The following is a 144,179-nucleotide window of genomic DNA, read 5'->3' on the forward strand; positions in this document are numbered from 1 at the left end:
TTTTGGGACTACTTTTTAAATTGAGGCGAGAGCTGGAAAAAGTCATTAGTATCTAGAGAAACCATTTAGTTACCTATACCAAATTGGGGAAGGGTTTTGCTAAGCCAAAGCAGTATTCTAAAGGATCTGAACTTGAAATTATGTTACCTCTACATTATTTTTCATTTCAAATAATTAATCATACTTTTCGAATATATGCTCTAAAATGATTTATATCATAATCAATATTAGATCCATAAATGAATATTTAACATTTTTCATTTACAGAGAAGATATCAATGAGGAATTAATGTAGTGAAAACCTCCAGATGTCTAATATTGAATGATTTGCTAACTATTTATGCATCCAATTTAAACTGGAACTGGGAAATAAATAAAACAAACTAAAGCTATAGTTTTATATTCTGAATCAAAATGCTTGAGTACCAATGTTTTACTAGAACTGTACAATATACTATGTATAATACGAGTACATAAACGAGATATTTACATTAACTTTCTACCCTATGTTTTCTCAGAATTATACATAATGAAATTTTTTTATACAATTAGGAAAATCTACGATATTTACCAAATATAAGACATTTTCTGTTGGTGTACTAAGAGGTAAGTACAACTTCAATCAACTATTAACAATTTCAATTGATTAGGAAGTAATCCTACAATCTACTATATTTGTTCGCTAACAATAGGGTCATATATGGATAATAAAAATATGAATTTTTCCGTGAATATCGTCAATTAAATTTCAGTTAATCATGATGAGACCTAGTATGATTGAATGAATATTGAAATCTGAATTCCATGTTAACAGAAATATGTTCTTCATCTTAAATTTCCCACACTTTATATCTATTTAAAAATTGGTGGAAATGGTAATAGTCCTATTCTCTTAACACCGTACACAGAATATTTCAAATTTTTTATTAAAATGTATAACTTTTACCTCAAATATTGTTCTGCAGTAAGTTTCAAATGAAAGTATAGCCAATGGTATGCTTCATTTGGTAAATATCCCAGGCTGTCCCTCGTTGGTGTATGTGCAACATTTCTACTTGACTATTTTGTACATTTTTCGAAATGAAACTGATTTCTCTGACAACTCTATACAATTTTAAAAACTGACGAAAACATTAAATGTATCAACAATTTTAGGGATTGTCACTAAGATTATTCGTGTTTGGAACATAAACATGATAAACTAATCAGTTAAATGTGATTGTCTTAATTTTTCCTACATTCACACATTCTGTAATTATTATTTTCAAAGCTTTCTCCACCTTCCATTAGTTCAGTTCATTTTGAAGGTATGCTGCTTGAATTGTGTTGATATGATATAAGGTTCATTTGAGTTGGAGTTGGATATTTGAATAAAAATAGATTTTTGGAATTTAAATAAGAATAATTTCATCTCAAGCTCAAACCATTTTCAGAGCACAGAGTATCGGAAGCTGGAGTATTAAACCGCGTTTGCTAATGAATTACTCAAATCATATCTTCTTAATGAAGAATTTCAGTTACTTCAAAATTTGTTATATATCTTCACATCGATGCTACACTCTATTTAATTTAAGAATACCATGAAATCAAGACAAGTTTGAACATTAGTATGATCAGCTCACGTAAGTTTTTCCATAAACTTTTCAGTGTTTGAAGCTATGTACTAGTTTTATTCCGTACTGGAATTATGCATGAGAGCCAATTTGCAGTATAGGAGCTTCATTATGGAGAAATCTCGATAAGAGTTCTTCAAGCATCTAGAAGGCTGTAAAGAATTTGTTTTCTATCAATAAACTCAACAATTTCTTTATATTTCAACCAACTGAAGGTAGCCTTTTTGATTATTAGCAAACGCAATTGATGCCTTTGAAAAACAATTAATCAAGTTATCATCTTCTGGATGGATTGAAGTGTTAGATTAGGCGATAGATTATGCGTTCATAGAGATTGACATATATATTTCAAAGTTACTTGATTGACTTAAGTGTAGATGCTGCAACTTGAATGAGAGATTCTCACGCCACTATTTTTTGAAGAAAAAGTCGGCTGAATGTCGAATTAATATCTCGTAATAACGAGGTATCAATTGAAAAGTTTTTCTTCTCAAACTTACTCTATGGGTGGTAACCTTTTAACTACGATTGAATTTGATGGAAGAAATAACTTTAGCTTAGTGCTAGTTACTCCACTATATCAATCAATTGCCAGTGTCTTGTTTTTCGTATTAAATATAAAATGTTTTGAAATTATTTTAATTCATATAGTCCTCCTATCTCAACGGATGGACTTTAATTCATATAAGGAAACTATCGGAAATTTTAGATTTTAGAAAAATCGATTTTATTTGTTACATATCTAACAGGTAGTCAATAATAATATTTATAATTATAATAAATAATAGTTAGTGTCGTCTTTTAACAAAGGAAGAGATTAGTTTTATTAAAATCGGCTTTATGGTTCTTTCATTAAATAGATGGCTAGTTGCCTTTATAAATCATGTGTTTTCTGTAATGGATAAGAATATAAATAACAAATTTCTGATGTTAGCTGTTTAGTTCATTTTTTTTATTTTTGATTTGTATACGATGTCCAAATCCAAAAAGATTTCGTTATGAGGATGATAATGTGTTTTTAAACAAAATCGTGTCTAATAACCTTATATTTAACCCTTATAACCACCACTACTTAAAGAAGAAATTTCAGGTTAGAAATTACAGCTATGGGTCGAATGCGACAATTTTCCGCTAACTTTTAAAGTAGAAGCAAGTAGAGTCGATTTTAATAAAATCGTCATTCTTCCGATTAATAAGTACGAATAGTTTGAAATTCAGGTGTAGTTTTTTAAGATAGACGTCATCGATTTACTTGTGAATCTACTTTTAACACTCCTACGACATTTTGTTATATTTTTATTATCTCAAGATTTTTGCAGCATAATGTAAAAAACAAATCAACTGTTTTGTTTTGTTCGACAAATAGTTGCGTCATTCATTAATGTCAGAACAAAATATATGGAAGTGGTATTACTATGTTAGAACGAAGTGGAAATGAGGAAAAAATAAATGAACCACATCGAAGAATTTAGTTGCCAAATGTGGACTTATTCACTACGTTAGGCGTATAAAATTAATAACAATTAACAATTATTTAACATAAATAAATTGAAAATATACGAGAAGTGTTTACTAATACACATTTTTATAGAATGAAACTGAAGAAACAAAAAATACATTCACATATAAAATGAAATAATATCTTTGAAGTCTTCCTACTCTATTAAAACTAATTGCACTGTTATTCAATTCAGCCAACTAATCTTTGAAAACGATACTCATATATAAGTCAAAAATCTTTACTTTTGTCTAAAGAGTTTCATCTCTTTAATTTATCTACCACTCATATAATATGAATAAGATCTGATAAAATTTAATATGGGAATTCCATTGTAGTATTCATGTGTTTGATTTCCAAAAGAAAATTGGGAGATTTTGTAATTGAAACGTGAACTAATTAGTGATTATATTAAAGGAATGTTATTAAAATTGCAGAATGAACATGTGCAGTGGCGTCCTAGACGTGGGCGAAGTGGGTCCTCGCCCACGGCCTCGCACTTTAAATGGCCTCGCCATTGACAATTTGCAATTTTTGTAACCAGTTTCAGAAATTTCGGGAAACAGGCTTTAATGAATGTGCTGAAATACGAATTTATAGAAAATTGCAGTCGTGAGATACGAATGGCTATTAAAGAGAAACGATTCGACAAAAAAAGAAAATATTTAATTATGAACCTGTAGACGAACCTATTGATTCCGTTGATAGTTGATTCAGAATTGATTCTTTTCATTACAACAATGGTTGACGGCGTGATACAAGATATTAACAAGATTTACCGCACCCACTGAATATTGCAACAATTTTGCATTCTTCTGGATAAATAATTATAGGTATAGATTATAGATTTTAGATATAGGATAGAGAAAACAAAGACATAGAATCTTATGAGCTCCACGAAGTGCCTAATATACCAAACGCCAGTCGGATGATCCAATACATAATTACAAATGAAGTGGAAGATATTTATCCTAATGTTTGGATTGCTATTAGAATTATGTTGACTATGCCTGTAAGTACAGCTTTCACAGAAAGAAGTTTTTCTAAGTTAAAGATTACTCAAGAAACAATATGAAGCATGACCGACTATCTAGTTTAGCAATACTCTCAATCAAAGCAGATTTCATAACTTCTCCATCCCCTGGGAAAGTTTTGGAAGGAACGAATGAAACTTTCCTGTTTTCTTGGTCTTTCATCGATTTGGATTGCCTATGTTCCTTTGTCTTGCGTTATTTTTCAATTTTCTCAAAATGATTATTGGCGTGAGTCCATTTTTTGGCATCTATTGGTTCCATTTCGTTTGGTTTTGTAACCGGTCAGAGAGATCCTTTAGGGCTGCTTTATCTCTCTGATTTGAATTTTGTAAGGTTTTGTATGTTGTTTATATGGCCGTTTTGTAGGTTTCGACACTGCTTATTAGAGGACTTTAGTAAAGCAAAAACCGAAAAACATTTCCAATTGCCAATCTATAACCTTCTTCATATTCCCTCACCTTCCATTTATATTATTTCACCATCATGAGTAGGCATGTCGTATCAAAACATGTTCGGAATTATATTTTATTAGGTACATTTTGGTAATGAAAGGATCGCTGATGCGACTTTGCCCACGTCTATATTAGTCCAAGCTACGACACTGAACATGTCAAGGATAATTTCTATTCAAGTGTGATTAGTGATTCTGCAACCGTTTGGTTAATGAAATATTTTCATATTTTGATTATAACTATGTAATTAGTTGTGTTTAAGCTTTAACAAAAATCTACTTCATACTTATTGACATATCAGTATTAGTAAAATAATTAGTAAAACCTCTTCGTAGATATTTCGTCAACTAAAATAAAATCCAAATATGTAAAACGTTATAAAATGTTGAAGTGTTTTCCGATGAATTCTTTATTTGTTGTACTTTCAGAATTATTTCGTAAATAAACAAATATAAACCAATGAAAATCAACAAATCTTAAGAATATAAACAGCTACCTATACATTTTATTTTCAATTGCACTGAATCAGATTTGATAATACTCAGGAGTATAATCATTCGCTAAGTTACTTAAAAAGTTAAAATCAGATGAGCTATTACTACTTTCACCTGGAACGGGAACTTGGGTTTGAGACTCTCCGGGATAAAATTGATGGAAATTATTGTAATTCTCATTATTTTCTGTGGGAGCACTTGCAGGTGGAGTCATTATTGTAGCGGAGCTATTGTTGCTACTAGGGAAAACCTCTTGTCCCATATTATATGAAGCATCATTAGTTTGTAAAGTAGTCGGAGGCATGTGGTTAGAAGTATAATTATTATCATAATATGCAACTTTTCCTGGATACTCAACCGGATTCTGAACTTTTGGTATTGTACCTTCGATAGGATAATAGTTACCAGGATGTTCATGATTTATTTGTACCGAGTTTTGCATATGTACAGCTTCGTTTCCATCACTATTATAACCATAACTGTAATTATTGTAGCCTGCATGGTCAGCATAACCTTGATTGTAGTTATTATGACTCATTCCGTACTTCTCCACACTCTGATTATTATAGTAGTATTGCTGTTGATTGGTATAACCAGTATATGGTTGTCTTCTATTGTTGAACTTAACATGTCCCATATTATTAGAGTGAGGCTGACCTCGGTGATACGTATGTGTTTCGTTGATTCCGGTATGTTCATGATTATACATATCTGATGAATACATTTGTGTCATATTTTGATAGTGCTTTGATCTTTCGGCTCGGTAATCAGATTGGCTGTTGTTCATATTGTATTGATTGGGAAAATGAGTAGCAGAAGATCCTCTTGATGCAAATGGCGGAATGGCATTGGGAATATTCTGGATTGTGACAGTTGCTGAAGCTATTGCTGTAGCTGTGGTTGGGGATGATCGTGGGACTTGCTGGTAAACCATATTCGTAGGCAAACCTAGAAAATATTTATAGATTTAATGGTAAAAAATATTATTTTCATATCACGTAACAATATCAAGTTATACCAATAATTATTTCTGTAGGTTTTATGGAAAATGTAAGAATAAAGCAATTATTGAAATAGAACTGAAAAAACTTTATTTTTCAATTTTTTTCTGTGTCTCTAGTATGTCAAGTGTCTTCTTGGGTAATTATTTTGATTAAGGAAATTTAATACTTGTATTTTTTCTCATTATAACTCATATCATTGCCTGAGATGCCCCTATAGAAATACTGGTACCCCTGTGTATTATTTGACGGGTGTTAGACTTTCTCAGTTCATTATTGCATCCCAATATATATTAGTCCATGTTAATAGACTGAAATAAAAGGATTCTAACAGGATTTGATAGTTTGTTGTTAAATACAAAATATATATAGGTAAGTAGGGTTAATTAACAAGTCAAAAGTTTAATATGAAAATATGTCCCTAATTTTAGTTTTGCTAAATCTTTTTCAATAACTACTAAAAAAATTGTCCAAATTTAGCAGAGAGGGTGATATTACTTTTTGCAGACTTAACCGTCAAACTCAGCATTAGTTCGTACCAAGATATAAATAATTGAAATTGGTTTTTAGCATGGCTGTCACATTTCCAACGAAAACAGCAAAACTTTATGTTTGAAGCCGCAAAAGAAAAGAAACCACATTAGACAAAGACTTATACACTACTCAGCTTAGAGTCGGTATTATTTACCTGTCCCTGATCCAAAGTATCAAAAGCATTAGGCTTGATTCACATAATATATTTCTTTTTCTAGAAGTCGGCGGAAGTGTTTTTTGGTAATCCCAGTTTAGCGATGTTATCGTGCAGGGTCTTAGGTACGACAGCGGTTGCTGACATAATAACTGGGACTATTTCTACATATTCGATCTGTCACATATGCTTAATCTCATTTAAGAGATCCGCGTGTTTGACCAGTATCTCCTGGTATTTGTTGAGATCGTTATGAGTGTTTGGTATGGCTACATCGACTAGAAGGACTGAATTGACTCTTCACGATGTCAGGTCATCACCTTTCTATCGTAGTATCTAAAATTGTTATTTTCGAGCACCTTTTGGGGCTGACGCTTGTTATTAAGTGTATAAGTATCCAGAAGACAAAACTTGTTGGCCACGTCTTAGTGGATGATGTTGCAAATTTGATTATGCTGGTGTAGAAGGTCTGTATTAGCTAAGACACTATAAGCAGATGTTATATGTTGAATGGTCTCTGATATTAAATTGAAAATTGTACAACTAACATAAAAAATACAAGTGATTCGCGTAACTAAGTCAAAAATCAATTTAAAACCGAATTTACTTAATGGAAAAAGTTTTGTATAAGAATTTATGAAATTGGAGAACACAAATAGTAATTAATTTAGAAGGTATGTTTAGCATCATTTAGACAATATACCTGACTGATTGTCTGCGCGGTTGTCTTCAATACGGATCCAAATGAGAGGATTTGACTCTAATGAGATTCAGCAACCGGTAAGCAGATTATGCATTGAATATTAGTATATAAAATTACTTATTTCACCAATTATTTGCATTTACAGAAAATAGTATGTTACATCAATTTATCAAAATTATTGTATAAAACTCACTCAAAGGGCCACTTGGAATCACTGGAGTCCCAGAAGAACTTTTCGGTGATAATTTTGTAGTGATATTTTCCAGTGAATTCAAGCCTATACCGACGTCTTTACTTTGACTAGGACTTGGGGAGATTTTTCTTATTCCTATTTTTCTATCACATGAGTTGGGTGAGTTTCTGCGTCCTTCGATTTTTACTACCACGTTATTCGGTATTGAAGAAGAATTTTTTTTGGAAATCCTTGGCGAAGTTTGTGTTCCACTGCCTTCATTCGATCGTGAATCTTCTTCATTCATTAATTTGTCGAAACTACCGGAGCTACCAATACTACTTGCTCCTGAAAAAAAATAATAAACATATAGATCAATTTTATGAGACAAAATTATTCTACTTTGTTTATCCTCAGCATACTTTACAATGAATAGCCCATATAGTAAACACCTTGTACTGCTCTGCCAGTTAAAGATAAGAAAGATGCACTTTCGTTTTATTTCCAGCTTTCGTGCCAAAGAATAGTATATTAATTCCGTATAGGAATATTGTTGGTTATTATTTCCATTTTATTTAATATATATCAATATTTATGATTTCCAAGTTAAGATACCAATATAAGAAGAAACCAATATAAAAAATGGCGTCAAATATTTGTGGATGAATAGTCTTTCAAACAATTTATAGCCATAATGAAGGGACTAAATCCTTTTATAATCAACAATTAGTACAAAAATGATTACAATGATAATGGACGAGAAGCTGAAAAAGGTAATCGAACCGGAAATATAGAAGTAAAGAAAAATCAACAGTATCTGATATATATATATACTATATATATATATATATATATATATATATATATATATATATATATATATATACCATAAATGAGATAATTGGACAATGTTACGAGCAAGATATTGGAGTGCAAATGCTATTCATTGACCTCAAACAAGCATTCGACAATCTGAAAAAAAGGAATAACTAAAAATTACTCAAAAGATGATACGCTCAGCAAAAATACCAATCAAATATTCTAGGGAAAGAGTAATGATAAGAAAAAGACTGATAAATTCCTAGGAAATTGAAGAAACACAATAAGAATATACTAGGAGAGACAAAATAGGTATATATTGGGAGAAAAATGACGTTTACCTACCAAGACAGAAAAGGTGAATTAATTAATCTTCGAAGTATTCAATTCCTTAAAGTAGTAGCAAATGTTAGCAACAAAAGTGACACAAGATAGAAAATAAATTTACGTAGGGTGCAGAGCACACAGAAAAAGAATAAGCCGATCAACAAAATTGATATTCTACAGACTGCAATAAAACCACTTATTCCTGGAGCAGAAAAAGTCGGGGTTATAAACTATGAAATTGAAAGCATATTAGAAAATAGACACATATTAAATACAAATAAATTAAAAAAGTTACAATTACACGGACACCTATAATAAGAATAATAAGAAATAGACAAATTAGATAACATATTGCCAATAACACTAAAAAAAAGATGTGAATATCTGTTGAATAGAATAAAAAGTCTAGGAGAATTCGACGGCAGAAGACATAATGTAGAAACTTATATAAAGTTTAGATAAGTAGCGATAAAATACTAGCACCCCATGAATTTCAAAAGAAGTCAATACTATAGTGCCTAAAATTCTAAATAGAATATACTAATTTTATAGTTTTAATCAATTTTATAAGCCAGCTACTCACCATTACTATTATTATTAAAATTTGTGTTATTATTAGTCGCACTAGGAGTGTTATTGTTGTTTCCTCTTGTAGAAGTAACCTCAGAAATTTCCTCGTGCGAATTGCATAAACCTGCAGTAGGCATTTCGCAACCTTGACAGCTCTTCTTTGACATTTCATCATCAAGAAATTTATCGGATAGTTTGGCGCTTTTACCACCTTCACTTGTTACTGAATCTTTATCGTCTCCATCTTCTCCTTGCTTCCCTAGTGTTTGTCTTTTGTGCTTCATCCGTCTGTTTTGGAACCATACTTTCACCTATATAATAAATTATCATATAAATCACAACACACATTTTTATTTACTTCTAATATCATTTATTTTCAAACAACGAATTCACATTTTTTCAATGAAATTTATCTGTTAATAAATTTTCTTGAAGTGATTCATATTTTCTGTAATTATGGATTATATTCCATTGATTTTGTAATTTCATTTATCACATTTAATTTCAGGTTATCAATATTTCTCAGAAACTGAATACAGGTAAAATAGTACATTACCCGGCTTTGTGAACATAATAACAAATTGAAAAGTGAGAAATCGAGAGTCAATTAATATCAATTAAGTTTTTACCTGTCGTTCGGTAAGATCTAACGAAGCTGCTATTTCAATTCGCCTTGGCCGGCACAAGTATTTGTTAAAGTGGAATTCTTTCTCTAACTCTAGTAATTGCGTATTTGTGTAGGCTGTTCTAAGTCTCCTCGGAAGACCATTTTCTGTAAAATAAAATCATTTGTCAATATCATTTCAGCATCCCATATTTGTCAGGTAATATATATAATGATAAAATCAGTTCAAAATTCTTGAATTCTCTTGAAAATTGTTATAAATTAGCATTAATAATCAAACAATTCAAGAGGTACAATTTGAATGTGGTTTAATGCTGATTTACTTGATATTGGTTCCGTAAAAGGATATTTTTTCGATGATACATTTCGAGTGATTGTTTTAATTTGTGGAAAAAATATGCTGGGCACCAAATCAGGAGAACTGAATGAGTGCAAAATGCAGTTCTAACATTTTAGAGAAGGACTTTTGAGGAAGATCGCTTTGTTTTCCTAATTTGAGATCATTGGTATTACTAATTGTGAATATTCTTGTTAAAGTGATCCCATGAAGAAATGTAGCTTTCGCTTCTTAGAATATTGTCCTTCTTAAGCAATATTTATATGAAAGGGCATTAAAGTTTTTATAATAGATCCTAAAATGTAAATGAGCAGACCTTAATGTATAAACCAATCATTATATAACTCAATGACGAAAAACACGAAATTATTTTAGTGTCAAAAAAGTTAAATGTTAATATTAGTATTCATATTTATTTTTAAGAGAATGTTCTACTTGATTTGACGTTGGGGTACACTTTTAATTAATGAAAAAGTCTATGAACAAATTTTCTACCTCCTTGGATAAAAAGTCCTTCATTTTCTCTTGAGTTGTCATATAAATTAGTACCACACTACAAGGGCCGAAAGTTGAATTTTCGGCCCTTTATGTCATGATACGATTTTTCTTCATAGCCAGTCTAAAGTGGGTTTTCAGTTTTACTTTTATTAGCATTATATATTGATGAGGATATTTTTCATGCCTGCCCTTGCGGCACGACCGAAGCGAGTGAGGGTAGGAATCAAAAACACACTCTCCTTGCGCCTTTACAGATGGCGCGCGTATACTTATCACAAGCAGTAAATGTTAAGCTTTCTTCCCTATTATTAGAAACGAAAAAACGTACTTTCAACCAAGGCATGAAGAAATAGATATTTACATACCAAGGAAGGAAGATGACGCGTTTCTTCCCGTGAATATCTTAGAGAAGATATGCATTTCCCTTGTGAGATATCTATATAGATTTATTCACTTTACCTTAACAATAAGTTTATGCAACTCATGGAGCCGCCAAGTAAATAAGTCATACCTTGTGATGATACGTGCAAGTTAAATAAGGTTATGCGTGATACTATTAATGACGCATTACTAGTTTTTGGTTATTTTAATTTTATAACTGAATATCAACTGTTCTTTATGCTGGTAATTGTTTTGAATTAGTTTTAGTTTTAGATGTCTTCATGTTTTTGGTATCTTTGTCTTCTGTTTTTAATTTCTAATCTGCTTCCTATCACAAATATTTCCATTTTTCTCTTTGGAAGCAGATCCTTTTTATCATCCTGCCTCCATACTAAGTCTAGTTCATGTTAAATTTATCCACAACTTGTCTCTTCTATCTCCAACAATTATTATAGATAGTTAGATAGATATTACAAGATATAGAAATGTAAATTTGAGTTTAACTAATTTACAATACGATTATAAATTTCAATCTTATTCAAAAAAATTAAGGTTTGCAAAAATAGAACTGCACTAGGAATGATCTAAATTTTTTGCTATTCCTGTAGAGATACACGTTTCTTTGACGTACCTTTTGTAGCTCAACTTATAACCATACAGATTCTGTGGATTATTACTTTTCTGCCGTTTTTGAGAGATAAACAAGGAAGCTTGCCAGTTATGAATTATATTCCACGCCATTCGCATAACGTATACTCAATTTTTTTTTCATTTTGTTTAGTTGTTTGTTTCTTCCGGTACAATTGTGATTTCAATTTGATATTTTTGGAATCCTAGATGGATATTTTTTCCCAATATTCTATTCTGAAGAAACAAGCTCACTCTATTCACAATAATCAATGAAAATAAGCACTAAGATAATGTTTACGTGAAAATGAATTTTTTTTGCACGAGTACATACTTTTTAGGGTTGATCTTGAGCCTTTTCCATTTAAAACTCAATATATATCGAATTATTAGGATTAATTTAAGTTTGAATAAATTTGATTAGATTTCATTTGACTACGAATTAATAATAGCATACAATGGAGTTTTTTAATGTATGACTGAAAAGTTCTGCCAGTTTTTGCTGTCAGATCGAATATTCTTAACTAACTTAAGTTTATTCAAATTTTTATTGTTCAAGCTTAACGCTGTAGTAATTGCTGAATAAGAAACTTAAAGAGGTAATTACCATTGGAGTACCTAAAATAACTTTATCATTGTAGTTCATTATTTATTTATAATAAAAATAGTATATCCTGTACCAAATAATAGAAAAAAAAACGTGAAATGTATACAACGGAAATGAGTTATAATAGCGAAATTTCAAAATTATTATATATAGTGAAAACACGGCAATTGTTGACGTTTCTATAAATACATTTCCTACAAATTACCTGTGAACCAAAACTTCATAGTCATTTCGCATATAATTGTAGTATTAAAACAACAATTACATAGTTCTTGGTCATATGAAACTGTACTTTAAAGTATAAATACAATGGAACATGATTGTTAAAAACCATCAAGAAAAAGTTGTCACAGTTGTTAAAACAATAAGAATTTTCCCTTGACCGAAAGCTGCTCTTTGTTTAGGAGATAAAAAGAAATTACTTATTATTAACTTTTTGATGTATAACAAGTTTTTTAATCAGTGCATCCTTAACTTATATCTTGTTTCCTACTTTTGATGAAAACATTTTTAATCAAACCAAGAATTAAAACGTAGATTTATCGAAAAGACAATTATGGGATTTGCCTAAATTGTTCAAAATCTATTATTGTTCAAAGATTATCTAGTTATATTCATACTAAAGACGCTGTTTACACTACCACTACACCAACACTCACAAATACATTGTCTGATGCGTGTTACGATAACCAAGTTATCGTCTTCAGACTAAGTATTTGTGAGTATTGGCGAAGTGGTAGTGTAACCAGTGTGTTCGGTCGACGGACAAACTGTCCATGGAAATTTATTTGGCTTCGATAGTGTTATAAGTGTGAATAAAATGATGGCTTGACTTCTCCCATAAATATAGGGAGATAATATTTTAAGAACCGACTGTAAAAACTTGCATATTCCATATTCAGTACAACGTGGGCCGACTCGGTGTAATGTAAATGTAAAATTCACAAAAATATTAATCAAATTATATTTCAGGCAGAAGAAAATGAGATATTTATATCTTCTGAATGTAACTAAACAAAATTGAACAATTTCTAAGCACACTTTTAAAAAAGAAATTTGTTCATAATTGCTTAGTTTGACCTCGTTTCATTTTTGACGTTTATAAAAACGGTAAATGTGTGACAAAGTAAATATTATTTGATGAAGAAAGATAAATGTCTATATTGTTTTTCTACAACTTGACTTCCTTCTCTGTCGACAACAGTTGACGTGAACTTTGAGAAGTGATACTATGGTTTTCAGAGTTTTGTGTGAATATAACAGTACATAAATAAACATACTTGTATGTATAATTAGCGTCGAGCCATCGCTTGCTTTTGAAAACCTACGATGTCCGATGTTGTTTTGAATACTCAGGTGAGACTGAAATGTCAACGGCACACAATATTTTTTGAAATGCTTTCCAGTTTCATAGATGGACGAATAATAAGAATAATAAGAATTTCGATAGTTTGATAGATTACTTTGTCAAATCGCATATAATACGAGTATAAATATCTGAAATCGTGTATTGGTGGTATAAAATCAAGATAAACCTAACTTTTATTTTCGTAAAAAGCAAGTACAAGAGGTTAAACCCTATTACACTCGAGTAGTTCGAGAGGTGCCTATCTTGTGGAGGTGCCTGTAGATATTTAGTGTTCGGGAAAAACGCGCCTTGGTCAATGATTTCAGTCGTGCACTTCTTCAAAGAAAGGAGTCTCGATAAATTGACGTTCTGGGCTTCTGTAGGCGAACTCATGTGCCACGTCTGCCTGTCGACTAGGTCTTGCAAATACTGCATGGTATTATGTTTTACAGCTCGGAAGAGTATCTGCCATGGTAGTATCGGTAAAACAGTGTCAGGTCGGCGACATCTTTTCTAAGCCATTGGTTCCCTAACTTTTGGGTTCCATAGACCACTTCCAAAATTTTAGTGCAGCTACATTATTATGGATTTGAACATATCGAAAAAAGTGAAGATTAGATTTTTCTATGGAAACTTACATTGTGGCTGAATTTTAACAGTTTTCAAAAAAATAAGTGAGAATTGATTTCTTGATAAGCTTAAATATTTGCAAATAAAATCAGCTAAAAAGATTTTCAATTAAACTTTAATTGATTGTGCTGTGAGTGGATATCAAAGAAGCAACGTCGACCAATGTAAAAAATGACTCGATCCAGCTTTACAAGAAATATAGTATATTTTCTTGTGTTGTAGGTCTTTATTTTTAGATTCATAGAAAATTATCAATATTTGGCTCAAGTTTTGTAAGGAGTAACCGGAAATCTCTTCGTTCCGTCATATTCAGTCTGCTTCTTTTTTGTTAAGATTCTAGCGGCACTTAAACTTTTTTGACACGATATGACGGAGGAAACGCGATCAGAAGCTTTTCCATAATTTTTCCGTTATTCCTACCTGCAGCTAAAATTTTTGATACCCTCTTTTAAATGTCACTTTCAGCTCCTCATCAGTGATAGTAATATTACGAGTGGAGAACTTCGGTTTCATAAAATGAATTTATGATCCATGGTGGTATTTTCATCGACAAAATATCTTCATATCTGTTTCACTTCACTTTTCTTTTCGAAAGACTGGAAACAAATTCCGTGACTGTCCAACCCTAATATATTATTCATATCGATTCACTTTTCTTCATGAAATTTCAAAAACAAATTCCTGACATTCGTATTTTTATTGGTGAATAATGAAACAAGTCCATTCAAGCTTGCAAGCACATACACCACAAGTTGTATTAATTTTCATGTTGGCGTTGCGGACGGAACTACGGCTGGCGCGGGTACGGCAAGTCTGAACGCTGCCTATATTGACATGACGCCAAGCCAACGTTTAGTTCTTCACTATAGAAAACAAATAAATTTTCATGGACCTACGCTTCCGATTATCGAACCCCATTGTTTGTCACGCCCAACGTAGATCCCCGTCGAGTCTTCCGTGGATCTCTGTTGGTCTACTTAGACCACTTTGGAAATCATGGCTCTACGCTGTCCTGGTCAACTCTGGATCGCCTGTAAGTCGAATTGCTTTCTTTTGCATTGAGCTGACCATCGTCAGAGTGAGCTGAGCTCCAAATGTGTGAGCAATACTTTAAAGATGCAGAAATCAGGGTCTTGTAGAGGCTATCCTAATTCGGCCACTTGACTAGGCGAGGGTATATTGCTTCCAACCTTAACACTCAACAGGGGCATTTGCGATGACGATGTCAAATAAAATAAATATTATTTCCTCCCTATCATCCCATTCGTAGTAAGCTTTATAGATTATTGTAATTTGTTTTGTGAGATTAAACATTTAGATTCTTTATTGATGAAAATCCATACCACAGATATAAAATATATCACTGCTGATAGAATCTTCCATTAATACCAGATTCTCATACCAACTATGCTCGAATAATGGAGTAAAATTATGAAGAATCACCTTCAAATTTTGCTAATTATACTGATTCTTATAAAATAATTCAGTTATCGTCAGGTCTGCAACACACAAATGTCGATATAGTCGATATGCCTAATATTGTTTGTGTCTGTTTAGAACGTTTCCTTCAATCGAAAGTACCTTCGAAGTACAGACTACTACTCGTTTTTTTCACGATGAAGGCAAAAAAATAATTGATATTAATAATTCTTATAAACTAAAGAGTTTTCTCAAGTCTCTTGTTTGTGTATGATGTTTTGCCGGAAAGTGTGAACTATCGTATGTTTCGTCTCCAATGGGTATCAAAAATACTTACGTATGTGCATAAAATCAAGAGTATGGATAGTATATTCAATTTTTATTGTGATATGATAAAAAGCGAAACTTTCTTAGTTCACGTAGTGACAAGCAATAAAAAATACATCGATCAAGGAAATCAAGTTGAAATAAACCTCTTTGATTTGATAAACGATTTGTACCATGCTATGTGATATGTACTGACAGCACTTAAGTGTCACTTAGACGTTAAGAAAACTTTGCAATGATATTCAAAACAAAAGATGTGGTATGCTGAGTGATGGCATCATTTTACTTAACTATTAATGTCAATGCAGTTTATCTAGCCCGAGATCTGATCAGAACATTCGGTTGCGAACAATTCTCAACAGCTCCACCGACAGGTTAATAACTACCACATGCTCTTTCATTTGAAAACGATAAGTGCCTCAATAGAAATGAAAATTATATTGGAAAATAGATTGAAGTAAGATTTCGTTACAAACCTATCTTTTCATTTTATCAATTTCCAAACGGTACTTGAAAAAGCACATCGTACAATCATTCATAACGAACAAAAGAAGGCAGATGAATTGAATGGATCTACAGTTTCCATTAAGCAAAATTATTAATTTCTGAAGCTTGAAATATTTAAAAGGAGAAGTAGTGAGAAGAATTATTATAAGGAGGCAAAAGAACAGTTAAACGACGAGATGAACCTAATAAAAAGTAGATTCAGAAGGAAAGTATCACCATAAAAAATGGCAGCAAATTTCAATCACGTTCTATTCTCTATAAATGTGCTCGAGAAGCACAGTAAGCAATTATTGGGACTATACTGACGATTATATCTTTGATAACTATTTCCTATTTCTATTTTTGCTTTATTGGATGTCTAGCAAAGTATTTTGAAAACATTTGAAATTTCGATCATCGTTTTAAAAAAAAAACTTGGCGCAAACGAAACAAATTATGAATATCAATAACTAGAGACTAATATTGAGTGTCCAAAAGAGGTTGTCCTTTTTGGGCTGCTGTATTCATGAAATACATATGCACTTTTCATGGCTTTTACTTTATATGAATTATTCTGTATAGTCCCTTGAGCGCCAAGATGAAGGAAAAACACATTGAAATACCAGATGAATATTAATATTCTCTTCATTCAAAACTAACAGGCAACGTTCAGTAAGATACTAAACATACGTCCCCAAAAAACGGAAATCACTTTTCAATTTCCGTCTTCCCGAAACCCACCAAAGAGTTAAAAATGCTCAGTCATGAGTTCCCAGACCATTATTCATATTTTTTCTATAGGAATTTCCTCACTACTACCTAAAAAAAAATCCTTCGATTCTATCTATTTCTTTCTCCATGAATCTATATTTTCTTTAAAATGTTTATGATTTGTATTAAATAATTTAGACACATGCAAACAAGAGGAATCACCGGAAAATTAGCTTAATGAATTTGTCCTGAAAGAAATATTCGGCCTACAAAAGCAAATGATATTGAAATTTAATTTCAGTGTACATTAGTAAAAGGTGCCACTCGGGAAATAACATTTCACAATTGCGTAGCTTGAAATAACTAAAACAATGTTTGATATCATGTCAATTTCAAATTGCTTTCCACTTTCCTACTAAGTTAGGATGGAATATGGAAGTAGAGATATCCGTAGTTTCAGTTTAGATCTGTTCAGTTGAGTATTCGAAGTTTACGCTCTCTTCATGGCAACTAGCACGGGTTGTGAGCGTGATTGACGTATTCCTCATCAGTATTCCGGCCTTGTGATTGGACAAACTCAGCTGTCAATCAAAAAGTTTTACACGCGCCTCCCCCAGAAACGCGCTCACCCGCTTTTCAAACCCTCATCTCTCTGCAATGTATTGGGATATTTTTATTCCCCGTTTACGGCTTTAATACTTTGGTACAAAAATTAAATGAGAAATGCTTACTCCACTTCGAAAAGGAGGGTGGAAATTCAATCCGAATATAAACGATTTTTAAACCACTTTAAATAACTTCCTCCACTCTTCTGATCTACCTTCAGTTTTTGTTATATTGATTAATAAGCATTTTGACATAACGAGGGTGACTACCTGAAATACAAATATATTGAAATTATTACCTGAGAATTTGTTTCCGAAACTGAGTTATCTATTTATATTTCATTTTATTTATATTCCAACATCGAATTCAGTTTTCAATCACAATAATTTTCATGAAAACTGAACCAAAACTTTTTATGAATATATCTATACATGAGAAAAGTATTTGAAAATTAAAACATCGATCACAATTATCACCCACAAGAAATTTAATGATAATCAACAAATTTTTGAAAGAAGTTGACCTGTACACCTTGAAGACATTTTTTCTAATAGAAAGCAGGAAGCAATAGATTAATTCGTATGAAATAAGCTTGAATAATCAACTTGTTGCTATTGAAGTTTACGTATATTTATAATCTTAAGGTAATTACAACTATCATCTTTTGTAAATACATTTCAGTTATGTTAACAAACTAATAAACCTACTGATAAAACTATACAAACTATAAAACTGTTAAACTTTTCAAAAAAATAAGAATTTTAGTCTAAAAAAGTTTGGTTATCCCATGAATCTACCAAGGAATTACATCTTAATTATTTAACTAAAAGACATTAATTTCTCATCGAGACATAGCGTCGTCTGCTCAGAGGATCTAATATCTTAGTGGTAGGCCTCGTTCGACAGATCTTACATTATATCCTGAAGTTTAATCTGCTTCATAAGGAACAAGATTGTTCTCTGTAGTTGTAGGAGAAAAACCGTCCTTGTTATGAAGTCAAAAGAAATTCAGCACTGTAAGTGATAAAAGCATTTCGTGAGGCATCACATAAAAATAGAAATTGTGCTGGTTAAATTAGATGATAAATAATAGAATGAAAGTCTTTCTACAGTACCTGTTTTGTTGATTATCTATACACACACAATAAATTTTTCATTTGAAATTCCGCTTATGGAGATTTTCAAAATTGTTTAATATATTAGTTATATTAATTTCATCATCCGCGATTATTTAACAAAAAATCATTCAATCCAGATGATTATTTTTATTTTCAACTACCAAGTTACCTACAATGAAACATTGATGAAAATATACCATTGTGTGCATATTTTATTAAACTTTCAGAAAAAAATAATTTGTTACAAATAAAAACATTGTACAGTTATTGGTTATTATTTTTATACATATTGGACAATATTTTGTAGACCATTCGATTGTGTGACCCCTTATTCAATTTCCTCCATTATATTTACATTCCCCTTCAATTTGATTCCTTGCCCGATTTCTTCTATTATATCAACATTATCCTTCGATTGGTTAACTCCATTTCTATTAACCGCATTTCTAATGCTCTTCATTATCTTCTTCTTTTATTCTTCCGTTGTCATTCTCAAATTCTTGCTTATAACATATGAGACATAGAAACGAATCGTTATCATCAGATTCTGGAATATTTGTCTGTGAATTTGTGGGATGGACGATTGATAAAATAATTTTTTCATTTCCAACAATATTTTGAAACGTTTGCTCTTCCATTACAGTGTTTTGCTCTTCTTTGTTGTCATTGATTTTATTCTTTGAAGTTCCTGAACATTTGGTATAATCTAGTGTCTGTATCGAGTGGAAAAAGTTCAGACCCTTTAAAACCATTTACTAATATTTCTGAATCACTATGTGATTCAGAAATGCTTTATACTTTGTAGCAGAATCATATCCTCTTAATTTTCGCGTTATAAGACGCTTTTAAAAAACGTATTTTCAAAACACTGTATTTGTCCGCCTAACATACAGTTTGTAATGCCGTCCAATGAGTTCTTAAATCCTTTGAGATCCAAATTAAATATATCCAATGATTACAATATATATTCCTAATGTTCTAATAATACCCTTCAGTTATTGAACACCTGTTTTTGTTATTATTAATAGAGATAATATTAGTTGAACTTACCTTTGGTCAACTGCTTTGGTCAATTTTATATTTATAAAACATTTTGTTGAACACCACTTTCACTAATATTTTCTCTTTACGAAAAACATAAGCACCGACACAATAAATTGTAGTTTACCGAAAACAACATGTACAAAGACCACTAAAAGTGATTGTCAGCAATAAATATTATAGGGATATGTTGCCATCTATGACAGAATATTCAAATTAACATAAATAAAAAAACTAATCTTATTGTCGGAATCTATGCAAGTGCCCAATAACCAGTGGGTGCCCAATGATTGTATTGCTTACCTTATTCCCGTTTCTTCAAGAGAGTAATCAAATACTTGTATTTATCCATTAATTAATCTCTTCTATATTTTAAGTAGACGGAATTTATCACATACATACAACAACAGAAACCATCTGATCCAGATAAGTAAATCAGACATTGGTTTTATTTGAAAATAATATGTTAAATCTTCGGCGAATGGTAAATAAAAAATAGAGCCCAGAATATCCAAAAGCTACAAATAATTATTGGCCCATTGTATATCATCTGAAAATTTAAATTCTAGTGGTAACTGCAATAATTACTGTAGCTGTTAAAGTGTCAACATCTATTCCATTCCATTCCAATAATTCGTAAAAGAACAATTGCTATAGTAGCATAGGTTTTTTTATTGTTCCAAAAACATATTTTTCCACTTTATTGCTTAACAAAATCGTGGAAAAATTGAAATATAAATTTCCGAGTGTCCAGTCAATTTAGAAAACATTTTTTATATCGAGTTACTCCAGTCACATATGTCGACTAAACTATCAATACTTTATAAATTATTCTACCTAATTCATCTAAAATCCATTAATTGCTTGTAGCATTTCAAGTTTTAGGCTTAAAGACTAATTTTAATTAAAATCTCACTTTTGCCTTGTGCATTCTCATAAACTTTGTTTCATTGGTTACAATTTGGATGCCTTCTAGCTTCTGTTATTGATTTTAGAGTACCACTCCACTCATTCAATAATGTCAAACCACCCACGTGAACTTTATAACCCTCCAAATATTTGTTTAGATTTGTATATACTCTGGGCTTCACTTTCTAGTCTTTATTTTCTTCTTAATTTACCTTCCACCATTATTCCATTTTGTTTTCTCTACATCACTTTTTTATTTATTCTCTTTGTATTATCTTTCTCAAAATTTGCTTGAACATTTATTATATTTTTCAATCAAGTTGCCATACTCATCAAAAATAATATTTTTATTATATAATTTAGCTCTAATCACATTAAAACCTGTATCCATTGTTAGTACATCTTAAAGAGGAGGATTTTATCTCATTGTCATCTAATTTTATTACTGTAGAACAGCATAACACATTCATCTCATTCGTATTTGTGAGGTTGCTACTTTATTAAAAATAGAAGATACAAATTAATACACGGGGTATTGAGAAGTTACATTGCTGGTTAATGCTGAAGGTTATATGGACGAATCAAACAATAAAAGACAGAATATTACCGATAAAATTCTCCATCCGAACCCTGATGTAGAAGTTGTTAACAAGTGAAGCTAATTATGAAGCAAAGCAACTTGATAATAATCGTTTTTATAATGCCATATTAAATAATTGCAAATCCAATATGTCAATATCAACAGTATAGACAAGAAATACGACAGGTGTTCACCACCACATAGGACTTCTATCAATGCTAGCATTACCACGGAAACGCCGGGCTGTACGAGGGGTGGCTATTTAAGTTTTGAGATAGACCAATATTTATAATTGGAAATGGTTCTATTGTAATTGTAATATCAAGTATCTGTAAACAACTCAAATAGCACTCATATGTCAACACGATTCCCTATTAAAAATGTCAAACGTTGTCATATTTCAAAACTTGAGTATCCTCATGTACATAGAGAAACGGATTCTTCAGTATTATGCTCTACTAACATTTTGGAAAAACCTTGGTTGGTGATTCATAACATACAGACTGATAAATTTTGAAGAATTATCGGCAATTATATTGTCCTTATACTGTGATATACAAGAGTAATTGTTCCACATACAACTCCAATACTCTATTTGACCTTGACGTTTTTTAATATTCAAGGTTAGATTGTAAGCTTAGCTTTCACACAAATAAATCACATGTTTATTTATTGCCTCCGGAATTTAAATCATTAACCAAATTGAGATTATCAATTTTATTTAAATGAAGATTCGTAATTGAGGTGACCACATCTCTTATGTCATAATATCATCACCTAATATTTTTAATTTGAATTTTAATATATTATTAATAAACCTACACTTGTTTTACGTACATCCTTCACTTTATACCCCCCCTAAGGAGAAGTTGGTAGTTTATATTTTAATATGAAATTATTCTTCCCCCTTTCTGTTATAACATTCATAGGGAGATCCAGATTTCTTCTAAGGAAAGATTTCTACCTGTTTTTTCGGCAAGCTTCATTTTTAAGTTTGTGTGAAATGTATAGAGAATTTGAAAATCTGTAAGCCATTTGTCGAAGATCCAGATAACGAGGTGCAAATCCACAGCTGTGTAATTGTAGTATACCGTCTTTTCATTTGAGACTCCGAGACTGCTATCTGGCCCCATTTTTTCCTTCTTAAAATTTTTTACGTTCAGTCTTCTGCAAATTATTCTTGATGGTATTCTAGATGTTCGTGTTGCTAAATTAGTGCCCAATTCGCCTTTCCCAACTGCCTGTATTGCTGCCAATAAATGTTCCTCCGTCCGGTTAGCTCTTTGAGGACAAATTCTTCCATACAAAGAAGGAATAATATCCTAAGAAAAAATATTACAAATTTATTGGTCATCTCACCTATTATGACTCTGGCATCCCTACCAAAAAGTTGTAGCAAATGACCAATCATGCAGTTTGTATAACAAATTAGATACTTTTATAGTAAAAAAACTGCACGTACTTTTAAAAAAGATAAAGTCTCCTCAAAACTAAGGTTTTTTCAAATATAACACACTCTATGCTCAAAATATAAAAAACTGACTCAATTAAGACCGTCTGGCCTGTTAAAGTAATGGGTTTTCCAAAACACTAAGCATACAAGTATATCAAAATCCACTAAGTAATTGCTAATTAATTTCTATAAGCCCTTTTTCACTATACTATGATTTAGACATGAAAATTTATCATTTTTGAATAAGAGAATCACCAACGTAATCTATTAAATGCATTATGTATGGGATTGTATCGCATATATACCTATTAGTAGAGATTTCTGATTACGGAAGTGAACTTTTCTTCAAAAATTTTCAGTCGCTGTACCAACAGTCGCTTCGTAACACACTGTAGTTCGTACACATCTGTACCGCAACAATTCGGAAACTTTAAACAAAAGTTGAAAATCAACTAGCAGGAGGAATACATTCGAGTTTCAGTTTTCATAATAAATTTCATGCAGCATTTGGCAGTGAGGAAGCGAAGAAGAGGACTTGTGCCAATAGCGACAGATACGATTATATTAAATTCACCTGGTGACAGCTGTTGATCTACTTTATCATTCACGAATAGGCAGCATGTCAAACTTTCTTAGAGACGAATAAATTATAATAACCAAAGAACGTTCGGAGAATAAGCTACTGTTAGCACAAAACGTACTTTTGATAGGCTGATTGTGAATTACACACTTTTTGGTCATTTTTAGAAGTTTTTGTGGATGGAATATGCTTAGAACAATTTTTTTTTTCATAATTGATATACCCAACAATTATTGAAATTGAATTTAGCGCGTACAATAGATAGATGATTAGAGAGCATAAACATATTTTGTAGTTGTACTGCCTAAAAACGTCAAAGAAGAAAAAAACATAACGCAAAAAATATATGTATTGAGTATTCACTTTATAATTATAATAAGAAAATAGGGAGATCTTAATTTTATCATTCTTATATCCAAACATGTGAAGAAAAATTGTTGAAAAGTAACTAAGAAAAAACAAATATTTTCAATGACCACCTGCAAAGGGTATTTGGACCTAACCTTAGTGAAGTTATTTTCGATCTACATACTGACATTGCTAAGATACTAGAATTACTATATCAGCTTAGGATTTTTTAAATGCCACTCACATCAAGTGCAACAAACAAAAAAATTTTAAACAACATTCGCTAACGACTAAAAAACTGCAATAATCTTATCTAAACTACCTTGTTGACTCCTGAAAATTTTCAACTCAATATTTTATCATTTAGTGGCGAATAGCAGAAATAATTATAATCTGGAAAATCCCTGAAGAAATTACGTCCTACAAGTCTACTATCTATAATGTTTAAGCTATTCGGATCACTATTAAAAGGAAAATAGCTGAGTTGTGATAATCACATGTTTCAGAGTGGGGCAAAGTCTTCGTATAGTTGAATTTTGATAAATTAGGTAAAAAATGTATATTTTTGAATATTGACCAAGCTTTCGAGATATTGTGGTATAGTTCGTACAATATCAGTTGCCGATTATGAAAACTTATATAAAAATCTTGTTAAATTCCTACAACTGAATATTAAATTATAAAACGTAAGTAGACGAGTGAAATGTACCTGCCGGTGAGGGAGTTTCGATTAAACAGGGTACCAGACGTAAACTGAGCCCTTTTTGAACCCCATTCTTTTTTCCTGGAAAACGAAATTTAATACATAAATGCTAAAATTTGAGCTTTGTTACTACTACTATTTGGTATCTTAAGAAGTTGCCATGAGTAATAGGATGCGTTGTTCATAACGATTACTGATTGTAGTGGAATGTTAGGTAAAAGCTGTTCATTAAACCATTTTTCAAATAATTCTGCTGGCATATCTTCATGATGATCAGCTTCACAATTTTTCATTTTTTTAGTAGAAATTAATAATTATAATGCGTTTTCCTTTAGAACATGGTCCATTCAAACAGCAATTTTTGCTATTGTCAACTTAACCGAAATTTACAACATCGTAAATGTCGAACCATGTTTCATTTAGATAAATTATTATATTAGAACTTCGGTAGTATTTTGAGTTTTTAGAAATGAACTTGAAATTGACCGCGAAAAAGGCCAAGACCGTCATGGAGTCTTGAATGACGTCACACCTCGCAATTGTGTTTTTTAATAAATAATCAATTTCTCGTATTATAAATACTGTATAGTGCCCCAATGTGAAAGTATAATGATAAAAACGCCAGACAAATTATTCATATACGATCCAAACAATAAAGAAATACAAAGAAAGTGGTTAAAAATGGCAAGGAGGAAAGTTGCTCTTACTTTATCAACTAATTCCACAAATTATTATCCCACACATAACGTATAAAATGTTATGACTTAATTAAGAAACTTTGTATTCGCTAACCTCAAAATCAGTTGAGTATTTTCATTCCACAGTGGGTAAATGCGACTCTCTGACTGGTAACTGCTAACTAAATAAGACTTTGTTTCTTCTTCCCATAATAAAGTTTTAACACTGGACTTTCGGACTTTCGATGAACAAAAGTAGGTGTTCATTGCAAAAAATTTTGTCAAGCATAACGGCGTCAATTTTTGGCAAATTACTGCAGTTTGCTTTGTTAAATCCTGATTCCATGGCAAATTATACCTGTCTTTCAAGATTAAACTAAAAACGAACTAAACTAATTTAATAATAATTGCTGAAAACTCGAAATAACTTGGTCAATTTATATGAAAATGATTGGTGTTTAATGTCACGTGATTAAACGCCTCATTTTTTCGATTTTATTTTCCAAAAATATCATTAATCTCTTATTATTTTTGTAGAAAAATTGTTTTTTAATTAACTAATTATCATGGTTAATCATTAAAAACTCAAAACCATCCGATTTATTCTTAGTGGAAACAATCCTATTGTATTCAGGATAATCTGCACCTTCTGCTGTATTACTTCTAATGTCGCAGCCCTGTTCTAATATAAACTATAAATTGTCGTATGTATAGAATGTTGAGTGACTTTGTCAACTGATTTAAATTTTTCTTTACATATTTTTCGGTTCTGTGAATGATACACAGCAACCCCACTCGTTACTAATCGATGAATGGAAAATTTATTTACTCTAGTTGATTCAGCAATTCTTATTATGATTGAATTATCAGATTGTTGAATATTTTCCTTTTATTATTTCGAATATATTTAAAATAACTTTTAATTTAAGTTAGTGCCGTGCGTATTTATGAAATATTGATTGATCCTCGCATAACTGTCTTCTGCAATTGATGTTGGAAGAACCACACCTTTGGACAATCATAAAACTGGAAAAGGTGCTTCCCGTTAATCATGTATGCATAATGAACTTCCACCCAACATACCGAATTTCCTGAGTAATATAAAATTTTACCTCTACACTTCATCAATACAATTGAATATTAAGGAAAGGTACTGTAATTCTCCTAAAATTTTCCTTGAATGCAAAATCATTTCAACTTCACATATAGAATATTGGCTTTTCATGTAGTCATACTGTAGATCCAGTTTTAGTTCTAAACATTAAATTAAAATTTAAAAAATGGATCAGTCCATATGACAAATCGTAAAAGCACCTGGCCTCCGGTAAGATTGGATAATATCCTAAAGTAAAGTACCTTCACGAAAAGAAAGCAGCCTAATGTTCCACAAATATTATGAATTAACCCAAATGAGGACAATCCTCAATCAATTACCTACTAATCTATAGTGATTGTTTTATAAATTTTGTTCTTTAAATAAAAAGAGGAATCCAGGTCAGTCAAAACGGGATATCTTAGAGTTTTTTCGTTTCAATCCAAATTTTTTATTTTTCTAATGTCTTTGTTATATTTTTTAGGTGCACAGGCAAGAATCTATTATTATCATTTTAAATTATATCAAAAACGGCACAACATTACATTCCTGATCTCTTAATCAAAAAAGAGTGAGAGGAAAAAAATTGACAAATTAAAACATTTACTTAAAATCTAATGTGTACTGCCATATCTTAAGTTGGAATGTTCCACTCAATATAACAATTTTATAGCAAACAGATTTAAAAAAAAATATTATTTGTACTTATCGTTTTTCGTAAACATTAATTAACATGTTTGTTTCTGTTCTCTTATCCATTTGAAAGATTTGCTTCACAATTAATTTAATCTTCGGTTATCTTCGTTTAGTTAATGCGCTTTTACGCCAAGTTACAGGGTAGTAATGTCTCTGAATATAACAATAACAAAAAAAGACATTTTCAATCACATGATAAATTTGTAACGTTGTATAAATAGATTGAACTATTGCATGTCCTGGACAAAAGAATATAATCTGACATGAAAGATGTTTTTATACCTACATTTATTCAAAAGTACACAAAGACAAGATTGATCTGAGTACATGAATGGGAGACAAATAACGTATGAGTAATGTGAAGGTAAGAATGAATAAAAAACTAGCGTTTTGAATTATGGCTTATACATTAACGATACTGACTACACTTTTAGTATTTAGATGTGTTTTTAGAGTAAAATCATAATGCATATTCATTGTAATTTCTACAGCAATAAATTTTTTTTCACCAATTTTAGTGTAGAATTAATGTCAACAAAAGATAAATAATCTCACTCCAGATTGATAATATTAATTTCATTCCTTTTCGATAACAATTTATGAAATTACAAATTTTCACATTACCTGATCAATCACAAATCAAAGACAGCTGGGGTTTTCGCAAAATTACTGCAGTAATTGCAATAGAGAAATAACAAGTTCATCATTATTATTTTTTTGACGATAGATCAATTTACTTGAAATTAATTTTGAGTTATTTTGGAACATGTTCAAAAAATCAATTTCACTTGTGGAAAGAAATAACCAAATGTTTTAAAACGTATACAAGAGACCTGAGAGTAATGTCGTTTCTGTGCATGCAAATATAATTTGGTCAGCTCACTATGTACATACTTCTTATCAAAGACATTTTATTATGACTTGTTAACTCCGAAATAATTGAATATTAAACTTTTTGCAATTTGTTGTGTTATCTTCAGACAAATACTAGTATTATTTGCTTCTTGAGGTATGAGAGGGTAGTTACTCAACAGTTGGAACCAAAAATACTTTTATATGTTTTCAAAATACGCAGCAGATGCCAAAGATGGCTCTCTAGGATGAGATCGGGAAATTTTCATATCACTGACTGTTATCAAACAGGTACCAACATTATTAGACAACGACTTGCTGAGGACAGTAGCGAAAGGAAATCCTTGTCAGACAGTGGTCAAGTCAAACACCCTTAACCAGTATTGGTGGGCTTTCCTAAGCATTGACAGCAAAATGGAAAATTGAGCTTAGCAAGTCTTCAGGTTCTGCCATGAGCGACAACAAAGCTAACCGTTGCATCATATGCAACGAGGTGTTTTATCGACACCACACAGAACTGTTTGATTGCGTGATGACTGAAAACGAAAAATGAGTGCTCTATGATAATCTAGTACTGCATAGCCGGATTTACATCGTAAAATGAACTTCTCTGTGTTTTGTAGGATTATTAAATTCAAGAGCTGGTACCTTGGCAAAATGTTATTGCAGATCTGACGCAAATTCATTATCGTAATCCTTTGGGACTAAATTTTGTACGAATTACGGTTTGTATAAATGATACTTATGTGTATGATAAGTTATGGAATATTTGTGACTTTTTTTTTAAATATATCCATTACAATTGGATGTGATTTTTCGATCGCATTTTTTGCAACGGAAGCTAGTATAAATTTTGAAGCACTATCTAAATATTCAATAAGCGGGAGAATGATGTTAGAGATAACAAGCAAAGTTACTGCAACCATATGGAATATTACTGAAAAATTGGCGGTAAAAAATATATTTTATTAAAATTCTGAGAAACATTGATCCTTCAAAAACTTGTGTCTTTGTACAAAAGGTAAGAGCGCCTCGTAATAACAAGAAAAAAATTATTTCTTCCGCTTTGACTCCAGACAGAATATAAAAATATCTTCATTAGAACTAGTTTGGTGAGGTGATGGAGGAGCTTCTTTTGAAAAAGAATTTAACAACAGAGGCAGTTTAATAAACGCTTATAGCCCTAGTTTTCCCAAAACAGTCAGAAAAATTGAGCAGATTAAAACGGTTTATGTTCTTTGAGATTAGACCGAAAATAAATATAAAAAAGGGTGTTATTATCATTGACAGATATTCACTGGTACCTACAGCAAGTGGAATAAATATAATAATAGTAACTAGTAGAAAAAAGGTTAGACTGGCATTAATAGCATATCAAAATAAACTAGGCTGTCCATAGAAAAGATATAAAAGGAAATAAAAACTGGAAGTAAGAAATTACTCTATTCATGCCACTGCAGCATTTGGCATAAGTAAATAGCAACTACATGGAGACTGAAAGGAGCACTGTTACTCTTCAAAATGAAGAAATGGAGCAAATGAACTGGTTTTTATGATTAATCTATTCATCAGTATTGGAACTTTCAGCTTTTATTTTTTTTTTTCTCAATATGACTTGAAAGCTATCATTAAATATAACTTATATTCAATTATTGTATTTACAACAACACAATAGATATATATGTAGATTTGGGGGTTGTATTGCACTGCAATCTTAAGGTTTACTGTGTCCCCATCAGAGCTGTCGGAGGTTAGATCTTCGTTCCTACAGGTTTCATATCCAAAACAGTTCTTGCGTGTATTTAAAATGAATTTCTTCTGCCTGACTTTCGTCGTTTTCTGCTAGCCCTTATTTTATTAAATGCTTCCTGAGACGGCAGTATCTAGTTGAAGGTGGAACATTTACAAGGAATATTTAATAAATTCTGAACCAGTGGAAGTAATTTTAATAAAAAGCATATGAAAAAAATGCCATAACTTCATAAATATCATCTATACAAACCGTAATTCGTAGTCCCGAAGGATGACGATTATAATGAATCTGATGTTAGATCCGAAAAAACAAAATTAATAATAATTTATAACCAATATGAGTTCAAAACGAACGTATGATGTTACGACAATAGATTAATTGTACTTTTTTTTTAAATTTTTGCTCACAATTTGTATGAAACATAGTAAGATTATTATAACTGTAGAAAAAATCATAAAAGTAGTTTTAAATATTATGAAGCAAAAACTATAATAGTTATTAATTCAATAGTGCTTTACAGCTATAATCACGAATATTTTCTACAGAAGGGTTTTATGAAGAAGAGTAAATAAAGAAATAATATATTAAGTACATAACGATCTAGGTAGCTGGTCAATGTCCCCATAATGGATAATGAGAGAATTTCGAAGAGCTAATTGAGATCAGGATAAGCGGGAACGAGAAGACTAAAGAAGAAATGGATAGAAGAATTCGAAGTAGAATGGGAAGGGAACAGAAAGTTGAGCTAACAATATAAAAAAATTAAGCACGGAAATTCAATATTTAGAACGAGGAATTCAATTTAATTATTTTTGTTTCTGTATAAAGTACATGTTTTTTCGATATAAAGTTAATTGTATGTGTTACCCCATTTCAAAATTAAATAAGTATCCTTCAACTTCACGAATGGAAATGTCATATTTAGTATAGATAAGATAAATAAACCCATTAAAGCAATTTCTAATTAGAAATAATTTGAAACGTAGAATGTTAATAATCATTAAACCCTAATTTTTATGCTCATTACTTATATTTGCATATTAGAATAAATTTAGTTAGAATAACTTTGATAATACTATTCTGTATTGTTAAAAATATAGCTACTCTACTCTTGTGTGAAATTGACATTTTATACTCTATAACAGTCCCATGAATTAATATCCGGTGCTCAAGTTTTTCGCAATGCAAAATAATGTAAGAATAATATTACGTGAACAAAATCGAATAAGTATTAACATTAATGAACAAATAAACATTATAGCCTCTAATTTTTGATAACGGTTGCATACTAAAAACTAAAAAATTGCCGTTTTGTAGGAATAAAACAATATCTTTCTTAGCTTCGACGAATGTCTATTAGATCTCTTACGAAGGTTTTGATTTCGTGGCATCTCATCAGAGTGGTCCATCACCTCCTCATTACAAGTGTCTAATTATAACAGATGATAAGACCTGCCAGCGCAGCTATTTGGTTCGTGAAGTACACTGTACAGCAAATGCTCTGTGGTGCTACTTCGAATTGCACACCATCAGTCAGGTATATTCAACTGTAAATCGACAAAAACATAGAAAGACCTCATATTTTTTTAAAAGATTTCATTTAGTAGAAGTTACAATATTAGACAAAAAATGAGTTTTCTTCTTCAAGAAATGACAGACCTCGTTTTCAAATAATGAAAATTCGAAATCACATGATTGAATATGATTATTTAAAACACAAACCTCGTATACAGGGGGCAGCAAAAAATTCGGGAATAAGTATATAAAATTCTTTATTCTATACTTTGGTCTCTACATCATATTGAAGTATCCACCTCACATCCATTATTGATAATCTTGCGAAAAAATCTTTTTTGTCTTGATTATATGGTATTAAATAATGTTGGAAACTTTTTGCTTGCTCTTTTTGCTTGCGTGATTTCATCAACATTCGTGGTACCCATCGTGTTGACAATTATATCATTTCGGCAGTATATTATCATACACATGGTATAAAGGACTATTATCTAATAGTCGCATGTCTATCTTGCAACAAGAGTTCATGGACTTTTCTCATTTTCTAATGCTGAGGCGTGACTTTCTTCGGCTTTTACTAAAGGTATGCTTCCACAAGCTCAGTTTCTGGTGTGAGTCTATAGATAATAAGGTACGATATGATAATATATAGGATGTGCGTAGATAACGTGAAAATAATGCTGTGATATGAAAAAAAATTCTTATGCGGCCCCTTGCTTTTGTGTATATGCCTTTAAAACTTCGAAATCAGAACTTATATTTAAGTATATTTTCTAAATAATAAAATGGAAAATTATGAATTTTCAATGTATGATTACGTATATCTATGTAGTGTGTTTGACAGAAGAAATAATTCTCCACTAGTATCTGAAGGTCAGGGGCGGATCATGCCCAATGGTTACCAATCCATAACTTTACAGGGACAACCTAAACAAACCAACTATAACAAAAATGAATTTTTCAATCGATTTCATAACAAAAAAAAAATTTGTTTCATCCAATAAAATTGATGATTTAGGAGATATGTGGTTTTTTAAATCGTTGTACAAGGAAACCGAAAAATTATTATAAATTGTGATTATTGAAATTAGACAGGAGGTATTATAACATTTCTAATCGAACTGCATACTGTCGAACATCGTGTTAATTACATAAGGAAAAGTTAAAAGGCCACAGCTGTGATGCAAGATCTCTTTTCGTTTTATTCTAACCAAACATCCTAAATCTCCGCTTTTCCTCCGCCAGAAAAGTTAGCAAATATAACCTCACGCAACCACCACAACCCCTGCCCTGCAGAGGAACGATTCCTATATCAGGGTACACTCTCGTCTATTGACGAGACAAGATTGGTCAAGGGAACGTGGTGACCATGCGAATAGACATCTCCAACTAATCTTCCTATTAAGAAAAATGTTATTAAGATGTGGGGAGGGGTTTTATCGTCCCGGAAATATGTGTCCCTGCGAAAGTTCAGGAGAATATCACATAACGTGAGTGGGAAATCATTTTGGAGAAACTCTAAGTATCGTTGACCATTCAGGTTATAATCAAAAAAATATGGACCCACTAAATACCTACTTTTATTTAGAACGTCTCCTTATGGCAAACGGTTTATTTGGCATGTACAACAATCTAAAAATCTACATATCTCCTAAACCATAAATTTTATCGAGTTAAACGAAGAGTATCTTTTTGTTGAGGAATATATTTAAAAATTCATTTTTTCTATCTTTATATTGTACAGGCTGGCTGTCCTTGTGAAAGTAACTGATTGTGTTAACCATTGAGCATAAACCGCCCCTGGCCTTCAGATAGTGTGTAGAATTATTTATTCCGTCACCCATATTACTCGCACATATGTAATCATCCCTCAAAAATCCATAATGTTCGAATGTGTAATTTGGAAAATATATATAGATATACACATAAAAACGAGAAGTCGTATAAGAAATGTTTTCCATGTCACAGCATTACTTTCAGTATAAACGGAATTTTCATCGTAATGACAGCTTGACATAAACGTGGATAGATTGAAAAACAGTTTAAACGAAACATAAGAAACTTTATTGGTTCTTCAAGTACTTAATTAGTTTTGAATCATATTTGTATATCGTTTTATTGAAATTTATAAGGTGATTTTCTGATTTATTTTTCAGTCACATTTGAAAAACTGGAACTATCGCAATTGATATATGTTTGTGAAAACTGCAATTTTATCATCAAATATGTACTTTAGGAAATTCTTCCAGTGGGAGAAGCCAAACGATAATATTGAGGTTGAGCGGATTGTATAAATAAATTAGTACTACGAAAATGTTTTGTATGTAACGTATTTATTCCACACGTTACAATAAATTTTATATAAATAAGAAATCACAAACCTTATTGTTAGTAATCTAAATACTAGCTACTGCTACTAAATAAAATTTAAAAGTCATTATTGACGTCCGAAATAAATATTAGACCTAGAAAAAATTACATTTAAATCAACGGAAACAAGTTAACATTTTAATTATCACGTTTATTCACGTTTGCTTGAAAAAGATTTTAAACATCGGAAAACATTAAGGTTGGCAAGTTATATCGAGCAAAGAATTTAGTTAAATATTATCGCTGTGGTAGTGAGGCGGTATTGGGTGGCGGGATGGAGACGGGTGACTGGAGTGGAACCTGCAAGAGATTTATATGCGGGGAAAGGGAGCATTTGAAACAGGAACGGTGCATGTACAGTATAATGAGAATGTGTTAACAATATTTTTCCTACATTATTATTACTATTCAATTTGCAAATGGCAAGAAATATTCAGCAATATATTAATTTTCTAAAAATTTGTGGAATTGTCTTCACTATAAATGTTAACATTCAGAATACTAAACTTGCTTTATAGTCAATTTGTAGGCACAGGCTTGTAAGTAACTAAAAAACAAATACCCAAATAAAATAAAATCTAAATATACAGTATACACACGAAAACTAGAAAAAATACATGAATATGGAAGATATTTTCATCAAAACAAAAACTATGGTTACCTAATTTTTTCAAAATATTATAAACACTCGGCTAAGATAAGCTTGATATTGGTTTTATTCTAAATTCTATTGGGTGAAGATAATCAAATTCAGTTGATTCTTGAATGACTAAATTTATTGTAAAAGGATGAACCAGTGGAATCAAACTTGAATATCTAGCTAATTAGACCGCTTATTTTGTGCTAATGAAAATATTAAGCTACCAAAACTATGGAAAAGAAAGCATTCTATATCAAATGTATGATAATCATTTAATAGATAATAAACAGCATCTTTAGATTGGGTAACATCAACCTTCATAGGTCCTGGTTCAGATCCAGAACTTGAGGCCCTTTTTGCCCATTGTGTACCCGTTATTGTTCTCAATTTGGGAACTTAGTTAACTACCTAATCACCCTCCACTCTATTTTTATTTTATAGCTAATTTCTAAATATTTCCAGACTAGAATATTGCTTTTCCATATTTTTAGTATTTTGCTACTTCTTCGAGACAATATACCGTATCGTTTCCTAACATATGACGTCGGTTTTCCGTTAAGGCAGGGTACTGGTAGAGCAGATGATCGATCGTTTCTGTTACACTATTAGCAATAGTTGTCCGTTGACCCTCTCCATTTCTGGAGCCTTGTGCCAACACTACAATGTTCATTGCTAAATCCAATAGATTTCCAGATCAAGTAATACATGAATATAAGATTTTAGTTTTTCCTCTCCATTTATCCTCAGCTAAATCGTTTCGTTTCTTTTATAATTACTTCTGTTTCACCATATTCTGATATTTGGTATCTGTTAACAATTCAACGATAACCATAACTGGCTTTTCTTCTCTCGGCGTATATCTAAGCCCATCTGCTTTGAAGTTTTTCTTTTAATTCATAATAACCAGGTATAGCCTTACTCTAATGTCTCGAATCAAATGCCTCGGGACACTTTTGATTTTGTTATATTTAAGGCACCTTGGTTATCTTCGTATATTGTGCAGTTTCTGCTTGATTCACTACTTTCCATTTACAATCTTGCAACCATATTTTTTGCATAAATTTCTGCTTGAGACATATTATTATATACAGTATATACTTCTGAATATTCAGTTACTTTGAATACATAACCGCTGCTGTTCTATTTTATGTTACCCGTCCAGGATCTTTAATTAGAGAGTAAATTGGAAATAGTATATTATAGTAATTATAACAAAATTGAGAGAAAGTTTATTTCATATCATTTTGTACCGTCACGAACCTCTTGGTTTTTTATTATAATCGTTGTCAAAATAAATATGATAAATAAAAAACATTTTGTTGTTGTTGTATCATCATGACTAGTAATCATAAAAATGTTTTCCTATCAACGAAAATTGTGTTCCAATTAAAAACCGGAGCAAGCTGCATACTCTGTTGTATCTGTTGGAGATGAAATAGGATCAAACAAGAACAAATAAAGCAAAACTTATTATTGGAATCAGTAATAGAGTACTAGAAATTGTGGTATCTCTGGAAACTGATAATGTTTGGTATGATAATGGTGCTAATTTGTTCTCAACACCCTACTGCTAAACGCACAAATTAGAAACTCCATAAAGGGATTCTAGTAGCAATTTGAGGACTGTTAAAATATAGTGGGTTTTTCTTCTTACAAACATTTTAAATATTTTTAGTGGATTGTGTCACTTTTAACGAGACGGCACTGCCCAGGGGGCGCGGGACGATATTTAACTTAGCGGTGTGGTTCGTTGCGGCGTCTTTTAATCTACATGCACAGGGTTTTTACCCTCGTTCCTCCCTTGCGGAACTCGAGAAAAGACTCAAACGATAAAAACATCTTGTGCCGTAAGATTTACTTCTTTAGCCACATATTCAAATTATCAAGAAATTTGTTTTTCTTATTTTAAAAGTTTAATGTTTTAAAAGTTTTATGTTTTTTGTGATTGTTGGATTAATGGAACTGAGAGGACAGTGGCGTTACGAAGTCAAGTTAAACAACAATTGGTTTTGAATGAATGCTAATACTCCAAAAACTTAAATAAACATCTACATTATATATTTCAATGTGACTTCAATATTCGATAATACTGTTCCAAACATTTGACAAAAAGTATACACTACGTTTTTAAATAACAGTGGTAGAAATCTTCCAGTTTAAATTTTTTATAGTCATATTCCACAATTATGGAAATAATATATGAATTGAAGAGTTTTGGGAATGTGGATATAAAAAACGAGTTACAAATTAAGATACTAATGAATTAATACTTGATTCCAATGATTTTGCCAGGTATTACGAAGTGGGGCTTATTTCTCAAAAGTTTTTGTCATCAATTTTGGATTTCTTATTTGGGATGGTTTTAGATTTTATAAGAGTGGCAGTGGAGGAGGTGTTTGTAGTTATTGGATAAACGGTAACTGGTATAGAAGGAGTTGTATAGGGTACTATGTAACTGAAGGCGCATTATCACAAGCATAATCATTGGTTTGGGGTAGGAATAGAGGAGGAACGTTCTATTTCATAGCTATCACTGTTAGGTTGAGAATGATTACAGAATAGTACTGGTGGATTTTAACAGGGATCTGCAGTGTGACCAGTACATGGGTAGATTCATCCTCTGACGACCTATATTATATAAAGGACCTAGGCGCAAGTTACTGATACTTAAGATAGGTAATACATATTCTGTGGTTAGAAAGTTAGAAATGCTGGAGGTGGATGTTATTACTTTACGATTTCTCCGATTACCTTGATTCAGTCAAAAAGGACAATATCTTGAACAGCATTTATTACGATACCTTGGCTTCTGCTTGGAAATTATGTTGGTGTTTGAGCTTTCCTGGGTACAATTTTGGTTACTGTAGCCAAGCTAGGTCCTGCTGACTGTGGGTTGATGGTTGATGGTTGAAATCATTTGGTAATACTATTTAATATATCAATATATTTGAAGAGTTTCGCCAGAGCTGATTTAATGATTTTGTAAACAAAAAATCGAGTTAAAAAAGAGGTAGGTGTTGAATCAATGATCAAAAAAATCGTACCGATATGGAACTAATCACCTAAAGTATCATCAATTATGATTCTATTTCAGTTCGTTAGGTTTATCAGTCGTAAGTTCTCATTTGTTTATCTGAGTATTTTCTTTATCAAATTCTCATCAAAAGAATTTGAAAAATTGTTGTGAATGTTGGTGACTGTGTATTCATAAACTTAATATAAAGTGTTGTCTATTCAATCAAAGTAGCAAATGATTTCTAAGCGCCAGTTTTCATACTATTTCAACGATTGAATTAGGTGATAATAATGTTTTCAGTGAAATAGTCAGATTCAATTCACACAATTCTCAATTACAGACCGCTCGTGGTATCACAGTCCCTATCTAGTAGAATTCCCATATAAGTTTAGGAGAACAAAAAGGAAATATATCCATTTTGCATGTTTTTGCTTCCGGTCGGCGGTTTTGGCGAGTGAGTCTACAACGAAGGGTGGGCGATGCTTGGCCAGCGGTCATTCTATTAGCATCTACAATCTAGATGGCCGTTCTTGTGGAGGTCCCTTCTACATTATTATGTCCCTCTTATCTCACCGCAGTGTTAAAATCCGACAGCTACTGTTTTATACACAACTTACGGGGAGATTAGGTCGTTGGATCGAGAAATGATTGTTCAATTATCATTTTATCTTGAATCGCCTAATTTTTTAAGATCTGTTAGTTTCTCAAATGAATTAATATTAACCAATTGACAAATTTGAAGATAAAAGTATTTCGCAATGAAGCATAACGTAGTTTTTGCAAATAGTAGTATAAAGAATTGATTGCCACATTTTAGTGTCCGCGTTTTCAATTTTAGCTCTGTTGGAGAATATTTAGTATATCTACTTTGCTGTCTAGTAGAAAGCTTACTATTTTTAATTCAACACGAATTGTCTATCTCATTTTTCTTCTGTTAAGGGAGTTAAGAAGGACCACTAAAGGATGGAGTGGGTATTTGTATACTATTATCACAATCTACGAAAGTGCCTTCACTACCTAAACCTATGTGAAATTCGATAAGACCCAAAAGTCGTAAATATATGGTTATTTATAGGGAGGAAATTGTACAGGGCCGCACTATTATATTATAACAATAATATAATCTAACAAATCTAACAAACTCCAGTTTTCAACTGTTACATGTTAATTTCCGTTTTTATCAACTTCATCACACTACTGTTTAAAATATGGTAATTCATGGTGATACGGCCGTATTTTTTCAAGGTAGAATTTTATATAACTGTTACAAAAAGAAATGAAAATCTGTACTTCATTATTGATCCTTCATTAACCAACTTTGGTTTGACGGACTTGGGTTACGATTTATCAATCAACATTTCAGTTATTAACTTTTATTAAACTAAATAAGTGACCGTCTTATCCGATTCACTCGTGTCAGATGGCAATAGCAAGTAGTAGAAAATGAACATATTATTTTCTCGTCCTTTTTCCTATTCCGTACCCCTAGTTTCGATTTTCCTTGTCTTCAGACTTTTTTTTCCCTTTTTTCACATGTGTCTCAAGTATTTTCAAAAGGACTACAATTTTCATGCATCCATTTAAGACACTGAAACCAATCTTCGATTTTTCGGTTTGATAGTAGTTTTCACTACACCTAACACAATCACATTTGTAGTCTTCTCTAGCTGAATATTCACTATCCAAATCTATATCATATTTTTATTCAGTTGATTCTGCTTTCTTTTTATAAAAACGAAACTTGCCATTTTTAATTTTGTTTCTTCTCTATTTTATGTTATTTTTGAAACTTTTGAAGTCAGTATTTCTGCTACTTGTGTTGCACGTTTTCTTGCATTGTTTTCAAATTTTGGCACTGGACTCAATTCTTGAAGAAATTTAAAAGGAATTTCGATAGTGTCTGTAACAGATTTTGATGTTCTTAATTGGAATGACTTCGACTCACGATCCAATGGTTCTGCTCTTTGGCTTTTTTTAAAAACGTTAGGTTGTATTGGTCCTTTTGCTCTTTGTAGATCGGTTATATGGATATATTCTAGTAGAGGTGAACCCAGTAGAAACGTTCCTTGGAGACGTAGATTTTCCCCAAGATTCTGACAAAAGAGTGCCAAATTGTGATTGGGTAATCCTCGACCTTGGTGATTATTAAGCCAACTAATAATGAAATAATAATGAATAAAGAAAAATTAAAATTGAACCAGCCTGTCAACAGCTGGTTTGTCTTCCTCCGGAGCCAGAGAAGAGATACCTACTGCTTACAATTCCTATTTTGTCTGGAGTGAAAAATGGAACATGAAAATAATTCACCTGCTTCCACAAACAATCAAATTGTATTAGGATTAATGGTTACACTTTCATATATATTTATCTCTCTCTCATGTTTGCAGTTCCAGCGTTTTATCCTTATTTTTGCAATGAAAATTTAAGACCAATTCTTCATGACGAAAATTGTGAAAATCATTAAAACACACACCTCAGTTGAACTTAGTGAATGGAATGCTAAATAGCAGATGAATTTATTCTCTTGGTAACCATAATGTTAATCTAACGTTTATAAAATTATTCATCCAACTGATTTTTTCATGTGTATCGGATCCAAATTGTCTCTTAGCATCTTCTCTCTCATACGTTTAAGGTATATTTTTGCAGCTGGTAGATCTGTATAACCAAGTTGATTCATCATTTGTTTGTTGTATATTATTACTTTATGACGCTTGGCCAACATTTTCATTTCATATCGTATCAGATGAGAAACAAAGAAGCTATATTTTCTCAAGCTCGGAAATGAAAACTTATTCGATAATAAATCAAACTAGAAAAACAAGATGAAACCAATTTTCTTACTTCATTTATTCTATGTGAAGAGTTCTTATGAAATGATGCGAAAGGAGCATATTCACAAAAAATGACCCAAAAAAGATATCAGTTTTTCACATACTACATTTTAATCAATGCTAATTTTGTTTGTTGAGCTCCAATTATTTCGCTTCGAAAACAACATAAATAGTGATGTATTTATGTTATTTAAGAACAAAGGTTTCAGTTAATTTTTTACAGTATACGTCAACCACACACTTTGAGATTCATCTGTATTCAGTTTGTTTACAGAACTCCGTTTTCTATTGAGCTTTGCAATTTTCACGACGATATAACTGATTTAGAAATGTTTCATTATTCAAATAGATAATACCAAAAACGATAATAACTATTCCAAACGAATATCTAAAAAAACACTCATATTTATGTAGGAATATTGCTTAACAATAAACATTTTATTACTTCAAATGCACAGAATCCAACAGGTTTTTTTATCTTCCACACATCCAGAGCCCCCAACACATACAACGGCTATAAATAAATTGGAAGTGAAACAAATGTGAAGGAAATCTGGATAATCTAGCAATCTTGATAGCAGGTATTACATATTGTTGACTGTCAACGGCCGGATACGGGCACGCGTTGCTTTTTGGACCATTCGTTTGAACGTTACTGAATTTATTACGACGATATTTGAAATAAGGTTGCGCTCTATTGATTCAATCTTCACATTTTGTTTCCAATTCTACGATTAGTTTGTACGTTTATAATGAGAAAGCTGCTATTCTATAGTTATCTTCAATATTATTACTGTTTTGTGGTTTTTTTAAATAATAGTTTTTATATAGAGTACAGTAAGTAGTAATTATCAAAATACACAAAACCAATGCTTTATTACTGACTGAATCAAATCCACTCGAAGACATTGAAGGCAAATTTGAATATCAATTCCTAAGTTATGCATAATTGTATTTATTTCTTTGAATATGATTGAATATTCGATATGCGAATTCAGTCAGATTTCTCAACTTAAAAGGAACGAATTATATTTAATAAAAAAATTCCATACTTGAAAACTTAACCTATTGGGTAGACAACTCACCCATCCTATTATACATACTCGTATATGTCTTCGTCTAAAATGCTCTTTTTTTGACTTTCTATTCTAAAAACTATCCTTCTAATTTTTAACCTTAGCCTTCAACCAACGTGGACGGATTTTGAAATTTTTTTCATAATCAAGTCTCTAATAACAGTTTGAATGCATTGGACGGATTTTAATTTGTAATGAATAAATGAGCTGAAGAAAACGCGGAGCCTTACTAATTAACCTCAACAGCAAACAGAAATTCACAATCATAGCTTGTCTTTAACTCCTTGGAACATTATTTTTTTAATCGTTTAGAAATTGGAATCTCGTTGGACTAAGTAAGTGGAGCTCAAAGAAGATCAAATGATAAATAAAATATTTTTGACTGTGAGCCAACTTTTTCATTAAAAAGTCATTCTTCCATCAATTTTCCCACGTAAGCCAGGAGAAAAATGACAAAAATATTTCGTCCGAATATACGTGATATGGTTGAATTTTTTAATTTAATACATTACTTTGCGGAACCTTCATAAAGCACTATCCGGAAATATTTTCGAAACATCCGTAACGGGCCCTAAAGGCTCCAGGGCCCGAACTTCGGAGTTATAGCGCCATAAATCGCCACCAGCGTGCGCTGTCATCGACATTGTTACTTGCACCACTCGACTAACCACTGCTAACAACTCCCAAATTGCCTTTTAGATATCATTTTGAGATCTTTGCATTTCTCGATTTTGCGGTTAAAACTCTATATACAAGAGATTTTACGAGATATTAGTTTTAATTAACTGTCATTACTAAATAATCAAGATCAACTTTAATTTATGAGATTGAAAAACTAAATATTTGCTAGAAACTGAATAAATGAAATAAATGGATGAACACCACTAATATATATATAATCCTAATCCTGAATAATTTCCATAAAAAGGAAAAAATAATTTTGCATCAAGCTCCTACTCCTTTGTATTAAGTTCTGAGTACCTCTTATACGAGCTTAAAATTCACTCATTATAAATTTGTAACAAATCTATACAAACAAAATCAGCTTTTATGAAATTCCTTGATAAGGATAACATATTTTATTCCAAAACCAAAATTCAGTTTTTTTATAAATATAATGTGTCTAAAAATTTTCAGATACAATTCGAAATTACATTTCATATGATTGCACACTTATACCTGATATTTAAGTTTCGATAGGAGATTTTTATTTGTATATACAGTAATGAGAATAATTTTGTTGGATAATACACAATCAACACAAAATTTTCAACTTATTCAATTTATTGAATTCATGTTATGAAAGAATGTTCAAACTTCGATTTTATATAGTGTTTCTGACCGTTATTCTTATTTATACCGAGGTAGAAAAATTTGATTTGGCATTTTTGTATTTGAACAAAAAATATATGTAAGAAGAAACCAACTGTCGTATTTCTATCAAGTTAATCCTACTTTCAATTACAATATTACTGAATAAAATAATGTTACGAACTCGTCCACGATATGGGCCATAAAACCCATCTAGACAGGTTATAATGAAATTCTAAAATTTGGCAACGCCTTTCATGTATATTTTTTTATAAGCTGCGGCGAGTTTTTCATGTTATTTTTTTAAAACTAACTTCAACGAAGGTCTTGTTTATTGTTTTTTTTTGTTTAGGTTCTAGAATTTTTAAGAAGTTTGTTTTGGATATATGAACGAGTATGTTTAGCGTTTATAATTAAGTCATAATGAACGGATTGAATAGAAGTATTAGTAATAAGTTTATTTTCATATTAAATTAGTTGAGTCTAATGTAAGTGTTTAAATGAATTAAATAATTAACCGAAAGTGTTTATTAATTCACCCCACCTATAGAAATAGTATAAATATATGAATAAGAAAAACATTACAATAATATACTAAATAGATTTCCAGCAATGATCGGATCAACCTGACAACATCCCGTTCACTGATAGAAGTAATCAGGTCAAAACCTTGATTGATTCTTTAAAGAATAGAACTTTTTAAATTTCTACCGGAAAGAGAACTGTGATGAAAATCTCGATCTGGATGGATCCACAATCAGCTGATAGATGATCTACCTAATATTGGAGCTTAGTTTCATAGATATCGAATCGAATCGAATACCGGCAAAAGAACGATGTTTGAGTCATCAAAACAACAGTTATTGGGTTCCATTTGGAAGCGTATTTTTAATTACTTCGTAGAATATTTATTTCAAATATAGAAACTAATTAAGGCTCAAAATAATCCATATTTCTTCAGAATTTCATACATAGTTGACGCTATATATTTTGAAACCCACGAAAACTACTGTTACTGTTGTGTATGTTGATGTTTAAGTTTAATTGCTCTTACTCATCCTATACTACGAAAGTAAACTGCGAGCATGACTTTTTTGAGAGACCTTTGGAATTTTGCCAATGCTGGTGGTTGTACTGTCTGCTGAAAATAGTTGACACACTACAAGCAACAATTTTTTCCACAGCTGATCATGTAAAATTGAATCTGTTACAACCTATCATTTCTTGTTGTTCATTTGAAATCTGAAGGAAAATATATGAGTCTAGCTGTGAATGGAAGCTGTGAAGGGAGAATAAAATAAATTTTGAATGCTTAATTGCTTTGAATTGAGTATTATTTGGTAATATATAAATATAAATAAGAGGTTTTCTGTTATCTACTATATTTTTTATTTTATCAATTCATTCGCTATTAGTAAATATGATCATTTCGAACCGAAAAGACTTTTCACCTATTCCTGTTCCATAATACCAATAAAAGATAATAAGTTTAAAAATTAGTTGATGCTGATATAGGTATTATTAGAGATGTGCAAACTTTGATGTTCTATCGATGAAGTTTTGGATTTAGGTGTGTAATATAAAATATATTTGCTCACCGTCATTGTCTTCGTTACCAAAAAGCATTGAGGAGAGTTTTTTGTTACTTTTCCTTGATCCTGCAACGAAAAGAAATAAAAATCAATTAGCTTGATGGAAATAATTTAGTGTTATCAACTCTCTTTCTGATCCTCTGACAATCAATTGATTCTTAATTAGTAACTAATTCATATAAATGTTGGAAACAAAATGCTATGTGGCAAGAAAAAAAACCCAATTTGATCATACACCAAAGGAAGTTACATCGTTGACAGGAGGGGTATTTGGAATGTCTGTATCAAAATTCTTCCTCTTCCTGTGACTGAGATAAAGAATTGACACTATTGCATGAAATAATCAAATTTTTTATTTGATTTCATAAATCACATTTTTACGACGAAAAGCAGCAATGTGATTGTGTTTATCAGATTTTCATTTTCTCATATTATGTTGAACAACATAGCATGTACTGACAAATGAAAGAATGATTAGAGAAGGAAATTTGCTGTATATAATATATATGAATGAAAATTAGTTATCAAAATATTAGTTCAGGAAACAACAAAAAAACTGAAGAACCGGAAGACGCCTGGTATTGATAATATAAACAATGAACTTATTAAGTACGGAGGAACAGAGTTACAAAAAGAACTCACGCGATTATTCCAGAAGATTATAACCTCTGGCACTATACCAGATGAATGGAAATCGAGTATATCCCTACCAATACCAAAAAAAGGAGAAAAAAGAGACACGAATAATTTTAGGAATATAACTTTGCTTTATTCGGTTCTTAAACTTTTTACTAAGATATTGGCAAATAGAATAAGGAATAAGGTACCAACTTTCGAAGAATAACAAGGATTCATGTCCAATAGATCAATATTCATAGTTCGTCAGTTGGTGGAAATGTCGAAAGAATTCAATAAACCCATATTTGTCTGTTTTGTTGACTTCACCAAAGCATTTAATAGAATACGCCTGGGAGACGTGTTAGGAGTCTTGAGAAAAACAACATAGACTATAAGTACCAACAAGTCATCAAAGAACTTTATACCGGAACCAGAATAAGAATTAAAGAATTAAAACTAAGATAGGACTGAAAAAGTTCAAATTAAGCCGAACCCTATTCAACATCATAATGGATCAAATTATCGAGGACGTCAACAAAGCAGGATACAGAATGGGTCACCGCTCCCTAAAGGTATTGTTTTATGCAGACTATGGTATTGCCGTAGCAGAAAATGAAGACGACTTACAACGTCTACTATATAAGATGAAAATTTCTGCCAAAAAATTTAATATGAGCATCTCACTCAACAAGACAGAATCAATGGTAATATCAAAAAATCCTATTAGATGCGAATTGGCAGTCGATAGCGAAATGATACAGCAGGAGTGATTATATCTGGTGAGGAAACGTGACAGAGGAGGCACGAATACAAGCGATGAAAGCATCAAAAGTCAGCGGCTGTCTGAGAAACAAAGCGATGAGCTCACAGAGCAAGACCAGAATCTATAAAACGTGTGTGAAACCTATTCTCTGCCGGGACCGAATAAGGAATGATGACATAAGAGAGGAATTGGGCATACAGAATGTGGCGAGATGGGTCAGGGCAAGTAAAAGATTCTGGATGGATCACGTAGACAGATGGGCAAGGTGGGCTAGAACAAAGAGACCGAACACACGCAGACCTGTAGGTAGACCACCAAAGAGGTGGTACGAGAGCTGGAGTTCAGCTTCTTAGGAAGATCCAGAAAGAGAGCCAAACATACAGGATTGAACAGGACCGGGTCCTATTGGAAAAAGAAGAGCTTAAATTTAAAAATTGATGTCTTTATCGATGAACTAATTTTTATGAGAATGAAAGATCTTGATAGAGATTGAATGTACTTAATATCGTTTAAAACGGACCGATTATTCAAAATAAGTAAATATGCAGATAAAACATTCAGCTCATAAACAGGGATTTCAGTTTTACAATAACTAGAACAGGATACCACGGGAGAGGTTTAAGATTTAAATTATGAAACTCACGCTTGAAATAGACGATATCTTAACATAACACCCCCACATTTTTATGAAGACGAGTTTTTGAATACTAAAAAATCACAATATCGATAGATAGAGATACGAGAATAGAATATTGAATTAAAGAGAAAAGTTCAAACACACAGCTATTGCAAAATGAATTTTTCATTACTAAAGAATATATTTTCAAGGAAGGAGTTTTAAAAAGGTGGAAAAGTGCAAAGTAGGGAATCAGAACATACATGACAGCTCTGTAACAAAATCTAAGAAAAAAGTCTATAATCCTATTGACTATAATATATGGTGAAGAAGTTAACAAATAAATATAATTTACAATTATTGAAACATTCGAAGATCAAAGTTTTATTCAATGCACCAGATTACCCCTCTTAATATATTGATTATATGGAAATAAGAGTCTAGTGTTTATTTATTTAGAATCGATAACAATAAACTACGATTTGTATACTTAATCTAGTACATTGTTTGAAATAATATTTTTTGACTAAAAATTCTTATACAATAAAAGATAATAAATCTCAATGCTTTTGAGTATATTTTTTGAGCAATGACGGATAAGAATAATGGTATTTCTGAATAATAAATATCATCAATAACATTATCAATGAATAGTTGAAAATACTTTCTTGTTTACTGTCTATTAATATGTCATAGTTTGCGTTACCTATTTAAGCCTATATTGATTGGAAATGAATCCATTCGATATTTTTGCTTGAAACTAATCTACGTATTATCGATATACTTAATTGAAGCATCATAGTCAGGAAGGTAATTTGCGATTATGAAAGTTATAATAAGCTGTTGATATCGATAGTTGAACATATATGAGTAATAACGGTGCGGACGTTGATTGAAATTCTTATCAATAATATGGGCATCATACTTAGCTTGAAAGTCAGCTGCTTAGTTATGGAGGTACTATGGGTCAGCTGCTCACTTAAACATTTAAAACATCTAGTATAAAGAGTTATAGAGCACTGCATCAAATTATTAAAAGTAAGAAAACAGCATTCAATTGTATTGGCAGAAGCAGTGAATATCATAAATATTGGAGCGTTTTTTAAACACGTTTCGATAATGACTTGAGCCTATAACACGACTTTTGTACTACCCAAGCTCCTGCCAATCAAATTATAAATTCACTGTGTGGGTGGATCTTTTTGTCGTATACAATTAATTTCCGTTTTACTTTTCATATGAATGGCTACGAATCCAAATATGTTGAAGAATCAACCGTTCTCTATATTTTGTGGCAATAAAATATTATGAACTTATTCAGAAAAAAACTTATTTCAGTCTCACGAAATATTGATGTAAAATATTGATAATAATAAATAAACTTTCATCGTATTCATTAATACCAGTTTCTCTAGGTTACATGTGAAAGAGTTGGGAGCACTCAAAAAATGAGATAGTGGAATTTCTAAGAAAAAAACCAAAAAACTTTGTCACCAACAATGATTATGGAGACTAATCTTTATTCAAGATGCGCTTATGATTAATAAATAAACTTACCGATACCGTCAGACTTTGGACTACTATCTGATATCTATTCTGAGCAAGCGTGGAGGAAAGTTGATCTCTAAAATTTTGTTTTAGGATCATAATACCCGCCCTCATAAGAAGATATCTTTTTTGATTGTAAAGATTGGGTAGTAGTGATTCTTGTTCAAAAAATGTTAAGATTTTACTCAAAACATTGAATTTATGATATGCAGCATGGTATCTATGGAAGGACAATTTTGTCTAGTATATCATAAATGAAGTATCTCATTTATTTGAGTTCAGTGTGATACATGTCGATCAATGTCATATTCTTGTTAAAATTTAGTATTTCTTAAGTTGTTGAATAATACCTGGAAGAAAGTCATGCTAAACTTCTTCATTAATATTTCCTGATAATTTTTCCAGTCGTGAAGTAAATTTTCGTTGTCTTTCATAGATGATGAACTCTTACATTGATAAATTTGGGATATATAATCTGAGGATCGTATTATTCAATCCCCCAAACTACACCTGTTATTTACCTACAATAATTTTCATTTTCTATTTTCCACTTTCAAGTTTAGTTCATATTTTTCATTTATGAATTTAAAAAAGATATTCACCACTTCTATAACAATAGTCCAATTAATATAACAAGTTGAACAACTACTGCATTCTTCTTATTATTTCTCAAAGTATTTCAGTAGCAGACCACCAACAAATGTTAAATACGAATGAACTACTGTTGATGAGACCTCAGCATCGACCATTCTTTATACCATGACTAGCAAAAAACCAACACAATAAAATCATCAAATTCTTAAAGAAACCGCATCAGTGTAAATCCTGCTGGGGGCTTATTCGTTCACCTTTTTTCATTATAAATTATGTTTGAGAACTCCGCATGACTGTGATTAAATGTAGCTGCATCATGCCTTTTAAACAATTAGATTTCATTAATTAGTCCATTATTGCAAGGAAGTTTAATATAAATATCGCCGCCTTGAAATTTTTGATTCTAGTGATAAAAATGAAATAATTGTATGTAACACTACTGGTCGTTTTGATAGATGACAATAAAATAATAAGTGGAAACCGAGAAGTAGAGGACGCCCACCAACACGATGGTCTGACGATATTAAGAGGACGGTCCCAGTTGGATGACAGTTACTAGAACGAAAATTGTTTGAAACCACTGATTTACTGCACTTATGACTTATCCAGAAAAACTCGACTACCACGTAATTGATCTGTACGTTCTGGAAACAGCGGAACATCACAAAATATGGAGAATATTTCAAATTCTTAAGTAATTCGAAGCTTGTATGAGTAATTGCAGTTGTTTGCATTTCTATTTCATTATCACTCGTAATTTTGTAACTGAATCGGTATAATACACACCTTTTAAACGCAAATATTTGATTACCACGCGCTGCTCAACAAGATTTTGATACTAAGATACAACGCTCGAATCAGGGATTCTCTTTAGGCATGCTACAATTAGTTAATTTCTGATAACTGTTTTGAAGTATGAATGGTTTGAGGCAGAGCAAAAGAATTAACCATTTTATAATAGTATTACAATCCAATAGTTTTTCTATTATCTGTTTGATGATGGTGTTACAAATATGTCACAAAGTTCCATGCTTTACTGTCTCACATGGTGAAACAATATGAAGTTATTCAAACTTTGAAACGAAGAACTCACTTTTTGAAATCCAAAGTTTTTCTAGATTTTATTTATAAGTTGATCCTAGACGTCTGTTTGTTCAGGGTTGCGAAAACAAGAATAAACTTCCAGAATTTTCATGTCCACTGAAGGTTTTCATATAAAAATTCAAGTCTTAAAGGAGAAAAATTGGAATATACATATTCAAAAGTTTCGTCCATCAACAAATTTTAGAAAATTGCTCAAGTACAATCAACATTATCTGTAAATTCATTTTGGTTTTGTTAGCTCTTAAATGTTACAAATAGTAGTCGCATTTTTTAGAAAATTAAAATATCAAATTATTTATCATCCTGCTTTTGTAATTGTAGGTACAGTTTTTTATATTTTTTTTTATTCATAAATAGTCTTCAGGTCTGTTCTTATTGAAAAGCAGTTTAGGAAACAAAGAAGAAAATAAAGGTTTCGATTTATTTCGACCTCCTCCAAAATATGATATGACATCGAGAATTTGCATAATTGTATCAATCAATATATCATCCACAATATTATTTTTATTTTATTAGAATGATATTAATAAATATAGATATAAGTTATCCAAACAAAAGAAGTAATATTATATATCAAGTACTTTGTAATGATTGTGATGGTGTTTATATAGGACAGATATCTCAATATTCCGAGAATAGATTAAGAAGTCATCAATACGATAAAATTGTATCTAAAAATGTGATATCAAAAAGCAAACATTCAATCATAAAAATTTAAGACTTCTAGAAACGAAATCAAATACAAGAAAATTTTTAGAAATGATTCACATAGTCAGAAACAAGAAAGCTATCGATGATATTAAAGAGTAAAATTTATAATTCTATTTTAAAAATTCCAAAGCAACTATGAATCACTGAATTGGTCACTGCTACTTATTTTGAGTTATAGCAACTGAGGATAAAATAATGAAAAAAGTCTGATGTTAGAAAATTTTTAAAAAAATTAGATGAGATATGCTTTTAATAAGTAGAGCGCAGAATAATTTTTTTCCTCAAAAAATATGGAAATAAGGACACTGGTCCAAGTCGGTTCTCGATGGTAATGCCAGTTGCAACAAAAAATATTTGCGGATGCATTGGAAGTTAATGAATAGCAAATGTGGTTCTCTAAGCTCAGATTCGATAATGATCCAACAATAATACACAACGAAAAGTTAAGGGCAGAACCTTGGTCGACTATATTGGAAGTAGATAGGAAATTAAGTAGAGCAGGTGCTCCAAAATATATCGGAAGAGGCAAAAATGAGCACTGCACTACACTAAGTGCAAAGTGTAGTAGTACTATCCAAAGGAATTACTACGAAGTACTGAGAAGGTTAGTGACCATTCAGAAAAATTACTGCTGTGTGTTTGGTGGAATATATACGCAATTGTTAATTTTGAAATCTAAATAATTGAATGTAGTGAACCGATATTTAATAGAAAAGTATCTGGCGTTCTTCTACAACACAATAATGCAAGACCACAATATACATAACAAAATTTGAACACAGATTCCATTTTATACTGATCGCCATAAAATTTTTTAGTGACAAAAATTGGGATGATGCCCAATATGTCGTTGCTAAAATACCAATAGATTTTCAAGGCAAAATGTTGATAAAGAAGGTGATTATATTATTCGTTAAAAATAAAAACTTGTCAAAAACGAATTCGTCAAATTAAATTTAAAAAAGTGACATTCAGTCACAATTAAACTATCAAATCCGTGTTATGATAACCACTGTCTTGTCAGAGACAAACCAATGAACTTGTAGTGAATAAATACCATGTCCAGCATTCCGACACTGGGAAACATTGGAAACTTGCTAAATACAGGGTGATTAATTAAGAATGTCCAATCTCTGAACTTCTAGATGTAGATTCTGACCTCAAAATATGATGATTCTGCTCATCATGCCTTATACAAATATTGCTAGTTTCCGAGATAAGGGGTGTTCAAAGTTTAAATTTAAATTTAGATTTTCGCAATAATTTTTTATGTTTTCACAATTTCTCCTTGAAAATTGGAAATTTTACGTTTTTTGGCATAAGGAATCATAATTTGCACTCTAATTTAACATTGCTAATAGAGGGTGATAGTTACACTTTTTTGTGTCAATTAAATAAAAGGGGCTAAACTTACAACTAAAATAATAAAAAAATATTAAAAAGCGTTAAATTCTACAAAAAAAGTTACTTCCCTTTGATTCGTGTAACTCAATCGGTTATTGAGTTATTTGCTTCTAAAAAATTTGATAAATTTCAATTTTTTCATAAAAAAATTTTATTATTCCTCAAATATGTAGAAATAACAAATTTATAAACAAAAATAAAAAACTTCAAAGCAAATGCTCAAAATGCCCACCATTTACTTCAATACACTTGATGGCAACATTTATCAGACGAGGAATATTTAATTATAAAAATAATCATTTCTGAAAATTCACATGCTTTGAGGGAAACACATTTTCAGCACGAGTTTAAGGTTAATATTTGGTGTGGTGTAATATGTGGGTATTTTTGAACCTTTTGAACTGCCAACCAATTTAAATGGACCACTTCATTTAGATTTCCTTCAAGAACATTTACACGAATAACTAAAGGATATAACTCTCGCTTTAAGACAAAATATGTGATTTTTGCACGACGGAACACCACCACATTATTCTTCACAAATTCGTCAATACTTAAACGAACAGTTTCCGCATCGATGGATTGGCTTTGCCACCTAGAGGCCCTGATTTAAATCCTTTGGATTTTCCAATTTGATCGCAAATGAAGGCATAAGCATTAGCAACAGTAACAATTTTTTGTAGAATTTAACGCTTTTTAATATTTTTTCATTATTTCAGTTGTAAGTTTAGCCCAAAAAAAGTTTACTTTGATATAATTAACACAATAAATTATGATTCCTTATGCCAAAAAACGTAAAATTTCCAATTTTCAAGGAGAAATTGTGAAAACATAAAAAATTATTGCGAAAATCTAAATTTAAATTTAAACTTTGAACACCCCTTATCTCGGAAACTAGCAATATTTGCATAAGGCATGTTGAGCAGAATCATCATATTTTGAGGTCTAGAATCTACAGTTCAGAGATTTGAAATTCTTAATGAATCACCTTGTATACAATACAATATTTTATATATTTTATAATTTGAAAAAAAAATCAAATAAACAGTATATATTTCAAATTAAGACTCATTCAGTGATATTCTCTATACACATTTAAATTAACTTTGTTGAGAAGTTGAAAAAATAATTACAAGTATCCGTTAAATCGATTTGAAATGTAAAAAAAAATGATAAGTAAGTAAAAATTATTAGAAAGTGCTTTAAACTTAAGGATATTTTCAAAATTTTCTCCATTATTCCTTCTACATTCCATTTTCGAACAATGTGTATGTTCTGAACATAAAATAAAACAAGCTAGAATATGCATGAAGTCCAAAGTGATGGGTAATTAACTGCAAAAATTTTAAAGACGGAAATGTCAGGGAGTCAATAAAAAGCTATGGCGTATCAACCAAAAAAAGGCATCTTCCGCATGACAGTGTCTTGAAATTATCAAATGGTCTTCAGGGACACATTAAAATTAACATGGAGATAATAACGGCCATTACTATTTTTTATAGGGCTACCAGTTTTTACAAGGGAGTTTTCTAACAGGAATTCCTCAAAATAAATTCTCATGAATATGCACAGTAATACTAAAGAAGCTTTGTTTGTTTGTTTTATAATTTAAATGGTAGACGACATTTATAGAAAATCGGGTTAATTGAGAACTTTTCATGGAAGAAGAATCGTTGTTTCTTTTTTTCTTTCCGAGAATTCGGAAAAAAATTGGAGATCTTCGACTAAAATTTACTTTAATTACAAATTGGAGTATCTTGGATGTATCGTCAATTCTAACAAGAAAATCATGGAAACAACTAATTGAACTGAAAGTACAATTATTTTGGAAACTTTTCTATTTCATATTAATTTTTATATGATTCTAATGGTTTCCCTACAATTCTACCTCGGGACTGTTTGATCATTTTTACCAAGCTGGATTATAATTTATGGATTAATGTGCAAAACTAGACGAATTCATTATATTTTTGAAAATACTAAAAATATTGTTATTGAGAACTATCGCCCTTCATAATCATATCTAACTTTCCCAAAATAGTTTAAAATATCTATTCACCACCCCCATTAAATAACGTATAATTACTTTTGAAAACCGATAGACTTCTATCCTGCTAGACCCACAATAGAATTTATAAAAGTAAATATAATTTATCATGTTTAGCCACTGTAAACAATATAGTACTACATGAGTCCCATCTATTTATGGTAAATTAAATATAATCTCAGCATCTGTTCAGTTATGCATAGAAAATATGACCACGACCGTCTCTATCGGACCTCATCGGATTTGATTCTCAACTAGTCAAATTAATATCAAGAAGGTAACAATTAGATTTCCTTTAATTTAACTTTATTTTGAATAAACAGCACTCAAAGTGAGTTTTAAATTGTAGAAAACAATTTATCTCGATTTCCGGCAAAAGTATATGTTCTATAACTTCTGTATTTTCATTTTTTTCATATGACATGAACATTTATGTGGAAAATTCGAAAAAAAGTTTTTGGTTTTTTATTTTCATGTTTTACAAAAGACAGTTTTTTTCACGAAATGTTGTGAAAACTTAGGTCTAATAAACACTGTTTCTATTTCATTTGAAATTTTTCACGTTATTTTAACATAATGTCAAAAAAGTCATTGAGACTTTTGATCGTTGAAATCTCTAATCCCTGATGGTGAAGAAAAATATGACCATGTCCATGGTTATACTTTCTAATAAAGGGCAAGAAACGAAAAAATATTCGCATCCTAAAATTTTGTTTAATCATTTTGTATAATTGTTAGGTATTCGAATTTTAATAAAAAGCTGATACTATGACGGGAGAATTTTCGTTTGAAAATTAGGTTGCTTTTTGGATATTTTGTCAAAATAACGTGTAATAATAAATATTTCAAATCAAATTAACAGTATATATGGGACATAAAAAGAACTTTTACTAAATTTCGTGAAAAAAATGTAAAAGACCAAAAACTCGATTTTTGAATTTTTCGCATAAATTTTGAGGTTATGAGGGAAAATTTTATCTACATACGTTGTAGATCTTTCTATTACCTACAACTTTACTATTCGACTTTTTTCCATATGACGTGTACTTTTGCCTAAAATCGCACGTAAACTATCTTTTCTTTTATTTTTATCATATTTTCCTCCTTTTTCAATGGGTTTCATCCTACTATTATCGACCCTGGTATATTGATCATATTAGTATTATTCTTAGTGAGATCTTTAGAAACCAAAGTTAAGTTCTCTAGGAAATTACTGAAATTTAGATCATATATTCTATTTGTAAAGCATTCTTTCTTCTTAAGTAGAGTGTGCCTCATATGTATGGGACTATCAAACTCATATCAACAAAAAAAAAATGAATACATATTACAGAAACTATGTAGCTCAAATGATATCTATTCACTTAAAAACTATACCTTTACCTTTTCGTGTTACAACAATCTACCGACTAGACGTATGTACCCTTATTTCTTCTTAGTTATGTTAGAAATCCAAAGAAATACATACTCCTCGTTCCATATTATATTTTATTTTCCATTTGCTAGAAGTAATTAAATTTTCAGAATTATATAGAATGTATCAATATCACTCTCATATGCAGAGCTCAGTGAATATTTTGCACAGCCCTATTTTTATACAAAATTAGTGCTTTGTAGTTCTTATTATTCTTAATTATGTAGGTCTATTTCTGCATTGGTAAAGAGAGAAAATATGATAATTGCCAAAATATATGTATCCAAAAACGAGAAAGCTTTATTTTACATACAATCAATGCTGAATATGGAAACAATAATAAATAATATGAAGAAGAGAATATGCAACAAACGTAAATTGTTTTTTTTATGATTCAAAAGATAAGAACAAAGTGCGCAACTAGCAGACACTTAGTGGAACAAACCCCAAAATGTTACCATTTTTGTGATGATTAAATCATCTCTATTGAAATGTTCACGATACGACAAAAAATATTAAGCATCCAATACCAAATAAGCTGAAAAAATAAAAGTGTTCAAAGAACACGGCAATATTTCATCTTGGCTCTTCCGACATTGCAATTAATCTATTGAATTCTAATTTTATACAAGCATTATTTGATCGATTGATGAGTAAGAATAAATTATATCAAGATAAAGATCATTCTTCCCAATTTTAAATTACTGTACAGTTCTTGATTATCTTCAGTAAATAATAAACATTACGATTCACTATTGAACACAATGATGTCGTCCTTATTTGTAAATATATTTCAAAATTATTTCCTCTACACACACGTAATAAAAAAATAGTCACTATTTTTTCTGAGCTTACAATACCCATTAACTTTTCGATCTCGAAATAAATTTTTGTGAACCAACAAGCCACGTTTATTAAAAGCAACATAAATCAAAAGCTTTCGTCGATTTAAAAATCCCATTACCTACAGAATTTCAATTAGAAGCAGTATTAAATTGAAATGTTTCCTACTCTTTTCAGAAACAGAATCAGAACTTATTAATCATAAAGCTAAACGTATAGATACAACTCTGAATAAATATCTTTTATGGAGAAAATAAAACTGAAACATCACCAGAAAATAAGCAGCAGCCAAGTTCGGTAGGTATAATTTTTCAAAAGAGTAAACGGCGTTTGTAGGGGTGTTCGTGTGAGGAAAGCCTCGCCAAAGATGACGGTGCAAAATCAGACCCTCTCTGGAGTATAATGAATTGATCCGCAAGTTGCCCTCTGCTCGCTAGTGACCACGCTTCTGTACGAACTCTCACCTCTACAATCTGTGGCGATCTCAGCGGATTATCCCCTGATTTTTCTACGATAAATCCTGGTTTTTATGTTCCTTGCACATAAAATTTTAACATATCATTCTTTGTTCAATTATTTTGACAATAACACATTTTAAAGAAACAGAAGGAAATTGATAGAATGGAAAAGGTAAATTATGGTTACATCAAATGACAATTGTGATAAATGTTTTGTTATTGGTACGCTATAAAAAGACTACCTTTATTCTTATTACAAGGATAATGATGAATATTCTGGAGAAAGTTCATTAGAAGCAATACAATATAAAAAAAATTTTCCCAATAAAAATTTTAATAATAAGCTCTATCAAATTACATTGATCTTGGCATTAATTGTTCCATTTTTTCTAGTATGAAACAACATTTATACTACATTTCTTAGAAATAAATATAAGAAAAATCAAATCTCACAACTCAGCTTTTCTATTGTGAAAAGTTGAGGGATTCGTCGTGTAATACGAAATCGGTTAATTCTCAACGTCTGTAAACTAATCAGACTAATGAAACTAGAAAATTAGAGCGAAATTGCAAATTATTGAGATTTTTCCTTGATTTTACGCTAAACACTAATTGTATTCTTAATAAGCTTTTGTGTATGATAGAACTAACATAGAAGGAGTTTTGATGATGAGTGAGTAAGATAGTCGTGAGTGATAAAAAGACAATAACTTGGTTATCGATACGCGTGTCAGTCAGTGTAATTATGAAATTCGGTGTAATGGTAGTATGAAAATAGTGTTTAGTAAAATTTGATAACTTTGATTTTTAAAATACCAGTTCAAATTGTATGAATTTTTAATATACCGTGTTTATACAATATCTGTTTGGCTACTAAAAATTCATTCATTTTAACTTCATTCACAATGAAGTTATAGGGAGGTCCAAAATGGTCTGACTGCTTCAAAAAGAAGATGGCACGGCTGTGCCACTTGCACTGGCATGTTCTGCAGCAAAAATACGATTTTAAAATGGAAATACTCGTCCAATAATAGAAAAAATGTTTGTTAAGCACTAACACGTACCACTTTTCAATAGCTTAATTACTCCTGTTTACATTAGTAATTTTATAATAGGACGTTTAATATCGGTGAATTTTATGACCGACCAAATATCTGAACTGTATTATTCAGAATAATAAACTTAAAAATAACATTAGAAATTAGTATTCTGTTGAGTTTAATAGTAAGTGATTTTCTGATGATAGTGCAAAAAGTGATAATAAAAAGTCGAGTCAAACGCGCCGCAGTTGCAAAACTTCTCCTGACAAATTTTGCTGTATTTGTGGAAAATTTATGGTGAAATCGCAAGCCAGGCCATTTTCCGAAAATGTGAAAAAAATCTATTTCAAATATTTTGGTACTTTAATTGGAGACCAAGACAAGCTCTTGCCGTTTTAGTTGTAGAGTATGATTGATGGAATGGATAAAAGGGAAGAAAAAGCAAGCTTTTTGCAATTTCAATGGTATGGCGGAAACCCACTAACAATTTTGACGACTGCCATTTTTGTCTAAGAAAGACTGAAGGTTTTCCAAGAAAGGAAAGCTCAAGATCGAGTATTCAAATTTTCTGTCTGCTACACGACCTGTCCCCATAACGAAGATTTACCAATACTGATTGCTCCTTTAGATCCGCAAAATATTTTTCCAGAGGATACTGAAGACAACGTATCATCAGGAAGCTCCGAAGAACAATGCACCGACCCTATTTTTACTCCAAGTACCAGTTCCGGCGAGCCACATTTGATTGTTCAAAGTAAGAATGATTTAGCACGTGATTTTGGGTTATCAAAGCAACAGTCTGAACGTCTTGCTTTCCGTCTTAAGGAATGGAACTTGTTAGCCAAAGAGACAAAAATTACGACTTTTAGTAAAAGAATTGCTACATTTTTTGCATTCTACAGTATGGAAAATTAGTTGTGTGCGTGTACGGATATTGATGGTCTGATGAAGGAACTTGATATTGAGCATAATCTCAATGCGCCTATTTATTGACTCGACTAAATTCAGTTTGAAAGCAGTGTTATTACACAATGGAAATTTAACTCTATACGAGTTGCTCATTCTGTAAGATGTAAGAAACTTATGAAATTATTGCTTGCTTTTAGAAAAAAATCACTACAACAAGTATAAGTGGCAGTTTTTTGGAGACCAGAAGGTGATTGGAATTTTAATGGGACTTCCTTGTAGATCTCAAAAATATCCTTCTGTCCTCCCTTCACATTAAACTTGGATTGATGAAAACCTTTATAAAGGCTATGGATAAAGAGGGTGATGGAGTTAAATACCTTAGAGAAGTCTTTCCCCAGTTGAGTGATGCCAAATTGAAGGGAGGTATTTTTATTGGGCCACAAATAACAAAATTGCTGGACGATGACAATTTTGCCAAAAAGCTCACCAAACAGGAACTCAGAGCATGGAAGGCATTTGTTAGTGTAGTGAAGGGATTTTTGGGCAACAATATGGATCCAAACTACCAACAATTAGTTGATGACCTATTTGCCTAGAAATCCCGTGGTGCTCGAATGTCATTGAAAATTAATTTCCTCCATTCCCATCTGACATTTTTTCCCAAAAATTTGAGAACTGTCTGTGATGAGCAGGGCGATGGTTCCACCAAAATATTAGAACAATGGAAATTCGGTATCAGTTTAACATGGACAGCCTGTTTCTACAGTGATATAAACATATTTTGGTGCAGAAAACTATAATTCCTCCTTTTGTGAACTCAAAATATTACAAAAATAATTAAAAATATGGTCGGGATAATTTTTCATTATCAACAGTACTGAGCGGAAGCTATTACTTATCACTCACTGTAAAGAATGATGTGCAACATAAATGTTTCGATTACGAATACTATAATCCGCCTGTTTCGTTTTCAGTTGAACATTCTTTTGTTACATCATTTAAAAATCCAGTTAAATATCTCATCTTTCCGTTTTGTGATTATTATAGAACAGTAGTCACTAACGTTGGGTAGTTACTATCGATATCCAAGGGAAATTAATTTATCGATTACCCACTTTAGTTAAATTACATGCAGCTGGCAATATTCAATTTTTTTTACCCTTCTATAGGCAAAAATAATTAAATTGTTGGTGATATGTTTTATATTTCCGGCTCTGGAACAAATAACCGCTAGATGAAACTATATATAAATAAATATATGAATTGAACCGAAGTCTCTCAAATACTTATGAGCATTTTTATAGTGGGATTGTGGCAAAATAAACCATCAATGTGACTATCTCTAATATATTTCCTAGTTTCCGAATACTTGTGTATTCTTCACCAGGGGCACAGTATAATGTGAAAATAACTATGAAAATATAACAATAATAAAAATTAAATGCTTCTATTTCATTTAAAAATTATTGAATTCATCAAATTTAAAAATCAATACCCATAAAGATACTTGATAGAAATATTAACCGTGTTGATTCTGGTTGCTATCGTTGTTAATTTGCAAAAAGGTTGGATTGTCCATGACATTATATTTTTATATGTTAGATTAAGTTAGGTCAATGAGCACAATATTTCTGTAAAGCATCAATTTCAATACTGATCTATGGATTTGATGAATCTAATAATTTTTAAAAGATATATCAAAATTTGAGACACCACATATATCTTCTAATTAATGTATGTAATTTTTATTATTGTTATACTTTTATGGATATTTGTACATAATTTCAGTCCATCATGATGTATAAGTAATTATTCAAAATATAAGAAATATACTGGAAAAAGTCCTCTGTTAAGTTTTAGTTTGCCACAATATCACAATATTGATTTTAATATACTTAACCCAACGATTGATTTTTTTAACAATTTGTTTTTTATAGAAAACTCGCGATTAATTGATCTGACAAGAAAATGAGTTCCCTATAGAAAGCTTTCTTTGATTATTGAAAATTTTTTTTTATTTGGTTTTTCGAGTTTGAATTATCACTGGCAATATTAGATAAAGCTTGAAATAGGTCGAACGATAAAATTTTCACCTGTTATTTTGAACTGATTTTCTATAAAAATAAATCAAGAATCAATATAAATGAATATAAAAGGTACAAGAAGTAAGAAGGTGAAGACAATTCTTTAAATAGATATATAGAACAATTTCAATATTTAAGTGAATACCTATACAACTAATGAACTCTCTCCTTCACTATTGGAGTTAGTTAAATGAGTGAAAATAAATTTCATCATCAATAAATTATAGATTTCGTAAAAATATAACTTCATTTCAATATTTAAGTTTTAAATTTTCCAATCAAATAAAAAAGTGAGTGTAACGCTAAAGAAACTTTGAAAGTAATGAAATTGAAATTAATGAAATTTATTCTCACTAATGAAATTAATGAGAAAATGTTTTGAAACTTTTCTGATAGCACATTAAATTTAAATTTTCACGTATTGAATATTTGATAGTTACAAATATCTAAATTCAGAACGTACAAAGTTTACTTTTTATTTATAAAAATATGTTATTATTGTTATTGCACTTGAATTTTCAAAGTGTAATCGTATAAATAATCCATATGTATCATAATAATAATTTCGTAAATTCAAACTTTGAATATGAAGCATGGAAACATAAAAGCCAAATTTCTGGGTTGGATTCTCTATAATGGAAATCTTTTTTTTATTCAACTAATTATCAAAGCAGTTCTTGTTATATACATAATTTTAAATGGTAAATCAAAAAGTTTATAAATACTAGAATCAACAAACATTCGTTGTCGATAATATTGCAATAAGAATAAACTTAATACATGTCTATACTATAAATAAACAATTCCCATGATATTTCAGACCAACTTGATCTTTTTAAAAACTATGATATTACAGTACATGTATTTGGAGTCAATTTGATGATAGACATGACAGATATAAATGGAATGTACATATTAAATGACATTTCGATATTCTGGTTAATATTAACATATGTCTGTTGTAGGGTTCTACCTAGGGAAAATTGAAATATTAAATTTTTTCTAGCTTTACTGTTCCAAAATAATGATTAATATTTTTTTTTCGGCAACCAGATGCCAGTATAGTTTGCGGTCGCATTGTTGGATAATTTAAAGCTGTCTGCTCTTTCATAATACAGCAATGAAAATAACTTACACATTCAATTCTTTGTAATTAATTAATAAAAATATGTGATCTCGTCTCTATATTATGAACAACTCATTTTATAGTGTTTTGGAGGACGTAAGTAAGAATTAATAAAAAACCTTTTATTTTTTATTTCATCAATATTGTCAAACTAAAAATTTGATTTATAAAATTGAATAATAATAACTGATATCAATTTTAATCAATTAATAGAATAATGAAAATTATTTGAAAAATTTGAATGTTTTTTAGTTCTTTTTCACTTTGCAGAAGGAATCTTTATTTACCATAATTTCTTGAAGTATTGATATAGTGCTCCATACCTCTTTCTGGCAGCAATTTTAGACAATATTTTCTGATTCTCATATATTCATTTAGCCATCATACAGATCAATAATTTAAATTTCCCTTAATGTTTGATAATAAAATGTCAGCTTGACGTTGTTGATAAAATAACCATGTTTATATATTGAAACCGGTCAAAACCATCCATATATTTCTTCATCTTTTGTTTGTTTTCTTGGAATACTGGACAGTCACACTTCTTACATTTAGAAAGATTTTCTTTGGATATTACATAGTAAAAAGCTATAGATCGTTAACAAATCCTTCACAAATCTTTTCTTTATTTATAACTTTGACCTGGATCTGTTGAAATGTTTAATTTCATAGTTCAAGTGTTTATTGGGAAGAATTATGAATTTCTTTAAAACTTTGCATTGTAAATGTTTTGTATTAAAAGCTTATGAAAAACCAAAAACCGCTGCTGTTTGATATGACTCCAGTGGGTTCTCTTTTGTCTTCCATGTCAAATTATCAATCTGAATAATTTCTTTTCAAATAATGGACATAAAAGTATTCGCTATAGTTCTTCAAGTCGATTCTTAAAAATACGGTTCAATTTCCTCCGATGTATGAATTACTTCTTGGAAATAGTGCAATATTCTGAAAGAGCCTTATATTTGAGACATTGACAGCCTCTACTCCTGGTGAATAGAATGAGAACAATTGGTACCAAAAATTGAAACAGTGGATTAATATGAAATTGAGCAAACTCTCGATCTATTTTGCGTAAATATAATATATTCTGTCTATACCTTGAATTGTTACTTGAATAGTTTCCATATATGTTGCCACTTCTTTCTTAAGCCGCAATTTTCCTTTTGTGAGATTTTTTGTTTTAATATGATAAAATGGAGCCAAAAAAATTTATATGACACTGATATCCTCACAAAAAGAATTTGGGATTAACTAGTTGCTTTGTAAAGGTTTGTCGTGTCGATAAAGTTAAACTCTTTGAAGAAAGAGTCTTTGATATATGTCTTAAAAAATCGCTTTTCTTGGAGTTCACATATTGACAACTACTTGTTTATAAACATTAGCTGGTTGATTATAACGGACATTATATTTCTTAAAATAAACTTAATGTGGAATCAGTAGTTGATTCAAAATCCACTTCTACTTGAATCGAACAATTATTTTGATTTTTTGTACCGAATATTAACATTAAATTAACAAATATGATTAATTGTAAATTTTGTCTGTAGTTTAGGTCGAAGGTAAAATATAACTCGTTCGAAATGAAGCCGAACGATGTTTCAGATCGTAGCAGAGATGTTTCAGTACGCGGAGATGATAGTATTATTAATAGTTGGTGTCTGCTTTTGGGCTATGTGCAAGTCATTCTACGTCACTCCTCTCCCGTTTGTTTTTCGTGATCGATACCACCGCCAACATCTCATGTCATCGCAAAATCCTCTTTATCACTCAGCAGTGCCGTATTATGGATTAAAATTCAAGTCCTTATTGATATGTTACAAGAACTTTCAAAAAAAATTGTCTAGGCGCATTTTAAATAAACTATAAGATTTTACGAAAATCTTATTTTCTCTCAAGTGTCTCTTGAAAGTTAAAAATTTTTTTGCTATTATATTTTAGTGAATTAAATGTTGCACCATAGTACAATTCACAATAGTTTCAAATATTTTCCTTCAGGAAGTTTCTTTTTTTGGTGGAATATTTCCATCCAATGTTTCACCACAAATATTGCAATAACAAAACAACATACGAACGTGTGTTATTAAATTTTTCAATTCCTCTCTTCGGTATGTATACATTCCACCTCCAAATTATGATTACTGCATAATGAAATAGAAAAAGAAAAATAAAAAATGGCATCAGCGGGACTTGAACCTGAGACCTCCCGCATGTGAGCCTCGTACTCTAACCACTAAATTACAAAGACCTTAATAATAAGTTTTTTACGCATTGCTACTATTTCTTCGCGCATTAGTGTGTAAAGTAAAGTTTTGTGCACTTGGAAGTGTGTCTAAAGTACGTATTTTACGCACAGCAGAAGAAAAAAACCTTTTTGTTACGTTTTCCATTCCAGTAAACTTATTGATTTGGAATATTCGAATATAAGATAAATCTCCAATAACCTCAAAGGTGCAAATGGCTGCTTAACCCGTATCCCCTTTCCTCTCATTAATATATATTAAATTTAATGTATCTAAATGTTCTAGATTTTATCTTTCTTTCAAAAACTCTCAAAAAAACTAATTTTGAAACAGAAGAGACCTAAAATCAAGAACATTTAGATGCATTAATATATCAAAAGATCTAAGATATAAGAAATTTATTAAATTTAATTAGTCCTTTTTCAATCCACAATTTTCTAGATTGAGAAATCACCATCTTACTTGCCCAGTATGATATGTCAATTGCTCCACGTTTCTAAAAAGGTTGGAATTTCTGTTTATAAACATTCCAATATTGATCTCTAAACCCTTGATAATGAATAATGAAGAATTGTAGAACTGAACTCTACAGTAAGATTTATCCACATGTATTAGTATGGATGTTTAATTATCTAGAAATTTCAATCCTCATCACTGAATTTCATGTAATATGTTCATATTTTCCAAATCAGAAATCGTTTTTGGTAGTTCACAATTTTTCATACTTCAAGACTCAAATTACAAGGTCTCCGATAAATTCATAAGTATATGCTTCTATCAGTAATACAAATAATACATCGACTGCAAATCAATCGTATTGTTTAAAAGTGATGGTTCAGTTTATTGAGAAAACTAAATGGATTTCGACTGACTTCAAACGCGACAGAACATTCATAATTGTTTGTTGCATGGTAAAATTAAATCATTAATCACGTAGTATCCTTCGACTATCTCGAACACAAAATTACTATCTTCTACGACGGGGCTTATAGGAACGTCAAATCGAATAAATTTTGAAAAATTAAAACAAATTAATTATGGACGCTTCGGTTATATTATTAGATTTTTAATGCGTTTCTAGACGCCTTTAGATAAGTTTTTTTTATTAATGTTTTTAGATGTTTTGGTGATTCTACCTTCAACGATCCCTCCTCACCGACAAACATGTCAATCAGTGGCGTACTGTCGACGAACCGTTTTTTGGTCGTTATGAGAAATGTTATCGATAAAACTGAAGATAATACAAAGAAGAATATGGAAAATATGTTCCAATTTCATGGTCATTCTGATGAATCAAGCCAATTTAGATTGATCACACTATTCTACCTGAAAAGTGGAAATAATTTATCAAGCTTCTGCACAAAATCAATTAAACATTATAAAAGATCACCCAACTATCAACTTTACTACTAGAAATCTCGACTAACTTATGTTGAGTAGTAGTTTTTTGTTAATTTTTATAACTGTATGACATTTAACTGATATACCAAAAATACCAAAAAAATAGGTACCTCGTCCACATAATTTTTCATTATTTGAAGTTGATATATGATCATGCATAGTGGATTATCAACGACTGCTTTGCAAATATGAATCTCGAATGAGACTAAGATCTTCAGATAGTCGTTATAGACTTAACGCAGATCAAGTGAAAGATTTTTTGCTGTGTATCCAAAGCAGCTAGTGGTTCCAAAATGTTCTGATTGGAGATATATTTTGAAGCACCTACGAAACTGTGGTCTATGAATGCAGAATTCTATCTGGAAAACATGCAAAGCCACACATTACAAGAGCTCTTATGAAATCAGCATGCAGGCCTTGAAGAGGCATGCCTTAAACAGAATAGTTCGGTACCTTGTACCTTCCCCAAAGAGTTAGAACATGTTGCTCTCTTAGGTGCTTCACTGTTGGCCCAGGTTACGAAAAGCCTTTCAAAGTTGAGATTTTGATTATTTCTATTACAATTAGTGAAACCCAAGTCAAATATGCAAATCAATCATAATACCATTATAAGTAGGCTGGAGTTCTTGAATTTTGTTTAAGAATAGCTATTATTATATTTAATCAACTATTTTACTTTGTTGAATACCATAGTAGATGGTGTAACTTATGCCACTCTCTTCGCAGAAAATACCTGCTTGACCTTAAAAAACGTATATTTGAAAAAATTTTGTAGTATTTTCACATATTTGAATATTATAATAGTTAATTTTGAGAGGCTAGTGGTTAATAATGTGTAGTTGGTGGCAGAGATATAACTGTGTTTTTTGCTACCTTACGAATTATTTATATTTTTTTAGATCAAATATAAAACTATGGAATATATCGTTTTCTTTTAATAAAGAATCAACAATTACTTTAAAAAACTAAATCTTTCACCAAATATGGGAATAAAAATTTAAATCTCTGTTATTGTAAAAGCTCATAAATTAAAATCGACGAAAAAGGAAGAAATCGTGGAAGCTAAGAATTAAATAAAATGGAGTTCGTATTTATTACTTAATTTATGTTCGAAACTTTATGTCAAGTTAACTTTGCATCAAAAATTTTCCAAACAATTGATACTTTTAGAATAGATAGGGTAGGTACTCACAAATATGTTTTCTCTGAAGTTCGTTCGGTCCAAATTCGCCACTGGTAGATACTAGACGTTATTGAAGTTATTTTTTGTATGAAATGGAATTATATTGGTTTGTAAAGTTCAGCAGATTTCTATAATTATAATGATTTCGTACCTAAACGAAAAATTTTGGATAATTCTTAGAAATTTGATTAAGAATAAATGTTTTGTAATGCAATATTGTCTAATCACCTATATATCACACTACCTATAAATTGTATAACCATTAAAACTACCAACAAACATTGACGAAGAAGTTATCGCTTTAAGTGGTATCCAACGTACCTCTTACTCAAGTTTAATGACGATCATAGCATATTGTCATCGATGAGACAGTTGCAAACTTGATTCACAGAAGCTCCATACATTTCTAACAAAATTCAAGTTATATTTTTCTCGTAATATCAATCAATCATTCAAAAATAATTCTGTGGAACGTAAAGTTTATTTTCACTTTATATAAAACATCAAGTCATTTTAAAATTATCAATCAGCATTAATTTTTCTGATTAACATTGATGTTACTACTTTAAGTAATTATCACAATAATAGTGTACCATTACTATAAAAATGGAAAAGTGTTGATTGATATAACTAGCAGTTGACATCATTAGTTGTACAACTGGCAATTTAACTTTTAATTGAAATTAATTGTTTCCCATTATTGTAATGTGATTATAATTCTACTAACATAAATTTTAATATATAATTAAATTTTCTGATGACGACTATGTCACTTTTGTGCAAACTACTCAACAAAATATTGTTAAAAATGTACTGACACATGGATAGTGCCAATTATAGATCAAGAAAATCGTAGAAGATTTATAAACATATCTAATCGTGGTAATATCTAATCTAATATTTTACTAATCAAGAGAATAAAAGTTCGGGAAATTTTGAGAGCTTGGTAAATAAGATAATCATAATATTGGAATATCTTACTACCACCACAAAAATACAGGGTGTTCCGGGGCTTGATGCTAAAAGTTTAGGAGTGAGTAAATGACGTGAAAAAAATGTTCTCATATGACTTCTCGTTTCTGAGTTATAGGCATTGGAGTTTTGAAATCAGAAATTATATTTAAGTATTCGAATTTTTAATTGATGATTACGTATGTCCATGTATTGTGACGAAAAAAATAACTCTACACCACTACCTGTAGGCCAGGGGTGGTTCATGCCCAATGGTTAACAATCCGTAACAGGGACAATCTAAAGATAGCAAAAATAGATTTTCAATCGATTTTCTAACAAAAGATACTCTTTGTTCAGTTGGATAAAATGTGTGATTTAGCATATATCTAGATTTTTATATCGTTGTACACGCAAAAGAAACCGTTCGCCTTAAAGAGACATTGTGAAGAAAATTATCATACAATGTAATTATTTTTCATAAATACCTTCGGCAAGTGCATACCATCGAACATCGTGTTACTCACATATAGGAAAAATTGAAATGTAGAAAAATTTAGTTGGTTAGCTCACAACTTATTAAATAAAAACAAAAAAAAAAAACGAAAAACAGAATGAATGTTCGAAGTGTTCGAAATATTCGAACTATAGAGTTTATGAAGGATATTTCCTTGAACTTTGAAGAGCATTCCAAGTTTCTGCTTTAAAGCGTCACAATGGAAGATCATTCTATCAATCGTTTCGTTCTTATGTTTACCAGTGTTACATATACCAAGGTCTCAAGATATCTCCCAAAAAAATGAAATTATTGTATTCAATTCAGGGGAATGTGTTGGCCATGCAAATGAACTGCCCCGACAAATCCACCTATTAGGAAAAATTATATTAAGATAATTTTTTACACCATTTAGGTAGTGGGGACCACATATCTCATAGTGCTCAGGTTTTTTTTGTTTTTAATTGATAAGTTGTAGGCCAACCAAAAAATTTTCTACATTTCAATATCAGTTGAATTAGAAATGTATGATTGTGTTTTAATAACTCCTGTAAGTATTTTTAATAAATAATTGCAATTTATAATAATTTTTTTCAGAATGCCTCTCTGTAACAACGATTTCTTTGGCATGTACAACAATTTAGAAATCTATATATCTCCTAATCCATAAATTTGATCGAGTGAAGCAAAGAGTACCATTTCGTTATAAAATCGATTGAAAAATTCATTTTTGCTATCGTTAGCTTGTACAGTTTGTCCCGTTAAAAATTACGGATTGCTAACCATAGGCATCAGTCGCCGCTGGCCTTCATATAGTAGTGAAGAATTGTTCATTCTGTCAAAAACACGACATGGACATACGTAATCATCCACTAATTTTGAAAATATACTTAAATATAAGTTCTGATTTCGCAATTTCAAATGATATAAATCATGTTTTCTCATGCCATAACATTTTCACGTCATCTGCTAGCTCCCAAATTTTTTGCATCAAGTCCCGATACACCTTGTATATTAAAAGCACCTACAGAACCAATTTGGATGAAATCCACTCACTTTCAGTCATTTAAAATATTATAATTCTCATATACTGAACATACTGTATACTATGGTATTTAATTCGAAGTTATTTATAAGGAAATTGGGGGAAAGAGAAGCGCAGAAAGAGAGACAACGAACTTCCAGTGATTGATGATTGAAACGTACCATGCAAGAAACAATTATGATCGTTCTGCGACAGCCGACAGTGGTCGGGCTGTTTGGTTTCAGTGGATGAGATCGAGGGCAGCAGTGCGGGTAGGGCTGCTGCAGGATTTGTCTGTCCCTCGATGTTGCCCTGTGCTTGCGTTCGTTAATTAATCCAGACCCACCATAAATCAATCTGTAGCCACAAGGTGACGCGTCATCATATCGACATCATTGACCTGGCCCTTCGCAATGTTTTCGATTCCAGGCACATGTTTCACGTTTTTTATTTTATAAATTTTAAAAATTTCAACAATCTGCAGATATATTTATTGTTTATAATCATTTAACCAGGTTGATAAAACTTAGAAATGATTATTTCAGTAAGTAAAAAGTACTTTGCGTTTCACATTTATACGCAATACAAAAAACATCGCAGTAACGAGACAGATATTAGTGGCATTATACACTGGCGAGCAAAAAATTGAGGTCACTTCAGAAATTGACAATAATTTTAGCGTTAATATTGATAAGGATTAGTTGGCGTTAAAGCAAATTTTTTCCGAGACTTAACAGCTGTCATTCGATGTATTAGAGTACGACTTTGATGAAAAATGTGCCCTTGCTCTAATTGAACATTCACATTTCCCCTGCCTGTTTTCCAGTTACTGTTGATTATTTGTGTAAAACCTAACGTTTGCAAAGTGTAGTGATTTAACAGGCCCATAATGCCTTTAGATCCGATTGTTGCGGTGTTACAAGATGGTCGGGGGCAACGTGAAACTGCAAGAATTGTTGGTGCTAGTATTTGTGGTGTGCAAAGGGTGTACCAGCGCTTTCTGGGGACTGGCCTGATCACTAGAAGACCAGGTTCTGGGCGAAAAAGAGTTACCACTCAACGAGATGACCGTTTTTTGGTGTTCACAAGTTTGCATATTAGGACAGCTACATTGCAACGTCAGCATTGGACTGCAAGATTGACATTTGGCAGAGATCACGTTCGTTGGAAAGATGATGACTGGAGCTGGGCATTTTCTCAGATGAGTCGCATTTTGCCTCGCTGGGTCAGATGGACGTCGACGAGTGTGGAGAAGACCTGGGGAAAAATATACTGAAGTTTACATTGACGAGCGTCTTCCATTTGGTGGTGGGTCAGTTATAATTTGTGCGGAAATAACTGCACAAGCTCGTACAGAGTTGGTCTTCATAGAAAATGGCTCCCTAACCTCTCACAGGTACATTACGGAGGTGCTAGAAGACCATGTTATGCCTTTCATGGCGACTATGGGAGAACTTGGCATTTTTATGCTAGATAATGCGAGACCACATGCAGCCAGAATTGGGAGTATCTAGATGAGGGAGAAATTAGGCGGTTTGACTGGCCAGCCCGCAGACACACACCACACCACACTGCCCAGGAGCTGAGAAGATTGCTGTTGCAGGAATGAAATAACATCAACCAGAATGTTATCCGCAACTTAATTCAAAGTATGCCGGGCCGACTTCAAGTAGTCATCAATGCAAGTTCCATATCTTCCCTAATAACAAAGTGTTGAATTTCGCCCAAAATGTTAATTTGTTGCTTTTTAAAATAAATCATTAAATCCAAGAAAAAAATTTTTCTTTAGTATAGAGTATCACATTCAGCTTACAAAAACACATGCCATGATATACAGTTTGCGAATACTATCTGAAAACGTAAAATTTCAAAAAACATAAAAATTTTAAGGTGACCTCAATTTTTTGCTCGCCAGTGTATTATGATGATTATAAGATGTTAGAAAAATTACGATATTTTGTGTATTGGCAGTCTACTCATCCCTCAAATTATATATCAAATAAATTGAGTAGTGCATGATCAGTCATCAGTACTAATCTTTTCCGATGCATATAAGGAAAATTACACATGCAAATAAAAAATCCAAATTGCCCATAAATATGCAAATGAGTTAATGAACATATGCACAAAAATGATGCAAATATGGAAAAAAATTCTCATACATCAATTTATATATTCACTTTGAAATTAACAGACATTTAATTTACTATTTACAAAGGTAGTAAACTTAAACTAAATATTATGCATTTATCACCAAAGGCAAATTATCGTTAGTTATATAAACACTAAACCATTGAATGTGTTTTTAATTGAAAAAATTTCTCTCCTACCTGTTTTTAAAAATTTATAAATGGAAATACTTCTTTTCACAGCAACTGAGGTAATAGGCACGTTTTTTAGTTGCTAATTATTGCAGTATCCAAATCAATGAAGTCAATAAATTCCCTAATAAAATATTAGCTACTTGATATCCACAGTTTTTCAATCACATTACTGAATTTTAACAGCTTTCTCAGACAGTTTTATTAGTTTTACACCAACACTCACAATAACACTGTCTGGAGCGCGTTTTTATCACAATCTCTGAAGACAAAAACTTAGTTATCGAAACGAGCGTCAGACGGTGTAATTGTGAGTGTTTTTGTAGTTGTAGTGTAAGGAATGTTATCAATATGACTATTATCAATGGTTCGAAAAATTTTAACTTAGTTCCTCTATTTATGTTATTCTAGAAACAAAGTTATAATTGATTTTCATAAACGAAAATTGTTGTTTTATCTCTGTGTTCTCGAATAACTGCTCAACATCAGTAAATAATTCATCAGATCATTTTGAAATTGAATCTTTCAGTTGACAAAAATTCTTACAATAAAACGGCTTCCAATTAAGTGCTCTATCTTGCGTTGAGGTAGAAGAAGAGTGTATAAGCGCTTTAAAGAAGATTTATACGAGTATTTATATATATGCTTCAATTTTCTCTTATACCTCAGAATATAAGGAACTATCGTCGCTTCTTAGTAATGTTGATTCACCTGATATATTTAATTAATTTGCAATACTTTTGGAGGAAAGGTGTGAAATTTTGGGTACGTAGCTTTGACAATGGAATATTTGAAGTTATCATTTAGTGACATAGGTCTGGATTGAATATGTCTTATTCGTACATTAGTTGCAAACACTACGTTAATTTGGGTTGTGATACGTCTCCAGATTTCATCCTACTCAATTTAGCAATATGAAAGTTTTCACGTGTTGGTCTATTTGAAATTTTTCATTGCATTGAATCTGCAATAAAAAAGTGAAATATCAATTTGGAAAGCAGCATTATCAATACTTGAATATAAATTATATTAAAAATAAATTGATGCTGAAGCACCTTTCTATATCTCTATATTTTCATTGACTATGTTGCTACAAGATTCAGTACTTGGTGGAGTTTCTTGTATATTTAGAAAAAGATGCGATTAATTCATTGAAAATAAAATGTACGTATCCTGGCAGAAGCTGTGGGATACCGCTTCACGATACTCAACATTTATTTTCAAATTTATCCTATCTCACCCTCACCCCTATATTTTTAAACATATAGCTAAACTCAGCAAGTACATTTAGAATGAAGATTGGTCCAGAAGGATACGCCCATCTTGCTAAGCTGGGTATTTATTATATTTCTTTCACACACACACATGTATGTTGCTGAAAAAGAACATAAAAAATAACACGTTTGAATATTAAAAATTATACTTTTGACGCATGCAGAACAGTACACTTTTGCAATATCCTTATGAAGTTCCTTTTATGACTTGAATCATACCAACGCAGAGCTGACTTTAGTCATTTTACTAATAAAAATTAGAAGAATTTGAAAGCACTAAATAAGCTCCGACACAAACTGGTCAATCGTTTGATTACTTGATTTAAGATTAATTTCATGAAGACTAATATGAAAATAATAGCTTCAGAATAGCAAATTTTAAAATAATAAAAAAATAAAATTTTTGTCCTTAAACGCATGCCAAAGCCCTACATTCTTCAATATCTGTTCAATCCTTTTCAATAAATATGCTATTAACTAATGATATATGCAAATATATAAAAAAATGCATATAAAATATGTAGAATATGCACTTTGTATTTTGAGGTTTCGTTATTCAGAAGACTTCCAGACTTTTTTTCTGTGAGGCAGTCGAATGTGTCGTTAAGGTTATGTTTGAGATTAAATTGCTGGTGTGTACTAGAATATCTATAATCGGTATTTGGTGGACACAGGAAAGAGAAAAAATTGATTGAAATAATGACTCTCTGATTACATCAAGCAATAGTGAGCTTGATGTAGTCTATTAAAAAAAAATCAGTAAGAGCTAAAAGATGGATGGATGTTGTGTAGTGTTGTTGTTCCAGAAATCGCACTAAGAATCTAGGACAAGATTTTAAAACATGAGTTATACTAGGTTTTCGCAAGGGTTGTCAGAGGCTTCTTTGAAAATTATTTTTCAGAAATCTCATTGAGGAATGAAAGCCTGATTATAGAGACTACTATATATTGAACAATGAGAGTTTGATGGATGTCATGTATTTATTGGATGGTTGATAAAAATGATTTCAATGGACCTCAGAGAGTCAGCATATATGGTGATATATTTGTGGAGGTGGGAGATATATTTGAAAGCTTCTGTAGTCTGTCAGATCAAACTCTACACGTCGAAGGTAAGCGGAAGAAAGAAGGAATTTATGAGTTCGTGGTTTGAAGTGACTGACAACGGAGTCAGTTTTGAGGTCAGTATGGAAGCTTTCTTAAGTAGAATTTCTAGAACTGCTTCTTTCATAAATACGATAAAGCATTCATAACAGTACGCAGTTTAAGTAGAAAGGTTAATAACTACTTGAAGTATGCAGACATGTCTGAAAAAAATATATATAAGGATATGTATCTTCACAATTTCTGTTATTATCAAGGTAGTCTACACCTCCACCCAGAAGATAGAGATGTATTTGTATGTAACTTTAGACCGGGTTAAGGTTTCAGTATATTCTAGCTCTCCTCGGGCTTAGATCAGAAATTTAATAGCTGGAACAGATATAAATCCCTAGTAAAATTGCCTTATAGAACTAGGCCCAATCCTCAATTTTCTAATACAATTCGAATCTCAACTTACAATATATCAACTCTTTTCTTAACGTACTCTAAAGTAGACTGATAAACAATACAGAGTAAAAATATATACTTGTGGTTATTGATGACCATCTCATATTCCAATTGAAAGAACCAGCTGTCACACACAAAGGCATTCTTATAATCACAATTAATATTGCGAAAGATTCTGAAAATTTCAATTACCTCATACTATATATTTGTCCTGTATTGAGAGTTAAATTAAATAAAGTATTTGAAAGCATTCAAACATTTGACACTATTTTTATTAAAAAATTTTTCCCAAAAAACATACTCTCACTTTAGTGTTTGATGTAATGGAATCCATAAAAAGGATTAACTACTCTATTAGATAATAAATTATCTGGCAATTCTGTTTAGCAAACGCAATAAAATTGATAGGACAGTAGATACAACTCTATGTTTATCATTACTTCGGAATGTTTGAACGAGCCCTTCTTGCAAGTTCTCCTTAATCTTTTGTGAATAATTGATAGTTAGGTCTGACAAATGTTGTACCGTTTACAAGTAACAACTTCTAAGAAATTAGGATCGATGAGTAAGTTAACAAATTATGTGGATCAGGAAATTGATCAAGAACGTAGAGGGCGTCAGCGATTCGTGATATCTGTTTGAAATTTATTAGACTGTCTGCTCATTTTTAAATCTAGCTTCATTCAATGGTTAATTCAATCTAATATTCACTTTAAGAATAGTTAGCTATGCAAACTGCCAGTTTAAAATATCTTCGAATTATTTCTTTCTCTCCAATCAAATTTTTGATGAATCTTTCCCTTGTGATTTATCTGTCATATTAGTGCCACCGTATAGTGCAATGAAATATGTCTGTATATAAATTTCTTTGCAAACTCATTCTTAGTAAAGAGGGTTGTTTTATATGTTTAGAATTATCAACTATTATTAAAATCAGACGATTCCCCACAACACATAGAAATTAAAATAAACAATAGAGCCTTAAGCGAACAATTTAGGAATTTCGACTTTATTCGGCGAATAAAGCAAAGCCTACAGTAGAAAAATAGTAGTGTAGCTTCTCGCAAGGAAAATCCAGAATGCGATCGTACCATTAGGTAGATAGAGGGAAAACAAACGAATACCAAATTGATAAAAATTTCTAGCAAGAGTTTGATCCAATCAATAGAAAAAAGATGACTAGGGCTCTGAAAGACCAAAGGATGGGAGGGAAGTTGCATAATTGAAATAACCATGAATGAATCAAAAGGAGGTTTTCTGTCAAGTAAAAAATAATTATTTGTAGAATTATATATTAACAAATTATTCAGACATGGTGACTAACGATATAGTCATAATTATAAAAACTAGAAATAGAATGAAAATGTAAGTATACTAGAGGATCCGCCAACAGGAGAAGAAGGAATTTAGTCGTCAATGAATATAAAGAAAACAATGATCATGAGGTACGGCAAGGGACAATAGAGGGAGATTATAACACATCATGAAAACACCAAGATTTTAAAAAGAAAACCAATAAACGAGCGAAGAAAAAGAGTCAATAATATTAATACAAGCAGTATTAGACTCATTTGAACTAAGAATTATGAAATGAAAGAAAAACTTAAAGATATAGTTGTAGAATAAATGATTAGAATATTTGGTAGAGTACTCAAAAATATAGTGCAGCCGGATCCAGAAGCTAGAAGGAAAGAAAGTCGCAGAAAAAGAGATTAATTGAATTACAGGAAGACCTGAATTATCAATTGCTGTTTGTTTATGTTCTAATCATACGTAACTTTGTGAGATATATCATGCATTTTTTTCTTTGTATAAATTAATGAGACGACTTCGTTTGCGATAATATTCAGTAACGCTTTTTGTTTTCTATTTGTATCATAAAGAACAATTTAAGAAGCTACTATCACTAAAGTCCTGACGAATCAATCAAGTAAATAAGTTCACAGTTTTGACAACAACATCAAACTAAAAGATGATTAAGATCTTATTCAATAGTTGATATTTTAAATTTCTGAGACTAAGGAATATGTATGCTGACATTTCCAATGTCATGGTGTAAGTGTTGTTTAACAGAAAAACTTCAACGTTGTGGGCGCATTATTATTAAATCAAGGAAACGTTGTAAGATATGAAAAATAATTTACCGTATAAAATAGTTTTTCTCATAAAGGAGGATCGGTCTTACAAAAATAGGTATGCAATAATTAGAAAAATAATTACCAATTTCAACTCTGATACTGTTCCAAATTGTTCCACGGTATGTCGTTCTTTGAGAAAGAAAATAACTCCTTTTAAGGCTAATGCCACGACGGGTATTGAATTAAATCTCTTATGTCGATTACGCGCCATATACGTGGCTAATGGTTTGCAACTGGAAGTGACTATGACACCCAAAAGCATCTACTGCAGATATTGACTTGCACCAACCAACGAATGGGTGCTGAAATGCTATGATATATAGGATGTATAACATCGAAACCGGTGAGCGGATCATACCTTACTCCTTATAATTGCGAGCCCGATAAGTCGATTTCCAAAAACGTTACTTAGAGAGGTAATTCAGTATTTGAAAAAATATTGCGTACTCGATAAATATTCTTCTAAGCATAACTATAAAGTATTTCTCTTTGTCTACATTCTGCTACGTTTTTGTTGTCGTTGATTTCACTGTCACAATTACATTGTCTTCGGGGTCTTATGGAAACTTATTCATGGTTAAAAAACTTTTCAAGCAGAGCGACTTAAGATGATGCTTAACCAAATAGATATTCTACTGCACATGGAAGTTTTCTTGGAGTTGTCCTCTTATAAAACTAACGACAAATGACCATTAAGGGACCAATATTGAAATGGATATGAAATACGCCTTGTTGTGATAATACTGAAAATCATTTAATCATGCAATCGGCTATGTAGTTCTTCCGCTCCTTAATATTAATTAAAACAAATATGACCCACTGTATCTACTCCAATAACAAGGAGCATATTAGGAACAATATGTTCTCTTTTCCTTTTAATACATTATTCAGTATATTCAGTTTGAATTATTAGAAAAATTTAAGTCAATAATAAGTGTTACTGAATTAGTGTATAATTGTGAATCGTAAATAAATTAGTATAAAAATCTTCTCAATTAGGAATATTGAAAAGAATTGATCATTGTTATGCCGTCAAAAATTATTAATAAATTATTAATCAAAATAAACAAATAGAATTGTACTTGAGATTCAAGCAGAGACAATAAATAAAATTATATAAAGAAATAATGATTGATCTATTTTAATCGCCCAATTACATTCCAAATCCTATATTGAATACTACAACACTTTTGAATTCGAAATGCACAGGAAGTAAGCCCACGGACAATAAATTTAAAGCAAATTTTGTAGAGACATGGAAGTGGATTTCCTTTCGTCTGATATAACATTCATGAGAGAGAACCTCCAGGTAGATATCAGCGAAGCTGTTGAAAAAAGATGGCACAACGCCTATATACAAGACAGCCAATGAGTTGTTGAACCTGGAATTACGTAGGAGTTATCTCTAATTTGAGACGGATTTACTGTACTGAGAATCCTTTAAATTGGATTGTGACAGGATTGAACGTGAGATAAAATAATCTGTTTCGTTTCTATAAAAATACTTTGCTGGTGGCTCGTTATTTTTTTTTTCATAAAGATGATTTTATGAGTAATTATCATAACTGATTGATACCAAACAGATTTAATTGATGACCAATTTATCTAGACAACAGTAGAGTTGTATGAGATTAATTGAAGATATTAAAAAGGTCATGGAAAAAAAATTATCGATCTTTTTGAAATTTTTTGTAATACTTCATCCATTCAATACTAAGAAACAAAATCCTGGAGTTAATAGAGAGTTGTCGAGCCCCTTAATTACCATATTCAAATCGTTATTGCTATTGTGTGTATGGGTACTGAGATAATTTATAAAAACTAGTAAATCAGTGAGGCATTTGTTATTTTTTCACTCAATACTAAGCCACATAACTGTGATTACTCCTATTGCTTTTTCCTTTTAAATCGGCTGCTGCTCACCAAATCATCTCAATTTTACCTCATATATTATATCTTTCACTATATTTATCTTCAGTTTACCTTGATATCTTCAATTCCAAATTTTATCTTTTCTTATTTAGTTTTCCACTTTCTTAAAAAATTTGCTTTCCATGTCATTTGTATGGGCTATTAGATGATGATTTGATGTCCGTGTTTGGCAGCTGTACAGCATAGTGGGCCTCTTTCAAAAATTTCTATTCTTATCGTTTTTGTTACTTCTTCTTCTTTTCCTAAGCATAGTACTTTCATTGTATAAAATAATTGACCAATTTTCCCAACCTAGTTCTAGTTTCCCCTATATTAAATCATCTGATATTTTGCTCTTGCTTTGTTTTATCTATTACTATTAACAACAGTAGTGGACATTGTACAATCTATTCTATTTTAATCATTTTAAATATATGTACCCTCCTTATTTGGCCGATGCTTTCTTCAAAATCTATGAAGCATAAATGATTTTCTTCATCTTCTTCTATTAATTTCTCTCAAAATTGTCTAATGTTAATTATAAAGTCATTTGTACTTCATCCATTTTTCTCCACATTATTAGTCCCCTAAAGTGAATTCGACTTTGCTTCTTATTTTTTCTCTCTATTATTCAATCCATTATTTTAGCTGATACATTTGTTAGTGTTATGTTTCGGTAGTGTTCACTTAATTGTTTTTGTCTTCTAAATTCCATGTATTAGTAGTAGGTATAGTAGTAGGTATAATAGTAGGTTCCAAAACGGGTTTTTCCTAATGCAATAACTCCTTTAGTACTTCTGAGGCAGTTATTGTGCTCAGAACTCTACTAAATACTTTAATGGATTACATGGTATTTAAAAGTCTTAGAAGACAGTTGTTGACAAATAAAATTGTTTGTTATGAAAGTATTACGCATTTTGTCAAACAATGAAAAATTTTATACCCCAGACATAAAACCTTACTATAACAATTTTTGAAGATCCTTTCATTGTTAAATATAGATAAAAAGGAAATTATATTTTCAATCGGTCAACTGAAAAATTATATATCGTTTACAAAGACAAAGAGTGTTGTTTTAGCAGTAGTAAATCAAGTGTTCCGTTCCAGAAAAACCTAAATTAATAGGCAATCGTCATCATATCCGTCCAATGGCTATTAAAAACTGAAAATATTATTATGATATCTCAAAATCTCTTTCTTTCTTGTTGAATATAATCCTATAATCAATAAATTTCACCATAAGCACATCTCAAAGCGCCGTTGTATTTTTTGGCTTAAAAGCTATTCTGAAGGATTTCATATTAAAAATGTGTCAAAAATATTCTAGCTACCGAAAAAATTCAGCTCTGTGGACTAAGTGTGTAAAATAATATTAAAAAATTATAATTATTTCAAGGAGAGTGAAGTATATTATGCTATGTGATTATGTCGAAATAGGCATTAAGTTGTAAAGCAGATAGGCTAACTTTTCTGTAACAAAAGCCGACGAAAGAAAATCCGAATGTTTCCTCGTAAAATCGGTATCAAAAAATGTCAGCTAATCATATTATTATGAGTCAATCATCGTTCTTCCTTTTCTGAATAATCGGTGTCAATATTAAAACTTTGGAATTCCAGAATTATATATTTATGCATACCAATATACCTAAGTTGGATCCATTGGGACATATAGACGGAAAAATTAGCTTGGGCAGCATTAAGCAACCCAACTGGCAAATAGCATTTCATATGTAACCTTCCTTAAAAAATATTGCATACCCGTTCGGATGGAATAAATACTTAGTATACTTAGTAGCTATTTCATTTACTTTCAATCTACGATTACTAAATTTAATAAATAAGGTTACCGATGTTCAGCGTCATACGTCTTCATATGGACACTTTGAAAATTAGGAATCCATTATTTCATTGAGATGAAAGAGATAATATTTTCATAACTTTGCCTTGGTTTCTTTTAATTGTTGTTTCACGTTAACAAAAGTATTGTCAACATATCTTTTGAATTCGTAGAAGCAACAGAGGAATACTTAGTAACAAATAAACTTATGAAATGAATATCATCAATTCTATGTTATATGTGAAGTTACCAATTTTTTCCTATGAAAAAAATTATATCGGAAAACAATCAATATAATATTCTGTGAGTAAAAGCCAACAGAAAAAATTGATTAGTTTTGTATATCTATTATTGTCGTATTTTAAAAAATCGCTTTTTCAAATGAATTCACTTACTGATTTATGATTTATTTATATTTTTATGAGGTAATATTTTAACGTTAGTTTCTCCCCAATATTTTGTGTATGTGAACAAAGTAGTATAGACACTTTGAATGCCATTAGTTGATTGAAATTGATTTTCACGTGCATGTCTAAATGGATTAGATAATAATTTCCTAATGTTTATAAACTTTCGGTCACTACTGTGTACTTCGGTTTTTATCTATGGATCACATTGCAAAAATAGTTTCCAATAGATACCAATAAGTCGTACATAATATAGGAACCACAAGATTAAAATTAGATTATCAGCCCAGTACGTCCACAGTAGAAATAGAGGAAATTATAAACTAGGAGTTTGGTGAACATTAAGTTAAGCTCACAATTTTGTTAAGTGCCAATTGTAATTGGAATTATTGATATTCGATAAAAAAACATCCTCTATTCGTATTACAGATCTATTCGATTCAGTCTTTCATCCGAAAAACTTCTTTAGAGGTGTGGGAAGGTAATATTTTATTCAGATAATTTATGGAATATCTTATACTCAATTCTTTTCTCTTAAAATCTTTCATTTTAGTTGCTAGATAATTAACTACATCTTCTCTTACCTACGACTGGGATACATAATTGATAGGTATGAAAAATGGGAACCATTGAGGAACTAGAACCGATAAATAAACCAATAAAGTTTACAAATGGTGTGCTATCAAGACGTTTAGCAGGAGGGCAATTGACGAGGCATTAACGACGTGCTTACAATGTTGGCGGAAGATGAAGTGGCCAGGCGGGCAGTGGCTCACCAGAATGATCTGTAAATGGAGTGTCGGATGTCGAGCAAGGCTATAATTCATTCCGTCGTGGCGCGTTGTACGTCGTGACGCCTACCAGTGGCGTCTACTTAGCTATGTATCAATATCTATTCAGGCAAATAACAAAATTGGAATTTTAATATTAACTTATTATCAATTTTCAATATCGTGTTATAAAGAAATGATTTTATGTAATATAGTTTAGATTTTTTAACACGCTTGTATTAGCTTCACTTATATGCAGGTTTTTTGTTGGTGTTGCTTTGGAATAAGAGCAAACAGCTTATTTAATAAAAATTTCCTACGACAGAGGCTTCGAAACTTCTATATCTGAGTTGGAAATTAAGCAATGCAACAAAATTAAGAACTACACCGTATTGTCTCGATACAAGCTTCGATGAGTTATAAGTAACGAAGCATATATACGAGGGTAATATCAATTAAAAAACTGTGAAAAACAAATTTGGCTTAGAAACTAGAAAACGCGCTTTCAAAGCACATCAAACTCATAATATTTTTTTTTCAATAAGCTTCAAACAATAATGAATGAAAAAATATTAGTATTATTGTAAGCGTGGGGCGCTTTGTTTCATATTTCTCGTTCATGGAGCGTCTGACGCTGTTTTCAAAATAATACTTGTATATTTCATTCATGATTGTTTTAAGCTTATTAAAAAATATTTGATATGCTTCAAAACACAGTTTTCTAGTTTTTCCAAATTATATTTAATATTATAAAAAATACGAATGGAGGGTACAGGGTACAAAAATAACCAAAAAAACTTATTCACAATATATTTTTTGTGAATTATTAATTAGAAAAGTACAATGTGAGTGGTCGATAAGCAGATACTTGATACATAATTTTATTACGTATCTACACAAATTTTCGAAATTTCTACTTTCCAAAACGTACTTTTGTAGAGATGAACAAATTATGTTATAAGCATGTCAGCGGAAAACGCTTTATTGTCTTGCCTGGCTAGACCTCGATTGTCAATTTACAGGTTCAACTATAAGTTTATTGTACTTAGCACTTACATGAAGTTATCATCATAGTCTCTCTTAAAATACATGTCATTCAATTTATGTTTTATGTTTGATGAAACTTTAGATTTATGAATTAATAATATTAATGTGTGTTTTTATTGGGAAGCTTGAATAAATTGAAATGATAGGTATCACAATCATGAATTGAAACTAAATACAAAAAAAACAATATTATGTATTATGGCATTAGTTCGTGGAACATATGTAATATTAGTCTATAGTGATTAATTAAAATTGACATTGACAATGAATTTATAACACACAACAATTTTCTTTTTAAAATATCGCTGAGACAAAATATGTAAACATTAAACTATATGTTCAAAATTTAAATGAGAATATTCCATAATCTCATTATTATCTAATATTTGTTTCCTTTGAAAAAATATAAGTGACGCTTTGCTACGACCGGTGTCCCAAGCTCGACTGTATTCCCTATGTATCGTCGTCGGCGTCGATGTTAACGGGCCCTCCTGCTACGGCGTAAGGGCTCTCCCACTGGGCACCGCTAAAGCACAGTCTCGGTGTGGTGTTTAGCATTGTTGTGTGTGACGGAAAGGTCTGTTCAGGACCGTAATTCTTTCTAAGAGTTGCTACGAATTATTTAGTGGTATTCAAAGTAATGAATATTGTAATGAAACATTGGTTTATTAATCTTTATTATGAAACGAACTCATGATTTAAAACTAAATTCCCTAACCAATATTGCAAATGCATTTCATCTCTCGCATTTCGAAGAGAGATAGTGAAAACCTGCAAAATTTGAAGAATAAATAATATATAGAAAATTTAACCCAGTTCTTATTTAGTTCTTTACTTGTTTCAAAAATGAGATGATGAGTAAAATTAATAATTGGGAATTGAAATAATGTACTAACAATTATCTATTGCACTATTTACACAAGTAAAATATACAGTTCACTTCTTCAAGGACCCTAGTAGGACCCTTAAGATCGTTCCTCCCAGATAAGTGAGTTCAAGAGTGTTATGAGGATTGCTTCACAATGAAAATGACAACAATTATCTATGATCCAAACTAGGTTTATTGTAAAAATGTATTCCATTAAGATAAGTGTATTAGATTCGGTACTTTCGAACCAATTTTCTAAGCACTTTTCGAACTCTGACTTAGATAACTCCAAAATATGTGTGCTTGTAGAAGGATTTGTCTTTTGCTTTAAAATAGGCTTCAGTTTAGCTGAATTTTTTACTGACAAATATTTTTATGAGATCAGCGACTAGCCAGTATTCCCTCTCTCTTTTTGACATGAACAATATTCCATGCGCATCCTGAAATACTAAAGCCATAACATTTCTACCTGATTATTGTGCCTTTAGACGCTTCGGACGTAGTTCACTTTCTTCAGTCCACTCAGATGATCACCGTTTTGATTCCAGACTGAAGTGATGGATCTATATTTCATCCATTGTCACATACCGCTGCAAAAAATGTGATTTAATTTCTGTAAACATCGCCAAACACTGCACTGAATGATTAACACTCATCAACTCTGAGTAAACGTGACACCCCTTTTGAAAAAAGGTTTCTCGTGGTCAAACGTTCTGAAATCTTTACGGCCTCAGTTCAATCAATTCCAATTTACGATTAGATATAACCAATTTCTATGTTTTCTGGAGTAACCATACGAATTGGACGACCAGAACGTTCACCATCATCGGTATCAGTACGACCACGTTTAAATTCAGCAAACCGATAACAAATAGTTCTTTTTTCGATTGAGTAACGTCTCAATGACACTTTTGAAATCATTGCTGAGCTTGTAAAGTTTTTTTTAATCAAGAAGCAATGCTAAATTAACACTTGAATGACTTTCACTTTTTTCTGACTAATCGAAATGTCATAAAGTTTTACACATAGTCTTTTGACAGTTGTACTTCATAAATGTTATATGGATTTGACAATATCTGCGCAATCTTAGTGTCAGATGAGATAAAATGTGGCTTTATTGCTATAGGATGTATCGAACCCATCGATATAATTTTGTAGTGATTATTCAAGTTAAACATTGATAGAAAAAAGTATGCAGGTGTTGCTCATCTCTAGAAATTTCTGGGGAATATTTATCATATTCAAATGACAAAGTAATGTGAGTTATGGTAAACAAAAGAAGTTTATACAGAAAATTCAGTAATAGTCAGTGTGCCCATGATCAAAACATCAATATTAACTCTCTTATGAACTATAGTGACAGACAATTGTATTTAATTCCAATAAATTTGTTTTATACGACAATACCATTAAGACCTACTTCTATTATAACCATATTTATAACAGAATGAAAAATCTACAAATAGATTGCTTTGGTTGCCAAATATTCTCATTTAATTAGCAGTTTAGTAATTAATTATATTTTTGTGTCATAATTTTATGACATAAAACTACACTACCTTTACAAAATAGAAAATATTTTTGATCACATAGCCTAAACAACGGTAGTCATGGCCGTATTGGTCTACGGGAATAGTAATTTCTGAGACCTCGATCATTATATTAAATACGATGGAAAATCTAACTGTTAAACTGGTAATATCTTAATAAGAAGATTATAATTTTAATTAGTAGGAATCGTAACTTATGAATTTTTTATATTGATTTGTTGAGAATTTGACATATCGATATTGCCTTTCCACAATTTTTATTTAACGTTCACGATACTATCTATTTCAAAGTTGAAACACAATCATTGGGAAGGAGATGAATAAAAGTCATCAATATATAATCGTAAATACGCTACTGGTTATATTCAAATATACAAACGACATAAAGACGCGCAGTGGACCTGTGGATTCACATTTATTAATCCAAATCAGTAGCATTCTCGTTCTACGACAGATCATTATGTCAGACAATGTTAATTGAATGGATATTGCCCCCCGCTATGAATGTTTCATCATTAGTGTTATTGTATGACAGCTACATTAAGTAGCTTTTGTGTGAAACGCAAATCACTGTAATCTTTCTAAACGGTGTATTTACAAGGTACCTGAATAACGCAATAAAAAAATTAGAGAAAGTTACGTTTCAGCAAATTCAAGCAAAAAATAGAAGTTTACAAGTTAGTTTTGACTTTACACAGGAAAATTATGAATGATTACTTCATTATATACGATCAATGTTTAATTAGGTATAAACAATTTTAAATGGAAATGACTATTGTGTAGGTTTTCTTTTAATGTCAATACCCCGTAACAGCATCAAAATAATCTTAAACTCCATTTCATATACCAATATCACTCGTTTACTGTTTCATTTTTTTTATCAAAAATTATATAAAAAATTAGAACAAGATCCGGTGTTCTCAATAGAACTGAAAGTCCAAAAGACCTACAGACTAAAAACTAGATGTAATATCAGCAAGCAAAAATTTAGCAATAGGAAAGGCTTTTAGACTAGACTGGGAAGTGGTAAATCAAGCAGAAGCACAGCAATCTACATAGATAACCAGATAGTCTTTAAAACAAAGCATCGAAAATAACAGAATCGAAAGTGAGATGCTGCGAGGTAGATTCCTGGATTCGTGACCGGAATAAAAGCTCAACGAGGAATGAGGATGAAAAAGCGATAGTTACAGCTACTATCGAAAGAATTGTTAAAAGTATTGACATTAGGATCAAAGCTAAACATCTGGATATATGGCCAAATAAAAGTGATTGTACTATATCCAGAGCAATTTGGCCAAAGATCATAGAAGAAAAAACGAAACTCAATAGATCATTGGAGTGATCACTGGAAATTATACTATTCGCACAAAACTCCAGAAATAGACAGTAACAACGGAAAACTGTTGCAAATAAATCGAAGGGTTGGTTTAGCATCTGCCATGCCTTTGCCTTGACGACAGAGTAGATTATGTCGAAGAAATAGTAGGGTAAGGAAAAAACTCCATTCCAAGTGGTAAATGCTTAAAAAGTTATGAAGAGAAGAGGAAAAGATGGCAAGATAATTATGGGTAGATAACTAAGAGTCCGAATTGTTCAAAATAATTGGTTTCCAATTGAATCACAACCAAGCTAGAGAAGGATTTTATTCGGAAAGTTTGAGCTAACGAATAGTGGACATCATTCAATTACTGGAAAAATAATAAAAATTGTTTGTCTGCACTCGTTAAACATTTCTAGTTCATTTATACTTTATTACAAACTGAAACTGTCCCGGACCACTAAAGAGAAAATGGAAGAGAGAATTACATCAGCATTTTGATCTATTACGTTTATACTAAGAAATATTACTCAATCATAGCGTTGGTTTAAACATAAACGTGACCATACATCTCAGAGGATTGTATAACATAAGAAACTATTATATGCAAAGCTTTAAAAAATATGAAAGAATATACAAGATTTCTCCTATGAAAGTTATGCATTACTCGGTATAGTTATGTATATACCGAACATTGTTTAAGAATTTGTACACACTAGGTATAGGTCTAGCGAAAATATAGTATTAAACACGTTTTCAATGGTTATTAATTACTCGATAATGTTCTGAAAGAAATGAGGTAATCGATTCCGTTATTGTAAATACTTATATGAAATCCCGCAACACGTCAAATATAAATTATACATTGACATTTTTCAACCTATAGACAGAAAGTACTCCGAATACCTCTTAGTTGGTGGAGATATCATCAACACAGATTAAAAGAATGGAATGGTAGCTAGAAGAATAGCAAATATAGATATATTTGTCAAAGTAACAATAAAAAGGTTTTCTCATCCTTAAACATCTAGGAAATTGTATCACTGAAGATCTTGAGCCAGATCCAAAGATACCTAGCAGAATTGACTTTACCAGTGTAGCATTCAGAATTAAAGGAGTACTACATTTCAGTGTTCCTTGAATATTTGAGAATATTCGTGAATCGCCTTCCGTATTTAAAATTCCTCCACAAAATATTTTTTAGCAACTTAAATGCACAAATATAAAGAAAATCATGAAGCTAATTGAATGTTAAATTTTTGAATAGTAGTCTGATTAAAAGTCTTTAATCTAAAAGTGTGACATTGAGTTTTAGCTTAGATTGTATCGTGTGTTCTCTATCCAAATGTTCTCTCTCTTGCTTAGTAACAGGACTCTAAGCATAAAATAATCATTTTTGATCGTATAATTCCTCTCTTAATTGATATAGAAGCTACAACTATTCAAAATTCCAAATAAATTCAACAATAGGTATATAAACTTAATTTTTGCCTCACATTTGTATAAGATAAACTGTCTGATTCGCGTTATTTCTTAATGGTTGGCAACCCACACGTACCCAAAGTATTACTGTGTACAATAAAAGTGCTGTTGTACGTTAAGATACAATAAAACGAGAACGAGAAAGAACTTCGAACACCATAATTATGGCCGCTATGTTGAGAACATTGAAATGATGTCAATAATAAGTGTTCGTGATGTTTCCGTCAGTTGCGTTTGTATCATATTTCAGAACGACATCAAAATATTATTGCTTTGCAACATGCAATGTTTCAGTAGGCGTTGACATACTAGCACGATACTGTGATGGGTTTCCTTTAGCTTTACAATAATAAATTTTTTAGAAATTCCCTATATTGGAGTTTATTCAAGATTAAACACTCTCATTTATTAGTTTTCCATTATCTTGATTTATCATGTCCACAGACTAAAACATAGCGAACGGACTTTGCCTACTATTGTGGAATATAAATGTAATAAAAAATTAATTTAAAAAACATTTTTTAGAACCACACAAAAAATGGTAGAAACCTTGGGACAATTGCTTGAATAGTATATTATGAACATAGAACTACAGAAATGTAGAATAAAGTTTGTCATACAGAAAAAATTTGCTTTAAGTAAAGTTAAAATCAATTATTATGGACCCTAACGTACAATATTAATGAAGTTATTAATTAATTGATTAATTAAGTCATACCCTTCGAAAGTAAATGATCACTCAATATGTCGTGTGATTAACTGAGAAAAATACATTTTTTTGGCAAAAATCGATTTTATTCAACAATGTAATCTCATTCAGAAGCAATACAATCATTCCGACGCCTTTTTAACTTCTCGATACTGATACTGAAGCGATCACCTTCCCAGCTGACTGTTGTTCCTTTGGACGCTTGGACGTAGTTCATCGGCTGCAGTCCACTGAGATGATGATCGTTTTGATTTCGGAGTGAAGTGATGGATCCATATTTCATCCATTGTCACAAAATGTGATATTACTTGTAAACATGGCCAAACACTGCACTGGATCATCAACTCAGAGTAAATGCGTCACCTACTTAGAAAAAAGCATTGTCATGGTCCAATGTTCATGCATAATTGTGAACACACTGCCTTTTGATATCTTTATGGCCTTAGCTATCTTACGCAATTCCAATTTATGATTAGATATAACCAATTTGTGAACTTTTTTTATGTTTTCTGGAATAAACACTTAAATTTGTCGACCCGAAAGTTCAACATCATCGGAGACTGTACGACCACGTTTAAATTTAGCTAATTTAAATTTAACTAATAAAAAATGGTTCTTTTCGATTGAGCAGAATCTGGATAATATTATTGAAGCCATTTCTGAGCTTTCAACACACGAAATTATTTTATATCCATTGTTTTGAAAGTAACAAAAGTTGCTGCACTTAAATGGCTGTCACTTTTTTTTGACAAAGGAAATGTCAAGTTTTACATATAGTCTTGTGACAGTTGGTACTTCATAAACGTTATATGGATTTGACAATAGCAGAGCCATCTGTGTGTCATTCACACGACTTTTTGTGCGATGCAATTAGCACAATGAAGTGTAGGCGTTTGATACATAGGGAATTAGTGGGATAAAATTTTAAATTCCCACACTTCACGCTGCGACTTTGCGCATCTTTTCACAGATTACAAGCATTTTTCAATAATGTTAACATTGTACTTCAGTTTCCACGGCAACGAATTTCGACGGTTATGAATTTAGTAATTTTCAGCTAATAATTATTGAAAAAATAATAATTTTCGTATGACCAAATTATTTTTAGATTACTTAAGAGTTGGGCACTGATGCACCACTGACCTATCATAGCTTTTTGTCATTCCAAACCGCATTTGGCTAGAGATAAATTATTCACTGAACATATATTTCAATTTTAAGTTTTTGTGTTCTAATGATGATGATTTCTGTGTCATTATCTCTTTAAAAAATGACCAAATATCACCCATATTATAACCTTTCAAACTAAACGGATAAAGTACTCGTAACCCTCTCGCAAGATTTGTACCAAATCCACCCAACAAGAATCAATATTTCCAAGAAAATTGTTACTTTTAAAAAGGTTGAAACAATGTGTACAGAAATTAGTGGAGGTCAATCATCATAGAATTTATATTATGCTTCTTGTTTTACATTTTAACTCGATATAATTCAAATATGCAATCAATTTTCATTTGACAAGCTTATAACGCTATAAATTTATTGTTTTAACTTATGACTTCTTTGTTATTATTCGTTGATTATATGTAAAATAGTGAATAAGTTCCAATATATCATCTCCACACGTGAAGTTACAGTTTACAGGACCATTATTGAACTTTCCACATTGCTCTAAGCAGCCCACACCAAGCAGATTCTCAAAAGCTATAGAGTAATACAGTAACACGCCTAAAACCGAGGAAGTAGCATCAAAGTAATATTAAAATACCATTATCACTTTTTTCTAAGTTCAAGACTAGTTTAGAGTCTTTTTGTAAAGACGCTTATATTAATACGGTAGTCAAAGATGTAAGCGGAGAATAATATAAATGAAAGTTTTTGATAAATCTAAATTATATACTTTGAGTAGATTGATTGTTTTTATTTTGGATTATCTTATGCAATAAATTAAATGTTCTGACGTTCCTTTTTAATATTATTATTATTAATATTCATTTACAGTATTGATTCAACATAATTACACAAAGAATGCTGAGAACTAAGTGAAGCAAAAAATGATTCCGTTAACAAAATAAGTGTATTACAGAAAATTGTTGAGCTCATGTTAAGTACGCTTATGAAATTTGTCCAATTGATGGATACAGCTCAAATCGTAAACAAAACCAACTAAATTACGTTCTATAGTTGATATTCTCTTAAAATGTAGCTTTGATTTAGATATTTAAATATTTGCTATAAGTCTTCACTTCATTGCAAAACTTTGTATTGTTTCACTGACTCGATATTTACTTTTAGAGTCCACCAATAATTTATCTGCACACATTTTGACCGAAGTACCTTGGAATTGACATATAACCAGTTATTAAAACATAGAAGACAAGGTAAAGGAACAAGTAGTTAGGGCAAATAAGATCTCGGGATGTGCTTAGAATGTAGTATCAAGTCAAACACCTAAGACAAGTAACGAAGGCACGAATTTACAAAGCAACGATCAGACCTATAATGATCTAAACATCAGAAACAAGATAAGAAATATCAGAAACGAAACAACTCTTGAAGACCACAAAAATTAAAATTTTCAGGCGAATTTCGGAAAAATCACTATTAGACTGAGAAAGAAACGGAAACGCCAGACGATTATGTGACGTATTAACGAATGGATATCACAGCGTAGAAAAGAATGAAAACAACATATAAGTCGCTTGATAGACGATAGACTGGTAAAAATAACTAGGGATAAATCTCCAATTGGAACACGGAGTGAAAGTAGACCACAAAAGATGTGGAGTAACATTCTAGAGCCAAGATAAAGAATGATATTATGGAAGAAAAAAGAAGAAGGAGGTAAAGTTTGTGGCTTGCACTAGAATAGCATATTTTGGATACTGAAGCTGCGAAAAGGAGATATATTTCGAGAAATTAATAAAAATATATTTATATTCCCTCATCCACCTGAAGTTATTGATTCATAACAAGGAGCGGTAAAGATAATCAAACATTTATATCCAAGATCGACGAAAGGTTCAGAAAATGATAAAAATTAGATAATGTATGTCATCGTAGTTGTTTATTCATAATTACTTTATTGCATCTATTGATTATCACTGTAAAATTTTTAAATGATTATATATAATGAGGTTTTTCTATCTGCATACTATATATCATGAGTTTTGGAGGGCAAATCCTGCAATATGTAATAATGTAACAACAGAATTTGCCTTCTTCGATCCCAGATAATGATTTGCTATTACTAAAGTTATCTTCGGTCAAAGAACTCATTACTCTTATATCTTTCATTGTTCATGGTGATAATCATACATTCTATTTATCATGTGTTACCTCTACATGGATTTCCTCCCAAACTGTTTCGCTCCCTGACAATGTGATTTCTATTACTCCACAGAAAATTGTTGAAGTAGTGCATCTACGAAATTTATTGTGACATTTGCATTTAGATGAGTGTTCTAGCTGCAGCATAACTTTTTAATGCATCCTAAACTTGATCGGATTAAGATCGATTTTGAATATTTTATACCGCAATTTGTTCATCTGGATTAATTGTAGCAAAGAACTCACAATTTCGCGACTTGAGCCACTAAAAACTTTGATCTTCTGGTTACTGTGGAAAGTCATTCTTACTAACTATCATTTTCTAAATTATTTTTCCACTGCTCCCTAAAATTACTTGACTACTAATAAAGAGGGATGAAGATCTCGAAATTAGTGCCCAAATAGTTCTATTTGCGATTAGATATTAGTGGAATATATATTGTGATATAAAAGCCAAATGATACAGATGTATTTCGCAAAGCAAATTCTACCTCACTATAAAAATTAAAATATTTTAAAAATGAATGGACTATACCATTTGATAGTCCTAGTGTATAGAAACGAATGCCAGAATGATCAAAAAAGGAAACACAAAAATATGCGTTAAGAACAGACCTATCTCCATACTAAACTCGGTCTACAAGATTTTCCCTTCCATCGTTGTTAATACAAGATTAAAAATGTGTATGGAAACTCATCTTGCAGAATTTCAATATGGATTTAGGCCCGGGAGTTCAACAATGCTATGCATATTTCAAATCAAATTTTAGAAAAATTTTACGATATAAATATCCACGTTCTTATTATAGACTTCAAACAACCTTTGGATAGTCTAAGAAAAAAACATACTGCTGTATGTCAAAATGTCAGGTCCCAAAAAACATTAATAGAACTCACCAGAATCATGACGAATAAATGTAAACCACATGCAATTAAGATTGACGTAAAAACTAAATAATTCTATATAAACCGTGGAGTCAGACATTATGACGCACTATCAACAACTATCTAATATAGCACTAGACAGATTAATAAAGGACTGCAAGCTGACAGGTACAATTACTACTAAAGGCGTCCAAATATTGCCATACGCTGAAGATCTGACTATAATATCGAGAAGTGTGAAGAGCGTAAGGGAAACATTTTTGAGTATTGGACATAAAATAAAAGAGGACTAGAACGAAATGAAGGGAAGATTACGTATATGGAGTTGAAAAGAGAACAAAACGATTATAAACAGAAGATTATAGCGATAGGGAAATATATATATTCGAGGGGGCTAACAATTTTAAATACTCGCGAGTAACACTGAACGAAAAGAGGAAATCACTCAAAGGATCCATGGAGGACAGCAAGCATACCATAAATTCTGACCCCTAATCTATGCAAAAAAATCAGTAAACATACTAAAATGGAAATATACAGAACAGAAATGAAGCCAACAGTAACCTAAAGGGTAGAAACTATGAAATTAACAAAAGCTGATGAGGGAAAACTGAACACCTTTAAAGAAAAATGAGACGAAGATTATCTAGACCGGAAAAGCTGGATCACGAACAATTTCTTATGAATAAATGAAAAAACTATCACCAGAGTAAGAAGGCTAGGACACAATAATAATAGTAAAGTTAAAAGAATGATAGAAAGGAAACGGTCAAAAGGAAGACCAAAAATCCAATCCAAGTCAAGTAATAAATTATCTGAACAAAAATAGGAGTCAGTCGATAGTGGAGTAATGGCCAGGACGAGGGACCAGGAACAAGTAGAAATGTTCAACTTACTGAGATAGAGATTAAGGAAAATCCCTATAAAACAACTCGAGAACTTGCCGCCGACAATGATGTAAGTAAATCATATATTTTGACAGTTTTGCATAGAGAAAAATACCACCCTTACAAAGTTCAGTTGGTTCAGGAGTTAAATGAAGATAATCCTAATAGGAGGAAAGAATTCTGTGAGATGATGATGTACAGAATGAACGCAGATTGACATTGGCAGATAGTTTTTTCTGACGAAGCGACTTATCATTTAAAAGGAACGGTTAACAAACTGATTTGTAAATATTGGAGTAGAGAAAATCCTCACTGGATATGTGAGGCTCACACTCAATATCATAAAAAAGTGAATGTTTGAGCTGTTATCATTAACAATAAAATAATTATCTCTTATTTTTTTGAGGGCACAGTTAGTGGTGAGGTTTATCTAGATTTTTTGATTAACTTATTAGTGCATACATTACAAAGACTTTTTTCTGATTTTAATCATCCAAATGAGATAGATCGATATATTTACTAGCAACGCATTTTGCATGTACACTTAGAAATTATAAGAACGAGGCTTTTCCCCGATTTGACCCTTCTCGATAACTGCTTATGGGGTTAATTAAAATCTAAAGTATATTTATCTTAAATATTTAAAACTTTTTTTTAATCAAATAACAGTACACGAAACACAATCAATCAATTTTGAAAATGAAAATTTTCTTTTCTTTGTTTTATTCGATACTTGCTTGTGTTTTTTTTACTGGATTTCTTCTTCGAATCTTGTTTGTGGAACGAAGTATTTACCCAAAGAAATACACAGAAGTAACTTCTGATTGTAAAATTCAACTACGACGGCTTCCAAGATATCAGATCCCGACGATTCCAGTAAATTAGAAATTTTAAATTAGACTCGACAATCCTGTTGACATTCATATGTTATTATAAACTTTACGTTTATCTTTTGTATATGTTGATCATTGTAATTAACATTTAGAAAACCGAACTTAAAATTGGTTAATATCATAAACCACTTAAGCTTTATTTCTATTTGCATAATTATCTCACATAATGTGGAAAATAAAATAAAATCTGTAAATACTGCTTATAAATATGTACATATATATTGGGGCTTATTTTCGACATATACCGGGTGGTAGGATTTTAGATTTATTAATAAGATAAAATATCCAAAGAACTTCAGTTTTAAAAAAATGAAAAGAACGTGGACTGACTCACCACATGAAACGAGTCAAAAAGCTTTTGATTGGGCGGTTACTATTACTATAGGAATGAGCAACCGATTATTTATAAAAAAATATGTTATGTCTCTAAAAATAAATAAATGTATATGTAAATGTATCTCTTAAAATATCTTTTTCCCCTGTTTCTTCTGATCAACAGAAGTTTGATGGTAAACATTCAACGTCATAAATTTGCATAGTTTCTTTTTAAATTGGAACAGCTTCAGTTTAAATAAAATTTGTTCAAAAATAGAGCAATCATATTTTAAAAAATTGATTCATCAGGTAACGATGACAAGTCACCAATAATTTACCGCCCTACTAAAAATTAATATATCAAATCACTTACCCTGTTGGTTGTTCTTCCTTGTAGTTTTCTTTTCTTTCATCCACGGATATTCGGGTACGTTAACACCAGGCGATCCCATTCCATGAGGTACATCCATAGGATATCCACTCGACGGAGGTGTTTGTTGAGGGCTAATTGGTGGTCCATGAGGTAGTTCATTAGAAAGGTGTGGTAAGGCAGTCATGAATTCAGCCATCGAAGGCTGACTATTAATGAATCCGGTTTCATTACAACCTATAAATAATTTAAAATCTAGTACTTCATGTTTGGCAAGTGGTAAACAACTTATCAATTCCTTTACTTTAGGTTATTGATGAGGTGCTTCTTATTTATATTTTTTGAAATGAAAAAAATATCGATTTGACTGGAAATAATCTCTCACACTAGTAGCTATAAAAAGGATTGTTCTTTTTAAATTGTACTAAATATTTATACAAACATTTCATAGAGATGCGATTATATTTACTTTCATGGGGTCAAAGCGCAGGTGGTCTATACATTAATAATTACGTATTGATTATATAACATATGAATTATACTTTTCATATAAGCCGCATTTTTCCGCTATTGTACAATTCAATTGTGACAACAGACTAAATAATTCAAATGTATATATAACATTTGGACCGTCTTATAATCAAATATTACTTTCATAAGAAATTAATAGTTTCAAATTACTTAATTTTCCTCTTGGCAAATAAGTGATTTTTGTTATATGCGTATCGAATTAAGGTTTCAAAAAATAACTCAATGAGAACAGAATAATATCAGATTCATCAGATTTGGCTCGTTTCGACTCTCATCCCTTTCCTCAACTAAAAAAAAAATTAAAAGGTCGTAAATTTTCTTCCAACTAGGAGGTAATAAAAGCTGTGGAGGTCTGGTTTGTAGAGCAAGAAGAAACATTTTTTTTTGGTCTACAAACCAGACCAGGTCTAGAGACGTTGCAGGTTCGCTATAATAAATGTATCCAATTGAGAGGAGATTATGTTGAGTAATAAAATATATTGACATTGAAATTTTGTTTGGTTCTATAGTAGGCTAAGAATTTTTCAATATATCCTCGTATAACTCTTAAATTAAAAGTTTTCATTCGTCACCAATTAACAGTAAAGTGTAATTGAACAATGTCATAACAGAAGAGGGAGAAATAAAGTAGTCAAAAAGGCAATACGAAAGATCAAAATCAACAAAGTGGGCAGAGCAGATAAGATAGATCTTATCTTATATTTTGGAGAAAATGTCATGACACGGATATAGGAGATGATGAAGGAAGCAGAGAGGTCAGAAACAATACCAGAGGAATGGGAGGTGAATTTCGAAAGCTACACAGCAATATGCGTAAGTTCAGTTGTCCACAAGATATTGACTATGATAATAGAAGAAAGACAAAGGGAAGAAGTAGCCAAAAAACTAGAAGAAGAACAACCATCATTCAGAAAAGTAAGAGAAACTATAGTTATTTTCATACTAAGGAATATAATTAAGAGACAATATGAAAAAAGGACAAACAATGCACTCAACCTTCATAGACTTGAGAGCAGTATTTGACACAATCCAAACAACGTGGGGCTAGAAATACCAAAAAAAGAACACAAAAAGGGTATATGGAAGAGTAAACTGATTTGACAAAGATGAGAAGGTTTTATGATGGAAAAAGGGTGAAGCAAGAGAAAAATGGGAAAAAGAAGTGAAATTTTATTTTTTGATACATACACAAATTGTATACATTATTTAAAGAATAATCAGTAATCTAGACTTTGTACAAAAATAATGTATATTAGATAAGAAAGGTTTTGAAAATATATATGATTAGCAAAATTAGTTTTTGGGACAAATTGCTTCAAATAGTTCATTGAATTTGTATGCACATTATTGAAATGTTACGAATGACGGATATTGATATATAGAGAAATTGCACTAACGTGAATGGTGAGAGAGACAATGTAGGGAAAACAGACATGCAAAAAAACAAGTACTTATCGATAAATATCAAGATAATGTACTTATAAATAGGTGTGGTTATAAATTTTTTTATACAAGAAAAGTACTACGAAAACTTAAAAGCTTGGAACCAGCTTCATTATCTCATCCTACCTCGTGAAACTCGACACGTTAATATTTATTTAGTTTAAACAATAACCAGGAATCATAAATTGTCAAATAAGCAAAGATGTTTGATGTTCAATAACTGTTAAATTATTTTCACGTGAAAATTCAATTGTTCGCTATGCAGTCTGTGACGCATTAACTCGTGAGCTGCAGGTTTTGTGGTGTATCAATTTGCTCTAACTATGAAACTCAACTGTTTTAACGAATCTTTTAGACATAATACATCTTTGCTTTTTCGCGGTGTTGGTGTTTGTGAGTCTTCGTGAATTCATACGTGGATCTTCTAGTAGATAAGAAATGGTAAGTAAGCGATATCTACCATTATTTAATACTACAAACGTTACCTGGGCGATTCTTAGTCACTACACCTCTTTGATATCGAGAAGCATAGTCTCAATCGCTTCATGGGTGTACCTTGGCTTTCCATCACTCTCTCTAAGTTTGTAATAGTAACTGAATAACAGAGCCTATCAGCACGTAGCTCATTACCGAGCGATGTGCCTCTTTTAAATTTATTTCATGCACCACTGTTTATTCTTTGAATATAGCGACTCAGCTGCAGTCAGAGTTTACTACTTAAAGATGGTGCTATTTAAGAATACAGAATACTTTCGACTTTCGACCCAACCTTCAGAGGTTTCTACTCAAAATCGCCCAGAGCTTTTAAATATTCTGGTAGTGATAAGATCCAGCCAAAATATTATTTCGTTATTGGGATGATATGTATTAATAAAATCAACCAAGTTTGGAACGCACGTTCCTGTATGAATATGGGCACACAATGTGTGCTTCTGATATGGCAGAGTAAAACTTTATCTTCAAATTTTGTTTTCAATTTTTATTTCACGTCATTGGGACAATGTTCTATGTCAGATGTTAAAATTCATCATTAGGTACCTTCAATTTCTAAAAGTGATGAAGTGAAATATTTTCGCCATCCATGATCACAACTTTGTTCTCTGTGAAGTGACGTCTTCTTAATACACGGCAGCATTTCGGAATTCTGCACCATTGATCTTCAGTATATTTTGGACATTCCTTCCTTATCCGATGTTAAGCTTCCTTTATCTTTAGTTATCGGCTGGTAGTCAAAATCAGCGAGCCAACCTTCACGTTGATTTTCTTAATTTGTCTTCTGCACATTCTACAAATCTATTTTACTGGGCATTAGTCAAAGCTTTAGGCTGCGCCACTTTTTGGAAGATCTATTCCTTGTTCACATTCACTTATTGTTCCATAAATTGTCAAAAGTACATATTCTGCTTTAAATATATATTCAGAATGTCAGTTTCTTTTGACAACCGTCCAAGTAAACTGTATAAGAGTATACTTTAGTTTTTTGAAATTAAATTGATAGTAAAAAATCTTTTCCGAAAACATACGTTAGTACATATTTAGGCAGATCTTAGATAAAAAAAGTGAACATATTGAATAGCCACTGGAATGATCCATAGTGAAGTTTTAGAAAGTTATTGAGCATATAATCAATAACGTTAATATTTCTATCAATCTTAATTAATTATTTCCCAGACGATGAATACGTAAGTATTCGAAAGCTCGGAAAATATGATAAAGTTAGGCCACTTTGGTGTTTCCTTGCTACGTTCCCAATAAGAAACCGCTCATAATATAGCTTTATTTACAATTCATATATATATATATATATATATATATATATATATATATATATATATATATATATATATATATATATTCTTGTTAATACTCAAGACTTTGATTACGCAAAATGCAGTCATATTCTGCAAACAATTTAACTTTCCAAAATTCCAAATATAGGTATGATGATTTAGCTCCGAGCGCACTATTCTACTTAATATACTTGTTTATAATTTACTAATGACCAATCACCTGTCTCGTCTCCAGTTGTACCACATAATATCGTTATTAAGGGTTAAATTTTCACCTGTTTCTTAAGGAAGACTGAAAAATACTGAAGCAATAATGATAAAGTACAAGGTGATTATTTTTATAATTGCTAACACTTGATTAGGCTTCTCTCTAACTTATTTAACACAATTTAGAAATAATAGGAAAGTTAGTGAGTAGTGGTTATCGCAAATTATTTTGTAAAACCCTGTATATTTATCTGAAGATCATTTGATCCTGTACCTTACAGTACATCACAAATAATAAGTTTTCTATTCAAAAGAACATTCGAGCCTTAATTATTATTTTTATTTAATGGTATCAGTTTTGAATATCGAGTAAATATGCCATTGATCAGATTTTGTTGCATACACTGCTTAAACTAAGATAGATTAATTGAAACTCTTGATAAATCAACAGAAAAGTCTTAGCATTGCAAAACCCTACTATAGACAGCTTACTAACACTAAACAAACACGCAAACACTGTTTGACGTGCGTTTCGATAACAAAATTATCATCTTCGTTATAGATACGCGCGTTGGACATTGTAATTGTAGGTGTTCACTATGCGGTAGGAATTAGTGCCTGTTTTCTTCTCTCCCAATGTTCTTGATACAGTATTCAATATACCAAATCAAGGGTTGATATACCCATTTGATTATTGTTTGTTGACCGGTCACAAATAAACTCGTGACGCATTTTTTTATCGCATAGCTGTTGGTATAACACGCTGTTTCTCTCGCTTATAAGCTAGAAAAACCATTTGTTGAAAAAAATATTTGATAATTAAAAAAGTTTCAAAAAACGATAACGGAACGTAATGTTTTAATGTAATGTAATATTTTAATAGATTACACGCGGATTATTCATCTCATTGTCCATATAATTGTGAATCAAATTGTGGTAGCTATGAAAATGTTACTGATCAGAAGATAGTGACTCTGATATTAGACTAACAAAATCAAAAAAAGAATATATTTGTTTCTGCTACTACTACTTGGAAGAAGAGTGGAACTAACATGATATTGCACCAAACTTACAGAATTATTTGAATATTTCTTGTGCAACTATTGAACCCAACTCGCTACTACTACTTGGAAGAAGAGTGGAACTAACATGATATTGCACCAAACTTCAGAATTATTTGAATATTTCTTGTGCAACTATTGAACCCAACTCGCCGGTCAATGAGGTGACGGGTGAATTTTTTGATAGTGTTTTTTCAATTTATTCGTTAAACAGATCAAATTGTACCATTCTCAAATGATCGAGGTTGGTTCATCAAATTTCTGCTAAAACCGATGTATGTTTGTGTTTGAGAAATTGAGGGATGTTGAAAATAAGAGACGCGGTCGATACTGGATGCAATGCAATGAGGATTCAAAAGTTATGCAACCCTATTTAGTCATGGATGGAAATCTTGATCACGTCAATGCTAACAAAGTCTTGAGTTTTTATTTTGTTTTATTAGAAGATTATCAAGAAATTAACCAAAAAGCAGTTTATGCTGAAAAAACTCATGATCTTCTAAATATTTACAAGGTGTTTCAGAGTTAAGTTAATTACTTTGTAGATTCATTTTTTTAACAATATTTTCTAACTTTGAATAATAAGAAGAGTGGCGTGAACACATTTTTTTAAATATTTATAAAACGGCTCTGACTGTGAAATTTTCCCATACATATTAATTGTCGGGGTAAGAAATAACAAGTAATATTTATTCCTAATAATTTATGAGATTCATTAACTAAATTACACAATCGGTGCCCTTCTGCCACCACTTTTTATTTGTTTTTATATTTATAGTCTGTGACTGAAATACAAATACAATATAAGAAATATGAATAAATGTATAACAATAATAAAATTTTACCAACAATAATTAATTAAGATTTTCTGTGGTTTTGAATTATTAATTCTTGTAAAAATTTTTAAATTCATAGGATTCACAATTTAATGTTATCCATAAATGATAATAAATAAATTAATATTGAACATTATTCACTACGACTTATTCTTATCCAACCTATAAAAATTCAACGTCATTCATAATATAACCAATTAAAAATTAATAAAAATTACTATAGTAGCCAGAATCAATATTTCAATTAATCAATATTTCTATTAACGTCAATTTGAATATTGAATTTTGAATCTTATGAATATAAAAATTTTTACAAGGATTAATACAATTAAAAACCACCGAAAATCTCAATTAATTATTGTAGGTGAAATTTTATTATTGTTATATATTAATACATATTTCTTATAGTGTATTTGTTCTTAGTCCACTTTGGTGTTTCATTGCCACGTTCCCAATAAGAAACCGCTCATAATATAGTTGGTGAAAACTTAGTCAACAATAAACATTTTCAAGAAGTTCTAGCCTCCGAAGAACTACGGCTTTCGCTATATACATTAATAAATAATAAAGCATAGCAATAGTTTGACCCTTGTCAATTGGTATTATTTTATGGTTATCAAGAGAGAAATGCGTAATGTGAATAGTTTAGTGGTCGTTCAAACAGAAAAAAATTATATTTAGTATATTGGACTAAATTTTTGGATACTTGTATGTATTAATATTTAATTATCAATATTTTTGAACTTTCCACCACAAAACTTTTACCTCATTATAAACATGTATTTGTTTATAAATAAAGAAAAGGTTTTTGTAATAATGTTGAATTGTTAACCTTCGAGAGGCTGTGCTGCAGCCGGCACTGCGGACAACCAAAACGTCCCGCTTCCGCCGGCCGCAGCACCTTCTGGTGTGTTAGACCGCGTCTTCACAGTAACAAAGTCCTCTTCGTCTAAGTGACCCGTCGGCATTCGGCCGAAATCCTTAATTTTCATAGACCACCGCAAGTTCTTGTACCACTCAACATCACAATGCACTGTCAATAAGTTTTCCACCACTACTTAAACAGTTTTTCGCGGAAAATCGTGTTAAAGGCTTCTTCACCGATCGCGGGAAATGTTAAGCGACTTTCCGAGAGAAATAGTCAACGATTGTTACGTGTATGTCCGTAGTTACTGTTAGCGATGGTTGTTTTTGTTTCTTTGGGGATGAGGAGGATGATGGCAAGTCACGTGGCCCGAGAAACAACCAATAGCACATCGGCGCGAGCAACTTTGTGGGCAGGCTTCGGTCATAAGAGGCGGGATTTAAATGCTAGCGTGACGACCTGTCTCACAATTATCAGGTAAAAATTTTATAAAAAAAATGCCTGATTCCTTATGAATACATTCCAATTTCCAAATCACCGGTTGAAAGTCCAGAGGGTTTTAAATTATGATAATTCTCCATTATGTATGCTAATTTCAGTTTCCTTTGCTTAATTTTTTTAGGCACGAATTAGAATACCTGTCATGATCATCATTGTTGTTTTCGAGTCGATATTTCGATATTCTTCAGGCTCATAATAACCTGCACTAAAGAATATCATGTTTTGTATAAGTTAAGCCATATCTCAGATTGAAATATCTAATAAAAAAATTATCACGATGACGATTTTTTTTATCAGAATAATAGTGATATAACATAATATTCGAAGTTTATCCACTTATTTATGCTTTTCATAACAGAATGAAGTTCCATGTAAGCCAGACAGAACTGGAATTTCATATTGAAACGAAAATCACTTGAACTGATTAATTTAAATTCATCCAAGCCTTCAAAAAATTGATGATATACGTTCAAGTACTAAATTATAACAAACAAAATGTGAAATTAGTTAGCCAATGACTTACTTATACATTCATGATTTAGTATCCATTGAAGTACCTTATCAAGGATTATGTTTCTGTTGATAGAAAACTGTAACTATAATTCCAGCTATTATTGGGTCCAACAAGAATAGTAACAGATTCAATAAACCCCCTAACAAATCCATTTCCAAGATGCCGTTTTTCTCTTTGAAAACGGTTTTATAACGTTCTTCTATATTAATCGGGTAAGTTCAATGTAGTACGTAGCCAACGCTCCACTTTTGTAATTTTAGATGAAAGACATGAATATCGTAATAACAATAGATAATTAACAGGTCAGTAACTATCTACCGTATTATAATGTGGATAACTTTGTTTTTTGAATCGAATGTTTTTATATATCGATAGTGTGTTGGACTAGATTTATGGTTTTTCGATCAAATAGTGAGGTCTAATCCCGACTGATAGGCTTTGATAACATTTATTAAAAGTGTTAACTCAATTCCTTAGGAAAACATATTTTTTATGAATGAAATTAGCCTATTTACCATAGCATTCGACTCATAGAATGGGAAAAAAGCTGAACAAAGGTGTGCCAAACTGCATAGAATTCAATTCAGAAAAAGATGAGACAGTATATGATAGTTTTCTAATTGTGTTCTCAGGAAAGTAAACAGTAACAGTATTTCGTGTAGCCAGTGTGTAGAACCGAAGTAAGCAAGCAGTTGGTATTTACCGTGTTCTTTCTTTTCTAACACTAGTTTTATAATGCCGTATGTTTCTTTTAAATGAGTTCCTTGAGCGAAAGATCGTGATGAAAATTCATCTCCGCTATATATCAGTACAGCTTTTGGACTTGATTTTAAGGAATCAATAAAGATTATCCATTCCTCTGACCTATATTCATAACTCAGTTTTAACATTAAGCCCTCAATGACATTACAGTACACTAGGTCGTTATTTATAGAAAACATACCAACATATGAACTGTAACGTTTGCGGTAACTTCAATTCCCATCCCTGCACATCCCACAGTTTCGCTGCTTGAGGACTGTCAGGAGCTGTGAATTCTGTTTCAATTTTTTCGTTTTCAGAACTACTTGTACTCTTTCCAGTGCCATCAACTAGATAAGGCATAGGAACTCCTTTTTTGTTATGGAACATGCCTCCGCTTACTTTACCAAATGCTTCAATTTTTCCGAAATACGTTTGATATTGGTCAAACAAAAATAACAGTTGCTTATATGATCCGTAGATTAGCACCATATCATTGTTTTAACAACAGACATTGCTAATTATTGTGCATTAAGGCAATCGGTGCAATTTATGTGATATGAGATACAGCAGGTGTATGGCATTCAATATTTATACTGACTGAGAATATTCAGTTTGTTTGGCTTTTAGTTGTATATTCACCGCAAATATAACAAAATAACGCGTAATAATTAACACATTTGCGTGACATTTCACACTATTCAGCTGTCAACTAATTTCTAAAAACTCGTTCTAGAATTTAATGGAGAAGTTACAATAAAAACTCATTGATTTGAATTTAGAAAGTGACATGATTAATAAAATAACACAAATATATGACAAACATCAATTTTAAATTTAATTTCATTTATTTGAAAGATTTAAAAAATAGAAAAATTGGCAGAAAGTGGAAAAAAATTGATCATGAACAGTCTGTTGAATGATTATAAATAGGATTAGAATTTGTTATATTATATACCAGACGAAAATCAAATATCATGGGTAACTTTTCAAAAAACAAACAAGAAAATGTACAGAACATAACTGAAAATAGTATATGAAGTATATATTAGAATTGAACAGCTCCAATGGAAGTGCTTTTAAAATATTCTAATGCGTTATGCACCTAAACTTTTTTTATACAGTGGACTTTAATATTTTGAAAAAATTTCAGGATCAAAATATTGATATTATCAAAACTTTTTGTGAACCAATTCCAGGAGACATCGATTTGTATAAATATGAATTTATACAAATCGGCATACCTTTTCTTGTTTTATAGATGATTGAATTACAGTTGTAAAAAATGAAAGTTATTTCGAATTATTTAATTATTGGCTCCATTACCTACTGATTGATGAATACAGCTACTAACTACCGAGTTATCTAATCTGCTCGGCTTCCAATAACGTTTCCAAAACTATAACAAATCTTTGAAATTGGTATCATCGGTAAGTGCAGGATGTTATGTTAAGATACCAAACTACGTAAAAGCCGGTATTTCCAATTTTCGAGATGTTGTATGGAAAAAACTGTTAACAGCAAGACAAGCTCCACTGTCATTAGTTCTAGTCCTAATTTACCTAACTACTTAGAAAGGTATAAAATACCAAAATCCAGTTTTCTTCATTTAAGACAAACTTAATTAATAATTTGAAAAAAGTCGATTATTGTTGTTGAAAATATCTCTCAGGTAACTTCTTATTGGGCATGAACTGATCGGTATTTATTTATGAAGAAAATAGATTTTGGATTTGTCTCAGGTGAAACATGAAAATTGAATGAAAAAAGCAATGCTGAAACAGAGAGTAAATATAAGGAAATTGGTAAGTAGAAAAGCCGGTACAGCTAGGCTACATTATACCCTTCCATTTTCTTTTAAACGTTAATATTTTACAAGTATCTTCAAAAATATGGGTGTGTGCTCAAAACAAATCAATTAATTTAAATCCTAACAGCCAACTTACCTGGAAAGGTATGACTAATTACTCATTATATACTACAGTACTGATTCGTTCATTCAACTCCATTTTATTTTCATGAATCTTTTCTCGGTTTGAAAATTTACGCTCGCTTTTGAACACATAATACTATAATACCAAAATAACATTCTTGCGCACTTTTATGAGTATTGAGAAAAAAGTTACCTCTACAGTATCTATCATTAGATAAATTCCGTTTTTCCTTTTATTATTTGAACCTGACAGTTTGTCATAAACTATCAGGGCAGCAGTGATACCGCGTATAATTCTAAACTAAGTTTAAATACAGAGGGTGCCGACAACGGGACAGCAATTTTGTGATGCGCGTTTCGGGAATTGCTTGGAGGGGTGTAAGTTTATGTTATCATTCGATTCTTATTTCGTTTGCCTCTCTTGTGAATTCTGGAATTTGATTTCAACTATTTAACAAACTGAAAGTAACTGTACGTATTTTTTCCCCCTTATTTTTGTGAATAATTCACCTTTGTTTCCAAGATAAAAGTTATATGTTGACTCAAAATTATATTCACTATTTTCACACTAACCATTTATTATTAGTTTGCTGAATTTAAACGTGGTCGTACATAAATTGGTTATACACGATCATAAATTGAAATTGCGTGAGATAGCCAAAGCCGTTAAGGTATCAGAAGGCAGCGTGTTTACAATTATGCATGAACATTTGACCATAAAAAAGCTATTTTCAATGTAGGTGCCGCGTTTACTTACAGTCGATCAAAAACAAAAAGTGTTGATGATTCAGAGCAGTGTTTGGCCAAGTTTACACGTAATCCGTTTTTTGCATAGATTTGTGACAATGGATCCATCACTACACTCCGGAAGCAAAACGATTGTCATCTGAGTGGACTGCAGCCGGTAAACCACGTCCGAAGCGTCCAAAAGCACAATAGTCAGTTGGAAAGTTTATGGCTACAGTATTTTGGGATGCGCGTGGAATGTTGTTAATCGACTATCTCTAAAAAAAAACAATTAATAGCGTTTACTACTTAAAGTTGTTGGATCGCTTGAATGCAAACATCAAGGAAAAACGGCATCATATGTCGAAGAAAAAATGACTGTTTTACCTATACAACGCACCGATTCACAAGTCGATAGCAACGATGGTTGATTTGAACGAATTACATTTCGAATTGCTCCACCGTATCGTCCAGATCTGGCCCCAGTGACTACTGGCTATTCGCTGATCTCAAAAAATGCTGGCCGTTATGAAATTCAGCTCAAATGAAAAAGGAATTGCTGAAACTAGAACCTATTTTGAGGCAAAATACAAATCCTTCTACAAGCACGACATCGAGAAGTTAGAGAAGCGTTGGAATGATTGTATTTCTCTTAAAGCAGATTACTTTGACGAATAAAATCGATTAATGACCAAAATTATGTTTTTCTAAGTTAGTCACAAGACTTTTTGATTGGTGGGAATTGTCATCCTGCTAAAATTTCCAACATAATTTTGATAAAACAATGTCAAAAGTGAATTTCTAGATTAGTTCATGAAAAAAGATATCAAATATTCGGGACAGCTTAGAAAATTGGAACAGATATTAGTGATATGAACAAACCAGGGCTGCCTTCAACGGTATGACACCTGAGGATATCAGCAAAACATTGAGTTTACAATAATAACTGTAAAATTGATTTTATGTTCTGCAATATAGAGTAGCGGTTAGTATAGATACATAGTGAGTGACGATTAATTTCGTAGAATGAGCTGTCTCTCTTAGGTTACGATATGACACATCCAATGGTTGATAAAACTTTATTAAGTGTGAATAAAGTAATAGTGACCAACAAGATTGCTGAAATTGGAACTGGTATGGCACGCTTATAAAAAGCGTCTTCATTTTTCTAAGCGCTTTTCTTTGAGATTAATAAAAGAAGAACAGAAAAGTTATGTCCTTTCATTGAATTCGGCGAAACAGGGTTCACATTCCAAAAATGCGCTGTTGTTTGTTGTACTATACGCAACATTTCAGAGTGTTGAAACCTGGACAAACTGTTAATGCTGTAATGCCATCTAGAGATATTTTTCTTCAAAACTAAATCATTTTGATCTATCCGTCGTTTTTTGTATTCTTTGAAAAAAGGATATATAGTTTGATTTTAGTATGTAGTTGTCAAAATTCAGAAATGGATATTACATTACTAAGAGAAGAGAGTAGATTACCTGTACAAGTAGATTATCCATAGATAGGATGACCATTTGCGCTTTAATTGACTAGCAAAGCTAATAATCAATTTTTAATTACAATTCAATATATTTCATTATAAATCAAAAAATGAATTAGACGGATACCATATGTTGAGAGAATATTGAATCATGCTTTACGTCATAATACCTTCTACTTTCAACGAAAGTCTATTATTCAAACGAACCCATTTTATTTCGTTTCGACAATATGTCAAATCCTTTCTGAATCTTTTATGTATTAAGCACTAAAAGATACGGCTTAAAATGACCAAAGACCATGTGTCTTAAGATGCCGACCACAATGTCCAAGTTCAGTATGTAAACTGCCGTATTCTCGGTTAGAAAGGACCGAAGGGTTGACTCATTTCCTGACCAACTCTTGATTAATGATTCGTAATAACTACGCTGGAGAATGTTTCGTATTAGTTTTCGGATTGTGTTTTTGACGGATATTATTTTTATACAGATGTGTCTGGGTTGTGTTGAGGCTTTTGGTCTTTGTCAATCATATTCGTCTGAAATGCGTATTAACGATCTAAGGATCGGATGGTATCTTTAACTATTTATCATCAGAACAAAGAATCCAAGAAAGAGCAGTAGCAAGGTTACTACAATATTTTCAATATCTCATAATGGATTGTTCGCAACTGAATTTGTATAAGTCATATTTTTAAATACTTTGATTTATACTGAAGAATATTGAAAGGAATGAAGAGCTGTAGTGTTTACAAAGAAACACTAATTTATTTTATGTATTCTGTGATTCAAATAATCAGATTTTATTCATAAAATCTCCAGAGATATATATTTCATTGACAGTTTCAATTATATATTGTGAAATAAACTAATACTGAATTAGAATATACAGCTGATTAAATGAAATACCGTAGCGTTCTAAAATGAATATAGAAATTTTTTTGGTTCGTTAATACAACTTACATTTAAGGCTAATACACTACTTAGAACAGAAAGTAGAACAGATAGCCCTTGGCCCGGACAGATTATCCAGCGATGATGTATAAATCTATAGTAGGAAATTAATGGAAATAACCAATAAAAAAGTGGAAAAATTGTCCACACAATAGGAATATGAACATTAGTGGAGAAGATGGAAATATATAGAGAACGGATACAATGGATAAGAAACATAATCAACGGATGAAGAAATAGCCAATTTACAAAAATTGGCTACATAACGAGTATAACAATACTAGGACGTAAAAAATATGGATATGAATGTGACAATGCAAATAGAAAAGAATAAAATAAGGAGACAAAAATAAACATGGTAGGAAAAAAAGTGAAATCGTTAGATCAATAATTATAAAGGAACCAACAATAGAACAAATAAAAAATTCCATTTGATATGCACCTATTTAGAATGAAGACAGAGGGATTTGGGAGAAAAATGATGATTGTAAATTCTTCTGAAAAACGTTAAGGAGTACCCAGAAAAACATGAAAAGACCAAGTAAATTAACTGGGAAATGCCAAAAAAACAGAGAACGGTGGAAGAAAGTGGTTTAACGACGATATCAGCCTTTCTACGACACATGGAAAGTTAGTATTTTTTATATACAAAATTAAGATTTTTATGTAATTGACTACCATAAATTCCTCATCTCAAAGCTTTTACTCAGATTTCTAATATATCGACAAATATTGCGGTAATTTGTGCAAATTCAACGATGTATTGGTTTTCATCAGATTAGGTTATTCATTTATATTTAAAGATTATTTTTTAATTGCTTCATTTCTCAGAAATATTAAGAATTTATTAAAATTGGGTCATTAGGTCCTCCAACTATTTAGTAATACTATTGTTTTGGAAACCTTAGAACTTTCCGATATTTCAGATAAAAAATTTCTCAATTTAAGACGGTAATTGCATAATCGAGGTGAAAGAATTAAAGTTTATTGCGGATTTATGGATTTATTTTATAAGGTTTTTAAATTGGAAAATAAGCAATAATATTTATTATTATTATAATTTATTATTAAGTTTCATATAATCAAAAAAATACTTATTGTACTTGATCTTCTGCTTTTTCTTTGAGGAGGCTGCTTTTTATTCTTTTCATAATTCAAAAACAATAACTTGTTTAGAGTCTATAACTCCTTAACACCACTTTTCAAACCACACAATCCTTCCAGGACAAATAATATGATACCATAAATATATATTTCGACTATTTCAAATTAGAACGGATTAAAACTGAAGAGCTAATAGAAAAGTTTTGCTCCAAAATGGTATTTGTAAGCCTTCTTGGAAATTTTCCCTAATAATTACTACAAAAAAAAAGAAAAAAACAGCATTTTATTGTAACCACCAACCTTCTTTAAACAAACCTGTTCCTCTGCTAGCTATTACAGCTTTTCCGAGAATTTTAATATTATAAATCAATTTTCTCTGTATAATTGCAGAGACAATATCTTCGTTTTTATTTGACCATAAGGTGAACATTGAAAGTGAAAATAATAATGATCAAGATTATGTACAAACTATCATTTTTATAATGAGTTTCTTCACCTATATCTCAGCGATTGAAACACTTTCATAAAACTTAAGTCAATTTAAAAGTAGTTAATTTTGTCAACAAGGCTCTGATACCAATTTACGCCTGAAGTATCTACACTTTCATTGTTTTATAAAAAAGTGTTAAAAGTAGTATGACAAATTACTTAAGATCATTAAAGTTGGTACAGCTAAAAATATTTTTGATGCACTTACGTATAGCCGATGTTAATGTTTTTTAAAAACACAAATGAGTTTTATATAGTGGATCATTCAAAGTAAATCAACACAGAATTACGTTAATGGTTTCGGACCAGGATACATAATTCGTTTAAAAGGGTTTCTAAATTAGCAGTTGATGATAGTAACTCTAACATTAGTAACATTAGTGGTATTCAGTCATTCTTCGTCAAGCTTCCCGATGTGTTGTGTTATTCTCATGTAGCTTGTAGTGAATTTTGTGTATCGTGTATGTCTTCAGTTGGTTCAAAAACAGCATGATACTTTTTGGTAAGTCGATAATATATAATATTGAAGTAAGCGAACAATGGCTTCGGAACAGTTTTCATATCAAAATTAATTGATAAATAATAGATGTTTCCCATTGCTGTATAGATACATGTTGATAGAATAACCTGTTAAATATTCACACGTATTTTAGAAAATTGCGTATACGAGTACACTATAATTACTAGGTTTAAAAGTGTCAAGATTAATGTTACCAAACAGACAGCTAAATAATATGATCAGTAAATTAGGAGTAAAGATGATCAACATATTCACATTTTCATTTTTCAAGATATAATTTATGTTAATATAATCACATCTTTCTATCATAGCGTCGTCTTTACTTGTTACTATTACTACTACAACCTATTTTTATAATAAAAAGGTAACGAATCAACCAAAAACTTGATAATAGCTATGTATTTAGTTATCGGTGTGAGATACTGCGCAACTATTCTGAACCCAAGCTTCTACAATATAAAAGTCCGTCATCTTCTGAAATGCTCTCAAAAACTTGATAAATAGTTTTTTCGGTCTCATTTTCCATCGTGAATCGCCAACCATGGTAATATTCATTTAGGCTAAAAAATAACAAGAAATCAGTTTCACGTTGTTCATTGTGTGTTGCAGCATTATCGTCATTAAATATCACCCCACGACTCATAAATTGCAGGTAAGTACTTTGTGTTGTACCAGTTTGTTCAATTATTCGTTGATCTTGAAGCTCAATTGCTTCCACAAATTCCACATTGTGAGTTCATTGAATATTTGTGAATTCACATACGGCTTCCTGACAGATCAGAATATTATATAATAGTCTACCAGCATCTGCCTCTTTATCACGCGATATCTGTCCTTTTTCAGCGAAAAATAGTTGCTCGTGAAGACGTTATTCAGATCGACCTAAAAATCTCTTGTCAAATTCATATGTCTATAGCAAATCATATATTCCACCAATGACAATATAACAGCAATTCAACTGAAATCAAGGCTTACTACTTAAGGATTGTAGCATTTGAAAATGCAGTGATGCCAGAATTTGCGTTGGTATGAATTCAAGCTCATATTATTTACTTACATTATTCGTATTTGTTACCATTCCTTTCGTATATTCTTGATAAAGGCAAAATTTAAACTGTACAAGGAGAAAAGGGCACATTCATATCTCACGACTATCGGAATGCCAATTTTAAGTACAGACTACTGGTTATTCAAATATTCTGTCACTTAAGTCTCACAATATTATAAAAAAGATATTTGATCAAATTGAAGCTGGTTTTTTTTCAAATTCGTTCAAATTCGTATCGTCTATGAAACATCAAATTGATAGTTAATTTTGTTCGTGATTATGATGAATATTGGCTGAAAACATTCCAAATAGAAAATTTCTATATATCGTGACCGACACGTATTCTATTATCTGTAAGTCCCAAATTTAGCTGCAATTTTATGAAAACCTATGACTTTTTCTTCCTATAATAGGGTATTTCCTACTTTTTCATGTATGTTCTTGATAGTTGAATTTTCTCATAATACTTAGAACTATCATTCAGTCCAATTTTTTGTGTCATCTATTTTTATTCATTTTTTGGAAGATGAAATAAATTCCAGAACAACAAAAATGATAACCCAGTTGCGTTAATTAATATTTACATGTAGATTACTTTAAAAACGTGATATTCTTCTCACTATACATTTGTATAGTTTAAAAATAATTGCTTTTGTTTTTATAAAATTGCTCATGGGAAACTAAAACCCGTTGTTTTAGTTTCTGCCGGGAATCATAGTTTAAAATATATGTATTATATTACTGCAGCTGCTTTTATTATAATAGTGTATTCATACTTTGTAGAAAACTACGATATAATTTGATAATATTGTGAGATAGAAACAAAGTATAGATCCAAGTTTCTAATTAAAAAAGAAAATGTTACAGTTGCGTAATAAAATAAATGATTCGGGAATTTCAAATAAGTACTATGTCTATTAATACAGAGCAACAAAATGGTGCCTATAACTTATAAATGTGTTATTGTATTGTATTAAAGAGACATTCTGAAGATAATTATCATAAATTGTAATTATTTATTGAAAATACTTATTAGGTAAATGCGTATTAAAACACAATCAAACATTTCTAATTAAACTGCATACTGTCAAACATCGTGTTACTTACATACGAAAAAAATTGAAATGTAGACAAATTAAGTTAGTTAGCGTACAGCTTATCAAATAAAAACAAAAAACTATAATAATTGTTCGAAGTGGGCACCTTCCACTTCTACATACTTCCGGAATTTACGGAGAATATTTCTTTGAACTTGGAAGAGCATTCCAAGATTCTGTCTTATAGCGTCACACTGGACGTTTATTTTATTGATTATTTCGTTCTTTGTGTTTACCGGTGTTGCACATAACAAGCTTTTAAAATATCCCAAAAAACCAATCCATCTATTAGGAAAAATATCGTTTTAATTATTAATCTCTTTCAAGTTTTTTCTTATGTCAGTAATATGATCTTCCATAGTATGCAGTTCAAGTGTTTATTTATTTATTCATTAGTTCTCCAAAAATTTTTTCATTGTATTTCAATAAATATTTTTAATACATATTACAATTTATGATAATTTTCCTCAGAATATCTCTTCATGGTAAACGGTTTCCTTAGCATCTAAAAATCTACATATCTCCTAAACCGTAAATGTTCGAATGTATAATCTAGAAAATATACTTAAATATTAGTTGTGATTTTGCAGCAAACGCCTATAACTCAGAAACGAGGGGTCCCGCGAGAGAAATTTTTCATAAACCATCATTATTTTCACGTCATCTACACATATATGCTTCCAAATGTTCTTGATTTTCGGTTCCTTCAAGAACATTTAGGAGCATATACCTCTACATAGTATAAGAACTAGGTTCACCAGTGTCCATCAACCTCATGCTCTATAAACATAATTTTAATCAAGAAGAACTGAACGTTTAGATGTAGGACCTGAAGCTCTGGAATTAATTTGTTGAAATACTTGCATCCAACCGACTTTAATTAGTTACTAACATATGATTGTTCATTAAATACATAATTTTGAATTTACAAAAAGCCATGGATAATTATATAGATCAATAGGTGGCGTGTATTTGACATGTTCAATTTTTCATAAGTTTGACGCCTGTATCCTTATTTGATCGACTGCCTAGCTTATGTTTACTTTGATTGTCGTCAAGATTTCAGACTTATTTGCATTGCAACTTAAAAAAAACGTCTTATTAGGGAAAATCATACGATACAAGTGACTAGTTCACATCATCACCATGTTTCAATGTGACATGAGTTGTACTGCACTCAGCAAATAGACTTTATATCACGTTTATCTTCGAAGAGATAACGATCTTCTGCCCATGGAGCATGGTATTCTTAACAATACAAAATGAATTTTATAAAAATTGATTTGACACAATACATTGGAAACAATTGACGCTTTCTATATTTCATATCTTTTATATAATGGTTACAAAGATGGTTTAATTCGTTCTTTCCATTTTAGTACCATTTAGTAGAAACACGTAACAATTGCTCTAGTTTTGAGAAAAAAAAAATAATTGATATTATGAAGATCGGAGGGGTATCATTTTTCCTCATAAAAATGATGACAAGTCCAATATTTTAGATTTATTATATCAAACTTAAAAAATCCTCCTCCTCTTTCCATTATCCTCCAAAGGATAAAGTAACACCATTTATATTTGATTTAGCAGTTGTTTCCATGTTTGCTCATCCTGTGCAAATCTTCTTAGGTTTCGTTTGGTCTACCCATCTAGTCTCTCTCTTCCTCTTGGGCGTTTGTCTTCTTCTTTCCCTTCTGATTTATTCTTATTAGCAGCCTTGTATGGTGTGTCAAAATGAAACGCAAAATTTTAATTAATAGAAAACACAGTTTTTAGACTGATTGTAATTTTTTTATTGAATCAGAAAGTTTATGGAATAGGGTTATTTATGGCTTTGCAAACATATACGCACTTGTTGGTCGAAATTTTCTGACTATACTACATAAATGTAGCTGAATTCCGTTGATGCAACGTTGGTGCTTAATCACATGATCTATGGGGCCAATACTAATCACCGAAACGAGAGAATACGCGACCTGGAAATGTCTCATGCAGTAATTAAGTGTTTTTTCGGCTGTATGTTGTGTGACACTGTCTTGATGGAAGCGAATATTGTCCACATCCATATATTCCAATTATGGCCAAAAGTACCACTGTGTTATCAAGTGCGATATCGGGCACCAGTAATAGTACCTGCTTGACAAGCAAAAAAGTATAGTCCTATCATGCGTCCAGCAAAATTCACACCAAACAGTGACACGTTGTGGAAATATTTATTTTTCTTCAATCACATGCGATTTCGCGGCAATTTTGGCGATTAACAAACCTATCAAGAAGAAAATGTTCTTCATCGGTTTTTCGAGCAAAATTACATCGATTTGTTGATGCTCAAAAATCAATTTAACAAATTTTCCTCATTGTGCAGTGTTATTTGGCTTCATTAGTTGTGTTTCAATTTTGTAATCATGAAGACATGAATCTTTAGAGATTATACGTTGTAGAGATATTCTTGAAATTTATGGTACTTGTCCACGTTGTTCTGTAGTGAGTGTATTGTTCTATTTTCACTAACCTTAAACTTTCAGTGCCGATTTTTTTTATAGAGTCAACACTTCAAAAATAGCAGCAAATTTAAAACTTTTTAATTTTGGGACATTCTTTATATAGTGTTACAAGAATAAAAGGAGATCGATAATATCGTCAAAAGATGGCGATTCTAATATAAAACTCATATTTGGTAAGAAAACGGAAGCGATGAAAAAAATTCATTGTATCAATAACATTGGCTTCACTTGATTTTTTCGGCTGTTAAATGTTATTGAATGAATTCACTATTACATCAAATATCAATTTTGTCGCTCTGTGATTAATTGCATTGACTGACTCGGAAATATGTTTTTTTTTCATATTAAAAAACTGAAAGAGATAGAATGGAAAAAATAAAGTGATTTTTTTAAATTCCCCTTCAAGCACTAGAAAATTGAAAATAAAATGTTTACTGATAATCTTGAACTAATTAGTATTCAAGAATAATAGATGCTGATTATGAAGATGTTCAAAACGTATATTGTGAACATATAGATACAGAAATGTAGAGGACATTTGGTCATACAGGAGCTTTTTAGTCTAATAATCAGCTTTTGAGTAAAGTTGAAATTCATTGTTATAAATACTAAATTACTTGTATGGGTGGAAAAATAATTAGTGGTAGAAACATTGTACCACTGTAAGGTGGGTGATGTATAGAGTGAGTTCGGAGGCACTTCGATAAAATTAAAAATAAAACAATAATCTTGTTAATTTTCATTTTGTTACATTGTACGTTAGTATTTCAGCTCAGCCTAGATAATTATTGGAAAATAACTGTTGTGTTACCTTTACAATTGTACTAAGATTTGCGTCAACAGTTTTATTTTCTATTTTTGGTATATTTTGCATAAAGTATGGTGTTTATAAAATTGTTTGAGACTGAGAAGTCACAAGATTTTTTCAAATAGACCACTCTTTTGACATCTTTGATGGGATTCTAACTGCCACAGGATTGTAAGCCATGTTTATGAACCATTGAGCTATCGAAACTATTTTATAATTAAAAGCTCATTTGGTAATGGATCATATAAATGACTTATTATATAAAACATGGTTATGGAATTTGTTGAATCCATTTATCTTAATTATAATTATTATATTATAAAATGACAAAAATGTAGAATACAATATTTTGTTTCATATAAAAATTAAAATAATTAATGTGATAACATTAACTACTTCATCAATTTTTCTATTGAAATTATGTGAACAGATTGATTAAAAGTTAGTAAATTTTGTAGTCCATTGTAATTTTTTGTACGGGAAAGTAATATAACCAATAAAATTCTAAATATTATCATAAAATCTAAATTACATAGCCCGAGTATATTTTTTGTTTCAATATGTAGTACCTATTTGCCAAAAAAGATTAGAAATTTTGTTTTATTTTAATTCCAAGGATCTCGGACAATTAACGAAGAAACATCGATTTTTAAGTTGGTTTAATTCATTTATAGACATAAATGTATGAAAAGTGTTGTTGACACACTCAAATTAGTTAGTAGTACCCTTGGTTTTAGGAAATATACAATTTCATGAGTTATTGAAGAAGAGAAATGTGGCGAGCTTCACACAGCAATAAAACCAAACTACCCTGAAACGAATCGAAGCACACTGTAGAAAATTGTAAAAGGAATAGATTTTAGCTGATAGAAGCATTCCAGAAAGCTTATTTCAATAGACAGGAGCGATTTTGTACTATGAAGAAGGAATTACCTTAGTTCAAATGTGAGAAGTGAGAAACCAAAGACCAGATGAAATATGGATCAACGGAGGAAATATTTAAACCAAATATTTTGTCAACATGGCAAGTTTTACATGTCATAGACAGATTTTTTCAATAACTGATCCACTGAATTGAATCAACCACCAGGAAAGGGAGCAGACTGATAACAGTACACATGAGCAGTTCAAACGTTTTTGTTGAAAGTGGTTCATTGACTTTACAATATACTCGTACCGGTAACTAGCTTGAGGTCATGAATGGTCTTTAAATAATGGTTCGAATAAATGATAGATCTTCTTACACAGAACTGTATAGTAGTAGTGGATAATGCAAGTTACAACTTGAAACCATGTGGTTAAAATAATGTCTAGTAAATTGGCTAAATTCAAAGAAAATCTAGTTCTTTCCTGATTCTGTGAGAAATGAACTTTTCATCAAGATAAAGTGATGTGAAGCAGTTAGTTTTGAAACTGGTGATTATATATACGATTATAATATAAAATTATAAAATAATCGCCCATTGTAAATATTGATGGCAACAGTTAATTCCGATTGGGTATTAAAAAGTGAGGGATATTTAAAAATCAAAGCTTAAAGCATTATACCTGTATAACCAATATGACACAATATTGTTAACATGCCTTTTGGAAAGAGGAAAAACGTATAGAGTTTTAGTTATAAGCACCCAATATCTTCATTATATTTAAGCAATTGTTATTTCTTACTACTCGAGGTATAACTTCAAAAAATATTTCTGTCTACTAAAGGAAATATAGATTACGAATGCTTTATTATTTTAATACAGTTGAAAAAGAACGTTTTTTTGCCAATAAAGTTATGGCAGCAGTTCTTTGGGGTTACAGTTTATTTAGAAATTGTGGAAACGATGATTAGCGACCATTTTGCTGTTTTAATGATACGTTTCAATGCCCAACCAGAAAGGCGCATATTTTTGTAAAACAATTTTGGATGGCTTTAAAAATGATATTTAATGGATGCACTTTTTTGTTGCTGTCAAAATGATGAAATTATAATATTAAATAACACACTTTATTTAGAAAAAATTTTTTCAATTTATAGTTTTTAGTTAATTTATTTCTAAATATTTTGATATAAATATTAACGTGTGAACACAAATGAACGATATGAAATTTTTCTCATAATCGATCAGCTAAATTTGTTCCATACGTCATGTATTAAATAGTCCTCACAATATCCCAATGAACCTTTTGCTTGCTTAAGTTTTTTAAAGTAGTGAATGGAATATACAAAAATGCATTCAATCTTTGTGAAAAAAGTGATGACAAATGTATGATGAATTGCCTTTTTTGCCGTTATGAAGTCGACATGTTTGTTCAAGGATACGAGAATGCAGTAGTAGGTCTAGTTTTGTCTATATAACGGTTTCAAAAAGAATATGGACTCATTTTTATTTTAAACGATCATCAAATTTTGCGATTATTGTGCTACGTTTTGTTCGATATAAATCTAACAAATCAGATTGATAAAAAAATGTACAATTTAATAATATAACAAGATAATGTAGATGGATAGATAGACTTAAAAATAATTACATCTCATAATGTACAATCTTTTGACTCAATTGTACCAAAGAATCTAATAGTTTTTGATTGTTGCTAGTTGTAAGACTCTAAAGAAGTATATTGGTGCAGTATAGAATTCTACTATAGAACAATATGGTCACCTCAAAATAAAACCAAAACGTTTCCGAAATATGTTATACCAAATCGCCGCTTTCAAGCTTAAGATTAATGTAAATTTTTTACCTTTGTAAGTAACTGATTTTTATTAAATTTGTGGTGGCAGGTTATGAGGGTGTTTCGATAAAAGTGCAATATTTGAATTACGGGCCATGTTTGACAGTCATAATGTCACATGATTATGATGTGACAGATCGAATTTATTGAAACTTGGGAGAGTGAATATGAACATTAAATTGTAGAACAATGCGTCCTGATTGCCAAAAATTATTATAAAAATGATGAAAATTTAATTGCCAGTATTCGTAAAGTGTTTCCATTGTTCGGTCGAAATAATGTGCCTAATTCATTGTAAAACATAATAAAAAATTTTTAGAGTATTGATTCGGTTAATGATGTGAAACACACAATATGAGCTCGTAGAGGTCGTTAAAAAACAAAACATCACGGCAGGTCGCGAAAGAATGACAAATAGGCCAGAGAAGTCAATTCACCATCGGGCACCAGAATTGGATATTCCAACAGGCTCTCTTCGGTGAATTTTCACTAAAGATTTACAGTTGGTTGTCTACAGAATTCATTTGACTCAATAACTTCTGCCAGAAGACCATAAACAACGAAGAGAATTTACCATTGGGATCCTTGAGCAACCTTCTGATTTTGCTAACAAAATCATTTTCACCTCGATAGCTTCGTTAATTGGCAAAACTATCGCATTTAGGGCTTACAAAATCCACGAATTATTCATCAGATAGCAATTCCTCCACAATTGGTCGCTGGTATGCATTATGGTCTGAAAGAATAATTGGATAGTTTTTCTACGAAGAAGGTAATGCAGTAACGGTGCATGGCTAACGTTATCGTGCTTTGATAACACAGTTTCTTGTGCCTCATTTGGAAACTATTGATCTTGAAGAAAGGTGGTTTCAGCAGGACTGTGCCACATGTCATGTGGCCCGTGAAATATTGATGATCTTGTACGATTTTGTTCCTGGTCGTTTCATTTCTCGATTCAGTGACCAGAATTGGTCTCCAAGCACTTGCAATATAGCGCTTTTAAACTTCTGCCTGAAGGATTATCTAAATTTCCAGGTTTATGATGATAAGCCTAAAACCATCGAAGCATTTAAAATCGAAATAAGCCGCTGTATCAATACCACCACATGTATTCAATAACGTTACTGGAAATATCGTCCAATGGATGCACATATACCAGCAAAGTCGTGGTGGCAATTTACAAGATATTTTGTTTCATACATAATTCCCAAATGTATATTCTCTAAATTGATAGATATTCCAATACTGAGCAACAGAAAACCATGTTTTATTGAAAATTAAGAAACCAGGAAGAGTTGGTATTTTTTCATGTAGAATTCTCCATGTATTCATGTACATAAACCAAATCCAAGATCATGTATCCAAACAAACAAACGTTGGTCATAAAGACGGTGAAAAGTTTAGTGTTCTGCAGAACTAGTTTGGTTTCATAACTTGTAGAGCATATCTTTCTTGATAATATGTCAATATGTGCGAGCTAGTCCAGAGAATTTTAAATACCTAACAATACAACTGAATCAACAGTTATTGAGAATGAGAACAGTTCTTAATATTATCAAGATCATTGAATAACATAACTGAGTTGCTCCACGTGATGCTCGTGTTATCAACAAATAAGGTTTTTCCTACATATTTCCCCAATCGGCAATACCGCTTATGCAAAATGGGAAAGAACAAAGACGCCGAGAACCAGAATTGAATCTTGAGAGATACCATTACTGATTGGTAGATTCCTTTGTTTATTTTCTTTGGATTTCAGAACGTTTGCTTACTATGAGTCGAGAGATATAAATTTTTATAGAAAACGTGTATTCAACAACATGGGTTAGTTTGGATTTGTAGTGACAACTTGATCTAGATTCGATGCAATAATTTGGAAACCTAGTTAACTACTTAACCACCCTCCTATGTTGTTTTCTTTTTCGGCTCATTACTGAGTATTCACAACCAAGAATGAGAAAATCCCAGGGCCCCAGTAGAGCAAAAGCACGATTGTTTTCTCTTCTCTATTACAATCTTAACAAGAGTTGTACGTTGGCATTTCCAATTTCTATAATCTTGTAGTAGTGCAATGTACAGTGATCAATCAAATGGTATTTTCGATATCTTTTTTGTTTCCAAGCTATTTATCATTGGCCAACTCGCTTTGGTTATCTTGGAAGCATGTCTTATTTAATATATATCCTATTATTTGAATTCCTATGTCAATAGCATCTTTTATCAATTCTTTCGGTAGTAGCACTGTGGTTGTATTTTTGACATCGTCTTCCGTCGTCCCAGTTATTGAAACCCTATCCGCTTTTGGGTGACCTTAAATTTCGTAATCTTGGAGACATGGTAGATACTTATTTGTGTATTATAAATCTGGGATAGTGCCTAGCCTGTTGTTTTTGGTGATTTTTTTTCAAGGCTTCGTAGCTACCTGTGTAGTTAGTTGTATTGGAATTACACAGAACAGACACAAAACGAGAAACTAAATTGCTTTATATTTTTTTATATAGATTTTATATATTTAAATAGCAGAAAGTCTTTTTTGATACAATCTTAACGTATTTTCCTAGGTAAACATTGAAAAAGTGGTATTTTCAAACAAGAAAATAAAATATAAAATAAAAAGGAGGAAAAGCACCGTCGTCACCACAAAATTATGTAGTGATTTATTCTTCTCGGCTGCAGTTTCCAAAATAAAAGTCATCTAAATCGCTTTTTATTTCTCGTAGCGCAAAACTCCCTTAATTCTTAATTGCTTACTGAAGCAGTAGTTAATTTAATTTATATTTGGTTAAGCAATAAAATCGGGTGGTAGTAGGTAGTAAGTTAAGGGCGCTACCCCGAATGGAGTTTTAGGGGGTCAGAGGGAGAAATGCATGATCTATGAGATGGTCAAAGCTTGTGGAAAGGGTGGTAAGGACGAATAGTGCTCTAAGACATTAATATTCCTGTATTAGTCCTTGCTGTAGTTACGCTGCCCGATGGAGGATGCATGTGCTGGACAACACTTAAAGTTCAGAAACGACTCGTTAAAAAGGATATTAAAATTATCCTAGAAAATATAAATATAATTTATTCGAAAAAAGGATGATGGATTTAGCGTATATGTTTTGTGACCAGAATTTATATAGAAAGAGAAAATTTGTATGGAACGTTTCAATTTTGTACTGATTTTTCTGTAGGATTATATCGAATCAGTTTTTAACTTCATTTTTTTAGAAAATAAATCCATTCACCAAGTCATCCTTTTAAGTTTTGGGCATAAATTAATCGATGATCGCGCCAAATCAGGTAAATCTAGTTTATAAGGTGGAAATATTTACTGCAAAAATAGCGACGGATAAGTAGGCATATTGTTAAAAATATTTTTTATTCAATAAAATTTCGGCATTTTTTTTCTCTGAATAAGTGAAAAAATTTTCTATGCATTTTAAACACTGAGCTTTTGATGACCATAAAACAATCATATGTAACTTTTCATGTAAAATTAAGCATATATATTTCATTATCCATTTCTGGAATAGTTACAATAGGTGACTTTTCCGAACGTTTACCATCATCCGTGTTGATACTTCTCTCAAAAAAATACATTTATTTGGGTAATTGATATAAAATTTTTACAGATAATAAATTGAAAATATAATCACCTCAGCGGAAATCAGCTTGAAAACTATCGTTAATAAATCAAAAAACCTAGAATTCATCGATAACTGTTAACAGCCTCATACGTATATAATGGAAACCTGATATTTTCTTTCCAAAGTAAATTATTTCTTTTCATTTCTGTCAATTTTGAAAACAAAGGCGCGTTTCCTATGCTTCTTCCTTTATTTTCAATTATCTTGGTAAATTTTTTTTTGTATCATATATTGTATGCCATGAATCATCAATATTGTTCTCTATTTTTTTTTCTATATTTATCTACTTTCATCAATTACCACTCCATGAATCATTGCTATTTTTCTATATATTGTCCCAATTCCTATAGGTTTAGAAATGGAAACAATCCTATTGTTGGAATGCCATTTTACTTTTTCTCTAGTTCCAATGTAAATTTTCGAATGTTTTGCTTTTTAGCTTCTGTTATTTAACCAAACATTTCCTTCTTTCTAATCTGATCAATGAAACTAACTGCTCTCTTACTATTACTAGTGAATTTGTGAGATTATCTTATTCTTATTGTTTTTTCGCATATATGATCATTTTAAAGCTTTTCTCCAGTTTTATTTAGATTTTCGTTCCATTTTATCAATTTCCAAGTATCTGTGCTTGTTTTATTTTACACTTATCCTCCATTCTGTTATTAATATTTATTTTTACCATTCTATCTTATAAATGCTTCAACTTCCAGTTTGGATTTTAGTAAAAAATTAGAAAGCTGTCAATATCAAAAATTTCCTTATAAATAAATTATATAAATCGACAGTGACATGAAATTTGATCTCCTGTTGATGATAATCAGTGCCAGTAGCTGATTTTATAAATATTATATTTGGTTATGTGCGAGACAATACAAAGCCCAAGATAACGTTTCTCTTGTTCTTCAATGCGCGGTACTGATCTCTTTTCTTATGGTCATACGTGGTTTTGTACATTTGAACCTTTAAGAGTCGTTGCTAATCTCATATTGTTTGGTTTGTTTTCTCTTCATATGTTTGAACGATTTTTACTGTCAAAACTAATTTTTTGTTAGGTTAGGTTAGGTGTGTTATTTACTTTTGATGTATTTATAGGTTGAACGTTACTTGAAAATCCACCTGCTTTTATCGGGTGTTTCTGGTTTCCTTTTTTTTGTTTTTCAATGACCCTTTAAAGGAAATATCACACGCTAGATATTTTAAATAATGTGTAATATATTTTGATCACTTTCCAAGTCTGATTCATGTGCACTTACCTATTCTAGTATTCTAGTACATTCTACATTCTAGCTTGCATCAGTTGGTTTCTACACACGGAGCTGTGGGTGATTTACTATATGATAAAAGTGTGTAAACGCCTGTAGTTTTCAATGATGGTATTGCAGTATCAGAAAGTGATCCATTAGTGTCCATACTCTTTTCTCTACATTTGTCCATCAAAACCCTTCATACCTGTCATGCTTTCCACATTACCTAAATTATGTTGTCATTTGCGTTTTATGTATATTTTTTCATCAGTTTTTTCATATTTCTACAAAGTTCGCGAAACAATAATTTACAATATTCTATGAATAAACTAAAGTCTATAATTTAGAAACATAGCGAGGAGAAAGAGGTTTAGCTTATCCGTTTTTTTTTTATATACAAACAATATCATGTTTTTATTGATGAATTTTATATAAACATTATACTTATGTCACATGGTTTCATACACAATTAACTAAAAAAGTTCAATGATAATATTAGTTTAGTGCATCAGCCAACAGACGAATTCCTAACAATTTAAAACGCATTACTGACAGGAAATTTACCTTCTTTACCTGAAGGGCAACAACGTATCAATTGTGGCGTACAAAAAATATTAGAGACAAGTTATTACTGAATATTATGTCGTATCAATAACATGTTTTCGTTATAATAGTCTAAATAACTCTAATTTGAATGCAAAAGTTGGGACAAAATGATAAATATATTAATGATATTGTTTCATAAAACTTTGTACTACTCTTAATATTTAAAATTATTTGTCTTGCAAGTCTCTGTCGCAGGAAGTATACATTTAGTTCAACCTCTTTTTTCCCTCTCAATAAGTACTTTAATATTTTCTCAAATTTAGTCCTTAATCTAACTGAAGAATATTATATAATTATTGATGTAACTAGGAATCTCTTCTTTAGGAACAATAACTTTTCTTCCAGATTTATTAGGAACGCAAATACACAGAACACAACTAAACTTGTTGACAAAGTGGTTTTCAATTTGCTTAAGGCCACTAAATGCAAAACATAATTAAATCTACATTAGTTTAGGAAATCGCAATTGCAAGGTGTTGATTTGAGATAATTTTTATTTCATACTAGATGTAATTTTAGATTAAAAAAACTTTTGGTCCATCATTCAATCAAATATCTATGCTCTTCCATTCGATGAGCTCTTGACGAACTCGAGGAAGTGGCTGTCGCCTCCACGAACAACTATGTGAAACTTGTATGGGTTCTTAGACATTCTGGTTTTACGTTAATAGGAATGGCAGGTGGTTAAGTTTTAAGTACTGTAACGAATACTTTACCGGTCTCGTTAATCACCGTATCCGATGATGTCATACAAAGACTAATGGATCGAAGAGCTAGAGATAGTTTTCTGTACAATTCACCAGAAACAACTGGCATGTGACATTCCAAAACAATTTTCAGGTGGCAATCCAACGTACTGGGAGAGCGCCTCATCAAGCTCGAAAAAAATTATCTGAGATTTCTCATCCAGTTGATTACTGGTTAATGATTTATGGAAAATCCTCTCATCATATAAAAATCTCAATGTCTAAGATGCAAATGTGGGGAGAAAATTCCACGTATTGTTTAAATGCGCTATTATCCAGAGCGACATCCTCGAAAAGAGCGGTGGAGAAGTCATCGAACTCATGGCGACAGATATTTGAAAGTTTTTTCGGTTAACACACGAAATAGGTCTCCAGAGTCTGAGCTCCAACCCATGAATTGTTCTTCATTGAGACTAGGCATTATAACTGAACTCAATGTGTATATATGTGTATATAAAAATACAACCAATCTTGGTTGTATTTTCATAATAGGAAATCTTGAAATCTATTTATAAGATATCCTTTGAAAAGTTTGATTATATAGAATTAAAGGTAGGGCTTATTTGAAGCACATCTGCTTTGATTGTTTGAATGGCAGGTGTTGATGATATTTTTTCTATTAAGATCAACCTTTCAAGACAATGTAGAAAATATATTTTTGAATTAATCAAATTAATATTAATATGATGTCAAGATACTGTTATTAAATCTAACTTAATGTGTTATTTACGATTTTTCCTTTGCTCCATTATGCTCAACCAATTTGCATAACACACATATAGGAAAAAATATAAAAACACGTTCCTATTTAATTAAAAGTCAGAGAAAACATTAGCAGTTGCTTTGGTGGTCGTGACTTCGTATTCTACCAGGTACTTCCACTTATAAATGTTCCCACATGTTGCACAATAGTTTTGCAATTATCTCAGACCGGGTCGTAGATATACGACCCGACTTCCCCATGTGTCCGGGAGGACGTTAGGGAATTCGTGCATATAACAACGTGCAGGGTTTTTATAAAAAAATTTAACTAATTATTTCAGATATAATTGTTTCCTCAATTGTTGACGTCTGAAACCAATTCTCAATATTTATTAATATAAGCAAATTATATATTAACGTACGAGTATATAAACAACGAAGTGAAAAATGTGTCTTCCATTAAAGCTTTTTAGGAAATAATTCTAAAGCACAATTTGTGGTTATTAGAATCGACCACATTCTTTATAATAATAGAACATTAGTTAAATAATACAAATCGATTTTTAGACTTAGAAACCTGAATACATTCTGAGAATTATTTATTTGGCATACATCTAAAAATATTTTCAATCTGTAATTAATGAAAATTTCACTTCAATCGGGTGACCATTATTTTATTTTCAGCTGACTAACTTTAATAAGTGTTGAAGTTCCATTATTTCTCTCACAATTCCTAATGTATTAAGGTATGCTCATAAGCAAAATATTCATACATGACTGTATATTTCCTTAGTAATTGCAGTCATGTCTTAAGGAGATTTATTTCCTTAGCTTCCTTGATATTCATACTCTTTCCGTATTTACTTGGTCTTGCTATATTGTTTCTGTTCTTCTCTTTACTCGGTGTACAACTTGCTTCCACAATATTATTTCCTTCCGTGTATCTTCATCAATTCTTTTCTAGAATTTTCATATCATTCTGGTCTGCGTGCTTCCACGAATTTCATTATATCTTCTCCATTGTTTTTCTCACAATTCTATCATTCATTAATTTTCTCTTTTTCCCATATCCTGTTCTAACTGGACCAAACACTTTTCTAAACATTTTCCACTCGAATTTATTCGCTTGTTTTGTTTTGTTAGATTCGTTTTCTCGGCATTATAGGTCATTAGTGGTTTTTGCGCTGCTTTATTTGTTTCATTTATGTATTCGTTTTATTTTTTTGCATTTCGCAGGTATCTATCAATGCCCGATTTTTTCATCTGATCATTATCCGATATTCTGTTTGCAGTCAAACTTTATCCAGATTTGAATGATAGAAATTCACATGTAATATTTTTGAAACGAAGCAATATTTAATAGGCATTTAGATTCCTACAACAATTGCTCCTTAAGTTTTGAGATAGATCAATAAAAACAATTGTATATAATTAGATATGACTTTATTGTTCATTAAAATATTCTCCATTAAGATGAATACACTTTTGCATGCGTTCGAACCAATTGTCGAAGCATGTTTTTCAAAACATGTGATTTGAACGCATCAACCACTTTTTTAGATGTAGAAAAAACTTTGATTTCGTAATGCATTTTTGTATCATGTATTGTGTAAGGTGGATAACCAATTAATTCGATGTTTTTGACTGTTCAAAAACGTTTTTGTTTGAACTGATATTTGAGAGCTCACATTATCGTGGTGGTATCCCTGATTTTTCCGAGCACTTCTTTCAAAAGCATTGTGGTGTGCCATTCAGAATTAACCATTCTACGTTGCTCTAATGGAACGGTGACGGAAAAACAGACGACCATTTGTTTCGCAGTGATTCGAGCGCGAATTTGGATTTGGTTCGTTTTGAAAAATCCATTCAGTGGATGTTATTTAGTATAAATAGATCCATGATTCGTCGCCTGTCACGGTCTTATAGACTTTTTTCTTTGCACCAATCGACACATTGAATTTTATTCTGTAGCGAAGTGCGACAACGATTGAATTCGGAAAATCAATGAAACATGATGGCTAATCAGTTTTGCAGATTATGTATCAGTGTGTGATTTCTTCATATTTTATAGAAAAATCAAAAAAGTTGTATGAGATTACTGACCAATTTCCATTGCTACTTTCACAAATCTATATAAAGTGTAGCAACTAAAGCGGGAATAAAAACTTACAAAGCCAACAAAAAATATTATTTTATCATACCTAATCAAAAAGGACAAATGTGTTGCAGACAAAACATAAATCCCACTTGGTTTCAGAACTAAAGTTTCATATATTTTACAAAATTTGTCACAAACGGCACCCACTACACCATATTATTTCAATATACATGCGAACCTAAAGTGATGTCATCAATCTAAAGGCCGTCGTACAAGCTTTGCGTTGCTGTGGGAGAGAGAGAGGACTATGTAGCGAAGAGACTTCTTATAACATCCCAAATAGATTTGATAAATTTAAATAATATGCTCCACCATAAAAGCGCAAATTCCATTTTTTTTTTGACTTTTTCTTCTTTATTGTTTGTAGTTCAGTTTCATATAAACATGAGAATATCTCAGGCGATTTTAGATACGAAGGAACAATTTATTTTATAAAGTTTATAAACTTGATAATACCGTACATGTTATATATGATATTATTTATAGATTGTTATAATTTTCGAAAATAATTATCGTTACAATATATGCAGCAATTCTACTATCCTCATAATATTTTATTCAGATTGGCAAAGTTGGGATAATTGGAGCCAAAAAAATTAATTATACATTTGAGTTGATAATACATAGTACAATTTTGGAAGGCGGATATTGTGTAAAAGGTGAATTAACGGAGAGTTAAAAGACTAGTGGAAGATAGTATAGAATGGTTAAATCACAACTAAATTTTGGACATAGTCTGTTTGTTAATACAAAACTGATTAGTGACCTTGTCTCAAATATATGGTTGAGAAACGCAAAATTTGATTTTACAATTAATTGGGCTTCTGTTACATATCAAAATCGCAGCAACATATATATCTATAATACACATAACCTATAATCTAACAAACAATAACTTTTCCTCTATGCTCAACTGAATACTTTTTAGAAACTGATCGAGTTAATCGGTCGTCATGTTCTTTCTAGCGTAGAGAGCGAGTCAGTAAACGAGATCAGCTGACGGGTGGTTTTTTGAACTCAAAAAATTATTCATTTCCCTCAAATGGCTGTGTACGATGGATTTTCATGAATAGTATAATTGAAATGTTCTGTTCTTCATCTCACCTAAGGAAAATTTTAGATAGTGTTTTCTTCAAAAATTACGTGGAACTATACTGAAAAATTTATCATAAGGCAATAAAAACTGCCAAAGATATTTATTTTAATGGGAGACTCATCCATTCTCGTAATGTTTCTAAAGAAACATGGTCCATTGTAAATGATCTAAGGCTTCATCATCGAGCATAATCCCAACTTTATCTGATAATCTCAACAACTACTTTGTGATTATAGCCAAAAATTTATAACTTCTTCTTAGAATCCGCTTTCATATCTTCCTGATGCTAATGCTAACTTACACAGTTTCCTCTTTATCCTCGTAGTTTTAGCAGAGCTTCGCAGTACAATTAATGACATCAAAAATAAATACTCATCTGGAACTGATGGACTTATATCAAAAATGTTTTCGAGTCTACCCGGTTGCACATTAAATCATCTTACCACTTTAGTTAACGTTTCATTTAAAAATGGCACTTTTTCCAATTACCTTAAGACCTCTGCATAAAGAAGGAGATAAAAATCAAGCATAAAATTATCACCCAATTGCACTCCTTCCCACGTTATTTAAGATCTTAGAAAGATTGTTCATGAAGAGGCTTTTATCATTTCTGTTTAAATATAACGTACTTACATTCCAACCATTTTGATTTTTAAGTAACAAATGCACAAATGATGCTATATTCTCCCTCCTAAATAATGTATAGTCCAAATCCAACAACCATCACTCCACTGCAACAACTTGTAGTGATTTTTCTAAGGCTTTCGATTGTGTTAATCATAATATTTTGATTAACAAATTGCAGTATTACGGTTTCAGGAGAACACCTCCGGCAACTTCTATTCTAATAATAATTATTTAATGCCGGGCATGCTGCTTACTGGTTTAATCTCCCTTCTGTATATTGTAATTTTATTGTATCTCTCTTTTTATTTAGTTAGTTTTTGTTTCTACCAGATTTTGTATACAAATTGTACCAATTTTTTCACAATAAGGCACATCTCTCTCTTTCCCTTTCCCGGTTTTTTGGTTCTCATACTTCTAGGTATTTCAGCAAAAAAATAACCAAATGAATGATATTTGTTCAATTACAATTATCCACCAAAAATTGAACGCGATGTTCGAAAACTGTGATCAAAATCTGGTTCTGAGTTAGGATCCACAATCAGCAGCAGATTGGTGATTTATCTGTTCTCAGATCATAGTTTCCGAAAAGCCATTAAGTTCTAAAGACACATGCATTAAGTTTAATCGAAAAAGTATATAATTGGTTCGACGTAATTTAATGGTTGTTATTATCTCAACTTTATTTGCAATATCAATCCCTTTCCTACAAAGCCACTTTAAAGTGTAAACCATTATTAACATAGTCTGATCTCCCACAAATTGAAGTATACACAAACTTATAAAGTATATAAGTATAAACCGCTATATTCTGCCCTTTAGCCATTGAAAACCTCTCAATGCACTTTTAAGAACAGTTTTCCTGTTGCTGTGTCAAACTATTATTTTTCAACCGCATGTGCAGCCATATTTCGTAGAAATAGTGAATATTTCAATTTTGTTTGCGAATTCTGATGTACGCACATAGCTAAAAGTAGTAATATGAAAATCAGTCGAGGATATGAAGATTCACCAATCCAGTGTCTAAGATTATTTGAAATAATTCTTAATACCACTTCAAAATAAATCAGTTTTTTGAAATTTATGAGAAGAAAGAACAGAAATATGAAATTCTACAATGAAGAAGTTGCTTCAAATTGTAGAAAGTTATAATTTGAAAACCAGGTTTCCATTGACAGTATTTGATAAATTCATGGACATACTTCATTGGGACTGTCCCCGTGTTATTCGGATTTCAATTCAAAAAATGCAAGTAGTATTTTATTACTTTAATTACGAAGATGATTTGAAAAGTTAATCGTAATGTCAGAATTTAACAATAATATATAGAAAAATTGTATTAAACACGTATTAACGAAAATGCATAATGTATTTCACAACCGATAACATCAATATTATAACTTACGTAAATGTTTTACCAATCTATAGGAGAGATTTACATATATAATAATATTTATATTATGGAAAAGAAATTATACATACGATCATATGAAAGAAATCCGTACACAATAATATTTAATGAATGTCTAAGAGGTGGATGTAAATTAAAGTTGCATCATATATAGGATGTGATGCTGCATAAAGCGTGAATGCAAATAATTTAAATCCCATATATCCTCTCTAACAGTTAGTTGATGGCAAAAAAAATTCCAATTGAAATTTGAGAAAATTATCCTATAAAAACTCTAGATTATATCAACTATTCATCACCAAAGAGAGTTGTGGGCAAAAAAAACATTTTTGAGAATAATCTACTATAAATCCAATATAAAATCCAATAAAAATATTCAGAAAATCATCTCCTGTTACATTATTTTTAAATAATTTAACAGCTTTTCTTTGTTTTCCATTTTTTTCCCAATCCTTACATCGTATCTAATTAATGGAAATCATTAATTGCCAACAGTTCGAAGAGTATCCGTAATGGTGGCCTTTTTATCGTCCGACAGAACTCTTAAATGAACAACTGATTTCAAATTTCTTCTAAGAAGCTACCGTTAGAGAGTTGTCCATGGGACCTCAAAGGTTTTCGCGGTCAATTTTTGAGATATGCTGGCCCTAACGACCTCTACTGTATTTTAGAGGCTTTAGTCGGTATAATTCCTTGATCCTGGGATCTTCTCATATGACACACCCTTCTTAGTTAAGGTTCACCTGAAATAAAGGTGAAACAACTGGAAAACAAAAAAGAATCAAACAAAATAAAAAGAAAATAAAAAAATACAGGGGTGCCCAAGTAGCCCCGGGACGCCAACGTTGCCCTAGTTTACGGGTTTTATCGAATCGATTTTCCATTGGTTTCTGTATTGACTTCAGTTGGTGACATTCTTCATTAGATATCGATGTGTTAATTTTATGTAATCAATATAAAGTCTTTTTTCATAAATTATAAGCAGAGAAGAAATGGTGATATTTATTACTATTTGTAATGGTTTGTTATCTATATTAGGATATTCGTATAATCACATTATATCTATTGGATTAATTATTCTGTATAGTTAGGACGTTACGCTTCATTTTTTAAAGTCTCTTCTAAATAAGCGACACCTCGCCCTCTCCAACGTTCACTTCTATTAATAAACCCCTTGTGAATTTCAAGGCGTTGCTGTTTGATTTGCTTAAGAGCATCAATAAACTTAATTTCTACTAAGGAAATTAATATGCCCTTCGGAGCGACCCAACTACCGTAGAACCTATTTGCTGATGAGATCATATGATTTTTTTTAATTTTCTACTAACCTTAGGTAGGTCTTGGAATTTAAATGCGTTATTCTAATAGATAAAACTCATTATAGTCCAAATTTAAATTACTTTAACGAATATTTTAATGAACGAATATTCATGTCATGAAGTAAATTGTTCCTTTAATATTATTATGTATACATAAAACGCCTAGATACTCGCTGCTACTTTTGTGAATATTCATTTTACAATTTTTTAAAAGTTTGGTATAAATATATGACGCCTTTCGAAATGAGTTTCACGTGATATGTAACACCCTTGCACCTGATTGGCCCAGGAAAATTAATGTATTTTATAAAAACTAACTATGATTGTCCCTCTGACGAGACAAGAAAGTTTACCTTTGCTTTAATCGATTTGTAGTTTTTTTATCAACCCCTATATATTCTGATTATAATATATGAACAAAATTTTCAAGATTTGATGTCAATAATGGGCATGAATTTTCAACTGCATTGAAATTTCATCATTGACTCACAAATGTTCATGAAAATTCTTAATTCTTGAAACCAGGAAAAATTGAGATTTGTTATGTAAACTATTATTTGTTAGAAAACTTTTCAGATTTGGAATTTTTAAAAACTCCCTCCAACCCTTAAGTTATGGAATTGAAGTAACTTCTATACACGCAAATTTTGATGATAGGTTTTAGAAAATTGATATAGAGACTCGTTATAAAAAATAATGCAGTAATAATACACTGGTTACGAACTAGGAGCTTTAGAATTTGAAATCTAAATATATATATAGAAGAATATTTTCTGGCTTAGTAGCAGATTCATAATCGAACTGAAAATTGGAAAGTATGTTGCTTTAACAAGATTACTTTCAACTAGAAAGGATTTTCAACTCCCAATTTTGGAATTTGGATCTTCCATTTTGTATTTAGTCTAAAGAATAAGTTGATGTAGACGAATGAAAGATTAATCGCTATTTAAGAATTGTTTTGAGACAAATTTATGCAAAAATGATTTAAAAACTTTTTTGAAAGGCAAAATCCATATCGAATTTCAATCTCGAAAGACTATAAGCAAAAATTTTCGAAAATTATTGATAGAAAATTGAATAATATACAGGAAAAAGTGAATTTTTAAAAAGGTTGATGATAATAAAAAAATTGAACAAAACTTATCATCCTATCATATAAATATCAAAAGAGGGTTGTTCAATTAATATAAAAATAGAAAAGTTTTTGTTTCCTTAATGATCTATTGATTGATATTGTAAGTTTATAGTTGAACAAAGATCGAAATAATTTCTAATTTTTTGTGAGAAATATTTTATTCACTAGAGAAGACCTAGATCAAAATAATTTATTCACGAGTACATTTATAGATACTATATATTCGTATACTATAGATTTATGTTAACATTCAGGAAAGATAACATGTATAGAAAACCTTCATAGTAGAGTTCGAAAAGGGCCCTTGAAATATTTAATTAAGATGGAAGACGAAAGGAAGTAGAAAGAGGGCATACAAAATCTTGGGAGTTAAAGTTAGTGGTCTTTATACTTCATTGTGACCATCTGTTGTGTCTCTCCTCTGGACAACTTTCCGAAGACATTTGCATAGTAATTTAGGCCCTGCTACGCGTTTCTAATGACACTTCTGCGGAAAATGGATAATCTGAACAGGAAGATTTTTTTCAATTGAAAATTGTTATCCTTACCTAAGATTCTAAATATTTCGTTACAGTAAGTTATAATTTGGTTTATTGTAACTTTATATAAATAAAATATTCACGATTATAAATAATGTGATTGAATATAAAATACTACAGTGGGTTCTTCAAGATTATATCAATTTCCTGATAGTGTACGAAGATGATCCGAGAAGTACCTGTCCTGATCTAGAACACAGCCTATGCAGCATATGTTGGAAGTTAATCTATACAGCATATGTTTCAATTTTCAATTTAGTACGTAATATATAGGGTAGCAGAGTCCTGCAGAGACCTGCGAAGACCAGCATAGCAGTGGTCGACCAAATGACGTGACGACTCCAGAAATGGCAAAGAGAATCTACAAAGCGGTACTGGATGATCGTCGACTGAAAGTGCGCTAGCTAGCAGAGATAGAAGGCATTTCACAAGGTGCGATATATATTAACTGAAAATTTAACATGAGAAAGCTGTGCGCAAGATGGATTCCGCGTTAGCTCACAATAGAACAATAATAGCAATTTTTAATAATAGTAATTTTTATTCAAAACGTGAAGGTGTTTCCATCGAGTATTTGGCAACATTCCACAGAAATATAGTCGAATTTTTGCGTCGTTCAATAACCGTAGGTAAAACGTGGGTCCATCACTTCACACCCCAAACAAAAGAACAATCAAAATATTGACTGTAAATGGAGAACTGACTCCAAACAAGGCAAATAATGTTTCATCCGCTACATTTGGCAAAGAAGAAAGTGCTATTTCATCAAAACAATTCACCAGCTCACACACCCATTATTGTAAAGGCTAAAATCGATAAATTGAAGTTTGAATTGCTATCTCATGCACTCTATTTGCCAGATTTAGCCACTTTAGACTATTTTCTGTTCCCAGACTTGAAAAAATGGGCTCGGTGGTCAAATATTTTCCAACAATGAAGAGGTAATGTCAGCATTTAATGAATATTTTGAGGAGCTTAATGATTCTTATTATAAAAAGGGTATCGAACTTATTGAACATCGTTAAGAAATGAATATATTTTTTTCAAAAGTTCTTGTATTTTCTCTGTTGGGCCAGGTACTTCTTGAACTATCCTCGTTAAGATATACCAAAAATGGATACAAACAAAAAATATAAGTATTCAAGTTAACTGTTATCTTATTGAAGAAAGTGACTATTTTCTATCCATATCGAGTAGTCCGTTTTAATGATTATTAATGAATCATATTGTAATATGATAACACTTACGTAGCTTTTTTGCTTAACATTAACTATGTTTAAATTAGTGACAAAAAATCAGTTGCCAACAATCGGGTGTTTACTTCTTTTTTACTTACTGACTTCATTAGTTTGTCTGTTCGACTGTTTAGATGGAATTTCATTATCAAATTTTCACTTCTAATCCAGTTACTGACACGAAATTTCATATATTTTCTCACTTTTGAGGATAATAGTTGATTCAATAGATAATATGAGAAAATACTATCGCATGAAGTAATTAATTCAATTTTTATTCAAAACGGAAGCTGCTATGTTTCATTTCTGTCATTCATTAATAGTTTGTGTAAAATAAATAATCTACATACACCTGTAGCAAAATGAGGTGTCAGATGAATAAAATATCATCGACAACTCCAATGGTTCGTGATGGAGCTTACTGTCGTGAAAAACGAATCTCATCAAGAATTTGAATATAAAAGTTAATTTATACACAAAATTTGAGTAAAAAAACCTTGAATTTACAAAGAAAATTGTTGTAATATCTGAAAAAATGGAGAAAACGAACATTGTCTTGTATGAAATACCATATTATCCTATTCTTCAAGCATTTATTAGACCATCACAACCATATTGTAAAAGCTTGACCGCATCGTACGTTAATATTCACGACAAGGAATAATTGTAACTTATCCCATGAGCAAACTTTTTAGATAATTATTAGAAAGTAGAAGTTCCTATATGACTAACTTTTCTTCACATTTCTATACACATATGCTGCTAATTTTTCAACTTGGTTGATATAACCAATTGTACCAAGTGGGGTTTTAAGAAAATTATATTTTCATAAAAAACTACCTATCGAAACCATTCGATATTTTGTTTATGAGATAAAATATTAAAACTAATTCATCTATGAAAGCTAGTAAATAAATCATAAAGTATACACACAAGCGTATTTTTTAATGTGACAAAATATTCGATATCTACATGGTGACTCAAAGCAAAATATATAGGTATTCATTACTCATTCCATCAACTAGTGAATGAAAGAAGCGTTGTGAGTAGTTTATAAGCTATTTAAGATAGTGACCACCGAAAAACATCTGTAAACAGTGTGAAATATGAACTAAAAATTAAACTTATGGTTTCCTCTTTATTTCCTAAATATTCATTTCTTCTTTAATGTTATGGTAATATCTAATTAATATTAACAAATGTTATCATTTAATAAACATGAATGAGAATATGATTCAAAAAAACAATATTAAACTAAATGATAAAACTTGCTACATACATTAAATAATATTCTCTTTCATTTCATTTGCTGTTGCCTTTGGTCGGTTTTTTATATATTTTAAAATAATTTTTAATTTTGTCGTCATGCCTTTGGTTCTCCTCAGCCAATCGTACTTCCAGGAAAGTTATTGTGATTAACGGCTGTGTAATGAGCTGTAGGACTACGATGCAAAATCCACATCCTTTGCTTTATATTAAGTGAACAATTTTGAAGTAATGGTCACGTTGATTTTCCATACGAGATACAGCATTATTCACACGACCGTCAAAGAAATGAGACCCAACTACTTAGTCCTCCAACGATAACACCAAGTATAGAACACCAATTCGGTGGTTACAGTTTTTGTAGTCTAGTATATTTCGAAAACCTCCAGAGCGAACAGAGCTTTTCATTAATATTTCAAACTCTTGATGGTGCCACTGCTCTGGGTTGCAAAAAAATATTACAGTGTTTCAAAATGAGTTTTCACCTAAATACGGATATTCTCGGTTTTCCCACAAAAGCTTATACAGAGTAAAAACATACAAATGACCCAAACATTTCCAATAAATCTATAAGCTAAAATTGATTAAATGTACCCGATGTCCCAATAAGAATTGGAATTATTATATCTCGTAATACGAAAAAGATATCAACATGCGGTTTTCGCTATTCTGTTGCTAATTTGATCTACTTTTATATTCTTTAATTAAAACTGCATGTTTCCATTTAACATTTTTTAAGGATAGCTAGATTTAAAAAAATAAATAAATATCGCCCTATAGCGTATACGTTACTCCTTAGGTTGTTTCGAAATTACAACTCTTACATTGATATAAAGGAGACTAAGTTTGTATAGATAGGTTAAATAGAACTGGACTAACAGACGATACGATAATCATAGTTTAAACGCATCATAATTGGGCAAAATTTTTAAATTATTCATTTTATAGTTTTTGGTATTTAATTACGCCCTCTAGCGGTGGACCTACAACTCTGTAAATAATTTTCAGGTTGTTCTCGAGGTCATTTTGGTTATAAATTTTTTTATGTACTATAAACTGTTCCCGAGATATGGCCATTCTTATTGGGACATCCGGTACATGGTCATATTCACTTTTCTTTCTTATCAATGCTTAAGACCTTACAATTTTTGTTGTTCAAAAATAGTTTTTCAATATATACAAAAAAAATTACAGGCCACGTAGTGACAATAACTGAAGCTATGGTTACACTACAAGAGAAAATAAAATTTTGAGATAAGTTATAAAAGTAGTACCCAATGATACCCAACAAATTCTCCCGAGTGAGCTGTGCTGTTCATATACATATACAGGGTGCTTAGTTGTAGTTGGAACTATAGGAAAGATCTAAATATTTGAAAATATACATCTGAGCATTCCTTGAAAATAATTTACTAATCTAGCAGTAGAAATTATTAACCTAGTTACTAATTATAACATGTCTAGTTGTTTATTATTATTATTAACAACATATATTCAATAGACAAGAAGGTTCATTAAACCATTTCACGGCAATGTTAGAAGATATCGTGAATCCGTTATAATGAACCACCCTGTTAATAGTGGTATATTATACAGTTAAGGAACATGTATATGCTAAAAATTTTTGTTTATAACTGTTTTAGATAATCTATAATAATATTTATTGTATATTATAGGTAAATGCTGAAACTCATCGTGTTCAAAAGATTTGCCACTTTTTTTAGAGAATCTCATCGTTTATTTATAAAATTGGAATTATTAAGTGCAACAGGCATTTTGAAAGAAAACAGACTAATTAAGAAAATAACAAAACGTTACAAATGAAATCAAACGAGACAGAAAAGTCAAATTGAGAATGAAAAATATGCATCGAGCGGCAGATGGCTCGCACTGATGGTAGGGATGAAACGAGAGACGCGCCAACAGTTACTGCAACGAGAAATGTTTTTATTAGCTGTAATCCCGTGATTGATTGAATTCGGGACTTTCTGGAAAATCTATACGTCTATTGACTTGCTTGGTATTCGGAGTATTGACAGAAATTATAAATTTCTGAAAACTGCGTAAATATATAGTCATATGCTGAAACGTCACAGGCAGCAGATGATTTATAAAATCCATTAGATTTAGTTTGATAATTTTTTTTTCAAAAAGTTGTTAAGCCATTCAGTAATTACTTTTAAATGTGGCAACAGAAATATTTGTCGTGTTTCCCTCTACCTTCTAACAATTTTTTACTTCCTCGTTCTCAAATTCTAAGGGTATACAACCGCAAATGAACATGTTAACTGTCGACAGCGCTGTGGTTGAGTTCGGAACGAGAAAAGCAACAGCGGTTTCATCTCTTCATCTAAACTATTATCCTACTCCGAGTTTGTAACTTAACGCTTCACGAACCATAAGCATAATTTTATTAGCGATTAAGTGGAAAACTTATGTTTCTTTTGTTGAGTCAAGGAACTGCTAATATAAACGTACTAATGGATCTAATTTATGCGTTCAGCTTTACAATACATAACCTTTTAAGTAGGTTGACATAAAAAATCTTCTCTCTATTTCATTTGGCGTTGGTATTGAAACATCAATGTTCCGAAAACTTGCATTTTTAGACTGAAAATATAAAGTACTGCATGATCTTTCCAATTCGTATTTGTAGAAAAATGTGTCTGAAATCGATAAAACACAAAACAAATCGAAAAGGAACATCAAAACTTTCATTTAACGTAAAAGAAAAGAAAACTGAATAGCAATGGTTGTAATTAAAATATAATCTCTCTCAAACTTTACTATAGAGTAAGAAGAAGAATGAAAAAGGGCTTTATTGTCAAAAAATGTCAAATGTCAATTGCATAATAGTCCAACCTCGAATAAAAAGTGGGCACCACCAAATGATCACAATAAGAAGCTCGCATGAGCAAGTCAAAAATGACAAGTATGATTATCTGTTTCCTTGTAGTCGCAGGGTGATCCATGAGGAGTTTGTTCCACCTGGAAAAACTGGAAATCAAATACTTAATGGACTTTTGAAAAGGGTTAACAGAGGGTACCCAGGCATCGTATACATTTGGGTCTTACATCACAAAAATCCTGCCAATGCGATGTCGTTCAGTAGCATTTAGAGTGTTCCAATATTATGACAGCCATCTTATCCACCTCATCTGTCTGCTGCTGTACGACTCTATATTTCTCAAAATATGAAACTTTGTGAAAGAAGGGCATTTTGATTCGATTGAGGAGATCAATATAACTATGATTTGATTGCCATACGTCATACATGTTATATAGTAGATATATTTAATTATAATTTTTCAAAAATTATCGGAACAAAGCTGGATACAAGAAAAAGAATTTTCAGAAATGTTTATGATAATAAAAATTAAACCAAATGAGCAAAACTTATATATCAAGTAAATTTCAATTCCATGTTGGATAATTTTAAAAATAGTTTGTTTAATTTATTTTCCTCCATTGACGATTAAAAAGTGACACTAATGTTTCTTTGCTTCTTTATCAATATTTCTATATGTTTTAATAGAATTTATTGAGCCTGTTTGATGTGAATATGATAAATGGTTAATTGGAATGAAATGTAAAGAATCGTGTTGAAATTGCATTGTCAACTGCAAATCCTCTTTAAATTCATTGTACAAGTATATTACATAAATAAGGAATAGTTAATATTAAATGAGTAATAACTGTAGCCAGAAAAATATATTTGTCAAGGTAAAACATATGCTAGGAAAGCATCCTTAATATCGTTAATATTCATATGGTATCTATACTTCTTCTTCTATCTTTTCTATAGGCAATTCTGCCTGTTTCCTTCTTTTGTTGTGCGTTTAAGTTATATTATCGCTCCATCTTTTTCGGGGTCAACCGACACTTCTCCTCCCGGCCGGTGATTTGTCTCTTGCGATCTTTACTACCCTATCATCTGTCATTCCACTTATATGGTTGTTCTATTCTTTTTTTCTGTTCAATGACCACTCGATAATCTTCTCCACATTACATGTTGTTTTAATGTAGTCGCTACTTACTTGATCTCTCAGTGTGTTTCCCGTGATTCTCCTCAGAATTTTAATTTCAGCTGTTTCCAGTATTCTTTGTGTTTTGGACGTGTCCGGCCAGGTTTCTGCTGTGTATGTCATTATTGGTTTAACAACATTATACTTTATAACTTTATAAATTCTAGTTTTAGTTTCCTTCTTAAAAGTTTGTTTCTCCATATTGTATTATTGAGGCATCCTGCTACTCTATTGGCTTTCTGTATTTGTTTTTTTTTACTTCCGATTCTGCATCTCCATAGCTTGATAGTGTGATGTCTAAGTAGTTAGTTTCCATAATCTGTTCAATGCTGGTACCGTCAATTTCTATCTTACATCTAATCGGTTCTTTGCTAATGACTAGTGTTTTTGTTTTTTAGGATGAAATTACCATGTTCAGCTTCTTTGCTACTATGTTAAACTTGTGGAGCAATCTTTGTAGGTCGTCTTCACTTTCTGCTAAGAGGATAGCATCATCTGCATAGCAGAGAATTTTTATTTCTCTATTTCCCATCTTATAATCTTTTCTCCTTTTCACTGCCTTATTATTTCATCCATTACGATATTAAAAAGTAGGGGGCTCAAAGAATCTCCTTGTCTTATACCCGTGCCTATTTTTATTTACTCTGTAAGTTGTCCGTCTATTCTGGCCCGTATTTTGTTGTCCTGATATATGGCTTCGATTGTTTTGATGATGTCTAACGGTATTTGTCTATTGTATAAAAGGTGAACCACGTCTTTGAATCCAACTCTGTCAATAGCTTTTGTCAAGTCAATTAAGCAAATGGTCGATTATATTCTAGATATTTCTCTGTGATTTGTCTAGTTACAAATACTGCGTCTGTACATGATATCCCACATCTAAAACCTTGTTGTTCGTCCTCAAAAGATTCTTTTATTTATTAGTAGGGTTAAAATTTTGGTTGTCATTATTAGATTAGTGTTTAAAAGATTAATTTCTCTATAGTTTTCCGGTTCTTTTCTGTCACCTTTTTTGAACATTGGAGTTAGTATACTTGTTTTCATTCTTCAGGTACTTTTTTGTATTTTAATATTTTGTTAATGAACAGTGCCAACTGCTCGGTCATTGCTTTCCCACAATTTTTTGCTATTCCATCACTGCCCGTAGCCTTTCAGTTTTTTAGTTTTCTCTGAGCTTCCTCCAGTTTCTTAGTACTTATTCTGGTCTCTTCATCAGTTGTGATCTCCGTTGTTTCCGGTGCTTCTGTTGTGAGTTGATTTTGTGAGTACAATCTTTTTAGGTAGTCTATCCAGGTTTTTATTTCTATGTTTTACTTCTACTATTTCTATCATTTCTTGCCTCTGTCTTCTTATAAATCTCCACATTTCCTTTTGTAATCCGTAGAAGTCATGTCCTAGATCTTCTATGAAGCGTTCCCAGTGGTTATTTTTAGTCATTCTGACGAGCCTATGCGTCTCCTTGCGAATCCTGTTATAGTTCTCATAAGAGGGTGGTGTGATTATTTCTCATATATTCCAGGTATTCTTTTTTCTTTTCTTCAAATTTTTTTTATTTCCCTACAGAACCATGGCATTTTCTTTTTCAGTTGTTTATTTTTGTTCATTGTTTTCTCCCCAAAAGGTTCGTTTGCGACTTAGTGTGTTCTTATTGTAAATTGATTCGCCTGCAGGGTTGTTGGGTGGATTGAGTTGCCGATCCCTAGCCCGTAAAAAAGAGTAGGAAGTCTTCAGATCAGCTTAGCACCCTATCTGAGGACTTAAAATACATTACCGCTCATAGAACCAAGGTTGTACCTCGGATAAACAGGACGGATATGGTATCTATTGAATTATAATATTAGTTTATTTTTAGAGAGAGATCAAAATAAATTCTAAAAGCTATTTTTCATGACAAATATATTATTTACAAGAAAACACCTAAAATCAAAATAATTTATTCATGAGTATATTTATACTATATACTCGTATGCTATATATTTATGTAAACATTCAGGAAAGATAACATTTATAGAAAACCTTCGTAGTGGAGTTCGAAAAGGGCCCTTGAAATATTTAATTAAGATGGAAGACGGAAGGGAATGGGAAGAGAGCATACAAAGTCTTGGAAGTTAAAGTTAGGATCTTTAAACTTCATTATGACTATCTGTCGTGTCTCTCACTTTCCGAAGAAATTTGCATGGAAGAAGAAGAATGATTTATTATTAAAAAATTGTTTACAATTTGTAGAAAAGAGCTTATAAATAATAACAAAGCCAACAGACAAATAACTAAATGAATACATAGACAAAATAAAATCAAGATATAAAGTATGCACACGAAAAATACAATAAATAACGATATTATCTTTTAAAATCTACATTCGCATTTACATTACAACAACAATAAACTATTTTTTTGAATGAAGGTCTCAATCATTCTTTGAGATAATGGAAAATTAATTTCCGTATATTACTCCCATGTGACTAAAATAATCAATGATTGTTTCATAATTACATGTACAAGGTTTGTCTTATTAGTATCGAATCTACCTATACAACTCCACGTTAAATCTTACGATCGACACCAATGATAAGAGACAGTTGAAACTTACCAACGAATGTAATCAATCAAATAAGACTACTGAGAAGGATGTAACTCATCGGATGATAAAAGGAAACACCAATGCAGAGAAGGTGGTCTCAATACTTTTGAGGTAAACCTTGTATTGTAAGTATTTTGAATTCATTCTGTTAGCCCTTATCCATCAGCTATATGGAAAGTTCACTTTTACTTTAGAACACAACCTAGGCGAAAAATATAGAAAGCTTCTTACTTTTTCAGATCAATTAACTTTGAGAAATTATTATTTTCAAAAAATTCCATGAGCTTTTAAATATGTTCTACTTCCTTATTCCTTTAGTCATTCGAATATTACAAATATTTCTCTATAATCCATTTTCAGTTATGTGAGTTACTTCATTCCCCCAAAATAATGGTTTCTATTTTTCCAGATAGACAACTGGTTTGGAGACATCGTTTCCGAAATATCGAGTATCACTAAAATTAAATGTCCGAATGAAACAGGTGACGTCATACTACCCGAGGGACACACTGATCGGACAGAAATTACCTTTTTAACTGTAGGCGGAAGAATGCCTAGAGATTTCTTGAGAGTGGGCGGGTTTGAAAGAAGATTGAACGATCCCTCAGGAATCTACTCGGACTCAGGGAAATTGTAAGTGTCTTTGGATTGTTTCTACTCTCGTATATATATTTCGATTTTGTTTTAGGAGAAACACAAGTAATTAAGAATTAGGGTCACTTTTTATTATATAGAAATGTGGAACTATACATTTTATTATATTCTTTATTAATATATGTAGAATCTCAGTAATTAATTTGTACAGTAAACGATTGGAAACAATAGAAGTTGAACAATGTAAATAAAAATAATTTTCACATACAATGTCTTGTTAAATTAATTTTAAGGATTATATTATTTAGGAATATTAAAACTATCTAATTTTTTTGAAAAAGTATCATCGTAGCCGGAAAAGTTGTTTCCCACGTTACAAAACATAAATATAACATTTTTCTTATAGGTAAAAGTCTATTTTATGGAATGAGAGATAAATATTTTAAGCTACATCCGAAAACGGCCGTAAATCAAAGTTGAGGGCCCGTAAGCGAGACTCGTCGGAGGTCTCAATGTTCAGTTTGCGCTTTTGCCAGTTTATCACCTCTTTAAAAATTTATGGACCGCAGATATTGACAGTAATTCGTGTAAGACTGTTATTCACAAGATTTATTGATACATAATTCTTCAGTAACAATATTTGTCAAGTATTTAACAGAAAGTGAGTGGCAGAAATCAAGCAATAGATCATAATCGGGTAATAGATCAAATGAATGATCACCGATTCTGGACATAAGCGGAGGTTGAAATATTTTATTTAAGGGATTTGGTACATTATTGGTAATGATGGTTGTTATAGTGGAGGAAGAGGAGACT

At 31.2% G+C, this 144,179-nt stretch overlaps 1 protein-coding gene across 1 annotated transcript; it reads right to left on the minus strand.

Annotated features, from left to right (window-relative positions):
- Positions 1-384: 384 nt before the first annotated feature.
- LOC130443203 (homeotic protein proboscipedia) lies at positions 385-101,612 on the minus strand. The gene is made up of 7 exons (XM_056777722.1): positions 101,271-101,612; positions 94,574-94,807; positions 44,137-44,196; positions 10,001-10,143; positions 9,385-9,682; positions 7,677-8,003; positions 385-6,039 (listed from the first exon to the last, which is right to left on the minus strand). Exons 1-7 carry the CDS (start codon positions 101,428-101,430, stop codon positions 5,123-5,125), a joined length of 2,139 nt encoding a protein of 712 aa, XP_056633700.1. The 5' UTR covers positions 101,431-101,612; the 3' UTR covers positions 385-5,122.
- Positions 101,613-144,179: the final 42,567 nt, after the last annotated feature.

This window comes from Diorhabda sublineata, chromosome 4 (genome assembly GCF_026230105.1).
Source record: "Diorhabda sublineata isolate icDioSubl1.1 chromosome 4, icDioSubl1.1, whole genome shotgun sequence".
NCBI classification, from domain to species: Eukaryota; Metazoa; Arthropoda; class Insecta; order Coleoptera; family Chrysomelidae; genus Diorhabda; species Diorhabda sublineata.

Excerpts from the sequence above, each read along its gene's own strand:
- LOC130443203 (XM_056777722.1), bottom strand. The coding sequence starts at position 101,430 with ATGAAAATTAAGGATTTCGGCCGAATGCCGACGGGTCACTTAGACGAA. Across the intron at positions 44,197-94,573 it reads AAGGAAGAACAACCAACAGG|GATCAAGGAAAAGTAACAAA; the intron begins GTAAGTGATTTG and ends TTTTCGTTGCAG. Across the intron at positions 9,683-10,000 it reads TAGATCTTACCGAACGACAG|GTGAAAGTATGGTTCCAAAA; the intron begins GTAAAAACTTAA and ends TTTATTATATAG.